Source organism: Microcaecilia unicolor, chromosome 12 (assembly GCF_901765095.1).
Source record: "Microcaecilia unicolor chromosome 12, aMicUni1.1, whole genome shotgun sequence".
Lineage (NCBI taxonomy): Eukaryota > Metazoa > Chordata > Amphibia > Gymnophiona > Siphonopidae > Microcaecilia > Microcaecilia unicolor.
The window spans coordinates 63,287,082-63,408,977 of record NC_044042.1 but is presented as its reverse complement, the minus strand read 5'-3'; the positions used below and the strand labels follow the sequence as shown (position 1 = coordinate 63,408,977).

Below are 121,896 nucleotides of genomic sequence, written 5' to 3'. Positions count from 1 at the left end.
GTGCCCCCTAGTCCTAGTATTTTTGGAAAGAGTAGATCTTTTATTTAGTTGACCTAAATTATATTCAGAGCAGCTTAATTTCATCCTCTACCTATGCTAGCTCCCAGTCTGCACTTAACTCCGCCTCCAACTCTATGCATGCATTTTATGCATAAAATTATTTGTAGAACCAACTTGAATTAAAAAAAAAAAAATTAACACTTACTGTTTTGGTGATAATATGCGGCAAATCCTCAGAGTCCTCGCTTCAATAACTCAGCACAGTTGCGCACTTGTTCTCTACCCGGCCGTGCTCAGCCTGAAGCAGCAAAGTTATACTGATTGTCTCGCCTGCACTCATAGCACAGGCTAGCGATTTGGCTGTAGGGGTGGAGGTCGCCACACGCAATCACGCATGCGCCAGTAAATCAGGTTGATTTGAATCAAGGTTAGGTTGAACGCCTTGGAGTGGGGGATCTTTGACGCTACTAGCCTGCGCATGTGTCAGTGCGAGCCTTGCTGTATCAGTCCGGGAATACAGCAACTGCGGCTGCGCTGAATTATTGACGGTAAGAGGAGGCGGTACTATTACTTGGACATCTTGGAGGACCCTGGGTAGGTAGTTGATCATTGAGAGGCTCGTATACTTGCACGTGCAGGCCATAGTAACTACTTCCATCCCCTCCAAATTTCGTTCGGATCTCTACTTCCCACTTGTCCGTCTTTGAGGTCACCGGCCAAAAGCCCCACAGCGTTCCTCCTGCGTCTCACTCTCCTATCATATGGAGCAACTTTTTCAATTCTCTAGGGTCCTGCCTTCCTTTGACGCAACTTCCTGTTTCCAGCAAGGAGACTAGAGATGCATCTGTGAGAGAGAGGTTGACTTGTGTTAGAAGGGACGGGGTACCAGAGGAGGAGAGCTGCGGGATTGGTTGTGAGCGACCTTAGGTATGACTTTGACTGTAGTGGGGAGGAGAGAGCGAAAGAGAGAGGGATAGATGGCCGGACCATGGGAAGGTAGGCCGGTCCTCCGGTCTCCGAATGCATGTGAAGCGGGGTGCTCGGCGTGTGAGGGGAGGGCAGCTGAATGCATGCGACTTGATACCTCTCATTATCTCTGTTTCTGTGGCAACTCCGTCCTTTCCCCTTGCCGTGCCCCACCCCCACTTGACGCAACTTCCTGTTTGCCGGCAGGACTGTACGTGGCAGAAGGAAAGCTCCGGGGCCACACTTGCAGCTGCTGCCCGGATCTCAGAGACAGTTTGACGGTAGGTCTGTGGGCTTGGTTTGACAGTGACAGCGAGGTACTGGACTGGAGGGAGTGGGAGAGATGGTAAGATGTCGGGGTGCAGGGAAAGGGAGTTTCGGGTTCTTGAATGCGTGTGAAGAGGGTTTCTCGGTGTGTGAGGGTAGCCAAATGCGTGTGTCTTGGTATCTGGAACTAGAGGGTGAATTCCGGACTTGGCGATCGCCTTTACGGTAATATGCAAGCCACATTGAGCCTGCTAGTGGTTGGGAAAATATGGGATACAAATGTACAAGTAATAAATATATAAATAAAATAGGTGGTCAGGAGCCAGCAAGGTGGTTTTATCACTGGTGCGAGGCGGTTTAGCGTGCAAGGAGTACAGCCAGACATGCACAAAAGTGGTCTCTGAGCTGTTTTCCTGCCATGGTAATGAAAACTGTATGCAAAGCTGTTATAACGAGCTAATTAGTATACAAGTGTATGTAAATTGATGCACAGCCGTTTTCTGAACGATGCACAGAAGCAGCTCCTACTTTTACTGTGGAAAGTTTAATGGGTGGTCAGGAGCTGCATGTACTTCCTAGAATGACAGCTGAAGTGGAGGGAAGAATCAGCCCATCAGAGCTGTGGAAATTATTATAGTTTTCCATTTGATGTATTAGACTATTTTTGTGCTTTTTCCCTGGAGGATAGCTGCAAGATATGATTACAAACTAGACAGCCGCCTCCTTATCCAAAGTTTCTAATTTTCACCTGTACTGGTGGTTGCCCGCCACATGTGATCAGGAAACAGGGAATGGATTGAGGGTTAAAGCACAGCAAAAGAAAAAAAATCTTATCTGAACAATCAAACACTGCAGGCTCAGCAGGACTCCATCGGCGGGGAGCGGGTGGCCGGCACCTCCGCCCCATCACCGCCGCGCTGCCTCCCATATCTAAAAAAAAATCCCCTTCGCTTGTGCTTGCAAAAAAAAAAAGGCCTACCCCTGAAGCAGGCGATTTGGTCCACCGAAACACGGTCCCGTATCAAGTCCTTCATATGGAGCTTGCTCAATAAAATTGTGTATTCCATCCATTCGTCTGCTGCAAGTTATTTCATCATCGTTACACAGGCTTCCCTGCAGATCAGAGAGGCAGCCTAGTGGTCAGAGTAGTGGGCTTTAAAAAATGGCAGATACAATTCCCACCATAACTCCTTTATTATTTTTTTATTTTGTGAGCCAAACAGGAAAAGAATAAAACCTACTGTACACCATTACAAATGCCTTCCACTGTGCAGGTGTCTCCTGTATTTAGGTACAGTAGATAATTTGGTGGTTTTGTAGGGCTCACAATTTCTACCAAATTTGTATTTGGTAGAGAGGGATTTGGACCTGGATTCCCTTGTTCACTGTACTGACCACTAGGCTACTACATAAGTATTGCCACACTGGGACAGACCAAAGGACCATCAAGCCCAGCATCCTGTTTCCAGCAGTGGCCAATCAAGGTCACAAATACCTGGCAAGATCCCAAAACAGTTCAATACATTTTATGCTGCTTATCCCAGAAAGAAGCAGTGGATTTTCCTTTAGGAAGCTGTCCAAACCTTTTTTTAAACCCTGCTGAGCTATCTGCCTTTACCACATTCTCTGGCAATGAATTCCAGAGTTTAATTACACGTTGAGTGAAGAAAAAATTTATCCGATTCATTTTAAACTTACTACTTTGTAGTTTCATTGCATGCCCCCTAGTCCTAGTATTTTTGGAACGAGTAAACAAACGGTTCACGTCTACTGGGAGCTGCTTGCTACTCTGTTGGGGTATTGCCATAATACCTGATGCTGTCATTGCACCTGGTATTACCTTTTAGTTTTGCTTCTTAGGGGGTGGGAGGGGGATAGCATCAACTGGGGATTATGAGGGGCCAAGCCCTCCATTGGTCAGCTGGTCAGTGTACCTTTTTGTAACTTAGACTTGATTGAAACAAGTCTAGATAAAAGCATACTCTTTTTGTGCCCTGAATGTTTCTTCCTGTTCCTTTATTGCTGAAAGACTTCCTTATTTCAGGCCCACCCTAGTGCTGCCCAAAACACGTCTCCAACGTACTCCTTTGCTATTTGGACAAATTCAGTGAAAAAGTCCCAATTCTGCCTTTTCAAAATCGCTATTTGGATGTTTTTAATAGATGGAGTTTTTTGACCATTTTTTAATTTTTATTTATAACCATTTAAATTTTTACAAGCAATAAAACAACTTGCTGGAAATACAGAGAAAGTAATATATAAGAATTATTTCAGTCAGGTAATTCTATTCTCTTCCTTAGACCACTAAATAGGGAGAGTGGAACAAGACAAAGAGATCAATTGAACAGTAAACAGAAAAAAAACCATGGTATTAACCTAATTATTACTCGTCTAATTCATTATTCCACATTGATCATCTGGTTGGCTTCTTTAAGGCTAATATGGTGTATAGTCAAATCATTTAATTTAAAACATACTTATTGTCCAATATTAGTTAGAAATAATACATCTGATTACATTCTCTCTCTTTTAAAAACCGGAAGTTATTTAACAATACACATACTTAAGTCTCTAATTCAAATCCCACTGATTAAAGTAATCCCAGTTTTCACAGGCTTCACTCCTTTTAAAGTAATAATTGAGGAAATATTTCTGAGGAAAACTTTAGGAGTCATACCTGGAACTCTGGGAAAAACAATAATCTCAATATTAATCATCTATAATAATATTCATTTTATTATTCAAAGTTTCTGGTCTATTATCATTTTCAAGATCATAACCACTTCTTACTCATGTAGAATCATTTGTTATATCAATTTTTCACTCTCAAAGGGTTCAGTTGAATTGCCCATGTAACTCTCTAATAAAATTATATCTGAAACAAAATTATTTACTACCACCGTTAGGTCCCGAAGCGCCTTCCAGATGGTATTCAATGTAACCTCCACGGGAGCCAAAAACTCCAAGTTGATTTCTCTTAGGTGTTTAGGAGTGGTTCCGCCGATTCGGGTTCTGCTATAAACGTCCTCCATTTCAGCATATACCACTAACTCACTCCTCCACTCCTTTGGACATGGTGGTTGAATAATTAGGGAGCGATGGAGTTGTTTTTTCCAGGTCCAAGAGCGTTGACGCTCCTTCGCCGGTGCTAATCAAAGGACTTGCCAACCCTGTCATCTGTGGGCAGTTTGTCGCGCAGCGGTCCCGCACTTGCTGCTGTGGGGACAAAACGCTGGCCATCGTCCCCTTCCTCTCAGTTAAGGTAACTGCAAATTGCAGAGAGGAAATTTACGTAAAGATGACGAAGCTTCAGAAGGCAGCTGGGCCGTTGGGCATACGAACTTCAGGTCGCCATCTTACCACTCTCCCAGTTTGGGACACTCTTTGGTTTCTCCTCAGAGGCCTGTCTGATATGGGTAACCCTTCAGCATAGCCCTCTGGGTCATTGAAACATTGAAGCCCCTCCACCACTACAAGGTGGTGTCCCTTCGGAGGGGGAGTTTTTTGACCATTTTGAGATGACTATCTGATTCGAAAATGAGCTCCATAATGTTTTTTTGTTACCTTTATCGTTATGTTTCATGTGTGCTTTGTTTTTTTTTTTTTCAGGTGTCTGAGTGTTGAGTCCCCATTTTTCATCTGAAAATGACTAGATTAGGATTTTTGCGCCTTTCCTATGAGAAGCAGGACACACTCCTCAAACTCCTCATCCTTTCTATGGCAGCAATTCTCTGTAAGTACCCATAGTTTATTTCTTTATTTTGATATCCACTACAGGTTGGGCTAATATTATGACAAGTTTTTCTTTTTTTCTGTGTGTGTTCTAATAATAAGCTTATTTTATAAAGGCAACTTAGGTGCCTCTGTTCGTTTATAAAATAGGCCCCGGTAGCACAGAAATGGTCTAGCTAAAATCTACACTTGCTGTGAGGCGGGTGCAAATATATGTGTGCATGATCATATACATTGCAACTCTGCCCATACTTTGCCTCTGGGAGAGTGCCTGTGTGTATGTTGGTTATGTGCTGTGGGTAATTTTTACAAGAATCTAAGAGTATGTGTAAATGCTGGTATTTGTCATTTAAACAAACCACCATATATATAAATGGCAAAAAATCTTATTTGGGATGCACCAAACTTGAAGACATGCAAAATAACAGTATCAGAATAGTCATGAACTTCAGTGCTCGCCTTAGTGGCGTAACCCACTGGTGTCCAAGACTTGCAACAGTGTGACTTTACAACACCAGCCTCGTCATTGGCTTTCCAGAGAGAACAATATTTTTGAAATCACTGTCATAACTTAATAGCTCCTATAATCTTAACGAGTTTAACAAATTGAAGTACTGTAATTTAGGGCCAAGCCGCGCTATAAGCACGTTAACGTTTTTTAGCATGTGCTAAAAATTAGTGCTTGCTAATGCTAGAGACAACCATAGGAATATATGGGTGTCTCTAGCATTATAAGCACAAGCTAAAAACGCTAGCGCATCTTAGTAAACAGGGCCCTTCATTTTTTTAGATTAATTCTCATCTGAATTACAATTCCACTGCCGGGTCGGGGATTACGCCGCTGAGGCAAGCAGTGAATTTCATGAATATTTTGGTATTGTTATTTTGCATGTCTTCAAGGTATTTGTCATTTATGTACATAAGTGACCAAAATATCAGCTAGGGTGAAAGCGTGCACAAAAGTTTCATGGCACTACATTCATTCTGGGCGTGTTTCAAGTTTTATTTAAAACTTTTGTATACCGCCTATGGGAATAACCACCTGAGTGATTTACAATACTAAATTATAAAACATAAATAATACACAGATGTGGAGTATGGGCAGAACATGGGTGAAGTCTGCACTTACACATGTAAATAATTCCTTAATTTACATACATATCTGTAGAAAATACACGATAAATTTACACCAGCTTTGCAGCTGGAAAGGACTGCTAAGGCTGTGTCATTTAGTCTGTCAGTTTATTAGACTGGGGAGATTAATGATGCATTTATTTGCAAAACGCTTTCTCTCTTTTTTTTTTTTTTTTTTTGAGCATTTAGATCTTTTAGTCTTGCCCTATGTTGGGGACACTGCTGTGCTACATCCTGCTTATCTGGATTGGTCTGATAGAATGTTATGGAAGGAAAAGTTATATCTTCCTGATAACTTTCTTTCTTTTAGTCCTATCAGACCAGTCCAGAATCTCTCCCTGGTTGATTAATTTTATTTTGCTTACAAGCAATATTTTTCAGATATCACTGATTCTACTTCGTTTTTTTCTAACCTATTGTATGTCACATGTCTCTTGACTCTGTGAAATATCTTTCCTTACCATCAATACCAAATCAGTCCAGACCAATGGGTTATGTCCATCCACTAGTGGAAGGAAACAGAGAAAATAGTTCCAGGTTCTTCACCCCTTAAGGGTATCGTGCAGCCAGGAATGCTCAGTATTTTCTCTGTCTCCTAGCTGATGGTTGTTGGATGTGCAGCTTCTCTTGGTGATGGCTGACTAGCTCCTGTCTTAGCTCGGCTGGAGATGGTTGAGCAAGGGGTGTGCTGGTACCCGAATTTGAGTTTATTTAAGATAACTGTGTCCTTCATTTGCCAGCTAGGCTCTCTTGGAGCCTTTGAAGCTCTGCAGGCTTGTATATGGCAAGTGCATACTTCTGTTTCCTTCTCCTGCTGGGCAAGTATGTTTGCTTTCTTCTGTTTGCAGAGTCATCTGTGTTGGTGAGATAAGCTATTGTTCTTATTTCTTTTGGGAGCCTCTGGGTTTAAAAAAAAAAAAAAAGGACTGCAGCACTTTTAAGCTCTGCTTTTGGACTCTGGTTTCTATTTTTTGGTGCTGATATGACTGGTTTTTGTCTGTCACGGCAGCGCCCATTTTGGCGGGCTTTTGGGCGCTTCAGTCGCAGGCTTGTTTCTGGCTGTCTGCAGCTACAGTGCACTCTTTCTGTTGTCGCCATTTGTGGTAGTGGATCCTTTTTGTTTGCGGCGCACTTCTTTCAGTCCTTCTTCCCGCACTTTACTGAGTATTCCCCCCCGTGGGCCAGTCCTCTTCCAATGTGCATTACTTTCTAACTGACATGGGTTCGTTCTCTTTGTTGGTGATCCCTGTGCAGTAGGGTTGTTCGGCTGTGCCCGACTACATGGAGTTCTCCCGTCTTCTGAGAATTTTGGGGTCTGCTGTTCCCGCCTTCGGGCAGTGTGGACCATCTCTTGCTTTCTTTCCTTGGTTGATTGCGGCTGGATTTGCAGTCTCTGTGTGTACTGGTGCTGTGCATGAGGTCTTCAGTTTTCAACTCTGGGCGCTGCTTCAGTTCTTTTCTTCTTTGTCACACAGTTTTTCCTTTTTCGGTGTAAACTGTGGGATGGAGTGTCAGACGGTGGCTGCGGGGATGCCTCCTTGGCTGCCGCTGAGGATTTCTCTCCTCTGCAAGCCAGGTGCTGATTGTTCTGGGCTCGGACCCTTGGCTGTTTTCCAGGCTTCCGTCTTTGAGACACTCCAGTTCTTACTACTACTACTACTTATCATTTCTAAAGCGCTACTAGACGTACGCAGCACTGTACACTTGAACATGAAGAGACAGTCCCTGCTCGACAGAGCTTACAATCTAATTAGGACAGACAGACAGGCAGAACAAACAAGAGATAAGGGAATATTAAAGTGAGAATGATACAATAAGGGTTCTGAACAAAGTGAATAAGGGTTAGGAGTTAAAAGCAGCCTCAAAAAGGTGGGCTTTTAGCTTAGATTTGAAGACGGCCAGAGATGGAGCTTGACGTACCGGTTCAGGAAGTCTATTCCAGGCATATGGTGCAGCAAGATAAAAGGAACGGAGTCTGGAGTTAGCAGTGGAGGAGAAGGGTGCAGATAAGAGAGATTTACCCAGTGAACGGAGTTCCCGGGGAGGAATGTAGGGAGAGATGAGAGTGGAGAGGTACTGAGGAGCTGCAGAGTGAATGCACTTATAGGTCAGTAAGAGGAGTTTGAACTGTATGCGGAAACGGATAGGAAGCCAGTGAAGTGACTTGAGGAGAGGGCTAATATGAGCATAATGACACTAGCGGAATATTAGTCGTGCAGCATGCTTCTCTTTGGCAATGCCATTTTCTGCTGTAATCTGTGTGGTACTTGCTCTTGTTCCTGTTTGGATTCTTCTTCGGCTTGAGTTTCTGGGGCTGAGCGTGCCTATGCTTCGTGCTGCCTGCCACCCCTCTTTTCGTGGGAGGGCACAGATGTCTCTCTCACTTGGGAGTTTTCCCCGTTTTCTGACTTTCCACACCAGCTGACCTTGTGTGCTGTAGCGGCATGTTCCAACCTCCCTGGTGAATTTGGCCTGGGATGTGCCGTTCTCTCTTGGGGGTTATGGTGTGCCATCCTCTATAAGGCTGAGAGCTACCTCCTCCTTTGGGAGATTGCAACTCTCTGTCTTTCTCACTCCCTTTAGGGTGCAGGTGGGGTCATCTCGGCTTTTGGTTGTTGCTGAGTCGTGATTCTCTCATGGCTGAGGGAGTTCTATATTTATATGCCTGCTTTCCTGTCTGTGCATTGCTGTGCAACTCCTTCTTGCTCAATTCGGTGGGTTTCTCCTCTTGCTCAGTGTTTGGCCCTATTGTTGCTTGTCCCTGGATGGGTGGTTGGACCCATCTTTGGAGGTGGACCATAGATCCAGCTTGGGTAGTCTTTCGTAGCTCGAACATTGCGCCATCTCCCCACGTCGGGCGGGGCTTCTTTTCTACCTACCGCCCTTTGCTTTGTTTCTGCCTGGTGAGCGTGACTTTCTATCTGCAGCTCAAGCATAGCTTCATTACTGCATTCGGAGCGTCGCAGGTTCTGCATAGCCCCAGCTCTGGTGGTCTGGCCTTACTCCGTCTGTCCGGAGGTCATAAGTATTGCCATACTGGGAAAGACCAAAGGTCCATCGAGCCCAGCATCCTGTTTCCAACAGTGGCCAATCCAGGTCACAAATACCCGGCAAGATCCCAAAAATGTACAAAACATTTTATACTGCTTATCCCAGAAATAGTGGATTTTTCCCCAAGTCCATTTAATAACTGTCTATGGACTTTTCCTTTAGGAAGCCATCCAAACCTTTTTTAAACTCCGCTAAGCTAACCACCTTTACCACATTCTCTGGCAACGAATTCCAGAGTTTAATTACACATTGAGTGAAAAAAACGTTTCTCCGATTCATTTTAAATTTACTACATTGTAGCTTCATCGCATGCCCCCTAGTCCTAGTATTTTTGGAAAGTGTGAACAGACGCTTCACATCTACCCATTCAACTCCACTCATTTTATAGACCTCTATCATATCTCCCCTCAGCCACCTTTTCTCCAAGCTGAAGAGCCCTAATACCTAACATTCTATTTGCTTTCTTAGCCACAGCAGCACACCGAGCAGAAGGTTTCAACGTATCATCAACAATGACACCTAGATCCCTTTCTTGGTCCGTAACTCCTAAAGTGGAACCTTGCATGATGTAGCTATAATTCGGGTTCCTCTTTCCCACATGCATCACTTTGCACTTGCAGGCTCTGCTTGTTTGTCTTAGAGTAATGTTTACTTGCTATTTGAAGGAGATCCTTCAAGTTCCTGATAATTCACTACCACCAGTCAGGTTGGCCCGACCATTAGGCCACCTGAGGTGGGGGCCTCAGGCAGCACTCTTCAGGGAGCGGCATCTCCCCCTTCCTTCCTCCATCCCAATTGCAATGTTTGCCTTGTTGTTTTGTCACGTTCCAAAAGCTGGCAGTGGCAGCAGTGATTCCCATGTGCTGCCCTGCGCCGGCACCTGCCTTTTCCCTTTATTGCGGCCACCTCTCTGATGTAACTTCTTGTTTCATCAGAGGCTCAGGTGACCTCAGTAAAGGGAAGAGGTGGGAGCTGGCAGCAGCGTATGAGAATTGCTGCCATCGCTGGCTTTTGCAACGTGACGAAACAAGGTAAACGCTGCAAACGGGGTGGAGGAAGGACGGGGAGGCAGCATTTCGGCCTTGGGGGGCATCTTGCCTTTGGCCACCCTTGCCATCAATTTCCCGTATTTACTATCTGCCAGTAACAGAAAAGAGAACTTTAAAAACTTTGGCGGACCCAAATTGTGGAGAAGTGGCTTAGTGGTTAGGGTGGTGGACTCTGGTCCTGGGGAACTGAGGAACTGAGTTTGATTCCCACTTCAGGCACAGGCAGCTCCTTGTGACTCTGGCAAGTCACTTAACCCTCCATTGCCCCAGGTACAAATAAGTACCTGTATACAATATGTAAGCCGCATTGAGCCTGCCATGAGTGGGAAAGCGCTGGGTACAAATGTAACAAAAATACATTTGGAAACTGATGTCCTTAATTTTTGATATTTTAAAGTCTTCTGAAACTGGTTATTACTTTGGCATTGCTCTCTGACCATGATTGTTTGTTGCGGTTTGTCTTTTAAGAAAAGAGGTGTGGTTTTTTTGGGGTGTTTTCCTGACCCAACTAAAGAAACTCAAAGAAGAAGAAAGGATTTTTTTTTTTTTATTAAATAGACTGGCTGTTGTACAGCTGGCAGGTGGGAGCTCTCTTTTTTTTTTTTTTTTTTTCTTTTCCCTCTCTTCTAAAGTTCCTGTGTAAATGTGTGGTTAAATGGAAATCAGTCAATTTTATTTATTTATTTTTTGGAACCATCTCAATTGTCTGGAGCGATACAACGGCATTATAACATCCTCACATCTGTTCTCCATACCTTTCCTAATAATACCCAACATTCTATTCGCTTTCCTAGCCGCAGCAGCACACTGAGCAGAAGGATCCATTCCTTCTAAATAGAATTATTTGGGTTTATCCCACACATGTTTGAATTCCATTACTGTTTTCATCTCCACCACCTCCTGCGGGAGGGCATTCCACATATCCACCACCCTCTCTGTGAAAAAAATACTTCTGAGTCTGCCCCCCTTCAACCTCAATTCATGTCCTCTAGTTCTACCGCCTTCCCGTCTCCAGAAAAGGTTCGTTTGTGGATTAACACCTTTCAAATATTTGAACGTCTGTATCATGTCACTTCTGTTTCTCCTTTCCTCCAAGGTATATTTATTTATTGCATTTGTATCCCACATTTTCCCACCTCTTTGCAGGCTCAATGTGGCTTACAATACATCATGAATAGTGAAATTATATAAGAAAATAGACATTTAGTATTACAGAAGGATCTTGGGTAACATAGTGATAAAACACGATAGTAGTATAACAAGCAGATATTATAAGACAATTCTGGATATGTATGTGGAGGAGTTCACGTTTGTTGATCTTTGTGGTATACCTTGTTAAAGAGATGGGTCTTCAATAGTTTGCGGGAGTTAGTTCATAAATCGTTTTTAAGTTGCACGTCAGCGCATTCCAGAATTGTGTGCTCAGGTATGAAAAGGTTGACGCATGCGTTAGTTTGTATTTTAGACCTTTGCAGCTGGGGAAGTGAAGATTAAGGAATGTGAGAGATGATTTTTTTGCATTCCTGGGTGGTAAGTCTATCAGGTCTGACATGTAGTCTGGGACATCTCCGTGAATGATTTTGTGAACTAGGGAGCATATTTTGAACGTGATGTGTTCTTTAAGTGGGAGCCAGTGTAGCTTTTCTCGTAGGGGCTTAGCACTTTCATATTTTGTTTTACCGAATATGAGTCTGGCGGCAGTGTTCTGGGCTGTCTGAAGCTTCTTGATTATTTGTTCTTTGCAGCCAGCGTAGAGTGCGTTGCAGTAGTCTAGATGACTGAGTACCATTGATTGTACCAAGTTACGAAAGACGGTCCTTGGGAAGAAAGGTCTTACTCTTTTTAATTTTCACATTGAGAGGAACATCTTCTTGGTTGTGTTTTTCGCATGGTTCTCAAGTGTTATGTGTCAATCAGTGGTAACTCCAAGAATTTTTAGGGTGTCCGAGACTGGGAGATTCAGTTTTGTTGTGTTAATGGTGGTGAATTTGTTCGTATTATGTTGAGAGGTGAGTATTAGGCATTGAGTTTCAGCTGAAATGCATCCGCCCGTGTATGCATGATATGTAGACTTTGGTTGATGTCATTGCAAATTTCCGTTAGATCTTGTTTAAATGGGATGTAGATCGTTACGTCGTCTGCGTATATGTATGGGTTGAGGTTTTGGTTTGATGGTAGTTTGGCCAAGAGTATCATCATTAAGTTGAATAGAGTTGGTTAAAAGGGGGATCCCTGTGGAACTCCGCAATCAGGTACCCATGTGGCTGATGTCGTCGAATTAGATGTCACTTGGTATGATCGTGTGGTGAGGAACCCCTTAAACCAATTGAGAATGTTACCTCCAATTCCGAAGTACTCGAGAATATGTAGTAGTATTCCATGATGAACCATGTCGAAGGCGCTAGACATGTCAAATTGTAGAAGTAGTATGTTCTTGCCAGTTGCAATCATTTGTTTGAATTTAGTCATGAGAGTAACTAGTACTGTTTCAGTACTGTGGTTAGATCGAAATCCTGACTGGGAGTCGTGTAGTATTGAGAATTTGTTTAAGTAGTTTGTGAGTTGTTTGGTCACCATCCCTTCCGTTAGTTTGGTTATTAAGGGAATGGATGCTACTGGCCTGTAGTTGGTTAGTTCATTAGCACTTTTCTTTGCATCTTTGGGTATGGGTGTGAGTATAATGTTTCCTTTCTCCTTCGGGAAGAGTCCATTTTGTAACATATGGTTCAAGTGATTCGTTAGGTCTGTCATAAATTGTTGGGGGGCAGATGTCATAAGGCTGTTTGGGCATATGTCTAATTTGCAGTGAGATTTGACAAATCTTTTGAGCGTTTGGGAGATGGTGTCCTCCGATAATGTCTCAAAGTTGGTCCAGGTTCTGTCTGCTGGGTGTTCACCAGGGTCTGGGTCTAGACAATCAAGGAGTTCAGCATAGTCGGTGGTTCAGATATTTTAAGTCGCAATTGTACGATTTTCTCTTTGAAGTATCTCGCGAGATTGTCTGCTCCTGGTGTGTCTTTTCTGTCTGTTGTGACTGGTGCAGTATCTAGTAGTTTATTCACGAGTTCAGGTTCAGGTCAGCAAGTCTCTCCTTGTATAGTTGACAATGCAAATTCCATACCATTTTTGTAGCTTTTCTTTGCACCGCTTCCAGTCTTTTTATATCTTTAGCAAGATACGGCCTCCAAAACTGAACACAATACTCCAAGTGAGGCCTCACCAACGACTTGTAGAGGGGCATCAACACCTCTTTTCTTCTGCTAGTTATACCCCTCTCTATGCAGCCTAGCATCCTTCTGGCCACAGCCGTCGCATTGTTTCTTTACCTTTAAATTCTCAGACACCAACACCCCAAGGTCGCTCTTCTGTGTCGAGCTTACTAATCTCTCCCCTCCTATCCGGTATCTCTCCTTTGGGTTTCTGCACCCGAAGTGCATCACTCTACACTTCTTGGCACTACATTTTAACTCTTAATGGAAGACTGGTATAAAGTATATTTTTTGGGGTATTCTTTAATCCCCTAGTCCTGAAAGAGAGAAGTGCCTTTCATTCCAGATTTTAAGATTGTAAACCAAACCTTAAGTGCGATAGTTTCAGTTTTTGTTGGGGAGATTTCATGGAGGCCTATCTAAATATGTCTGTTTGGCTGCTACATCACAAGCTCTTAGGAATGAAGATAAGGTTCGGCATGTTCTGTGCAGAGCAAGACCCTTTGGTCTATCATCCATGCCGAGCACAATTTCTAAAGAGGTGGTTGTAGCCTCCATGGACTAAAGATTAAAGTGCAATCTCATATACAACCGTTTCATTCCAGAAAATACAAACGAGTGGGCAGATGACACCCTAGGATAAATGTTCTTTCTTCACGATACCAAGTTCATCCCTCTCTTGACCTAGAGTATTTGGGAGTGAGATTCATTTATTTGTTTTACAGTTGTGTTTTTCTCCCTCCACAAAGTGTCTTGAAGTTATGTACCAAATCCTGCTGATTTGCAGACACAGTTCCTTGATTAGGAGATTTCATGCATATCTGGACTTCTATGGAGGCTACCATTATTCTGGTCGTTAGGCTCGAGGCCACATGAGGCTGTTTCAGATGTCTTTTCTTGGTCAAGGGTTGGCGCTCTCAGAACTGTCACCTGCCTTGGAGTCTTAAGTGAGAGCTAGCGTGAAGTCTTGCAGTCTGTTCCCAGTAGTGACATCGTAATGCCCCAGCTGCATAGTGGTGGCAACAGTGGCAACCTTCTTAGGCTGGGAACTTTCCATCAGAGTTGAGTAGTGCAGAGATCATGGTCTCATTCTAAGATGTCTTGGCCTACTGCTCGGCTTCACTCGGAATAGTTCATCTGGTGTTCCAAGCCTTCAACCAGCTTCTGCATGACTTCTGGTAAAACTGGTTTCTGTCAGTGCCACAGTAGTAGCTTATGTTTGTTTGTTTATTTTGACATTTATACCCCACATTATCCCGAACATACTCAAGTTCAATGTGCTTACAATAAATAAAACAACAGGCAAGATTTACAATACCTTAAACAAAATATCCAGTAAGAGCAGAGTAGTACAAATAAGAACTAAATTATAAACCATTGATCGCCAGTTACAATCTAACACACTTCATCAATGGGTAGAAACCTCTCAAAGAGGAAAGGTTTTTTTTTTTTTTTTTTTAGTCTTTTGTGAAATACCAAGTAATCAGGCTGACCCTTGATTGCCATTGGCAGTGAGTTCCACCTCTTTATAGGTATATAAAGTTTGTGGAGTGAACCAACTTATAGCACACTCTCTTGCAATCTGGCAGATGAAGTCTAAGGTAGTCCCTAGAACCAGAGGTTATATTGCGTAGGGGAATAGTTATTAAGGGATGCATGTGTAATCCACAAAAACTCATAATTTTAAAAAATAATCCTGGTTTTAATGGGCAGCCAGTGCAGCTTGCATAATAACGGAGTGGCTCTATCAAAACGCGATACCTTGAGGACAAGCCTAGCTGCTGTATTTGGGCTGTTTGCAGCCATTTTGAGATACCCTTCTTACATCCAGCATCGATGAAATTGCAGTAATTGAATTGAGTTAAAACCAAGGATTGAACTAGCAGCCTAAAGATGACAGGCGAGAAATACGATCAGATTCTCCTCGGCTTCCAAAGAGACCTGAAGGATTTTTTCACTACTAAGGAAACTTGAGGCTCGAACGTGAGGTGACTGTCAATTAATACACCCAGTACCCTAAGTGTAGTGTCTAGGGGGTAGCACACGTCAATGGTAAAATTATTATATACGGTACAGTCAAAGGGGGTTGGTTTACCACAAGAAATTTAGTCTTATCTCTATTTAACTTAAATTCAGAAGCCCCGGATTCCAACAAATCAAGACTAAGCCTAATCTTAAGGACAATTTCTGGAAGACCAGCCTTGAAAGGGCTATAGATTGTGACATCGTATAAATAGAAGTGCAGAACTCCACTGCCTCCAGTCTTTCACCTAACGGATCCATCATAACATTGAACAGGATTGGAGATAGTTGCAAGCTCTGTGGCACCCCGCAGTCAGACAATATGATGAGAGAGAACACGACAATTTCACCTGATAACGATCTAGATTTTAGGAAGCCGTGGAGCCTTTGGTGAACCTTCCCACACAGACTGAATTGGTCCATCAGGCCTAAAAGCAATTCATGATCAACGAGGTCAGAGGCACTTGACATATCAAATTGCATAACTAAAAACTTAAGCCTAGACTGATTTGCTTTCCTAAAATCAGATACTAAGGTAGTCAAGACTGTCTTGGTACTATAACAAGGCCTAAAGCCTGACTGGGATTTATGCAAGATGGAGAAAGAAGGACATTAAAATGTAATCGTAGCTAGATCTTTGAAAGTGTTAGGGGTTGTCTCCCTTGGCCTTTGCTCTTATAATAGGAAAATGGGGATTTCCGCTATAGGATCTCATGTTAGCAGTTACCACTGTGTAGGTTCCTCATTCTTCAGGTGTTGGAAAAGAATTGAGGGCTAGGCTGCACTCTTGCAATTTACTTTCTGTGGTCCTTTTATTTGAATTTGCTTTTGATAAGCTGGGTTTGTTAGGGCTTGACTGGGGGGTTAATCTGGGGTGGTCTTGGTCAGGAACCAATATTCATGGAACACTTGGTTATATTCTCTCTCATACAGCTTCTCTAAGAGGTTATGTTTAAAGCATTGAGGATATTCCGCAGAAGTGATTACCACTTTGCTTCAACCAAGGAAACATTCCACCTGCTCAACATATTGGTTATTTTACTATTATGCTGTTAACAAAATTGTAAAGTTTTTTTATGTTAAACTATACCTGCTGTACACCGCCTTGGGTGACTCTCTTCATAAAGGCGGTATACATAAATCCCAATAAAAAAATAAATAAATATGTTAGGAACTGGCAAGTTTATGGAGTTTGATGCACTGACAGGACAGTTTCTCCCTATGAGAGTGCAATAGATTTAATTTGTGAGAAAATGCTTAAATGTTTCTCCTTTGACTTGTTATTCTAGCCTATCATGTTGCCTTGCAGAATCCCCAAATACAAGCCTTATCTTGACTATTCTAAGGCAAACGTTTTTTTTTTTTTTGTTCAGGATGATTCCTTCAAAGAAACTGTCTTCCTTCCATATAAATTAAGTTCTGTTCCCCTCGTTTTCAGGGAGTAGACTGTGCAGATGAGTTTATATCACTACATTGACTAGCTATGTTGCACACGTCTCATAAATCTTCATCTAATTAATGATATTGGAATCTGCAGATTATAGGTTCTCTTTTTCAAAGGGTAAGGAAGGATGAAGTAGCTTCTAAGCTACTATTCCCCATTAACTTACAGAGAACTTTTTCACATTTCATTTTGAAGGGAAAGCAGCCTTCTCAGGTATTGACAACATATTCCACTACAAGTTGGCAACTTCTTGAGCAAAGAGGTGACCAGTAGGTACTGTACAGATTTGTATAGCAATGATCAAGTTGTCTCTTCATACTAGTGAAGCACAATTGCCTCAATGGAGTCCATGAGGTCAGATTATTTTTAGAGTAAAAATGATTTGAGCAGGGGTTTCAGAGTCCCACCCTTCATGAAGATTGCTTTACTACATCCTTTGATAAGAAAGCTACGGAAGGAGAAACTATTCTTACATGTTAAATTTCTTTCCTTTAGTCCTATCAGACTAGTCTAAGGTGTCTCTCTAAGTTTTATTGTTTATGCTTCATATGTCACCTTTTGTGAAATACAAAGCAGTTTAGTTCTGCTGTTTCTGGTGTACCTACAATATAGAGTGTTTTTCTCATGTTTTTCAAAGTTTGAGATTAACAGGTCAAAAATAATTTCACAGTCCACATGGAAGGGAAATGTGTAGTCCCCATTGCGTTGTCATTTATAATACTGAAGACCCAAGGCTACATGGTGCTGTTATAGAACAGAGTCCACAAGCCTTTGGTGTCTGCCTTTATCTGTTGGTCATTGTGCAGAAATTCAAAAACATACTGTACATTTAGAAAAGATGTATAAAATTATCCCTACAATGTGTATGTTGTCACATAGGGCTTGTATTCATATATATATATAGGTGGCGGATTGTATTGATCTGTTGGAGAATTGGATAAAGTCTTGCCGCTTAAAATTGAATAAAGAAAAAAAAAAACTAAGTTTTTTTTATTGTTTGGACAAACTTCAGATGTTTGGAATGACAACATTTTCAGGTTGAGTAATCCTAGTTTTAAATTTGAAACGAGTTTAAAGGAATTAAGAGTTATTATGTCTAGTTCTTTATCTCCAAAGTTACGTATTAATGCTTTGACTAAGAAAACTTTTCTTATTATGAAGAAACTGTGAACGATCAGGAATATGTTGTCATATCTACATTGTGTACCAGTGGAAGCTTGCATTGAATTTAAACTTTGTGTAATGGTTTACAATATTTTATATGGTAATGCTCTACTTTATATGTTGGAACTAATAGGATTTCTAGCAACTGGAAGACTTATGGTATCTAAAAATCTTTTACTGTTACAATACCCAAGTCTGAAGAATGCCCATTTGAAATTGGTATTTTCCACCAACTTCTCGTTTCAGCAGCTCTGATCTTGAATACTTTGCCAGGCCAATTAAGAACGTTACTTTATTTTAAAAACATTTCTGTTAGGAAATTTTTATTATCTTAACTGATATTTGGTATTACTGTAAATTGTAATTCGTCAGGATTTGTCTGAACTTCTTGGCTTTGTAATCCGCATAGAACTTGGTAGTTATAAACTGTAACTGTATGTGGTGTACAAGATTTACATGAAACAAATAATAATGTCACAACTAATATCAAAATATATACTGTTTGTAAATATGACAATAAGCATTATAAAACAAAAGCAATACCGCATTATAAAACAAAAGCAATACCAAAAAATCAAGGAATTTTAATTAAAACAAGTGTAATATTTGTTGCACATTCAGATCAAAGTGTCTGTCCTTGCAAGATGAACCAATAATCCAGTCTATTCCTTATCTCTGTCCTCAATCAATAGGATCTCTGTTTTTGAAACATTTAGACCCAACTGTTTCTTTGCTAACCACTGTGAGGTAGCCACTAATCCTCCATTCACCTTCTCTAAGACCTATCTTATATCACTTTCCCAGGGCATAATCACTTGAACGTCATCTGCAAACAGAAACCTTTGAAAAACACTTGTTTTATGAGTACTGGGGATCAGTGTTGTTCAAAGTACTAGGTCAGAATACTTAAGGAAAAGTAAAATTACTGTATATTTTAATACTTAAGTAAAAGTACAGTGAAAAACATTAAAAACTTAAGTGAAAGTTTAAAAAAAAGTTATTGCCTAATATCATACAATACTTTTTGAGTAAAAAAGTAAAAGTACCGCAACTACATTGTGTGCAACTATTAACATTTTTATCCCAACAACTTTATTGCCCTACAATTCAATCCACTTTGCTTTTAGTAAAACTAAATTTTTGAAAATGACTGTCACTCATGAATGTGCTTGTGAGTCATTAATCCAGCACAGCTTGAAAAGATTTTCAGCAACTGCACTAGCAGAATGTGGATTGTTCAGTCTGATAAAAAGTTCCTTCAAATCGGGTCAAGTTGCAGTATTACTGATGTCTTCTGACTGGGTCTGCTGGTTTTAATTGAGAGCATCTCTGAAACTCTAGAGTTGCATATAACAAAGAATACCATGTCATCATCATTGTCGTCATCTGCATTATAAGTAGCGCTATTTAATTCATCACTTGCATCTTCTCCTTTATTTTATTACCATGCTGTCCAATTACAAAGAAGGCTTTCACCAAGTTGCTCTAATTTTTCATCTGATGGCAAACTGTTTGAATATCTTCAAGAACTGATACAAGAATGTCAAATGTGTGTGAACCCTTCAGTCTAAGGCCAGACAAGCAGACTTCCTCTCTAAAGACTCTATCCATTGGATTGATAGTCACCCCAATGTAAAATTTTCCATGGGATGACCAGTAGTCTGTTATGGTAGAGACATATGTCTGTTCACCAAGGATTGCTAAAAGCTTCCAGTTCATTACTGTTCTGTTTGGCTGGAGATCAATAACCAATTCAGCGATGATTTTATGGCTTTTATAAGGTTTACTTTGTTGTTGTTTTTTTGTTTTTATGCCTGAGATGATAAAAAAAGAGATTTTTAAAAAATGTTTTTTATATTGCTAGTTAAGTTGCTAGATTATTTTTGTAGCTTTTTACAGGAATGCATTTTTCACTTATGCTTACCATTGACCAGGTGTAAGTGGTTGGTGCTGGTATTCTATCATGGATTAAGCGCACAAAGGTGTTATAGAATTTGGTGCTCAGCGTGTGCCATGGGGGTGCCTAACACATGGCACCCAGTTATAGGATTTCCCCAAGGGCATTTTGTAGAGCATTTTACTGTTCGGCCGAATACGAATAATGGGCACTGAGCTTTAACTTGACAAATAATAAAAGACGTAATGTGAAATCAGAGATCAAGCGTTTATTTCAGTAGGATTTAGCACAGTAGAGTCCTAGATTATTCGTATTTGGGGCCGAATCAAATCAAATACAAATATTCAGTACAGCCTTAGTATTTAGCTAATAGTTTTTTTAAACATTCTGAGGACAATTCTATAATAGGGCATCTATATGTAGGCACATAAAGAGCGTCTGTGGTACCTATTCTAGAAAGGAAGGTAATTGCCTACTTTTCTTTATAGAATATTAGTGTGACAGGTAAAATATGCCATGGAGCTATGGAGCTAGAGTAAATACTTGTGCTTAAATTCCTGAAATACACATAAATTATAGTATGCTGTCAGTTATGTGTAATTGTGTGCCCCACCCATACTCTGCCCATATGTATACCTACCTGTAAAATACACTTTATGGAAGAGATGCACATATATGCCGGTATTATAATAATTTATGTTCTTATTCAGTGAGTAAATTTTAGCGCCTTTAGAATTACCCCCTCTGTGCCTTATATGGATCTGGAGAACTGTACTCTTTTTGCTTGTTTGTTACAGCCTTCTCTTATTTTATTTAGTTTTGATATAGTGCCTTGTACAAGATGTCAGGGTGTCATATAAAATAACCAATATATAAGGCAAATAAATCAATATGTCATAAAAATCAATCCATACAGTACCTAAAATGAATCAGTTAATACCTCAACAGTTAGCCTATCCCAATGGTTCTTAAAACATTCGTACCTACCGAAGTTCACCAGCACAGTCCAGTAGAATCCATTGTAACTCAATACCAGTGGACTATGGACCTGTACCAAAAGCCTGACTAAAATGCCAGACTTTTAAACTTTTTCCTCAAAATTGGGATGAAAGCTTCCAAACATCTGTGGATTGAGATTTCATATTGTCTGCCTACTTATTGTGGCTGTTTTCCATTTTGAGATTTATTGGGCTTTATTAACCACCTTTATGAAGAGATTCATCTGAGGTGGTGTACTGCTTGGCTTAAAACATGCAGTTTTGTTAAAAATATTTATACTTATAGTCATTTTACTATCAGTGAACACTATGGTACTTAATTTTGAAACAGATGTCTCAAAATGCCCAAACGGATGTCCATCTTTTGAAAGGCAGAATTTGGACATTTTAAACTGCAGTCATCCAAATAACAAGGGGGCATGTTGGAGGCGTGTTTTGTGCATGACTAGGGCGGGCCCAAAATTAGGACTTTTTCAGAGATAATGGAATGAGAAGAAACATCCAAGGCAAAAAAGGACATGTTTCTAGACCTGTGTAATTCACTTCCACGGTACAAAAAGGTGCCCTGATTGAGCTGCTGACCACTGGAGGAATAAGGGCATGACCCCTCCTTAATATCTCAGAGGTTACTGACCCTCTCCCATCCCCTAAGAAGTGAAAGTGATAGCGTATACCAGGCTCTTTGATGGCTTCAGGTATTGTGGCCTTGCCAAATAAAGCAGCAAACAAGTGTAGAGGGTAGCCTAATGGTCTGTGCAGTGGACTTTGAACAATAGGACCCAGGTGTCACTCCCACTTTAACTCTTTTATTTCTGTACAAATATGTGAGCCCTCCTGGAACACTGTACCTGAATTTATAAGATACCTGTAGGTGTGAAGGCTATTGTAGTGGTGTACCTTTAGGTACAGTAGTTTTTTTTAAATCTGTTCCTGGAGAGCTCACAATAATATATAAAGGTATTAAGGTGGGATTTGTACCTGGGTCCAGTGCACAGATCACTAGACTGCCCTTCTGTTCTGCACAGATATCTGTGTAGCCATTTTTGCACAAAGGATGTCAGTCAGGCGTTTTTGTGCCTGGGGTATTCATATTTTGGAAAATGGCTATTCAATTTGGACATTTTCAGCACAAGAATCTTCTTAGGTTTTTCAAATAGGAAATCCCGACGTTTTCCCTGTTTGAAAATGGCTATGAGATGGATGTTTTTTTGAGTGTTATGAGCAGGACATCCCAATTCTGATTTGGACATTCTTTTGCAAAATGCTCCTCGGTGTTCTGGCTGTTTGTCTGTGAAATTCTAAAGCATGCTTTTTTTATTTTTTAATTGCAGCCTGCTTGTATTGTGTTAGATGCTAATGCACTGTTTGCAAATGTTTTGCAGCTTTCTCTACCAGACTGTTTTCTGTTTTGAGATTTGAAAGTGTCATTCATGAATTTGACCCGTAAGTATAATGCAGGATTTAAGTTGCTAATGCATATTACGCACTCTCCTGCTTTAAAAGGATCTGCATCTTTTCCATCATACGCTTGCAGCCTGAAACTGCTTTTGTGTAGTGTATTGTAAATAATTTGAGACCTCTTAGGGAACTTTGGGGAGATGGACACTGGCCTGTGTGCCTGTTTATCTGGCATTCTTAGATAATGCTATTTTGTTTTCTGAGGCCAGTCTGAGGAGACTTTTGCCAATTTCAGGCAGGTGGTAGGAATTCTTTGCTTCATTTCTTTGGGTTCCCCTTCATCACTATTGTGAGTTTTATTTTTTGCTGTATGATTCTAGCTATTTACATACATTGCCAAAGTCTTCACACTTGCACATTTTTCAGATTTTGCTATTTGAAAATATGATTCAGAATGCATTGAAGTATGAATTTGTTTCACTGATCTACACAACAGATTTTACACTTTCAGTTGAAAGAACAATTACAAAAATATTCAAAAAGTAATTAAGATTAAGAAACCAGATTGCTTTTTTTTTTTTTAACTCTAAACCAACACAAGGAGTATGGTAAAGATACTCTTAAAGATCCAAAGAACCTCAGACCTAGCTGATTTGATTTTCTCCAAATGCTCATTCAAACACTGTATTACTTCCCCTTGATCCTCATCCATGACTATAGCCAATTGCAGGTCATTAACAGAAACAAAATGGTGCTTTATTTCTTCTGAATAAAAGACCAAGAAGAACCAAATAGATATTAAAAAGTAGAAGAGATAGGAGTGCCTCTGTGGGACACAGATCTGGCAGTTAAAATAGTTCTTAATATTTGACGAAAGATTTTGTTTTGTTTTTTTTAAATCAGATCAGTCTGGTCTGTGGAGGGGAATGGTTCCCGGGAGAGGGAGGTAAAGAGAAGAAAGCGGGGCACCATGGAGGAGAGATGTAAGGGGAGGAATGCCGGACACAATGGAGGAGGGGGGAAAGCTCAAGTATAAACCAAGGTGCAATTTTTTTTTTATTTTTGCCAAAAAATCTTGGTTTATTTTCAAGTATATACAGTACTTAATCTTCCACCACTGCCTTAAATAATAAAACCCTTTTATACACCACACCAGAGATGTAGTTTTCAAATGTCAAACCAGCATTCAGATCTAATTTCAAACTCATAACCTGGTCTGCTGCAACAATGTCCACCCTTTCCTACCTTACTACAGGCCACAAAGACACTCTCTGTTGGGCTTCCTCACCTGCAGCATGTCAGTTTTTGCCAATTTAATGTCGACCTACTTATCTTCATCCAATTTTTGACACCCTACAAACAATTCACCAATCTGGCTAACTGGATATCCCACCTTCCCCCCCATTGGCACCAAAAACTGAATATCATCGGCAAATGGCCCCGAGTACTTGAAGAACAGGATGACCCTCTACAAACTTCCAAGGACACTAAGGTCCTCCCAAGGGGTATCCCTAATCACACCCTCTCCAAAAGACATTACACAATGTGATACAAGCGAGCCTTCTCTAGAGTAACCTCCACACTCTGGAATGCACTCCCTGGAAGACTATCTGTAGTTCAGGAAGCAGGTGAAAGCTTGGCTCGTCAACCAGGCCTTTAATGTAACAAGTAACTAACTTTAGAGACACACGCGTACGCTACCTTATTTTCTAACTCCTCTTATTCTCTTACCTAGCTGTATATTTCATCTTTGCTTATACCCTATGCTGTCTATTAAAATGTTCTATTACATTTGTTTTGACATTGTAAGTAGTATACTATTCTGATTCTAATGTTGTATTACCACGTGGTGTTCAAAATATTCTGCTTCCAACAACTGCTGCTGTAAATCACACTTGTTTATTCTTACTTTTATTAAGAGGACCTCAGATCTTCCCAGCTTGGCTGTTCTATTCAGAACTCTTTTGCATAATATTTTCTTACATGCGCTCAAGCTGTTTTCTGGAAGTATTTCTTATCACCGGTCCTATATTTGCTATCAAATTCTTTCAGAGGTCAGGATTCTAAATCACTGAAAAAAACTCCCACTCGGAGAAAAACCAGTGATTCCTGCCCTCTGAAACACAGCTTCCCCTTGTGTCAAGCAGAATATTTTCTGCAACTGATTCTGTCCTACATTTACATTTAAATAGGGTTAAATGCAGTGCTCAATCTCCCAGCTTTTTGTTTGTAGGATCTCTATTCTCCCCAAACATAAACAGTCTGTACTTAGCTTCAGGGTATTCCGTGAACCGCCAGCTACAAGCTGTTCCGTGAACCACCAGCTACAAGCTGCATGTCACTGCTTCTTTCCTCTTTCCCATTGTGATGTATTCTGATTCCTTCTGTCCCTTCAACAAGAACGTCTCGTTTCGCTGCTCTCACTGCTGCGTCAGGAAGGAAACACTATCTCTGATGTCCCATCACAATGGGAAAGAGGAAAGAAGCAGTGACATGCAGCTTGTAGCTGGTGGTTCACGGAACAGCTTGTAGCTGGCGGTTCACGGAATACCCTGAAGCTAAGTACAGACTGTTTATGTTTGGGGAGAATAGAGATCCTACAAACAAAAAGCTGGGAGATTGAGCACTGCATTTAACCCTATTTAAATGTAAATGTAGGACAGAATCAGTTGCAGAAAATATTCTGCTTGACACAAGGGGAAGCTGTGTTTCAGAGGGCAGGAATCACTGGTTTTTCTCCGAGTGGGAGTTTTTTTCAGTGATTTAGAATCCTGACCTCTGAAAGAATTTGATAGCAAATATAGGACCGGTGATAAGAAATACTTCCAGAAAACAGCTTGAGCGCATGTAAGAAAATATTATGCAAAAGAGTTCTGAATAGAACAGCCAAGCTGGGAAGATCTGAGGTCCTCTTAATAAAAGTAAGAATAAACAAGTGTGATTTACAGCAGCAGTTGTTGGAAGCAGAATATTTTGAACACCACGTGGTAATACAACATTAGAATCAGAATATTTCACCAGTGGTCCCTATTTAGGCATTATTGTGGTTTAACACAAAGTAGTATACTATGCCATACTCTGTATTGTTGTTTGAATATTTTTACTGCTGTAATTGTCTATTGTTTGTGTTTGATTTATTCTTACTGTACACTTCTTTGAGTGAATTTTTTCAAAAAGGCGGTAAATAAATCCTAATAAATAATAAAAATATACAATAGGAGATCCCGAAAGATGATATGGAATCATGGGCATCGGCATTCAAGCTAAAATTAAACAGGGAAAAAACTAAATTTGTAGTCTTAACATACCCGTTTCATTCCTCCCTTACTAAAGAATTCACCATAGACAAATGCAGATATCTTTTAGAATATGAAAATCCTGGGTATAATACTCTGTCAACACCTTTCTTTTGAGCCTCAAGCATCAGCAGTGGTAATGAGTCTTTAAAGCTTTATGGCAGTTGAAAAGAATCAGACCTTTTTTTCTCAGAATTATTCAGAAACTTAGTTCAAACTCTAGTAATGTCCCATTTTGACTATCTCAACACAGTTTATGTGGGCTGCAAAGACAAAATAGTGAAGAAGTTACAAACTGCTCAAAACACAGCGGCATGACTTATTTGTTTTGTTTCATAATTTAACAAAGCCTCTCCATTGCTTCATTTATTACATTGGCTTCCAATTAAAGCTAGGATAGCTTATAAATTTTGTGTATTTGCCTTCCAAATCATTTATGGATTGATACTGGATTACATGCTTCCCTTGATTGAACTTCCTGCTTGTAACTGCATCCAGGGATACAGGGACTTCTACTTCTTCATTACCCTAACTGTAAGAAGATTATATATAAATCAGTCCTTTCAGCTGACTTTTTGTATCGATGTACTAAGTAATGGAATTCATTACCAAAAAACTTCAAAGGTATCCAAGATTATAGTAGCTTCCGGAAATCACTAAAATTCTTTCTTTTCAAAAAGTTCTTACAATAAAAAAATGACTTCTAATCCAATCTTATATAGTCCTTGAATATTTCTCTATATCTTTCATAAAACTAAACTGAAATTTAATCATTCTGTAGCATTGTGAAACAATTCACATGTTTTCTGTTTTGACTTATAAGAATACATTATGCTTAATTGCAGTCAACTGCGCTATACAGTATGTATTTCTTTAAATATTTGTATCTGTAAACCACATTGAACCTAAACATTGTTTGGGAAAATGTGGGATACAAATGTCTAAATAAATATTGCCGCTAAGAGCTCCAGATTAATATTAAATAATAAAAGAGGAAGCAAGGAGTTTCAGGTTTTATACAAAGCATTGCCCCCCCTTATCTTTGACCATTGGGTTTTAAAAATGATCTGGCAGAGATAGACTTCATGTACTTGAATTTCCCCCTTCCCCCCCTCCCCTTTCACAGAGTCCTGAAAGATGTTAGATAAGAAGGTGGGGGATTCCCTCCTCTCTGTGCATCTGGTGAATAAGAAGGCTGATCTCTGGAAGGCTCCTGGATTCAAGAAAAAGTAGCTTACGCACCACTCGGTGGTGATCAAGTCCACTGTCAGAGCTAAAATATTCGAGTTTCATTCTTTCTTGCCTCCAGAGAGAGATGCTAGGACATTGGATTTTCTTGGGAGGAAGGTATTCCAGATTGTGCTTTTCCTGCATAGCTTCTTGTCAGCTCTTCATGGGCCTATACATGCAAAATTACTCACTGAATTGAATATTGGAGTACTCCAGGGATCTTTGCAAGGACTAATGCTTTTTAACATATTTTATAAATGACCTAGAAATGGAATAATGAGTGATAAGATCAAATTTGTGGTCTGATGCTCCTGGAGAGCCTCTTAAAGGAGCCAGTTTAATCCCTTATTTGGCAGCTTGATCCTCTTATAGTAGTGTAAGACTACTGAAGTGGAGCTTTGGCCACCATTTTGAAACTGGGAACTGACAGAAAAGGAGCAAACAGGGATTACTCTTGCTCCCCGCCCCCCCGACCGCCGCTACCTACTAGGGAGATCCGTAATGTTAGAGAAGATTGAGGTGGAGGGGGGAGGAGAGTATTGAAAAAAGGGGAATCAGGAGTTGGGGAATATTAAAGAAGGGGTGTGGAAGGGTGTTTTACCGCATGAACCCTTTAAAAGAGAATGATTTGGGGCCCGTTATCTGCATTTCTATGGCCAGGCATCCAAAAGCTTCTGGCTCCAGCAGTGAAAAATTACATTTACTGTGTGAGTGGCAAACCACTTGGACTACCAGGGACCAGTGGGTCACCAGGGACTATTTTAGTGAGGTCAGTGGAAAGGACAAGTTCAGGGCTCCACCTGCACTACCATGAATAATTTTTATGTAGTTGGAGGAGGAGGAAGGGTGGTCTAAGGGGGGTATTGGGGTATATAAAGTTCTGGGGCCCCCAGGGAAACTTTGCAGGGCGGTATAGCGGTTGGGGAAGAGAGGAACTAAGAGTCTATCAGGCCTGTTTTTGTCTCCCTGTTGCTGTTTGAGCTAATCCCTGTTCATCCACTGCCAGGAAAGGGATGCAACAAACAGCTGCATGTTACTGTGGAAGTATGGTAGTACTGTTTTTTCTCATAGCACACGTTTTTTTAATGCTGAGGTGATGCGCATTCGATTAATTTACTGCATTGTGAATATAAGTTTTTTAGCACATGGGTTAGAATGCCATTAGTGATTTTGATTAACTGCTAACAGAATTGAAGCTTGAACAGTTTCTAGAATATTTGAAATAATGTTAATTGAGTGGACTTACGTTATTGACATGTTACACTAGTAAAGGTACTGTGGTAGTAACTCTTAATGCTTTCTGCATCTTCTAGTTAACAAAAGTGAAACGAATAACACAGTACTAGAATTTGAAAAGTCTTGTGGTTTTCACTGTGATGTCATTGTATCTCCTTAGCAGATTGCCTTGGGGTAAGACTCCTCATGCTTTTAGACCAGGGCTTCTCAGCTCAGTCTTTGGGTACATCTAACAAGGAATATGTATGAGATAAATTTGCTTGCACTGCTCCCATACTGGCTAGGTGTGTCCTAAGGATGAAGTTGAGAACCCCCATTTTAAAACTAAAGGAGCTGCCTCAGTTTGGTCAAAGAGGGTCATGAGGCTTGCTCCTTGGAGTTCAGATATGGAGCTAAGTCAGAAGAGAGGTTAACGGGGTAGATGTGAAGCTGCCACAGCAATCAGTATGAATGGCATGCTCCAGAAATGCAAAGGTCATGAATGTCAATTCCTGTTACAGGTACTTTAATTATCGTACAACTCGTTTCCTGGCTGAAGAAGGCTTTTATAAATTTCACAACTGGTTTGATGACCGGGCCTGGTACCCTTTGGGGAGGATCATTGGCGGAACCATTTACCCAGGTAAAAATATGAAGTGAAACTTGCATTGTGGACGAGCTTTGTTTTAAGGTCCACACCTTCTTAGAGGTTTATACTAGAGCTCTGGGAGAGCTGTTCTGCCTTAGTGATGTGTGATGGCATCATCTACGTGAGTGGCAGAGCAGAGCACTTCTGTGCAGAAGACTCATTCATATGTTGTCCACTTGAGTGCCTGATCAATCCTGATGTCTATAGAAACCATCTGTTAAGTTAAGCAACAGTGTTTTCTTTGTAAAATGTGGTGTCATGCTAGCGAGCTTATTCTTGAATGAGGATCAGTTTAGCATTCCTTGGTGCTTGCCTTTAGTCAAAAAAACATTATTGTTTTAATCTGTGCAAGAAGTAACAGTTTTTTCCTTAGCTTCAGCAGCAGATGAATCCAGGAACTGATGGGTTGCATCAGTCTACCAGCAGGTGGAGATAGAGAACACTAAAAACATAGGCAGTGACCCACTGTACTGATCCTTCTCCATCTCCAGCAGTGGTGGACGAAGCTTGGTCAGCTCCTGGATTCCTGTTTTGAGGGGGCTTCTGGGGTGCCAGTTGAGCTGGAGTGTGTGGCTGGTGGTGCCCACTTTAAAGGCATACTTTTGTCGGGTCCCTGCCTTACCCTGATTCCCCTGTTCCCAGTTGTGTGCTTGTGCTGTGGCTCCTATGTCGGTCTGATGTTTGGTTGTCTGTGAGAAAAAAAAAAACGACGGCACTCAGGCAGCACTTCCCAGACCCCAAAGCTCATTTGGACCGGGCGCTGGAGGATTGGGACACCGTTGCAGCTCATCCGGGTACGGGTTTGCCGCCCTAGTTGTTAGAGTGAGTGCTGCTATCTTTTTTTTCTGCCGGTCCCCGCGTTCACCCTTGCTGTTAGAGCTGCCGATCATGGCAGCTGAGATTGCCAAGTGCTGTTTGCACTGAGGAAAAAGGCGCAGTGTAGCGGGTCTCTGCAGCTCCGGCTGCATGGAGGATTCGGGGGGCAGCGGTGATATCTGAGGGTATTTCCTGCGCTCCGCAGCTCGTGGCGGGTGCCATTTTGGATTATCCGGGGGATGCGGCCTGCATGGTCCTGGAGGCAGAGGAGCGCACGGGGCTAGTGAAGAGGCTAGCAGAGGGCAGCCAGTTGCCACAGAGGTCTCGGGGGCCAGTTTCATTGGAGAATGTGGCTGCTCAGGGGGAACCGTTTCCCCCCGAGTTTATTTTACTATTGCAGCAGGCATTTTTATTAAAAAATGGTTCTCCAGGTGCTTCAGCGTTTCCCTTGCAGTTTTCGCTCCCATCAAGCCAAATGGGGTCGGGATTGGGAGTTGGAGGCCGCCATCATTCTGGCTTGGTCAGAGATTCATCTTCTTCTGTTATCTGTGGCCCCCATCGCTGGTCTGGACAACATATGTGCGGATTTTCTCAGTCACGCTCTAGATCCCGCGGAATGGGAGTTGGCTACTGAAGCGTTTCAGCAGATTTGCAACAAGTGGGGCACTCCAGGGATAGATCTCATGGCGCCCAGTTCCATCTCCAAAGTTGTGCGATTCTTCAGCAGTAGACGAGAGATCGGTTTGGAGGGGCTGGATGCCCTCTCTCAACCGTGGCCACATTACACGCTTCTCTATGTGTTTCCCCCTTGGCCATTAAATCGGTCGAGTTCTTCAGCAGATTCGTCTTCACTCGGGCCTGGTGATTCTTGTGGCTCCAGATTGGCCGCGGCGTCCGGTGTATGCAGATTTGAGGCACCTTCTAGTTGAGGAGCTGTTCCGTCTTCCACTTCTTCCGGATCTCCTGCATCAGGGTCCAGTGGCTATGGAAGATCATTGCCGCTTTGGTCTTAAAGGCTTGGCTCTTGAGAGGGCAAAGTTGCGAAAGAAAGGTTATTCGGATGAACTGATAGTGACTTTGCTGAGGGCTCGCAAGCGGTCTACGACTACAGCTTACACTAGGGTTTGGCGTGTTTTTGAAGCGTGGTGTGAAGCACAAGCATAGTCGCCGATGCGAGCGGTTTCCCAGATGTTGGCTTTCTTGCAAGAAGGTTTGAAAAAAGGGCTAGCCTATAATTCTGTGCGGGTACAGGTAGCAGCGCTGGCGTGTTTCAGAGACTGGATGGCGGGTACATCGATTGCGGCCCATCTAGACGTGCAGTTCTTGCGGGGAGTCTCAAAGCTTCGGCGCCGTTGCGTTGTCCATGCCCTACGTGGAGTTTGAAGCTAGTTTTGCATGCGTTGCAGTCAGCGTCTTTTGAGCCTCCTTTGGCAGGCATCAGAAAAAGATCTTATGCTTAAAGTGGTGTTTTTGGTGGCTATGGCGTCAGCTCGGAGGGTGTCGGAGATTCGGGTCCTGTCGTGTCATGATCCTTTCTTACAGTTTTTGTAGTCCGGGGTTACGGTGCGTACGGTACCTTTTTTTCTTCCTAAGGTCATGTCGGTGTTTCATTTGAATCGGGCGCTTTTTCTACCCTCTTTTTGGAAAGAGGATTGTCCGGATTCTTTTCAGCGATTACGTCTTTTGGATGTCCATCCCGTTCTTTGGCAGTACTTGCAGATGTCAAATGAGTTTTGGTGTTCCGATCACTTGTTTGTCCTTTTTGCTGGACCGCAACAGGAGTTTGCTGCTTCTAAGGCCATGGTGGCAAGGTGGCTTAAAGAGGCGATTGTTTCAGCTTACCTTTTGTCGGGGAAGTCTCCTCCAGAAGCGCTGAAAGCCCATTCCAGTCGGGCGCAGGCTTCTTCTTGGGTGGAGACGAGCCTGTTGTCTGTACTCGAAATTTGTCGGGTTGTGACGTGGGCGTCGCATCTTTCTTTTGCTAAACATTATCGTTTGGATGTGGCAGCAGGAGAAGACGCGCGCTTTGGGGCAGCGGTTCTCTCTTGGGTAGCTGCAACTTCCCGCCCAGTTTAGGGAGTGCTTGGGTACATCCCACCAGTTCTTGGATTCATCTGCTGCTGAAGCTAAAGAAGGAAAAATTAAGACATACCTGATAATTTTCTTTCCTTTAGTCGCAGCAGATGAATCCAGGATCCCTCCCTGTTGCAGTCTGTGTTCAAATTCAGCAAATTTGTGTTAGGCTATGCCATTGGTTACTTGTTTTGATCTTTATTCACTCCGGTTGAGTGTGTTTTCTGGTTTTTTTGTGAGTTGCGTGATGTTCCTGTTCTTTTCTCTGCTTTGGGATTTGTGCTATATTAAAGGGAGAAGGATCAGTACACAGAGGGTCCCTGCCTGTGTTTTAGTGTTCTTTATCTCCATCTGCTGGTAGACGGATACAACCCACCAGTTCCTGGATTCATCTGCTGCGACTAAAGGAAAGAAAATTATAAGGTATGTCTTAATTTTTCCTTATTCTTTCCAACAATTATACAAAAGGGGTTAAGAATATCTCTCCATCTTGGGGGGGGGGGGGGAGGGGGTGCAAAATAGCTCACTGAAAAATTAACAGAATTGGCATGAGAGAAAAATCAGTAAGAAGACACATTGAGTTTGAAAACGGAGCAGATTGGACTGGGGATTCCAGAGAAATAAAGCCCTCCCTCCCCCCCCCCCCAAAAAAAAAAAAAAGAAAGGCCTAGTGCATTTTTGTGGGAGGAGAATGAAATGTAGCAGGTAGAGACCAAGGCAAAGCAGTTTGAAAGTTGGAAATCCCTACTTTTATTTTTTTCCAAGCCCCAAAACTACCCCTTGCAATTGTCTCACTGCTCTATAAATTGTCCTGTCCCTCAAAAATACCCCCTGCAACTACCCCATACCCCAAAACTCTCCTCTGCAACAGCTTATCATGTTTACAACTTCACCCTCTAAAACTAACCCTGCAGATTGCTGCACTCCAAAATCTACTTTCAACTGCCCCACCTCAAAAAAGTATCTCCACCCACAACTACTTATCACCCTGAAAATTGTCTCCACCTCCAAAAACCTAACTGGCCCATCATTCCACCATTCTGCAAATAACCCCATTCCTAAAAACTAACCTTTGCAACAGTCCCACCCCCAAAACTAGTCCCCTACAATTGCCTGTCATGACTACCCCTACGTGCTATGGGCAAAGCCAGATTAAGCTGTTGGCAAATTTTATACATTCTATTTGAGCACATATTTAGAAGACACCTGTGAGATGTGCTTAGGACTCTGAAGGTTAGAATTACCAACTTGCCAACTTTTTTCAGAAGTCTTCTGAATTCTACATTAATTTCCAGGAAGTAGAAGGACGAGTAATATCTCTAGCCATTTGTCTGAGTATAAAACCTCTGCTGTTCTGTAGTCTTCCCTTCCCCCCCCCCTTCCCATCTGAGTGTGCCCATAGGAGCCAACTTTTCAAAACTTATTGGAGGTGCTAATCCCAATGGAAATTCTCTCCTTGGACACAGTCGAGGAATGTGTGCAATATTGGGGCTTCTCAAGCATCCACAAATCTGGTTCCTATAAGTGAGCCTGCCCTGCCTACTTCCTTAGTAACTAGCAGCAGAGATTGTAGGTTTGGATGTAGCCAGTGGGAAGGCATCAGGGGTGGAGAACTGGAAAGCACCTCTAATCACTGGAATGGAGGAAGTGATCTGGGGAGAGTTTGTGTAACAGAAGTGAAGTTTCTAAGGATCACACACACACGTTGGAAAGAGTTCCATGAACCATGCTGCGTATGCTTTCCCTGTTTGTTTAAATATTGTATAAGGTCAGTTCTTTGTACTTTATACAGGATGAGTAAACATATCTCAGGAATGGTACATGAACTGCTTCTTATGCTAACATAGGCTTCTTACTAAGGTTGCCTCTGTCAGGATACTCTTTAACCATCTTTTTTTTTTTTTTGAGGGCTATGGCATCACATAAAATTTATATATAAAAAGAAAGAAAGTTGCAGGCAATTTTGTATATGTGAACTGTTTTTTTGTAGGTTAATTATATAGCCAGATCTATTAGTTTTCACTGAAACTTGTTTTTTTGCAGGTTTGATGATTACCTCTGCAGCTATTTACCATGTACTGCACTTCTTCCACATTACCATTGACATACGAAATGTGTGTGTGTTTCTGGCTCCACTTTTCTCTTCCTTCACTACTATAGTTACATATCATCTAACTAAAGAACTCAAGGTAATTTGGGCATTCCATTTCATTGTGCAAAATGATGTGTGGGGGTTGGATTCTCATGTCTTTTTGTTTCTTAGTTCTCATTCTGTTTGTCAGTTTAATAACTTTTGGGGGGCAAGGGTTGGTTAAGTAGAATGGTTTGCATGGCTGGCAGGATGAGTTTTTTTTTACTCATTTCTGAGTACCAGTTGCTGGAAATCAAAATTAATGCTTGGTTGCTTAATGCTTTCATAAATGTAATTTTTGCTGCTCCCTTGGTCAATAGTAAATACCTTAGGCAGCAGAACTGGCTTCCGATCTCACAACAAATTCATTTTAAGATTGCATATATGGTCTTTAAATCATTTGCAGAACAAAATTCAGAGGGAATTACGAGATATTGTTCTTTGTTGACCACAAATAAGGCTGTTCAGAGTGTTCAGTTTTTGGCAGTGGCTTTTCCAAGTTTTAGAGTAATTAAACTGAAAAAATATTTTGAGTCTTTCTTTAACATTTTATGAGCTAGAATCTGGAATGGATTACCAAGTTTTATTAGATATTCTTATTTGATATTAAGGAAGCGTCTGAAATTCTATTTGTTTACTGATAATGACAGAGTAATGCTGAATAGTTTTTGTCTATACTATGTAAATCCACCTGTTTCTTATGTAATCTGTGATGAATCATATTGGAGATATTGCAGAACACCTGCAGTATAGTACAGCTGAATAGAATAAAGATTTGTTTATTTTTTTTATTATCGTTGCTTCTTTTCTGCTATGTGGTCCATGTAAAGTGTCCGTGGCCAGCTTTTTCTGTAGTTTGACTACATATTAAGGGCCATGGTTCACGACACTCGTATTCAAGTTTGTGGAGTTGGTTGCATTTGGGCACATTATATATCTGATGTTGTCGGGCCCAAAAATGAAGAATTACTTACTGGTGTAAGCTTCTGTCTCAGAAGAACCCTTGTCCAGGTATAACACCTGTGTTGCTTGGGTAATTGTTTTGAATTAGGGAAAGCATGGATTCAGCCAAGGGAAATCTTCCCTCACCAATTTGCTTCATTTCTTTGAAGGCTTAAATAAACAGGTCAATAAAGGTGAGCCGATTGATGTAGAGTATCTAGATTTTCAGAAAGCTTTTGACAAAGTTCCTCATGAACCTGATAAAATTAAAGAGTCCTATCCCATGATACAATGTTGTGTTGCAGATTAGGAATTGGTTATTGAACATAAAAACAGAGGGTAGAGTTAAATGGCCATTTTTCTCAATGGAGGAGGGTGAATAATGGAGTGCCACAGAGATCAGTACTGGGACCAGTGCTAGTTAACATATTTATAAATGATCTGGAAATCGGAACAAGTGAGATGATTAAATCTGCAGATGACACAAAACTATTCAAGGTTGTCACAACACATGTGGACTGTGAAAATTTTCAGAAAGACCTTAGGAAATTGGAAGACTGGGTATGCAAATGACGGATGAAATTTAATGTAGACAAATGCAAAGTGATGCACATAGGGAAGAATAATCCAATTCATAGTTACCTGATGCTAGAGTCCACCTTGGAGATCAGCACCCAAGAAAAAGATCTAGGTGGTGGTGTAGACCATACGCTGAAATCTGCTGGCCAATGTGTGGCGGCAGCCAAAAAAGCAAACAGGATGTTAGGAATTATTAGGAAAGGGATGGTAAATAATACCAAGATTACTATAATGCCTCTGTATCATTCTGTGTTTTGATGTTATCTTGAGTATTGCGTTCAGTTCTGGTTGCTGTATCTTAAAAAGATATAGCGGCAATAGAAAAGGCCCAAAGAAGAGCAATCAAAATGATAAAGGAAGATGGAACTTCTCTCTTATGAGGAAAGGCTAAAGAGGTTAGGGCTGTTCGGCTTGGAAAAGAGGAGCGAGATGATTGAGGTCTACAAAAGCCTGAGTGGTGTATGAGTAGAAGTGAATCTTTTTTTTGTTTACTCTTTCAAAATGTACAAAAACCAGGGGACACTCAGTTAAGTTACATGGAAATACTTTTAAAACAAAAAGGAGGAAATATTAAGTTAAGCTCTGGAACACATTGCCAGAGGATGTGGGGTATCTGGGTTTAAAAAAGGTTTGGACAAGTTCCTGGATGAAAAGTCCACAGTCTGCTAGTGAGACAGACATGGGGAAGCCAGTGCTTGCCCTGGGATTAGTAGCATGGAATAGAAACGTAGAAATATGAGGGCAGATAAAGGCAAAATGGCCTACCCAGTCTGCCCATCTTCTGTAACCCTTAACTCTTCCTAAGGGATCCCACATGCTTGATCCATGCTTTCTTAAATTCCGACACAGTCCTTGTTTCCATGACCATCACCGGGAGGCCATTCCAAGCTTCCACCACCCTTTCTGTGAACGAATACTTTTTTAGATTCCTTCTAAGCCTATTTCCTCTTAACTTCATCATATGCCCCCTCATTCCAGATTTTTCTTCATTTGAAAAAGGCTCACTTCCTGTATATTAATTCCCCTGAGATATTTAAAAGTGTCTATCATATCTCCTCTTTCCCTCCTCTCTTCCAGCGTATACATGTTGAGGTTCATACTATTTGAGTTTCTGCCAGGTACTTGTGACCTTGATTGCCCACTATTGAAAACAGGATACTGTGCTAGATGGACCATTGGTCTGACCCAGTATGGCTATTCTTATGTAAAGCAATGTATTCTTAAAGGACGTTAAGAAATGTCCTGGGTGAGCAGCTATGAAATGTGTTGATATTGGAATTTTACACTTTATCCAGTTTTTCTGAAGGCTATATGACCATACTGAAAGGTATCATGTGTACATTGCTGTTCTGAAAATTCACATTTTAAAAGCTTGATCGTTTGTTGTTCACACCCCTTGACTAAATATTGGTAGAAGCCACATTTGCATCAATAATAGCATGAGTCATTTAGGAAACATATTTGCCTATTCTTTGCAGAATAGCTCAAGCTTTTTCGGGTTAGCTGGGGATTGTCTGTGGACTGTGGCGTTCAGGACTTGCCAAAGATTTTTCTATTGGATTTAGGTCTTGCCTTTTGACTGGGCCACTCACATTCACTTTCTTTCTGCAGAGCCAAACTTTTTTGTTTCTTTGGTTTATGCTTAGTATCACTGTCTTGCTGAAAGGTGAATCTTCTCCCCTAGGATCTGCCCGTACTTTACATCATCCATCCTTCACTTGATATTTGTTTCTCCTTCTCCACTACTGGAATGCATCAACACAACATAATGCCTCCATCATCATTTTTTGTTATAGGAATTATTAAGAGGGTGATGTGCTGTGTGTTTAATGCTACACATATCACTTGACTTTGAGGCTTGAAGCTCCACTTTGGTATTTTCAGGCCAGACTACCCTCTCATGTGTACACTGTTTCTTTACAAACACCATGTGGGCATAGCATATGACTTTTTCTTTTGTTTTTTATTTAGCAGTGGCTTCCTTCTTACTTCCTTCCCATATAGGCTATGTATGTGGAATAATCTTGAAATTGTTGAAGTCAACTTTTTCCCCAATCAGCCAGTCATTTATAGTTCTTTAAATCTTAGCCCTCACAGTGACCTTCTTCAGACGTTTCCTTAACCCATGGCTATTGACTTTGGAGGGATGGCCTGATTGAGGCAGTACCTTAATGGTGCCCAACTATTGCCACTTTACAATGAAATGATGGACCTGAGAGTACCCCAAGAGATATTGAAACACCTTGAAATTTTCCTATAGGCTTCAACCAGTCAGTAGCTCTTTGAAATGTTTAGACCTTCATATTCACTTCATATAACAGGAACAGCTTGATTCTTTATCTATGAGTATTTGAATCTGATTAGCTACTGGGATTGGACAATAGTGAGTTCTATTTAGATTACTGCGGGCTTTGCTAATGTAATTATTGGAAATAGCTAAAATTTTGGTTTGCTGGGACAAAAGGTGTGAAGGCTTTTATGCAAGCAATACATGTTTTGTTTCTCATTCTAAACTACATTTTATTTTTTCCAATCCAACAGATGTTCAGAAGAAATTTTTCTCGGCGGACAAGCAGGCCATATTAGTCTTACGTGTAGGTGATGTTATCCATGGATCCTGGTGCGGAAGACACTGCTTAATGTAGTTTTACTTGCGGCAGCACTCCCACTGCACATACGCGTGTGCCTTTCTGCCCAAGTCACGAGCATGGAACCAATAGTCTTTCTTCATCAGCGGTGAAGAGAGGTCTCATTCGATAGCGGTTCTTTTCAGCGCATTAAGTTTTGCTAATAAGGTGCCTTCCCTTGTGGGATTTTTGTTCTTTGCCCTTCATAATTTTCTCCTTTTCACTCGGTTGTCCTTCCTATACCTTTTCTTAGTTTTCCCCACTTTTAAGTTTCTTTATTTTTTTGGTTCTGAAGGCCTTCTTAGACCTGAGCACCAGCTGGGTAGCATCGACATTTTTTCAGATGAGCTTGCCCCCTTTTTCTTCTCCATCGAGTTGTTTGATTTGCTTTGGCCATTTTTCCTTCCATGCCATCTAAGGTGCCCAGTGGCTTTAAGCACTGTACCCAGTGAAATAGGACCATCTCTGGAGCTGACACCCATTCCTGTTGTGTCCAGTGTTTGGGGCCATACCGTAACATTTAAACTGTGTTGTTTGTGTATGCAGAAAAGAACCCAGAAATCCACCATAAATTCCTTCCCAAGGTAATGTCAGTTCCATCTTAATCGTTGTGCCCATCCTGGTGAAAGTGCACTACACACCTTGGACTGCAAGCGAGCCTTGGCTTTTTACCTGGAGCAGACTAGGCTCTATAGATGGTCCACTCAACTTTTGTTTCTTTTGATGGGGATGACAATTGGATGGGGATGGCAATTGGTAAATGTACTCTTTCAAATTGGCTTGCAGACTTCAACTCTTTCACTTATGCCCAGGCTAGGCTGACTCTGGAGGGCCATGTCAAGGCTCATATTGTCAGAGCTATGGCTGCATTGGTATCCCACTTGAGATCAGTCTCCATTGAAGAGATTTGCAAGGTTGCAACGTGGTCATTGGTTCACACATTCACATCCCACTACTGCCTTTAGCAGGATACCCAACGCAACAGTTGGTTTGGTCAGACAGTCCTGCAGAATTTGTTTGGAGTCTAGAATCCAACTCCACCTTTCTAGGCCCAGTTTTATTCTGTTCCAGGCTGTATCCTCACAACTAGTGTGTATATAGTTTCAGGTTAATTGATTTTTTTTGGCCTTGCCGTTGCAAGCCCCTATTGTCCTCATGTTTTCAGTGGGCCTGGGAGCTAGGGATTCCCACATGTAACACAAATATGGTTTGCTTGTCCTCGGAGAAGGCAAAGTTACTTACCTGTAGCAGGCATTCTCTGAGGACAGCTGGCCAATTACTTACATACCCTCCCACCTCTCCTAGGAGTTGGGTTTATTTGCTATGTTATAAGTACTGTTGGTCATGTGCTTGCGACTCGGGGGAATGCACCCTGCTCATGTGTGGTGGGAGCACTGCCTCAAACTGTTAAAGTAAAACTACACTAGGCAGTGTTTTCTGCTGCATGGATAATGTCACCTACAAGTAAGACTAATTGGCCTATTGTCCTCAGAGAACACCTGCTACAGGTAAGTAACTTCGCTATATTAAATAATTCGCCAAAACATGTAATGGAATGGGACCAAATTTGGCTGGATAGAAAAATGGTGAAAAAACATAGTGAAATGAAAATGGGCCAAATAAGTCCAGAAGTTCCAGAGAAAAGAACTCCCCTAACCCCCACCCCCTAAAAAAAAAAATGGCACAATGCATTTCTATAGGAGAAGCACTTCCAGCTTCTGCAGCCGAGCGACCTTCTGTGTTCTGACCTACATCAGATATAGTTGTCAAAGGGGAAATGTTCTCCACATCCTGCCTGGATCTACAAGTTTTCTTGACTGGAAATTACTTCACTAGAAAAATAAGTTGCTTAACTGATCAGCTTCAGGAATCCTACTGTCATCTCCAGTATAATCACTGATGGCAGAGAGAAGATCATTGGCTATTCTGAACAGCTTTCTAGATCAATTCTGATCAAAAGTAATAATCTTAGTGATTGCAGTTTCTTTTCTTGTGCAAGTCCCTTCTTACAAATCTTAAAGCTTGTTCTCCATTCAATCTACTCTTCCATAACTGACTTTCTCCACTCTTCCAAACTTCCTACAGTTTATTTTCATTTCCTTTAAGGAATCTGCATACCAGGGCAAACTTCTTTCTAGGCTGGTGAACCCATTTCAAAGGTGCCAAGACATCTAGTTCTGTACAGATTGATTGATTTCCAGTATATTTAGATTACTGCAACGGAATCTATGCAGGTTGTAAGGAACAATTAATTAAACTCCAGACCGCCCAGAATACAGCTGCGAGACTGATCGTTGGTAAATCAAAGTTTGAATCTGCCAAACTCCTTCGTGAAAAACTGCACTGGCTTCCCATCAAGGAACGCATTGCCTTCAAAGCCTGCACCCTGGTCCATAGGGTTATATACGGAGAAGTTCCTGGATACATGTTGAATCTGATAAATTTACCACCTAGAAACAGTATCAGCTCCTCCCGATCCTATTTAAACTTACATTATCCAGATTGCAATGGACTTAAATACAAGTCAACCTATGCATCCAGTACAAAACTATGGAATTCGTTACCTAAAATCGTCAGATCAATTCATAACCAGCTTAATTTCAGGAAGTCACTGAAAACCACACTGTTTAAGAAGGCTTACCCCTCAGACCCAACTTAATTTACTACTTCTTATGATATAGCAAAACTCATGGACCATTACTGTACTTTTTTATTACATCTGTTGCTTTATATTCAAGTTACTTACAGGATTACTATTATATTGTCTATTTGCATTTTAATTTTTCTACATTGTGTAAGCCACATTGAGCCTGCAACTAAGTGGGAAAATGTGGGGTATAAATGTATTAAATAAATACATATTATAGATTCATGTACATGCAGGTTCATATCATCCAGAAGTAAGGGTCCAAAAAAAGCCAAAACTATATTGACCTTCTCTGATTAGCACATTATACAAGTGGACCAAGAAAACCAGAATTCTTTTAAAGGGGTGGGATCTCACATTCAAATGTGGCTACTGTAAACACAAAAATAGCATCAAGAAAATGACCTGCAGAATGATTAGGTTCCTTATTTGCCAAGTAAAGATTCAGGCTGCACATATTTAAAAAAATGTCTAATATAAGGGCTATCCAACTGGTCTAAATGGAAATTAAAATCACCCAATAATCTCTTGCAACTGAAGGATAAATAAGCTATATTTTGTATATCTTCAGCTTTGCTGAGTTCTGAGGAAGTTCCTGCAGCTGTGTTAAGACACCCATGCATGCAGAATTCAAATGGCATAAGCAAGAAATGCAAGGTCTGTTTACCCACATATAAAGAAGCATCATGACAGTTGATCCTCTTTGAAGTTACTGAACATGCATGATCTTCAAAATAATAAATATTCTTACATCAGACTGTTGCTTTTAAGGACTGCCTATAGTACCTGGCTGTAGCTTTTGAGTAGGCTTCCGAAGTTACAACTTGGAATCTTACATTTGAACAACAATACAGTTGATATTTTATGGTATTATCATATAATTGCAGTTAAAACAAGCAGATGTTTCACTTTCATCAATGCAGAATCTTTCTACTGATTTTAATCACGATTTTAAATCCAATTCATGCTGCGTCATGACTAGTGATTTAACTCTAATCTGCCTGCTGGTTTACTATTGTAACCTGACCTGTTTTACTCCAGGATGCAGGTGCAGGCCTTTTAGCTGCTGCTATGATTGCTGTGGTACCTGGTTACATCTCTCGTTCAGTTGCTGGCTCCTACGATAATGAGGGTAAGGGTTCTACTAAGTCAAAATGTATTATTTGCAGTCACTGAAAATGTAGATATTTTCTGTGTACATTGTTTACCTCTTTGAAATCTTTCAGTATATTCCTAGAAATTCAAAAGAGGTAGTGCCTCGGTGGGGGGAGAAGGGGTTCATTGAAGTGTTGAATTCTAAAGGCAGTCTGGATGGTGTATGAAAATGAGTACAAATTGATAAATGCATACATTCTATATTAATCTGAACTGTGCAATATTTCACAAGTATGTATGGCAATTTAGTATTTGCACAACTAAACTAAAAATGTCCACTATCAAACTAAAAGTATTAAAATGAAATGAGTGTAGTAGTAATCTTGTCTCAAGCCACTTGAAGTTGGTGGATCTGACTCCCACAGGGGCATGGGAGTAATCTAGGTTGGTTTTTGATATAGAGGTAGATGATTTTAGTTATTTTCATTCTTTAGGCCTTTCTGCTTGATTTTTATGCTGACTGTCTTGGCTGATGGTTTATGTTGCTATTGTAGAAACATAAATGAAGACTGATAAAGACCATGTGGCCTATCCAATTTGCCCATCCATTCTGTCTACTATCCCTTCCTTTTCCTTGTTTAAATGTAAATGCAGGGACTTTTAAAATAGTAGATTTGTAAAAATGTTTAATATTTTGTATGAATTAACTTCAGGTGTTTTCTTACTTCGCTTCCTATTCCTTCCACTCTGTAACAAGATGGGGTGAGAGTTGCTTTTGGGGATTCATTGTGTCACCTGGATTGCTCACTTTCTCTTGAAGAGGAGCTTGGATTTTCTCACAGAAATGTCATGCATCTCCCATGGAGTATTGGTCTGGTATTTGGTTTTCCTGCTTTTCTTTGTTTAACCTGTCGTCCTCATGTGTTTGCCTAGGCATTGCTATATTCTGTATGCTTCTTACTTACTACATGTGGATCAAAGCTGTGAAGACTGGTTCCATCTACTGGGCAGCCATGTGTGCCCTGGCTTACTTCTACATGGTAAATACTTATTTTCTTTCGTTCATTGTATGCACCCAGACACTCAGAAACTAACATTCTCTTTTTTTGGGGGTGAGTTAGGGGGAGATGAATGGATGGGAAGGGGTAGAAACGTTATAGTCAGTATGAGATGAAACTTGAGGGAACCCTGTTTTCAAAATTCTCCATCCTTCTCATTATTTGGTGGTAAAACCCTTTCAAACAAAATGCGGCTAAAATTTATGTTTTAGTATGCTATGTGACAATCTGAAGAAGGGGCCTCTCCTACACTGCCTTTGGATTGTTCATATGGTGGTCCAGTCAATTATTACTGCTTGCAGAGAAAGTCATTTTTTCTATAGTATCAAGATTGCTATCCAAATTCTGTGCTGTGGTATCACATCACAAATTCATTTAGTAAAATTGCCCAATTTACCCCCCCCACCCCCGCAAATCTAAATTATGTGGCTCTGGAACCCAGCAGACGTATCTCAACTGTCCAGCAGAGATGGCAGGGCCTGGTGTGTAGTAGGGATAATGTGCTTTGGTTCAGGGATGGAGGGAAAACAGCGATTGCTACTTTGGTAATTCTTGTGTGCTTTGGTGGTAAGCATTTGCTCTTGGAGGAAACTTCTTGGACTTGACAAGGCTGGCAAGGTTTCCTGAAATGTTTAGGCATGGTGTCTCAACTAGGGGTAACATAAATGATGAGAAATAAAAAGTTTGTAACATTAAAAAACCCAAGGTATGCCTTACCTAAATATCATTCCTATGCAGAGTTGAGACACTGAGCTACCATGCTATTAACGTGGCCAAGGGCACAACATATCTCCTGCCACATGGCTTAGAAATCCCAAGGGAAAGGTCTGTAGGAGAATTTTGTACAGTTGTGAGGAAATGGGTGGCTGTGAATAAACTTCAGTTAAATATTCAAAAGGTGGAGATTCTGTTGGGCATAAACTATGGAGTGGGACTGTTTGATTACTTCTTGGAAGGGATTTGAGTTGAGAGTTCAAAACCGTGTGTGTAATCTAGGTCTGGAACTGATTGATATTAATGAAGTTCCAAATCTCATCAGGGTGTCTACAGCCGCCAATACTGGCACTCCGTGAGCATGCTCAGTTCATGCACAAATTAAGCATGCTTGGGGAGTACAAGCGTTGGTGGCTGGAGGCACCCTGCTGACTTCCTCATGCCTGAAGCAGTACGAGGAGGAAGGGGGTGACTCAGGATGTGGATTTCATCAGCTGGCAGGGCTTCAGTTAGTCCACCAGCCATTGAACAGGTGCTGTAGCTTTGAGGGGGGGCTTCACCCATTCTCATGTGCCCCCCTTGTGCCTTCACCTGTTCTTTCTATCTCTCTCCCTGTGCCCCCATTGCCTTCATCCTCTTTCTCTTCCTGTGCCCCCATGCCTTCATCCATTCTCTCCCTGGGCCCCCATGCCCCTTAAGAAAGATTAGCATAGTAACCATACTTCTTTGTAGAATACAGGGGGCAATTTTCAAAGAAAGAAGCGCAGACTTTACATCAGTTTTCAAAGGGAATAGTTTCCTTTTGAAAATTGATTCAGTAATGTATGTACACAGATATGTACATGCTAGTAGTGTAGCTATTTTTCTATGAAAATCTACACATATACTTTTGGAAATTTAAAACTGTGTAAATGCACAGTTCACTCCAGCTCCATGAATGCCTCATAGATATGCACATAAGCTTACACATGTATGTAATATGCCATTTCAAAAAGCCTCATTTCTGCACATAAAACCTTGTTTTATATGTGGAAAGGCTTTTGGAAATTGACCTCATAATATTGAATTGGTCCTTCTGAGTACTAAAAGTAATTTTTGAGAGCTGGGTTTATATATTCTGCTTTTCATGTTTCTGTACTAGGTGCATTTCCACCCTACCATTACCATGAACTGTTATGTATCTATTATGTGTCTTTGTAGAATTATTACCAAAGATTTTAGAAACTTTTTTTTTTTTAATTTTAAAGCCCAATCTGCTCTGTTTAAGGACTCTTCCTTCCTGCTGTCACATAGGTCTCCTCCTGGGGTGGCTATGTATTTCTGATTAACCTAATCCCGCTGCATGTTTTGGTTTTGATGCTGACTGGACGGTTCTCACACAGAATTTATGTGGCTTATTGCACAGTATACTGCCTTGGGACCATCCTGTCCATGCAGATTTCCTTCGTTGGGTTTCAGGTAACTACACAGAGACCAATGTCAACCACATACAAGTTTGTACTTAAAATATAATTGTAAAACTGTTTTTAATCAATGCATATTGCTTGTTCCTATATTTCTTTTAAATTTTAGTTTTATTACTTAGCATATATAATGTTTATTAGTAACATTTTGAGGAAGTAGTTATTCTAAAAAAATACTTTAGGTAATTTCAGCCAGTACTTGTAACAGTCATTAAGATCTGTTGAAATTATACTGTCCTAGAGTGTTGTGTTTATAGCTGGATGTCTACCTCTGTAGGCATAGAGAGAGTAGAAGCAATCCAGAGGGCGGCTACCAAAATGTTGCAACATCTACACCAGGTGCCCTATGAAATGAGAAAGACCTAAATCTGTATACTCTAGAGAAGAAGGGTGAAGGGGAAATATGACACATTCATTAACCTAAAAGGTATAAATCATAAAAAGTATTTTGCAGTGGAAAGATATTTCTAGAATGAGAGAATGATAAAAGGCTTTAAAAAGATAGTGCTACTAAGTTTATCAGAAAACATATCTTCCAGAAAGGCATGGATATATGGAATGGTCTCCCAGTGAGGGTGGTAGAGGCAAAAACAATAGCAATATTGAATAAATCCTGAGATGTGGGCAGAATAGATGTCTTTATAAGCCTTATCTGCTACCGAATTCGGTGTTTTTTTGAAACAAAGTGGTTGAAGTTTTTTTAGCAACTTTTCTCCTATGTCTGTATCACTGAAGATGCATTAACATAAACGACCCCTTTTACAAAGCGGCGGTACACGTACCACCGCTTTGCTGTGCGCCTATTTGGCGCTACTGCAGAAGCCTGGCGGTAGTGCCTGCCCCCAATGTGCACCATTTCCAGCGCTGAAAAAACATTTTTTTTTTAGCGCCTGCGATACTTGGGCAGCCCCATGCACTGCCCAGTTAGCACGGGAGCACTTACCGCCTCCTAAATAGGAGGCAGTAAGGACTCCCCTTGGAAATGGTCGTGGGGCAAGTGTTACACTTCGTGCACCGCCATTTCCATTTTTTAAAAAAAGTCTTTTTACCTTCTGCAGTAAAAGGGGGCTGCGGCACACAGCAAATCCATGCACCGATGCTACTGCAGGGCCCCTTTTACCGCCGCTTTGTAGAAGGGGCCCAAAGTGAGGTTCTGTCACCTTGTTTGTATCTTAAGTGTAAATATATTTTGCAACCATTAAATTGTGAGCTCAGCAAAGGAGTTATTTAAGTAGGGATATGACTAATAAAAGCTACACATTTTTTATTCCAAAATAATGTAACTATGTTAAAAATAAAATACTTTGGGCAAAACAAAAAAAACCCATACAATCAGAAGTAGTATGTTGCATTTTGCTAATATTTCTGTTGTCCCTATAATTCTTGGGAGAACCTTTAAAATAAGCTCCTCCTCCTCTCCCACATACTTTCAGTGATGAGCCACAATCTCTAGCATGGGACCATCTGCTTGTGGGACTTGATGGCTTAAGACCAATTACAAGGTGACAGTAATTGCTTCAATTTTCTCTGCTAAGAAATGAAATGCATCTTTGCATTAGTTTACATTTTTACTTTTTTTCCACTGATAAACAGGACTGAGTTGGGCCCACAAGACAGTTACTTCATTGCATGTTTCCAAAATGTACTAGCTCTCCCAGAAACATAGTGTAAAGTTTTGAGTATGCACAGCCCATCCTGCATCTGCATACAGCATTGTCCTCAGCTCCTCAGTTTTGATTTTTTTTTCTGCTGTGCTGACCAGGACACAAAAGTAAAACTCCCCTAAGGGGTGGGTTTTTTTTGTCATTTTTTCTTTTCTTTTTTCTAAAATTTAAAATTTTTTGCCATGTCATTAAAGTGAGAGGGTTTTGGCCCTGCTCACAATGTGTCAGAAAAAAACCTGAATTTTGGCATTCATTTTAAGTTCTAACCTGCTTGGGCTGTTACACAGAATGCAAGAATTGTACTTGCATGTCTCCATGAACCTGAAAAGACTGTCTCAACTGTCCAGATTCATTGTGAATCTGAGAGAGGACAGGTCTGCCAAGAAACACCTAGCTGCCTGCCTGGGGTTACCCTGCAGCCACTTAGAGGGTCTATCCCCAGTACAGCTGCCTAGTACAGCTCAGGTCAGCCTGCACCTGCCACTTCTGTACACTAGCACCCTTCTCCCACAGACTGTGTCACAACCGCCTCTGGGCAAGTCTCCCGCTCTCAAATTACCCCAGTGATTCCCGGGTTGCTGGGGCCACACCCTCAGTAGTCTCACAGTTCCTAGAAAGCACTCACAGACCCAACACACAAACCACCAGGATTCTTTCAGTCCAGACAGAGAGGCAGTAAGCTAAAATATTGTTTGTCTTTTAAAATTTGAACAGTGGAACAAAATAGTGCAATTAGCAAACAATAACAGGTAACTGAAATATGGATCAATTATAACACTAATTTAAATATCTGTTTACTTCCTAAATAATACTTGGGGAGATCAGGACACATGTAGGTGTTCACCAGTTATCAAATATAACTGGGTTTTTTTGCAGGCCTTCAGCAAAGAGCGTTCGCGCTTGCGCGCTCTCTCTCTCTGCACTTCTAGATTAATAAAGGCAATTTTACAGGCTTAAAACACGCTGTCCTGTCACAGGCTCCCATACAGAAAGAACAAAAGAGAGGCCCCTCTGTGCTGCAGTTAACTAATTCTCCACTCGTTCCCCAATGATCAGAAGCAAACGCAGGTGGTAGAAGCTATTAATGCTGTTCTAGTGCCCGCGTTTGCTCCCCAGCTCTGACCACAAGAAGCATAAGCATGCAAAACAGGGCATTACCTATACCTCCCCAATGCTGAGCAGGCAGCGCACCAAACATTGGTGCTGCTCCCATGGCAAGCCCTACGCCAGCTCAGAGTTGGCATTAGGGTTTGCCGAACATTGGGAAGGAATGGGGAGCCCTGTCCAGCATGCATTTGCATGCTTACAGGCCCTGCACCTCACCTCCCCAGACATGGGCTGGAGGTCCAGTGGACCTGTAGCCCCCCCCCCCCCCCCCACACACTTAATTCCCCCTGTCACAGAAAACAATGTCCCTGGTGGCCTAGTGGGCAACCCTACCCCCACCTGCCTAGTGCCCCCCCCCCCCCCCCAAAATCCCTCCTCCTGTACCTTTAGAAGGGAGGAAGAAGTAGCACTCCTTCCTGGGACGCCACATTTGAAATGGTGGCATCCTGACCAGTGCATCCTGGGATGCACTGGGGGGACTTCAATACTCTTATTTGGTATTGATTCACTGGGCAGGGCAGGATGCTGCCATTTTGATGGTGGTGCCCCAGGAGGGTGGAATGGTACTCTCTCCTCCCCTCTAAAGGTACAAAGGGGTTTTGGGGGCACGAGGCCACTAGGGCAGTTGGGGGTAGGGTTGCCTACTGTTCCACCAGGGACATTTATATTTTTTGGGGGGGTGGGGGGGTAAAGTGGCTAGAGGTTCACCAGACCTCCAACCTGCGCCCTTGTGTGTGGGGGAAAAGACCACTAGGCTACCGGACCGCCAGCCCTTTATGTGCGGGGGATGGGGGAACCTCCTGTTTGACAGGTCCAGGTTTTTTTTTTTGGGGGGGGGGGCATCCCAGACCTTTCAAACAACTTCTGCAGGGAGGATTGTTCTTTGAGCATATGCCCAGGTACAATCCTCCAGAATTCTCCCTGTGATCAAAACTAATAGCATAAATTTGTATGCTATTAATTTTGATCATTGGGACTTTAATCCCTGCGCTGTTACAGCGCTGTTCAGAAAAGCACAGGGAATTTGATCATCGGCCTCTCGGAGCTTTCAACAAAACTGTCGTCCACTTCCCAGAGCAGTAGCTTTAAATGTCCAGCTGCCGACAGGTCCCACTGAAACTGAAGAATATCTCCTTGAAGGTTTTCATGCCAAAAATGCAACTGCTTTCTGAGTGCGCTCTCAGGCCTGTCGGGGAAAGTGTAATTCTCGACCCCTTCCAAAGCACATAATAAGCAGATGCTGTGAGGTTCGTCAATTGGTATTTCCCAACTGAAGACCTGCACAGTTGTCTCCAGCGCAGTCTACTGCGTTAGAGCATCTGTATTAAATCAGGCACAGTCAGTAGCAAACAAATCTTCTTGTCTTAGTACCCCTTCCAGAACAACCACATTCTTTGCTGTATGAGATGCACAAGTTTGTTAGGGGGTATTGCGAGAACTTGCCAAATGTCCAGTATCAGAAGATCAGTGCAACACTACCTCAATCTACTGGCTTAATTTCCTCACAGAGAGACACTTCCTCTCCTCAAGATCCCATAGGCTGTCTACTGTTTGTTTCAGATTCAGATCCTGGTTGAAGTTTATAAATGCTCCAAAGGCTATTGTTACAGTGCCAATTCATGTACTTCTGAAAGACCAATAACTTCATATGTATCAAACTCCAGTTACTGGGAGTGTCTTTCTTCATGTTCAATTGTAAAGCGCTGCGTACGACTGGTAGCGCTATAGAAGAGATTTATAGTAGTAGTAATAGTAGTGTAGAAGTAGCCTAATGGTTAGTCTAGTGGCCTGAGAACCAGGGGAACCGCGTTCGACTCAGGGCAAGTCACTTAACCCTCCATTGCCTGAAATACAAAATAAGTACCCGTACATAATATGTAAACTGCTTTGATTGTAACCACAGAAAGGCAGTATATCAAATCTCATCCCTTTTCCCTTTCTGTCCTGCCTATCTCCAAGATAATGGATGTGAAATATAAGGTCCAGCCAGCACTTGATTTTTGTAAAGTCCAGTTCTAACATCTCCCTCATGGTCAAGGCAGACATGGAGAAAGCAAAAAAGAACAGAGTTTTCCCAATATTACCACTTCTCTTGGATCATTTAGGCAAGAAGGTGTTCCGGAAGCAGTGCTTTCTGACTGTGTTGCAGTTTATCAGCTTTACATACAGTTGAGCATCCCTGAGCTTGAAAATCACCCAGTTCTAGGCCAGCGCTGCTGCTTGATGGAAAAAGCATGTTGCTTAGTTGTAACAAGTGTTTTCCAAAGACAGCAGGATTGATCAGACTCTGAGGAGCTAAGGAATCTGCTATGCGTGGGAAGGGCCATGAATGCTTAGACCATTGCACTAGATTCTAAGCTTTGAGAGAGCTGTTCATCCCAGCAGTGTGTAATGTTGCCCAGCTGTGTTTTTGACAGATGCCTATGACCCATTATTTTGAATGTTTAATAAAGTACTTTTTTCTTTTTTTCCTCTCTTAAATCATTGATTTGAGAATATATGGAAGCAGTCTGCCTGATGATCTTTGTTTTCTCTGTCAGATATATTTCAGTAAGTCTATAATTGGTCTCTCTACAGCCTGTCCTGTCCTCTGAGCACATGGCTGCCCTTGGTGTCTTTGGTTTGTGCCAGATTCATGCTTTTGTGGATTATTTGCGCAGTAAATTGAACCCCCAGCAGTTTGAGGTGCTCTTCAGAAGTGTCATCTCTCTTGTTGGATTTGTCCTGCTCACTGTCGGAGCTGTTCTCATGCTTACAGGTAAAAATTTGCATAGATAATGCTGATATCAAGCAAACGTGATAAAAGGTAATACCTTCTGATTAGCTTTTTGGGACGGAAGACTGCCTTTACCAGCAATGTGTAGGAAATTGGTGTACTGTTTACATATATTATCTAAAAGTTCAAAAGGAAAGCTTCCTCTTAGAATCCTTAATAATCTTCTAAGCTTAATATAAAACTACTTACATAGCCACATGTACCACTTAATTCAAAGTGCTTTCCTCGTATCATATTATTTACTAGATTCTCTCCAGTTCAACTGTAGCCTGTGGCTTTAACCCTAGAACGCATGACGTTAAAAATATACATATTAACGTCATGGGGGCCTTTTAGGCCCCCATGCACATAATGTAGAAAAACACACTTAAATAACTTTCACAAGTTTATTTCAAAATTGCTCAATAAAATATGAATAGTGGACAACATTTTAATTATAATTTTTCACAGAAAACACCAAAAAATCTTTTTTTTCCCAAATTTCACGCAAAGACATGAAAACACACAAAAATGCATAGAAATCTATAGCAAACTAGCTGCAGCTACATTTTTATTCTAACTTTCTTTTCTATTATATTAGTCTTCCAAACAATTCTGACATGTTATTTTTTCAGAAGAGTGTTCTTTGCAAACAGTTTCCTTACAAGTGGAACAATATCGCTCAGTTTTCCTCTCTATGTTTCTTGGACACATGAAACAACGCTTTCGTTTTCTTTCTCCTGGCTCTGGAGTAATCTGAAACTGTACGCCACACCGTTTCATTGCTTCTTTAGTTTTCTTTGGCAAGCATTTCAAGTCGCTTCGCTCTATCATGTGAGGTATTACAAGTTCATGACAAAGGTCCTTCAAGAATAAGCGTCTCCTGTCCTTCCTCTGTGCATGAAATTCAGGATGAGTTTCTGTATAAATAATGAATGAATTTAGGGCTGCTACATCAAGCATATTTGAAAATAGTACTACAGGCCATCGTTTTGTTTGCCTCTTACACGAATATTCTCCCACCATCTCATCCATTTTATCTACACCTCCTTTTGTTGCATTGTAATGCAGGATGATTTCTGGTTTCAATTTTTGGTTATTGCTGTCAACACTGCAATCGTGATGCATGGTACTGAGTAAAATTACAGATTTCTCCTTCTTTGCCTTGTAAGATACCAAAGTCGCTTTGTTATTGAATCCAAAGACACTCTCATAAAGTGCTCGCTGACGATTGTGTTTGAGTGCTGCTGGAATTTCTCATCTGTTTTGCTTTATAGTACCAACAAGTGTAATAGCTTTTGCAAGCAGAAAATTGCCTAGTTCAACATTGGTGAAATAATTGTCCATGGTGATGTTTCTACCTGAATTGAATATTGGAACAGCAAGAGTTTTGACTATTTCAGACCCCAGATCCTTCTGTACTGGTGCACCAACCTCTTTGCCACAGTAGATTACGCCATTTATGCCATAATAATTTGCAGAATCACACATCCAGAAGATTTTTATACCGTACTTGGCTGGCTTGCTGGGCATGTATTGTATGAATTTGCAGCGTCCTCTGAACGGTACAAGTTGCTCATCTACAGTAACATTAGTACTAGGATTGTAAAGTTTTGTGCAATTTTTGATAAATATGTTCCAGATATAACTGATAGGGGCTAATTTGTCTGTTTCAAACCTCGCTGCACGAGTTCGCTTATCATCAAAGCGAATGATCCTTCTAATTTCCTCATATCTGCCCACTGACATTGTCGCCTTATAGTGTGGATCAGAAAGTGGGTCCAGAAATAATTCTCGTATTGGGACATCATACGATTTTTGACTCCCTGCCAGCAGGAAAAGTCCAATATATGCATAAAGTTCCTCTTTTGAGATATTTTTCCAGGACTTATTTTTTGCTGAAGCGATACGTCTTCCTTCTAGGTTTGAACATAATAGGACCTCTTCTGCAATATTGTCAGAAAAATAAGTACAGAATACATCTTTAGGGGTAAAGTAACTGGGACTTCCCACAGCTCCTTGAGCCTGTCTCACAATATTGTGTATTGGAGTACGTCCGACTAATGTAGGATTACTGTCCCAAAAAACATTCGTTTTGGATGTTCTACTTATCACTTCTTGAGGATCCACTAGATTCACTTCTTCATCATCAGAAGAATCACTGGATGAGGATGTTTGATTAGCTGGTGGCAGATATTCTTCATCAGACAAAGATAGTTCACTTTCATCATCGCTTTGAAACATAATCGCTTCAATCTCTTGGTCAGTCAGACACTTGGAGGAAGACTGTGCCATTGCTGACTAGATGTTAGAAAATGAAACAGATTTCCTCTCAACAGCTTATCTTATCACAGGTCCTTCAGCAATTAGCTCACAGTGTATACTGTCCTCAGTGTTCAGAGGACCTGAGGTGATGTCATGGCCTTATCACTCCCTCCAAAAATCACATGACATCCTCACATGTTATTATCCACACCCTGGCCCCTCCACCAGCATTACTGAGTACAAATAAAGTAACTTGAGACACAAACACTTCTGAGAACATGATAAAAACAGCGGGGGCCTAAAAGGCCCCCAATTCGTACAGATGTAGTTTTCACCAAACAAGCATTGTTACACCATAATGCCTATGAAAAAAAATTATATGAACAACTGGATATTATCAACAATGACATACTTGAGGAATACCTTGAGTTTCAAAATTCTAACTAAAGTAATTTTGCAGATAATAGCAAAAATGTAAGCATGGGGGCCTAAAAGGCCCCCAATATGCGTTCTAGGGTTAAACAGCAAACTTACATTAACAGCATACTGCCTTTACATGCAGCTGATGGAACTTTCTTAGTTGCTTCTCCTGGCTTTCTTGTCTTAAAGCACAATAAATATTAAACCTTACTTTCCTTATCCTCTGCAGCAAATGAATCCAGAAACTGATGGGTTGTGTCCATCTACCTGCAGGTGGAGATGGAGATTACCAAACTGAAGGCAGTGGTACCAGACTGCCAGCCCCTCCTTCATTCAGTTTATCTCGATCTCCAGCAGGTGGTAGTCCTAACCTCTTAAGTCTTCACTGATTGTTATTAAAGAGGACTGCATCACATTGACTGTTCTTTCAGAAGACAATATTAAATAGGAGTTCTTCAAGAAGACAAAACACTTACTACAACAAAAAATCCCATTATTATTACAGAAGATATTAGCCTTATAACAAGTCATACTCACAACAAAAATCAGAGACGGTCTAGACAATCAAATCAACTACCAAGGGAAAGAAAGTCACAAAAGAATGTACAACAGCGGCAATCTAACAAACTGTCTCCTAATTTTTGACCATTGTTGCCAAATACAAATGCTAATAATAATAATAATAATAAATAGTTCTTCCAGTAGGGGGCAGATTAAAGAACTGTTTTCAGCAGTGGTCCTTAATAACCTATTCTAGTTCATTACATTCTTTTCACATGTCCTTTGTAATGCCTTTCATAATGTAAGTAGTTATGATCATCACAATTTATAATACTGTTCCTACATTTCCTTGTTTTTACTGTATTCTTTACCATGTAAGATGCTTTCTTTTACTATGTAAGCCGCACTGTACCTGCTGTATGTGGGAAAGAGCGGGGTACAAATGAAATAAATAAACCACAGGCAAATGGGTGCTCAACATTATAAAAAATTGGATATTCTTTAAATTTTGAATTTTCCCCTCCTCTTTATTTACCCCCAGAGCCTCAGACATTTTACACTCATTGTGACAAATTGGAACAAGAAGTCCATCTCCTTCAATCCAATGCAAGAGATCCATCATCCCAGTCTTCAATGGGGCTTCTATTCCAAGTATTTCATAATCCCCTCAAAATTAGGTGGCTCGAGATCTGTTCTAGATGTTTGCGATCTGATCCAGTATATCAAAAAGGAAGACTTTCAAATGAAGTCCTTAGCCACTATTCTCCCTCTCCTAATGAAGAACAGCTGACTTGCTTTGATAGATTTGCAAGATGCATACTTGCACATTCCCATTCATCCATCTATCGAAAATATTTGAGATTCGTCCTCAAAGGAAAAATTTACCAGTAGACAGTTCTACCCTTTGGCCTATCTTCAGCACCCAGACTGTTTACCAAAGTGGTGGTGACAGTAGCTGCATATCTGCAAAGACAAGAAATACTAATCTTCCCCTATTTAGAAACTGGCTGTTAGCAGCTCAATCCCAGCAAGAAGTCTCTATATCCCTCCAAAAGACAATTCATCCTCTTTCCATTCTGGGTTCCTAGTCAACTACCCTAAATCAATTCTTCTTGTGACACGATACAGTTTATAGATGAGATTATTCAGACAACAAACATGACTGCTTACCTTTCACAGGAAAGAGCACAGGTCATTCATACCATGGTATCCACTCTTTTTCAAAGTCTTCAAGCTACAGCACGGCAGCTAATAACTATTTCCTCAGCGACCCGCCAGACCGGTCAAGACGCTTGGGTTGTGCACGCCTACCAGCAGAGGGAGACTGAGAACATTAAACTTGTACACTGAATAAGTATCCTGTGCAGAACTCTATCCAGCCAGTATTTCTCAGTCTCCAGCAGAGGGCAGACGTGCACCCTGTGTAATCTGTCCAGTCTGGTAGGCTCTAATGGGCTTTTCTTACTCCTTCTCTTCTTTGGGCTTTATTTAAAGAAAAAAAAACCTGTACTGGTCTCTTCTTTGGGTGTTGCTGGGGTTCGGGTTCAGTGGGGCCTCGTTGTTACCCCGAGGGGTGTGTTACTCCCTGGTGGCCGGGTCCGTCCCACTGTCCTGCTCTCCTTTGTGGACAGCCTTGTGCCTCGGCTGCTGTCCTAGAGCGGTAGCCTTGAGTGCCTTACAGTCTGCAGTAGCGGGGCCCAAATAGAAAACACAAAAAAAGAGATGCCGGTGTGTACTAGCTGGGCTGTATGGGAGAGCCGGGACTTGTGTTGCAGGATTGTGGGCTGGGAGTGCCCAGTTTCTTTTTGGGGTTTTTTTCAGAAGGGGGTCCCAGCTAGTGTCCCCATTGTGGCTATGTCAGCGGGGTAAACTTTGTTGCCATTCCTGTGCGTGGCTTGGAGGTGCCAGGTTCTCAGTGTAAGTTTTGTGGAGAACCAAAAGCGCTGGTTGCTGCTCCTACACAGTTGACTACGGAGGTTTCCGCATTTGGGGTTGATGGGGGAGACTCAAGCTCTCAGGCAGCAGTATCAGCGGCTGTCTCATTTTCAGCGGGAACCGCTGCCATCTTAGATCCACACCAGTCTCCAGAGGCCTCTCAGTCTGCGAGGAGCACGTGTTTATCCAGTCCTGCCCTGTTGAGTGAAGGCCCCCCGGGGGATGGGTTTTCCCCTGGATTTCATGTGGTCTCTTTATCAGGCCTGGAAAATGGGACCATCTCTGCCGGACCTCCCTTGTGTGGGGAGGGGGAGGTGGCAGTGGTTCTGAAACGACCTTGTTGGATTGGGCAGATGAGGCTGAGGTCCTGTCCTTTATGCGGTCAGAAGAGGACCTCAGTGATGTTGGAGAAGAGGATCCTTTGTTTTCTGGTCAGAAGCAGGACTGTCCCTTGCCAGGGGAGGATCAGTCTGTAGTGAGGATTTTTCATAGAAAATTCTGAATTAATTTCCCAGATATCTGCTACTCTGAAATTTGAGCCGGCCGAAGCCCCGGCGGAAAAAGTGAAGCAGGTTGATCCCTTAGTAAAGGGAATTTGGCGACCTTTCCGTTCATTTCTGATGAACAAGGATCTCGGGGAGATGGTGGCTCAGGAATGGTCGTCGCCAGATACTCCTTGTAAAGTGGCTCGGAGCATGGCTAAGCTTTACCCTCTCAGGAGGACAGGGATTCCCTGAAGCCTCCAACGGTAGATGCTGTGGTGACTGTGGTTACTAAGGCCACGGCCATCTCAGTTGATGGGGGAGCGGCGCTTCACGACCCTCAAGATAGAAAATTAGAATTCTTTCTGAAGCGCAGCTTTGACCTGTCGACTCTGGCTCTGCAGGCTTCGGTCTGTGGGGGACTGGTGGCCCGGGCTTGCTTCCATTGGGCTGAAAAGCTTCTGAATGACCAGGGTTTAACAGAGCCTCCTGGGTTCAGGAGCTGGCCAAGTTGGAAATGAGTTCCTCCTCCTTGTCTGATGCTCTTTACGATTTGCTGTGAGCACCAACCAAGAACATGGCCCTGGCGGTTGGGGCTCGGCGGGCGCTCTGGCTACGGGGTTGGGTCGCGGATGCGGCCTCGAACAAGTTATGTTCTCTTCCATTTGAGGGTTCTTTGCTCTTTGTTGAAGACTTAGATTGGTGCGCGGTCTTGGGGACTCTAAGGTTCCACGTCTTCCAGAACTCCGTTCCAAGGCTAGTAGCCGGGGACGTCGATGTGTGATTATTTTTGGGAAGCTAGACGGTACAGACCTGGTAGGTCCACCGGAGCGTTTAGAGGCCGTTTCTTTCAGAGGATTCAGTCCTTTCATGTCGGACGCCGCAGAGGACATGACTCCTCTTCAGGGGGTGTCATTCCTTCTCGCACCGCTCAAAGAGGGTGCGGGGGCTTCACCTCTGGTGCAGGTAGGTGCTCGGTTGCGTCAGTTTTACAAGATGTGGGCCCAAATTATTTCAGATCCAGTGGGTGTTAGAGGTAGTTCTCGAAGGATATGTGCTTGAGTTCGACACTCCTCTTTCCGACTTCTTTCTAAAGTCTCCATGTCTTTCTCGCCTCAAGGCAGGGGCAGTTCGGGAAACTTTGCTTTGTTTGATCTTGCCGGGGGCTGTAGTGCCCGTCCTTCGTTGGGAATGGGGGACGGGTTGTTTTGCGATTTATTTCGTGGTGCCCAAGAAGGGGTCCTTCCCCCCATTTTAGACCTAAAAAGGGTCAGTGAGGCTCTAAACGTACCCTCCTTTTGGATGGGAACGTTGCACTCTGTTATTGTGGCAGTTCGGAAAGGAGAGTTCCTCACTTCTTTGGACTTGACAGAGGCCTGTGTTCACATTCCCATCACAGCAGCTCATCATTGTTTTCTTTGGTTTGCTGTCTTAGGGGGGAGCATTTTCAATTTTGTGCTGTACCCTTCAGTCTCGTGATGACTCTCCGCACTTTTTCCACAGTCATGAGAGTTGCAGCAGCTCTGCGGAAGCAAGGTATCTTAGTCCACCCTTATCTCGACGATTGGTTGATTCGGGCCAAGTCACGACCGGAGAGCGAGGTAGCGACATCGTGGATGGTGAGTTTTTTGTCTCTAGGCTGGGTGGTGAATCCAGTCAAGAGTCATTTGGTTCCGTCTCAGTCCCTGGAGTATCTGTGGGTGCGTTTCGAAACCTTGCAGGGTTGCGTGTTCCTGACTCCCACTTGGATTGCCAAGTTACAGAGTCAGATCTGTCATTTGTGAGCAGAGAAGACACCAGCAGCTCACTCTTACCTCCAGGTTCTGTTTCTGATGGCAGTGACGGTAGAGGCTGTTCCTTGGGCCAGGGCGCTTATGCGGCAGCTTCAGTTTGCCCTTCTGTACCGCTGGTCTCCTCAGGTTCAGGACTTGGAGTAGAGCTTGCCTCTGTCAGGGGCCTCCCACCATAGCCTCCGTTGGTGGCTCCACACGCCGAATCTTGTGAAGGGCATGCCCTTGGACCCTCGAGAGTGGATAGTGGTCACCACGGATGCCAGTCTGGGGGGGGGGTTGGGGGCTCATTGCCTTAGTCAGGTGGCCCAGGGTTGTTGGTTAATGGAGGAAGCTCGCTGGTCCATCAACCGGTTGGAGACTCGGGCAGTCCAGTTAGCACTTCAGTCCTTTCAGTCTCTCCTAATTGGCAAGGCCGTCAAGAGTCCTTTCTGACAACGCCACGGCCGTAGCCTACGTAAATCACCAGGGGGGCACAAAGAGTTGACTGGTGGCCGAGGAGGCAGCAGAATTGATGCACTGGGCAGAGGTGTATCTTCAGGATCTCTCGGCTGGACACGTAGCCAGGGTGGACAACGTAAGCGCGGACTTTCTCAGCAGGCACACATTGGACCCCGAGGAGTGGTTACTTCATCGTTCGGTCTTAGACCGCATCGTGATGGAATGGGGTCTGCCAAAGATGGACCTTATGGTGACAGCCGCCAATGCTCAGGTGCCTGTTTTTTTCTGTCGTTGGAGGGTTCCTCGTTCCGAGGGGATCGATGCGTTGGTCCTTCCATGACCTCCTCACGAGTTGCTGTATGTGTTTCCTCCGTGGCCTCTAGTGGGTCGAGTAGTGCAGCAAATTGAACTTCACTCAGGCCCGGTGATTCTGGTAGCTTCCAGCTGGCTTTGTCGACCGTGGTATGGAGACCTCGTACGTCTAGCAATAAAGGGGCCGTTTCCATTGGGAGAATCGGTCAGACTGGTTCAGGGTCTGATCGAAATGCCCGATCCTTCTGCATTCTCGCTTATGGCTTGGCTCTTGAGAGGAGCAGGTTAAGGAAGAAAGGATTGTCCCCCCAGAGTAGTCGACACCATGTTACGGTCGAAGAAACGTTCTACGTCCCTGGCCTGTGTGCAGGTTTGGAGACTTTTTGAGATCTGGTGCTAGTTTCGGTCCTTGGCTCGTTTGCAAACCTTGGTTGCAGAGGTGTTGGAGTTCTTGCAGGGTGGTTTTGACAAGGGACTCTCTTTCCTCCTTGAAGGTACAGGTGGTGGCCGTGGCCTGTTTTCGCGGGAAGCTTCAGGGGTTTTCCTTGGCAGCTTCCCCAGACGTAGTTTGTTTTTGAGGGGTGTTAAGCTTCGCCCTCCACTATGTCCACTGGTTCCGCCTTGGGATTTGAACTTGGTTTTAGAGGCTCTGGTGAGTCCTCATTTTGAACCTTTGGAGTCATTCTCGGTGAAAGATCTTACCCTAAAGGCTGTCTTTTTGGTAGCCATTGCCTCAGCTAGGAGGATTTCAGATCTCAGGCTCTGTCCTGTAGAGACCCTTTCTTATCTTTTTCCAAGGAGAAGTTGTTTTGTTCAGACCAGTGCCGTCTTTTTGCCTAAGGTGGTTTCCCCCTTCCATGTGAATCAGGTGATTTCCTTGCCGGTATTGGGAGATAGCTAGGGGATGTCTTGCAACATCGCCTGGCCAAGTTGGATATTTTGTCGGTTTTTGCTCCTTTATTTGCGCAGGACACAGGATTTTCAGGCCTCAGATCATCTGTTTATCTTGCATGGGGGTCCTAAGAAGGGAGCGGCCACTTCTCAGCTGACGATTTCTAGGTTGCTGAAGGAGGCTATTGCTTCAGCCTATGTGTTGAGGGGCCACGTGGTGCCTCCAGTGCTTAAGGCGCACTCCACTCAAGGGGTGGCTTCCTCCTGGGCAGAGTGCAGCTTCATCCCTCCACAGGACATTTGCAAAGCGGCAGTTTGGTCTTCTCGATATTCTTTTGTGAAGCATTATCAAATTGACGCTCAGGCAAGGGAAGACGCCAGGTTTTGGGCTGCTGTCTTCTGGTTTGCAGGGGTCCCACCCTTAGTTTTACTGCTTTGGTACTTCCCAAGCATCTTGACCGGTCTGAAGGGTCATTGAGGAAGGTGAAATTAGGCCGTAACCTGCTAATTTTCTTTCCTCTAGACCCTCCAGACCGGCAAGTACCCTCCCTGTTGTTGTCAGTGCCTAGTCTGCTTGTTCTTGTTTTTTGAGCCCATGTTCTACTGTGGCTTTCAATTTCTTATATGCTGTTCTACTGTTCTTTTAGATGCCGAGATTAATTTCTTTTGGCGTCCTCATGCAGTTCTGAGCTCGTTTGTATTCAGATTGTTTAAGCACCTTCAGTTTGAGTCGAGTTCCATGTACAGGGTTTGGGTTTCTTTTTCTCTTCCTTCCTTCTTTCTTTCTCTGCTTTATCAGTATACTGGCTGGATAGAGTTCTGCACAGTATACTTATTCAGTGTACAAGTTTAGTGTTCTCAGTCTCCCTCTTCTGGTAGGCGTGCATAACCCAAGCATCTTGACCGGTCTGGAGGGTCTAGAGGAAAGAAAATTAGCAGGTAAGGCCTAATTTCACCATTGGGCAACATCGCTGCGGTTGTTCAGGTGGTCCTCATGGCAAGACTTCACTCTATAATGACATCTCAAATCAAATTGGTCTCAGCGAACTCAGTTTCTTTCACTCATTATCCATCTTCAAGAAATAAAGCGGTCTCTTCCTTTGGTGGCATCACACAGACAAGAAGATGGATGTTCCATCCTCCCTGTCGATCGATAACCCTTACTACAAATGCATCAACAACTGGTTGGGGAGCTCATGTCCATCATTACCAAACTTGAGGACTGTGGTCCTTCCAGGAATAGTCTTATCACATCAATTTTTTAGAACGTCGAGCAATCAGATATGCACTCCAAACTTTTCAGAATCAATATCAAGTAGTCCTTATTCAATAAGTGACAATGTTTTACATAAACAGGGAGGCACAGGATCCAAGAGACTGTCAAGAAACTTTACAAATTTGGAAACTAGCACTTCAAATCAGCACCTTTGTCGTTGCCACTTACCTACCTGGTGTTCAGAAAGAGACAGCAGACAAACTAAGTCGACAAAAACAGCTCTATGAATGGTCCTTAAAGACTACGATTATGCTCAACCTTTTCAGCACATGGGGAACTCCACTGATCTTTTTGCTTCACAAGTCAACAAGAAATGCATTCAGTTTTGCTGCAAACTTCCAGCGCAAAACAGACTGACATCAGATGCATGTGTACTAACTTGGAAGCATCGGTTCCTTTATGCATTTCCTCCTCTTCCACTCATCCACAGAACTGTCCAGAAGATCTTGCAGGGGAAACCAAAACTCATCCTTATATCTCCAGACTGGCCACATAACCTATTACAGTAAATGTCAATCCAACCTTCACTCTGTCTTCCTCAACACTCAGATCTCATCACCCAGAAAAAAAGGAGCTCTTCATCATCCAAATTTGAGTTCGCTAGCTCTAACATCCTGGCTGCTGTACCTGAAATAGACCAGCTATTCTCTTTTTCTCCAGCTGTTCTGTATGTTTTGTTAGCAGCCAGAAAGGAATCCACTGGAAAATAACTGGGAGTATTTGAGGAAGATTTAATATTTTAATTTTCAGTTTCCCCTGAAGCCATTCAGTTGGTGAAACTTGGATCCGGGTTGGGATATCAAATATGAACTTACTGAGCAAATAAAAAAAAGCTATAAAGAAGATTCTTGCCAAATCTGTCGGAGCACAGGCTTTCTATTGAGAAATATGTTGCAAAGTGGAAAGAAGTGAAGTTGCTGAGCGCTAGAGACTTAGAACAATAAGATAAGCTATTCCGTGTTACAACTTTGAATTAGAAGCCGATGTGCGATGATGGATAGTAGTGGCTGTATGAGGTGGTATATTCACATTTAAGTTGTTCAAATGAAGTTTCTGAGCACATCACATTATTATTTTTAAAGGGTTTTATAAAATGTGTGAAGCAGATCTGGTTTTATGTTATAGTATTGAGTTTTGTTTCAGATCACAATTAACTATTTAGACTCCCAGCTTCTAGTTGAATACTAGATATTGCATGCCAGGCCTAATCCAAGCACCAGCATTGAAGATCCAGGTCTTAAGCTAGTGCCAGCAGATATAACTGCCCAGATAAAGTTAGCGCAACCTTATTTCTGTCCTAACTTTATCTAGGCAGTAACCCAGTTAGCCAGTCCCCATCTCCACCCTAATTCCATCTTCAGACCACCCCAGCGCTAATGATGCCGCAGCAGTCTTAGCTGATATTCAGCAGCACTAATTGGTTAAGTGGCCAGCAGATTTTAACCAGGTAAGAGCCTTTCAATTCAGTAAAATCCCACTGAATAACTACCTCAGTGTGCTTTTAAAACAACTCTTCTATTACTTCAGGTTCAAAATTCACTTCAAAAGCAAAATATCTTCATTATGAACCAGTATCTAAGGGATCTGAGATACAGTACTATCATAGATCTTGTCATATTTTTCTGTTTCAGGTAAAATCTCTCCCTGGACTGGACGATTCTATTCCCTCCTGGATCCTTCGTATGCCAAGAATAATATTCCCATCATTGCATCTGTCTCTGAGCACCAGCCCACCACCTGGTCTTCTTACTACTTTGATTTACAGCTCCTTGTCTTCATGTTCCCAGGTATGTTTCTTACTACTTACCTTTAAAGACCAAAAATTTTCTTTTAAGGATCTAAAAATTGCAAAAGTTAGGCATAGATGCTCCAGATAACCAGCATTTGGCTCTCTGGTTTCTGCAATTTGGTGGTGTAACCAACATTTTCAGCTTTAAGAATCCAATTAGCAAAATCACCATCAGGTTATATAAGAGGCTAGAATAATGAAGTTGTAAAAACTATATTTACTATTGTTGCTGTTATCATTGTATGATTATTTTTCTCATATATTTAATTGATTGGTTTGTTTGCTGACCTCATGTTTTAACTCAAGACTCCACCCCCTCGTGTTTTGGCTGTTTCTTGTTGTGCTTTTATTAGAAGCAGGAGCATCCACTGTGTGTTCCTAAAGAGCTATGTACATATGATAGTGTCATATAAATGCTTTATGTTGGTCTGTACGTTGAACTTGGTTTTTAAGTGTTTTGTGGAATTGTGTATTTTGAGGGTAATTCTATAACATTGTGCCTATTCGGAGGTTATTTTATAAAGAAAATTATTCTCGCTACGTGCCCCCGTTATAAAACTATGCAGGAAGCTGAGTTTGGTAGCTCGGAAGTGCATTATGCAATATTGGACCTCTCCAGATGAGCCGGCTTACTGGCACTGGCGAAATCAAGTGCACCTTTTAGCCTCTTGGGAGGCTAGAGACTCAAAACGATCACCCAAACGTAGAGCACAATTTCTCCAGATCTGGATGCTGTATCTGCAAGTTCTAAGCCCAAGGGGACATAGCTTGCTTCTTAATGCCTGATAAAGCTGAAGAGAAGCGGTGGGGGAATGGAATATGCCTGGAGCTGGAAAGTGAGACAGGACCGTTCGCTGCTTGCTGCGGGGGGGGGGGGGGAGGTAGGTGGGGGGTAGGAGAGGGAGTAGTTAGGGAGTAGGCTTGGGGGATCGTGTGTTATGGTGGAGATACGGATCTGGTAATAAATTACTGTTGCGGGGAACCATGAACATGATCCGATATTTCTAGGTCAATGAGAAGTTCCTTTTGACGGAGCCTGGATATCGAGTAGATGGGTGAACGGACACATGTCTTAGCACTTCCTGAACATTATCATTAAGCCCCTGCAACTGGGGGGTGGGTTGGAAGCCCGGGGGGGGGGGGGGGGATAAACAATAAAAGTTTGACCCTGTTTAAAAGTTGGGTGATCTACGCATTGTTCTGTAATATCGTCATTATTATTGTGATGTACCATATTGAGGTGTCAATAAAACAGTTGAAACATATAAAGAAAATTATGCACCTGTTTCTCTTTATGGAATACTAGTGTAACAAGTCAAATATGCGCCTATATTTTAGGTACCAGCACTTACATCTGTCATACAGCTGATAGTTCTCACACCTAGGTTGTGAAAGTGCATGCAGAGATTATAGTATTCCTTTTCTTACCAGACCAGTCCAGTCTTGAGTTTGTGCCATCCTACCAGCAGGTGAAGACTGAGAATCTAATCAGTTGTGATATTATAGTTTTAGAATCCTGTGCAGCAGCTTGGCCAGTCAGTATTTCTGAGTCTCCAGCAGGTGGTAGGTGTGGCAATCCTGTGAATTCTGCAGTGCTCTGGTAGAAATAGGTCAAGCCAACAAAGTTTCATCTTCAGATGCTACATTATGTTACTATCACAAAAACATTTACTTGGACAAATATGAATTTAGGCAGATGTCATGCTGATCCATTTTTAGTTCGTTACTGCAGTAAAGCAGTATCCATGGATCTTGCTAGGAAAATTTCTTACATCAGTAGATGTCAACAGGAAATTAAACCTGGCCAGAAAGTTTGTCCCAAGTGTTTAACATCAGCTTCTGCAGCAAGTTCTACTGTAGCAGAATATGAAGAAGAAACTTTATTTGAAGAGGCTGATATTAACATGAGTCTAACTGCTTTTGGGTGCAGTCCGATGAAACCTGGAAAAGTAAGCAGAAGAGATCATGTTGGCTACGACAAAAGAAAATGTCAGCAAACAAAAACGTTGAAGATAAAATTTGGCCATGTACTGGAAGTTGAAACAGAAGATCTACAACCAGAGTCAGTGCGAAACTGCACAAAATGTTCTGATCTGGATGAAATAATTAAAAACAGGAATGATACAGTTGCTAAGTCCTCTAAAAACAGGAAGATTCGGATACTGACAATGGTACCTTCAAGCTGGACAATAGAGAAAACTGCTGAAGAATTTGGAGAAACGTGTAGTTAAGAAAACTCAAAAGTTACGGAAAACTACTGGTTTCATGGCCGAGCCCGAATGCAGTAAAGGTAAAGAACTGTCATCTGAAGTGTTGTCTAAAGTGTCCAAATTTTATGAGGTTGATATTTCCCAAATGTGACCTGGAAAGACTTTGTCTCCATGAAGATCGATGATGAACACGTCTATAAGCAGAAAAGACCGCTTCTAGAGAATCTTTATGAACTATACAAAATATATTTAAGCAGGAGACGAATGGAATGTACAAGATTGGAATTTCTAAATTTTTTGAATTGCGATCACGTTGGTGCTTTATTGTTGGTGCTAAAGGAGCTCATTCAGTGTATGTTTGCCAGGTTCACTAAAATGTCAAACTACTGTTGTCAGCCATCAGTGAAGTGAAGTTAGATTTAATTGGTGCTAGAACTGTCCAGGCAAAGCAGCTCTCCACAGTTAATCTTCTTCAAGTTTCACAGTACTTCGATTTGGAAGAAGGTGATGAAATGCCATTCAAGCAGTGGGGCCACACAGATCGCACAACAATATTCACAAGAGAAGTCTGTTGAGAACTTTATCAACATACTCTTCAGCTAGATCAATTATCTCACTGTGCATCACTACATGACTACAGCTCAAGCTCCCTTTCTCAAGAGTAGTAAAGAAAATTTGAAAGCAGACACAGCCTTAATTCTGCCAGTCTTCTCTGAGAACTACTCAGTTGTTGTCCAGGAATTCCATTCAGGGTTTTTACTGGGAAAACAGGCAAGCAACACTCCATCCTGTTGCTGTTTACCACATGTCAAATGAGGTCCTGGAATGCATCAAGAAAATGCAGATATAACTTTACGCAATTGAAGGGTCCTGCGTGGTCATTTTCCTGGCCAAGCCACAGAGATGGATGTTTGGGTACCTGTTATCTATGTGCTCATGACTGTTGATGCTCTGACTGCAGCTGGTCACAGGGTCCACCTGAACAAGGGAGATAAAGTTTTTTTAACTTTACACAGCTTTTAAAGCTGAGCACTTTCACTAACTGTTACTGGACTGTTGAATTGATGCAGTTGCTTGTGATGTCTGTGAAAACTAAACCTGTCTGCAAAGATATTGCTGATGACAATTGTTCAGAATTTGGAATTTTTGCAATTATTTTTGTTATACATGGCTTGGGAGAAGCAAAATGAAACTGGCAATAAAATGAACGGATTTTTCTTCCACTTTCTAATGATGCAAAGATAATTTTTGTACTACTTGAGCCACATGATGAAAGTTGCCTCTGAAGTGAACTCACAGAGTATGACAATTTTCAGTGAGGCATATCAAGAAAACTATAGCTTCCAGCTGCACAAAATTAACACATATTGGTCATTTTAACCAGTGTAATTAACAGATAAAATATGAAAGTTTTTCTGTAATATTTTTGGCACAGTGGTTTGCTGAAAATGGCATTTTATTTATTTTATTTATTTATTGCACTTGTATCCCACATTTTCCCACCTATTTGCAGGCTCAATGTGGCTTACAAAGACCTGTTATGGCAACGCCATTCCAGGGTAAAAGATACAGTTGATGTTACAAAAAGGTTAAGGATGACAGAAAAGAACTAAGCAAACAGTAATAGAGAGAAGACTTTTAAGGGTTGAGTGTTGAAGTGTTGCCATTTAGCTATGGATTCTCGTGGTAGGCTTTGTTGAAAAGAGGTTTTCAGAGATTTGCGAAAATTAGTTATTTCATTAATTATGTATTGTAAGACACATTGAGCCTGCAAAGAGGTTGGAAAATGTGGGATACAAATGCAATAAATAAATAAATAAATTGTTTTCAAGCTAGTTGGTAGTTCATTCCACTGCTGAGTGCTCATGTAGGAAAAGCTGGTCGCATGTATTAGTATTTTAATCCTTTACAGCTGTTGAAGTGTAGATTAAGAAATGTGCGGGCAGATCTTTTAGCATTTCTGGGAGGCGGGTCCATGAGGTCTACCATGTAGGCCGGGGCATCTCCGTAAATGATTTTATGAACAATCGTTATTTTGTTATGTGAGATCAAATCAGATCCAATTTTTGACCATTCATATCTCAGAAATCATGTGCCCCAGCTCAAGATGGGTTGCAGTTTCTGAATGTACACAAAATTCTGAATAAGTGATGCAGAGTTCACAACTGTAGGATACTTAGTGGCAGAGTTGAGACCTAAAAGGTGCCCAAACTGTCACTCCCCTCCTCCCTGGTTGAATATAAAGCTGATATCGAGAAAACCATTGAAGCTAGAAATCTGAAAGTTTTGCAGTTTTTCATCTTATATATTGGTCTCCATTTTGGTAGATTATTATTGATTTCTGGAATGGTGAGGTGGGGAGGTTTCCAAATTTTGGTTGAATTGACATGGAATGACCCAATAATGAGGAGGTAGTCAGACATTCTAAACAGTTGAAGTAAATGTCTGTCTTTTAGGCTGAGCTACTGTGCTTAATTGTTTTCAATATCCTTTCTTTGCAGTGGGTCTTTATTACTGCTTCAATAACCTGTCAGATGCCAGGATTTTTATCATTATGTATGGAGTGACCAGCATGTACTTCTCTGCTGTTATGGTGAGAGCTGCCACTTGAGGAACAAGTTGAAGTTTACAAATAAAATGCTATTGTCATGAAATGTCTAGCACCCACCTGGGGCTAACCCAGCGGCCAACTAAAGGGTCTGTCCCAGCACTGTTCAGGCCCGCCTGAACCTGTGCACATGTTCTACACTGGCATACTCTCCACCCCACAGCACTAGGTTTCTCTTGCCTCTGGGTGAGTCTCCCACCCACAAGTTAATTCCCCGGTGGTTTCTAAGGACACTGGGGCCACAATCCCAAGGGTCCCACGGTTCCTAGAAAACAAGTACAGACCCAAAACACAAATCACCAGGATTCCTAGTCAGTCCAGGACAACAGAGTTAATAAACTAATAGGTTTATTATTAGAAAAGTGGAACAGTTAAAAAAAAGGTATAAATAGCAAACAATAACAGGTAAATTAACAGATATCAACATTAAAACTAGCTAGACACTTTTACTACCTGAGTAATATCTAGGGAGTTCAGGAAAATAACTGCTCACAAGTTTTTGAACAGGGTCTCAGTGCAGAGATCTTTATTCTCCAAACTCCTTCTCTGAGACTATGAATTTCAAGCACATACTGGCTAGATTTTGAACTTCAGGACCAATCAGAGCCCAGAGCCTTAACACTGAGGGGGTATTTGGCCAATAGCAGTGCAGATTACCTTCCCTCAGGGCTTAAGCTGGAAGGACAACAGTCACCTCTGCAACAGCTTTAAAGCAGAGGACAGACACCACCTGCTGGCCAAACAAGGGTAATACGTGTCATAAGAATAACATTACCAATCACAAGCATGAAAATCCCCTGTTTCGCCACAGCAATAAATGCTAGTGAATGTATACAGTGACTATGGATATCTTTTGATTAATTGTAATAAAACACTGTATGGTAAGTGCCTCAAGTAGTTATTGCACAGACTTTGTTGTTACTGCATGTTCATTTTTACAGTTAATGTGACTAGTAAAAACTCTTTACCACACTTTAGTAAAGTTGACCCTTAGTAAAGGAATAATCTCCTGTTTGAACATTACCTCTTCTAATAAGCAATTGGTGACAGTTCCTTAATGTACAGAGGCAAAGTTACTAATGAAATCCAAACCAGAGCTTTTCAGTAGCAGGAGCACATCTGTGCAGTTCTTACCACAAAATGTTAGGGAAGATACTGTCTTTTTTGACTTTCCTCTCCCAACCTCCCATTAGCTTACTAAGCTATTGTATGGGACCAAAGGATGCCAATTCAACTTGGTGTAAAATCCCATTCATAACAAATAAAGCCTTCCAGAAAAACACTCCCTTAACACTGGCAGATGTCATTCACCTGTGTTGCTGATTATCCAGCTGTCTATAGAGAACATCTATTACAGGTTAGCACCTTATTTATTTATTTAGATTTTGCTCACACCTTTTTCAGTAGTAGGTCAAGGTGAGTTACATTCAGGTACACTGGATATTTACTACCTAGATTCAATGCTTGTGGATTTGCATTCTCTCCCAGGTCCGTCTGATGCTGGTACTGGCTCCTGTAATGTGCATTCTCTCTGGTATTGGTGTTTCCCAAGTACTCTCAACTTACATGAAAAACCTAGACATCAGCCGACCAGATAAGAAAACCAAGAAGCAGCAAGACTCAACCTATCCTATTAAAAATGAGGTGATGGAGTGTTTCTTTATGGACAGTGTGCTTTTATGCTGAAACAAGATGGCAGATAATTGGTAGCATGCTTAGGGCTTTCTGTGCTGTTGTGGCTCTGAATCCTGGATTCTGTTCACTAAAGAAAAAGTCATAACTAGGCTTCCAAGAGTATTGCAAGCTTGAGGTCTGCATTCATGTTGAAAATCAGAATTATATTATGATTTATGAAATCAGATGCTTAAATTATTTCACTGTTTTGCAAAACACCAAGGTCAGATTTTCTGGTTCAGGACCCCTTCAGTTGCAAGTCTGTTGACCTGGTCTGCCATTAGTTATTTCCCAATTCTACGTGTCCTGCAACTTAACTTTTTCTAAATTGTGGCCACATGCTTTTCTGCATGATGGTAAATGTTGCCTTGATAATTAGTATAAATTGGATCCAAATTCAGATGTGATATATATTTTTGTTACATATTGGACATGGTGCACATTTTGCTATCGTGACTTCTTCTGTGAATACAAGGACACCATATATAGGGGTAGTTTTTATAACTGGTACGTTGCTTGCAGGTCCTCAGATAATTTTTATCTCATTCGCCTGCACTGAATTTTCAAAGGGAAATTTCCTAACAGTTATGCCTTGGAAAATTTGAGGGCAGTCACCTCTTTGGGACCTCTATATTATTTTTATTTCATCTAAGTTTCTAAGATGTATATGCTATTATAGTCACCAATAGTGACTTATAGCCACAGACTTCACATTTGCTTGCAGTAGATGCAACGCTAGCATTAGAAAGCACACATGGGGATTTTAAAATGAAGTTCCTGTATGTTTTCTTTTGGTTGTATCACCCCTTTGTGGCATGGGTAATATAGCGCAGGGACTTTTACCTGCAAGATGCAGGAGGACAATATTTAAACAAGGATATTATCTGGGGAACTACATAGTTACCCAGGTAAAATCTTTTGAAAACTGCCCTTCCATGACTAAAGGGGGCATTTTATATCAGTGAGTTTGAATTTCTCCACGTGCCAAATGTATTTTTCAGTTCACTTGCTGCCCACACATGGAAGCCATTTCTTCATAAAGAAAGAGCTGAGTCAGGTTTGCTGTTTTGTTCTCACTATTTTCCTCCCTCTTGTGTAGGTAGCCAGTGGCATGATCCTGGTAATGGCTTTCTTCTTAATCACCTACACCTTCCATTCAACCTGGGTAACCAGTGAAGCCTATTCGTCTCCTTCTATTGTGCTGTCTGCACGTGGTGGAGATGGCAGCCGGATTATCTTTGATGATTTTAGAGAGGCTTACTATTGGCTCCGTCACAATACTCCTGAGGTAGGTGACTCTCGAACATTTTTAACAGAAAAGGATGTTTTCAGTTCATCATTTTGATATGCTGCCTTTTATTGTTATTATTATTATTTATTGCATTTGTACCCCACATTATCCCACTTTTTTGCAGGCTCAATGTGGCTTACAGAGTGTCATTATGATGAAGTCATTACATGATCTTAAATACATAAGCTGAGAGTAAATGAATTAGATGCAGGTCATTACATGATTATAAATACGTAAGCTGAAAGTAGATGAGTTAGATGCAAGGTGCTAGGAAGGTGTTGTGAGAGGCGTTTTTTATGCACCTGAGTGATTTGAGGAGTGACTTATTAAGGATGTCTTTCTTAGGCTTTGTTGAAGAGGTGTGTCTTCAAAGATTTGCGAAAGCTGGTTAGATTGTCCATATTTTTCATAAGCATTTTTTATAAACATGATGAATAAACAGTATATTATTCTTAATGGTTTGTTGAGACTCTCTGTCTATAGGATATATATTGTCAGTCTTTCTGCTCTTCTACAACTCTACATCTTTGGACTGTCTTCTCTCGTTGTCTTTGCTTTAGACGTGTGTACTGAGCAAGAAACCAGCATTTGCTTTGCTTTAATCCAAAAGAGCAGATACTTCCAAGTTTTATTAGCATTTGATATAGTGCCTATCGAATAATGCTGGGCAGTTTACAATTTCAGTTCAAAGAAAGGAAATCAGAAACTATGTACAGTCTTCAGCGTAAAGACAAGAGAAAAGATGGGTAGCGGATCATACATTAACATAGGAGGTAGGGGTGAAGTAAGGGTAGAATGAGGCTAAGAAAAGATACTTGCCAAAAAACAAAATATATATAACTGAAAATAAACATTTGGATTGTGTACGAGACTCAGTTTATATAGTAATATAGTGAATGTCAGCAGATAAAGACTTGCATGGTCCATCCAGTCTGCCCAACAAGGTGGCCAGAGTTGAATCTGGCACTCTAAACAGGTTCCATATGTTCATCATTAAACACTGGTGTACTTAATCTCTATCTCTCCCTGTCAGTTTTGGGACACAGACCATAGAAGTCTGTCTGGCACTGGTCCTACTTCCTAACTACTGGCGTTGTCATTCCATCAAAGTTCACTCCAGCCTTGATCCTGATCTGTTTTTGCCATTTACGGGACCCAGACCATAGAAGTCTGCTGGGCATTGATCTTGGTTCCAAACCTCTGAAGTTGGCATCAAAGCTTACTCTATAGTCATAATCACAGCACTTATAAACCTCCTAATCCCAAAAATCTGGTTCAGTGTGGCTGACCAAGAGTAAGGGATCGTAGAATCCAAAATAGAATCAAATAAAAATATACAGCAACAAAATAAAGAATTCAGAGTACATATATTACAAACGGTAATATCTACCTAATACCTACTTTAAATATTTCTGAAAAAGAAATGTTTATAGATGTTTATGAAGCAAAACATATGCAGACAGTTGTTTGATATATAATGAAATCATATTCCACATATGAGGTCATTTAAATTTTGCTTAGATTCCATCCTTTTTCTATATAGTGATTCTCTGTGTTTATCCAACACATTCTTGAATTCAGTCACCATTTTTGTCTTCACAGTCTCCTGCAGGACAGCATTCCAGGCATCGCCACCCTTTCTATGAAAAAGTATTTCCTGACATTGCTACTAAGCCTCCCACCCTGCAACCTCAACTCATGACCTTTAGTTCTAATGTTTTCCCCATGACTGAAACATATTAGTTTGCATATTAATAGCTTTTAAGTATTTAAACATCTGTATCATATCCCGTCTATCCCTCCTGTCTTCTAGTATACATGGAGGCGTATTTTCAAAGCACTTAGACTTCCAAAGTTGCATAGTAACTTATGGAACTTTGTATGTCTAAGTGCTTTGAAAATGAGCCCCAAAGTCAACATGGATTTAGACAATGTCAGCAAGGATTTAGTGAAGGGAAATCTTGCCTTACCAATCTACTACATTTCTTTGAAGGGGTGAACAAACATGTGAATAAAGGTGAGCTGGTTGATATTGTGTATCTGGATTTTCAGAAGACATTTGACAAAGTACCTCATGAAAGACTCCAGAGGAAATTGGAGAGTCATGGGATAGGAGGTAGTGTTCTATTGTGGATTAAAAACTGGTTAAAAGATAGAAAACAGAGAGTAGGGTTAAATGGTCAGTATTCTCAATGGAGAAGGGTAGTTAGTGGGGTTCCCCCCTGGGACTGCTGCTTTTTAACATGTTTATAAATGACCTAGAGATGGGAGTAACTAGTAAGGAAATTAAATTTGCTGATGATGCAAAGTTATTCAAAGTCGTTAAATCGCGAGAGGATTGTGAAAAATTACAAGAGGACCTTACGAGACTAGGAGACTGGGCGACTAAATGGCAGATGATGTTTAATGTGAGCAAGTGCAAAGAGATGCATGTGGGAAAGAGGAACTCAAATTATAGCTACGTCATGCAAGGTTCCACATTAGGAGTCACGGGCCAAGAAAGGGATCTAGGTGTCGTCATTGATGATACGTTGAAACCTTCTTCTCAGTGTGCTGCTGCGGCTAAGAAAGCAAATAGAATGATAGGTATTATTAGGAAAGGAATGGAAAACAAAAATGAGGATGTTATAATGCCTTTGTGTCACTCCATGGTGCAACCGCACGTCGAATATTGTGTTTGATTCTGGTCGCTGCATTTAAAAAAAGATATAGTGGTATTAGAAAAGGTGCAGAGAAGGGCGACGAAAATAATAAAGGGGATGGGACGACTTCCCTATGAGGAAAGGCTAAAGCGCCTAGGGCTCTTCAGCTTGGAGAAAAGGTGGCTGAGGGGAGATATGATAGAGGTCTATAAAATAATGAGTGGAGTGGAACGGGTAGATGTGAAGCGTCTGTTTATGCTTTCCAAAAATACTAGGACTAGGGGGCATGCAATGAAGCTACAATGTAGTAAATTTAAAACAAATCGGAGAAAAGTTTTCTTCACTCAATGTGTAATTAAACACTGGAATTCGTTGCCAGAGAAGGTGGTAAAGGTGGTTAGCTTAGCAGAGTTTTAAAAAGGTTTGAACGGCTTCCTAAAGGAAAAGGCCATAGACCATTATTAAATGGACTTGAGGAAAACCCACTATTTCTGTGATAAGCACTATAAAATGTTTTTTACTTTTTTGGGGATCATGCCAGGTATTTGTGACCTGGATTGGCCACTGTTGGAAACAGGATGCTGGGCTCAATGGACCTTTGGTCTTTCCCAGTATAGCAATACTTATGCACTTATGTACTTATTGGGGTCTTCAAGTCTCTTCTCATGTGTCTTTTGGCACAAGCCTCATATAATTTTTGTTGCCTTCCTGTGAACCACCTCAAGTCTTATGATGTCCTTAGCAAGATATGGCCTTCAAAATTAAACACAATAGGGGCCTCATTCACGACTTGTACAGAGTCATTAACACCTCCTCTTTTGTACTGGATATGCTTCTCTGTGTAGCCTGGCAGCTTTCTGGCTACAGCCACTGCCTTGTCATATTGTTTTGTTGCCTTAAGATCCTCCAACAGTATCATCTCAAGGCCCCTCACCCAGTCTGTGCTTATTAGCTTTTCACCCTCTAACAAATTTGACTCTCTAGGGTTTCTACATCCTATGTGCATCACATTTTGCATTACATTTTAACTGCTAAATATTAGACCATTCTTATCTTTTTAGATCACTTCTCATTTCCACTCCCACGGGGGATGTCTACTCTTGCAAATTTTCATATCATCCGTCAAAGGCAAACTTTCCCTTCTAACCCTTCAACAATGTCACTCACAAATATACTGACTAGAATCGGCCCCAATACCGAGCCTTGGAACACTTGCTACTCGCCTTTCTTTCCTCCAAGTGAATTCCATTCATTACCAGCCTCTGACGTCTGTCAGTCAACCAGTTTCTAATCTAGTTTACCACATTAGGTCCTAACTTCAGCCCATTCACAAGCCTCCAGTGAGGAACTGTGTCAAAAGCTTTGTTTAAGTCCAAATAGAGCACATCTAGCGCATGCCCTCAATCCAGTTTTCTGGTCATCTAGCCAAAGAAATCAAGTAGATTAATTTGACACTTCAATTTCATCAGACTACCAGACTTTTTCCCACATGTGTGCAAATGTCCCCTAAATGTTTTTTTGCCGGTGCTATATAACATATCATCTAGCTTTTCTTCACAATAGCTTCTTTTCCACAATCCCATATAGACCAAACTTCTACTATAACCCCTTAAACAGGATACAAAATCAATATTTTAAAACCCTGTAATAACCCTGTACTAGCTAGACCCCAAATTATTATAAACGTATTTGTATCGCTCTTAGGAAAAGCATTCAAGCCATCAGTACCTCCCTTTCAAACTGTTAAATAGACTAAACACATTTTATGTAATTATTGGGACCCCCTCCATCCACCATCACCAAAAAGTGCTCAATTGTCCATATAGTGCTCAAAAAGTCCAAATAACTTAAAATATCTCATTTAGATGCTCATTTTCAAAGCATTTAGATTTACAAAGTTCAATAGGTTACTGTGTAAATTTGTAATTCTAAGTGCTTTGAAAATACGCCTCAGAGTTATATAGTAACCTGTATAACATTTTATAAGTCTATGTGCTTTAAAAATGAGCCTCTTAGTATTCTGTTGTATTCATTGCCCACAATTTTAAGAAAATGTGCCTTTAAAATCATCTTATCTTATCTTATCTTATCTATATATATAGAAGGCACCACCAACATTCTATGAAGCCTCCAGCCGGAAGTGTGAAGCGCCAGAGATATCCGGTTTCCCCATGAGTGAAGGAAAACATCACAGCACGAAATCCCTCTCTCTATAACAGTGAAGGACTCAGAGGGGGGAGGGGAGACAGATGCCCTCACTCTCTCTCTAACACAAACACAGAACAGCAGGAAACTTAACACTGAAGGACTGGACTCGGAGGGGGGAGGGAGAGAGAGGGCAGAGGGCAGGGACACACACTCCCACATGCACACTCTGAAGAAAACCTTGCTAGCCCCCGTTTCATTTGCATCAGAAATGGGGCTTTTTTACTAGTCTCTAATAAAGCTCCCAAACAGCTCTTCATAAAGTATTCAGTATGGTCCCCAGAACCTGATTCTGCACTGCGTTTCACAATCTCTGGGGATGGGAGAATTTAATGCAGCCTTTCCTTGAACAATTTTTATAATTTTTAATGAACTGTGGTTTGGAGTAGAATTAACAGCACTCCTGTATTCTTTGGTTTTAGGATGCAAAGGTGATGTCATGGTGGGATTATGGATATCAGATAACAGCCATGGCTAATCGAACTATCCTAGTGGATAACAACACATGGAATAACACGCACATTTCCCGAGTTGGACAGGTGAGCACAGCTATGAATGTAGCTAATAAGTGTGATAGGATGATGTGTGGTCCTGGAGTGGGCTTAGAACATTAAACTTGAAATCCTTAAACACAAACACACCCCCAGTGTCTGTGAGCACTGCCCCTACTCAATTCCAAGTGGAAGGAGCCCTTTGAACTGGATCTGTGGCCCTTATTTTTTTTTTCAGGCTTGCTCACTTACACATTTCTTATCATTTGTATCTGCTAGGAAAAAATGATGCAGCTGGAAATTGATTACCTTTTAAATGTATAGTGTTGTGTAAAACTGTTAGAATTAATAAATGGCCTTTTTCAAATCTGAAGGCTTTACAGCACATAATCTACCGCATTCTTTGTAGCACTGTTTGTCTTCTCAAATATGTTTGTTTATTCGGGTACTTGATGTATACCTAGCAACAAAGCAATTTACAAAGTAAAGTTAAGAAGAACATAAAGATGGAAAGAACTGCATTGTTTAATGACAGAACAGAATAAAGAAAGTAGAAGAGGGATAGAGAACTAAACCAAAGTGGTTATTGTGCCGGAGGAGCCCAGTATCGCCTGGTGTACCAAGCCACCTTGTGTGGTCATACTGTTGTAGGCTAGCTCATGCAAATAAAGTTTTTTTGTTTGTTTTTTTAAAGTTTGCCTTAAATAATTTATAAGATGATTGTATGAAGTGAGAGGCAGTGAATTCCACATGGTGAGGGACCAAGAAGGAGACTCAGTGCCTGGTAGAGTCTAAACTTAAGTGAACCATGGGAAGGATGTCAAGGCGGTTTTCATGTTGTGACTGGAGGGGTTGAAGGATGGGTAAGGGATAAGCAATGTAGACAATGTGGAATACCAGTGTAAAAAGCCTTTTGCTCTAAGAAGGATCTTAAACCTGACCCAGAAAGTGACAGGAAACCAGTGATATTTAATCAGAAGAAGTGTCACAGGGTCATATTTGTGTATTTTATTTATTACATTTGTACCCCGCTCTTTCCCACATACAGCAGGTACAGTGCAGCTTACATAGTAAAAGAAAGCATCTTACATGGTAAAGAATACAGTAAAAACAAGGAAATGTAGGAACATTATTATAAATTGTGATGATCATAACTACTTACATTATGAAAGGCATTACAAAGGACATGTGAAAAGAACGTAATGAACTAGAATAGGGAAGGTAGACAAGGATATGATAGGTGAAAGGGAAGGAGAATGGGAGGGAAATGGTAAAGGATGGAGGGAAGAAGTTGAGGGATTGAGTATAACATTGGGGTCAGAGTAAGCATCAACGTCTTAACAGGAGTATCGTAGGTGATCTGGTGGAATTAAGCTGGTACATTAGGGTAAACTTGCTTGAAAAAATGGGACTAACATTTTCCTGAAAGGTAAATAGTTATTAATAGCTTGGATGGGTCTTGGGAGAGCATTCCAAAGTTGACTACCCAGAAAGGAGAAACTAGATGCATAGTATGTTTTGTATTTGACACCTTTACAGTTTGGGAGGTGTAGATTGAAGTATGTTCGCGATGACATTGTTCTATGTCTAATTTGGAGGTCAATCAGGTTGTTCATATAACTGAGGGATTCTCCTGATATGATCTTATGGATCATTGTATGGACCTTGAAGTATATTCTCTCTTTGTATGACTCAGAAGCTTGACTACTGTGTATTGAATGGTTTGGAGCCATTTAAGCTCAGATGTTCTAAGACAGGGGTGGACAACCATTATACACAGAGACGCGTGAATGCCAGCATTATCCCTAGTGGGCTGCAACATTATATAATGATGGAACTGGAAGTGCACAGAGCTCCATAGGTTACCATATGTTCTCTTTCGGACTTCTAAACATATATCCTCCAGGTTTTTTCGTTTGTAGGAAAATATCCTCTTAGTTGCCAGTGGAACTACGTATCATTCTTAAGTACATAAGTAATGCCATACTGGGAAAAGACCAAGGGTCCATCGAGGCCAGCATCCTGTCCACGACAGCGGCCAATCTAGGCCAAGGGCACCTGGCAAGCTTCCCAAACGTACAAACATTCTATACATGTTATTCCTGGAATTGTGGATTTTTCCCAAGTCCATTTAGTAGCAGTTTATGGACTTTAGGAAACCGTCCAACCCCTTTTTAAACTCTGCTAAGCTAACCGCCTTCACCACTTTCTCCAGCAACGAATTCCAGAGTTAATTATACGTTGGGTGAAGAAAAATTTTCTCCGATTTGTTTTAAATTTACTACACTGTAGTTTCATCGCATGCCCCTAGTCCTAGTATTTTTGGAAAGCGTGAACAGACGCTTCACATCCACCTGTTCCACTCCACTCATTATTTTATATACCTCTATCATGTCTCCCCTCAGCCGTCTCTTCTCCAAGCTGAATAGCCCTAGCCTCCTTAATCTTTCTTCATAGGGAAGTCGTCCCATCCCCGCTATCATTTTAGGCGCCCTTCTCTGCACCTTTTCCAATTCTACTATATCTTTCTTGAGATGCGGCGACCAGAATTGAACACAATACTCAAGGTGCGGTCGCACCATGGCGCGATACAACGGCATTATAACATCCTCACACCTGTTTTCCATACCTTTCCTAATAATACCCAACATTCTATTCGTTTTCCTAGCCGCAGCAGCACACTGAGCAGGTTTCAGTGTATTATCGACGACGACACCCAGATCCCTTTCTTGGTCCGTAACTCCTAACGTGGAACCTTGCATGACGTAGCTATAATTCGGGTTCTTTTTTCCCACATGCATCACCTTGCACTTGCTCACATTAAACGTCATCTGCCATTTAGCCGCCCAGTCTCCAGGTCTCTTAAGGTCCTCTTGTAATTTTTCACAATCCTGTTGCGAGTTAACGACTTTGAATAACTTTGTGTCATCAGCAAATTTAATTACCTCGCTAGTTACTCCCATCTCTAAATCATTTATAAATATATTAAAAAGCAGCGGTCCTAGCACAGACCCCCGAGGAACCTCACTAACTACTCTTCTCCATTGCGAATACTGCCCATTTAACCCCACTTTCTGTTTCCTATCCTTCAACCAGTTTTTAATCCACAATAGGACATTTCCTCCTATCCCATGACCCTCCAATTTCCTCTGTAGCCTTTCATGAGGTACCTTGTCAAATGCCTTTTGGAAATCCAGATACACAATATCAACCGGTTCCCCTTTGTCCACATGTTTGTTTACTCCTTCAAAGTAAGCTATACTCCATAAAGTAGCTATACTCGCTTTTAAGTCTTGGCACCCCTGGTTATCTATCCTGTCTCACAATTCTATACCTCCCTATCTGAATTCTCTGCTCACTCAGTGATCATCACCTGATTCCTGGTCCCAGGCTTACTCAGTTTGAATCAAGTAGATACACTGTCTTCTTTTTTTCTTGCTCCTTGTATCTGGAATGGGTTCCATCTCTCTCTTGGGCAATCTCTCTTTTAAAAAGTTCAAAAGTGAATTAAAAACCTGGCTTTTTTTCTGAAGCCTAAGGCAAGGGTATTTGATTTGATTAGGGTCCCCAGAGACAGTTAGTCTCTTCTTTATACATTGTTGATGTTTCCCTGCCCGTCAGTCTGTCACACTTAATTTTGTTGTATGATTGGTTTTACTGTCCTATCAAAAAAAAGTGTAGTTCCTTTCCTCTCTTTCTTTTATTATGTTTTGAATTAGCTTGAACACGGCTCTGCTCTCAGAGCGGTATAGTAAATTTTATAAAACTATAAACTATGTGTTCATTAACTAAAAGCCATTCTTTACTCCACTATGAAGGTATTGAATCCATGGAACAGGTGGTGGGTTTGCTAGCAGCAATGACTTTTTTCTAACAAGATATCAATGTTAGATTAATGAGGACCGTAGCTAGGATCAGAGCTAGAAGGGAATGCTGCATTGTAATCTACTCTTGACAAGTCCTGAGGCCTGAGCTATCTCATCTATTTTGACTCCTGTGGTTGGGAGACAGGTCTCAAATTAGGGGGAGTGAGCTGATTTATTATAGAGAGTGTCCTGGGACAGTTGGAACTATTTTTTGTTTTATTTATTTTAAAAATACTTATAAACCACCTATAACTAAAAACATTCATATTCAACCACAAATACAAAAACATTACTCAGCATCAAACAGCAGACTCAGATTTATCTCACACCTTTTCAGTAGTAGCAGCTCAAGGTGAGTTACATTCAGATACACTAGGTATTTTCCATGTCCCTGGAGTGGTATAAATTAGGTTAGTGAAGTAGGATCTTCTGGCTAACTTAATGCTGGTTGTATAACAGTGGTGATGTGCTGTATAACGAACCAGGAATTATTCTTGTTCCATTTTCTCTCCGCTTGCTTAGCCTGCTGCTTCAACAGTCTGAGTTCAATTACCAGTCACTTGGGCTGCCTTACTTCAAGTATAGCTCACAAGGAGTACAAATAATCCTTCAAATACTTCATGTTATAGCTTGCCACCATTGTAACTTCCAGTAATATTTACAATTTTTAGGGAGGTATGAAAACTGTTGTAAAGTCATATGGAGATTTTCTTGTTGGAAATACAGGTATTTCTTTTACCCTAAATAGTGAACAAAATGCCCCTCCATTAAGAATATAGTACCGTGTCTCAATAAAATGTGGCTAGTCTGAGAAAGAGCTAACCTGGAACTGTAGACATTAACTATGAAATTCACCCTAAAGTTCTACAGCAGATTCATGGCTTAAAACATATCTCCTTATTCCTGCAAGGCTATGGCATCCTCGGAGGAAAAGGCTTATGAGATCATGAGAGAACTTGATGTGAGCTATGTCTTAGTTATCTTCGGAGGCCTGACAGGGTATTCCTCAGATGGTAATGTAGATTCTGTTCCTATAACTTGATTGTTATAAAACAAATATAATTTTGTCCATGTTAGTAAGCTGAGTGCCTAACTCGTGTGTCCCCTTTATTGTTGACTTTAGATATTAACAAATTCTTATGGATGGTGAGAATTGGTGGCAGCACAGACACTGGCAAGCATATAAAAGAACATGATTACTATACTCCAACGGGCGAATTCCGTGTCGACAGGGAAGGCTCCCCAGTGCTGCTCAATTGTCTCATGTACAAGATGTGCTATTATCGCTTTGGGCAGGTGTACACAGAAGCCAGTAAGTACCAAAGAGCCCTGTCGTTATAACAAGCAAATGTAATCTGCTGTTGCAGTCTCTGAACTAAGGTCCAGGAGAAATCCTGTACTTTGAGTTCTAATTCCTGCCCCTCCCCCCTTTTCAACTAACTCTTCACGAGAAAATTGTTTAAGGTAGTGCCTCAGTTTAACGCCAACATAATGCTTTCTCCTTTTAGTCCCTTTCTGTAGTCTAAACTATGATGGTAGACCATTCACCTTAGAAGTCATGGCATGTATGTTTCTGAAATTATAATCCTGTTTCAATTGAATAAGCTGCAAATATGTTGATTATGTTTTTGAATACAGTGAGCAATGAAAGGGGATTAGCATAGGTGAATGAGTGCATTTATTGGCACTGCAGTAGTAATGCACAGATTAGATGAGTCTTACGGTCCATCCCTTCTGTCATATTTTGTATTTGTTTATTTCTATCTTCTGTTTACATGTGTTTTTCTGCTTGATCCCAATTTTTTCAGCAGCTTACATATTCATTCTTTCATATCTATGTCTTATACTGTTATCTGTTCAGTGACCAGAATCTAACCCTGTTTTGCATACAGTGAGACCAGTGTAACTCTTCATTTTGCATTAAATACATTCAGATGAAAAGCTAGCAGGCATCTGCTGTTGGATTAGCAGTAACAATTGACCTTGGTCATAACTGGTGATACAGATCCTCCTGGCATGATTGTGAGGGTAGAGGGTTAAAGAGGCAGTGGATAAATACCCCTTAGAATTCTACTAAACTTTATGATCATGACCCCCCATTGCTTTAGCTGCAGTACTTTGTGCTAAAATGCAGGAATATGTCTATAGAACCAACTGTTCTGTGACATGACATGGAAGTGGTGTGTGCTGACCTGGGGAGGGAAATTAAGTGGCACACGCTACTGTGGTGATGCCACCCAATGAACAATGCTGAAGGCACGCCTTCAGACCAGGGAGGGATTTCTGGCCCACCTTGGCATTTCATCTAGTGATGGGATTAATGGGGGGGGGGGGGCAACAGAGACCACAGAAGGAGGAAAAAAGTGGACAGAATTTTAAAAAATGTCCTTTATTAGTGCAAAGCATTATTTAATGGAAGCCTCCATAAGTAGATCATTGCATCAAGATGAATCAGTTAATTCCACATCATATGTTTCTAATTATCTCTTTCATTATGTAAATCACAACTTGCAAATGTTTGGTCTCATTTTTTTTTTGTCTTTGTTTTAACAATTTAGAACGCCCCCCAGGTTACGACAGAGTAAGAAATGCAGAGATTGGAAACAAGGACTTTGAGCTAGATGTTCTTGAAGAGGCATACACCACAGAGCATTGGCTGGTCAGAATATACAAAGTAAGTTATCAATACAGTGTTCACTTTTCCCTCAAAGTATTTCTTGGGGTAGAAAGAGATGCTAGCTGTGTCCAAGAGTACATTACTATAAGTTTGCAAGTTTGTAGAAGGCAGGGCATGAGCAACAAGGAATGGTTCGGTTCTGTCGCGTGCAATGACTCTAAATGAGTTATTTTTGCACATGTCAATTCAAAAAGTATGGTTGCCTAAATAAAGATGGCTAAATCAGATTGTAAGGCACTCAAAGCTCAACGGGCACAAAATTAGGTCAGGGTCTCTACAAAGAGTCCCAAGTTATTATCGGCCTTACCAAGCTAAACTCCAGAAAAAGAGCGCAACCAAAAATCCAGTAATTGGAGAAAAACGGTTGCTCCCCCTCAAAAATGGAGAAAATAGCCTAAACTCCCACAATCTTAATTATCATCAAAAGTCCTACCACTAATAGTTCCAAACAAAGCTGGAAATTAAGTTCCACAAGTACATAGCTTTAATTAAAGAGAGTATGTTCCACCTTCTGATGCAGCATGTTTGCGAAACAAGCGGTTCTTGTCAGGATTAAGGAATGGCTGGTGTCGTAATGTTGCAGAAGCAGTGCTTTGTGAGCCATAGTGCTTGAAGATTGTAAAGCCTTGGAGAATCGGATGTGCGCCGGTATGATGGTGTCTCTCTTCAGTTAAAGCTAAGTACTTGTGGAACTTTATTTCTACTATAACTGGCTACTACCAGCTTTGTTTGGAACTATTGGTGGTAGGGTTTGGAATTATTTTTTTACTTTTTTGATGACTGATTCAGATTGGGAATTTTGGCTATTTTTCATTGTTTTTTTAGAGAGCAACCGGTTTTCTCCAATTGGTGGATGTTTTTTGGTCGCTCTCTTTTTTTTGTGGAGTTTAGCTTGATAAGGCCAACAATAATAACTTGGGACTCTTTGTAGAGACAGTGACCTCAGTTGGTCATTTTGTGCCCGTTGAGCTTTGAGGCCTCCTCTTTTTTGGTTGGTTGGTTGGTTGGTTATGAGATTGACTTCTATAGCCCCTTACAATCTGATTTAGCCATCTTTATTTAGTAAACTAAATTGAATTGACATTTTTGAAAGTTGGATATCCCTTGTAATGTTGTTTATTTTTGCGCTTACTATGACAGTAGTGAACCTCAGTCCCAAGCCGGTGTATACTGTTTGGGATCTACCAGGTACTTCTAATGATCTGAACTATCCACAGGATGCTGAACTCAGTGGACCTTTGACCTCTAAACCCTGATATTCAGAGGGGAGATTACCAAGTAGGAGAGGCACCTATCCAGTTGTTTCCTGCTGACTGGGTGATCCTTGGATTTTCAGCAGCACATAAGTAGATAATACTGCTGAAAATCTGAGGAGACTGCTGTTGCACTATCCTGTTAGAGCCAGGACTTACCCAGGCCCCACTGACATTCAGCAGCAGTAACCAGAGAACTATTAGTTAACTTAGGACAACAAAAAGATTGTCCTAAGTTAACCGATAGCTACCAGAGTACCACTGTTGAATATCAGCAGTACATGGGTAACTTGTAGCAGACCACCAACTGCCCTGATATTCAGTACCAGTACCTGGGTGGGTTCCGGCATTGAATATCCAGGCACAGTTCAGCCAGCAGCACTGATCACTGCCAGCTAAAATTACCCCCTAAATATTTGAGTAATTAAGAAAAAGAAGAGAGCTGCAAGCGAATTGACTAAATTTTGGAGATGACACAAAAATATTCAAATTACTTAAAACGGAGTCCGACTGCATAAGGATTTTACCAGACTGGAGAAGTGGTTGTCGAAGTGGCAGATAAAATGTAAAATAAACAAGTGATGCACACAGTGAAGAATAACCTTGACATACAGAATGCTAGTTTCCATATTAGGCGTCATCTCACATAAAAAGGATTCAATGTAGACAATGTGCTGAAATCCGTAGTTCAGTGTATGGTGATGGTCAAAAAAGCAATAAAATATTAGGAATTATGAAGCATGGACTGAATAATAAAATGGAAAGTATCATAATGTTTATGTTATGGCAACAAAATGGTTTACAAAACAAGGTAAAATAATATAGTAATGTCAAAGGTGGAGTGGGAACTCCAATCTTTGGTGTCAAGAAGGGGACAGAAATAAAGAGGACCACAGTCAGCGCAGTCTCATTGCATGTCCTACCTTGAACTTCTGTGAAGATTTGGCATGAAGAAAAAAATAGCAAATAATTCCATAAGGTAGGAGCTAAGAAATAAAAAGCAGAATGTCTAATGGAGTCTAGTCATAAACGTGCCACAGAGGGAAGTTGAGAGCAGTTACATAGTCAGATGGCAGATTTTGGGTGGGCCTGCAGAAAAAATGGGTGGACAATGTCCTCCACACTCCACCCAGCTTAAAAACACATATAAATATCTGAGCTGGTGGGGATCCCGAAGACCTCCCCAGAAGGCGCCAAGAACTCTGCTGCCCAGCTCGGCAGTCAGTGGCATGCACAGCATCTGTCAACTGCGCATGCACAGGTGGCAGCATCGGTGGCTCAGGAAGCTGCTGCCAACTACCGAGCTGGGCAGCAAAGAGTGTGGGCGCCTTCGAGGGAGGTCTTCAGCTGTCGGGGCTTGGAGATCCCCACCTGGATTGAACTTCTGTGCACCCTTGGGTATGCCACTGGTCAGGAGATTATTGTCCAGGGAATGACTGCAGAAAATAGAGCAAATTCTCAGTGTAAAAGACCTTGTGGGCTAGTAGTAGGATCTTAAATCATACCTTAAAAAGAACGGGGAGCCAGTGGTTCTCAGACAACAATGGTGGTGCATGCTCATAGGGGAACCTGGTAAGAGTGGCGAGACTGCAGACTTAGACGGCCATATGGCTACTGCTTTGAGGCAGGAATTCAAATACAGTAAGATTGGAAGTCAAAAGTGTCAACATATGGAACTAGAAGAACATTGATATAATAAAAACTACTAATAACAAAATAGTAGTAAGAAAAGTTTAAGAAGCAAAGGAACTCTGTAAGGAATAGGTTAGAAAAGAGAGGAACAGGAGCCAAAGGAAATACGAAAAGGACCAGTCATGCAAAAATGACATGAACCATTGTAAGTCTCAGCCACTTATGCTGAGATCTGCAAGACAACATGAGTAGAAAGTGTTCAACTAAATCAAAAGGAGAGGATAGGTCTAAGAGGTGGCAAGAACAGCCATCCTTGTGTCCAAGAAGCTATTTTCCATTAATGTCCCTCCAGACCTTCATATACTGATGGGTTATGCACTCCCATCAGCAGATTGAGACTGAGGATCACTGACTTTCAAGCAAGCCTATAATTGAATTGTGCAGTCCCCCTGAGAGCCAGTCTTCCTCAGTCTCCAGCAGATGGTGGACATGGTAAGCCTGAGCAGTCCCGGTGTTAGACCTTAGAGAGACTTGTTCCTTAAGAGGGCAGAACCCCCTTCTCAGTGTGTCAGAAAAAATTAGAGAACCAATTCCAATTTGGCCTTGCTGCTGGACTAGAGGAATGCTACACCCGGGTGGCCGGATTCCTCCTCCCTTCCCCAGTTTTCCCTGTTGAGGGGTTGTGTGCCTCGGCTGTGCTGCTCTGTCTTGCGGTGTCTGCCATTGTGGTGGGAGGGGGGGGAACAGTGCCGGCTAAAAGCTTTGAAGAGCAAAGTATGTATGTGAGTGATTAGCTTGTACCTTGCAGCTCCCTTTCTTTTGACGGGAGCTCTCCCGGCCTGGTTGTCTTCTTGTCGGTGTGTGGTGGTGGTGGTGGTGGGGATCTTTGAGAGTTCAGCCGGCATTGCCGCGGCACCCCAGCATTATGAGTTCGGAGCGTTTAAAGTACTACTTCATGTGTCAGAGTTGCAGCTTGGATCTGGCAGGCAGCTGTAAGTACTGGGCTGCCCATGGGACTGTGGGGTAGCAGTTTTGGAAGTCTGACAGACAGTGGGTCAAGAGTCTTCCTGCAGGGACAAGACTGAGTTGGTTAGTAATGATGATTCCATTGTGGCGCTGGGCCCATCTTTTGTGGGAAATGCCGCCATTTTGCAGTCAGCATCAGTTTCAGAGCAACCTCTGCAGTTAATGTCTGAGACCTTGTTGGGGACTGAGGCCTTGCAGGGATTCACTGTAGTAGATTTTCCTCCTGACTTCATTTTGGCTATGTGTAAGGCCTTTTGTCTCTGCAGGTCCCAAGCACAGACCACACAGGAACAGGGACCACCAACCTTGGCACAACGGTCTGTTGGTCTTATCAACAAGTCTCAGAGCCGAGAAAAACTACTTTCTGCTAGTTTAGAGAGAGAGAGGAAAATTTACCGTTGGTTGATAGTTTGCAAGGATGGAAGGATCAAGATTGGGCTTCTTCAAGATAGGATAGACAATTGCTCTTTCCTAAAGTTCAGGAACCAAGAGAGATCAAGCTGTTATTAATGATTGTTATTGCAAAGGGGAATATATTGAGTGCTGGTTCCTTAAAGCCACTGAGAAGGGATTGGGTTCAAAGCACAAGTAGTAGGTTTTGAGGGAGCAATTAGTTTGTCAAATGAAAGCTGAGATGCTAAGATAGGCAAGGAGCTCTTATAGACACACACAGTACGGTCACACTGTGGTCTATTCATCTTATCTCAAAGAGGATATAGAGAAACTGGAAAAAGTCCAGAGAAGGATAACATAAGAGATAAAGGGGGATGGAATTACTCCTTTATTAAGAGAGCTGATCAGATTAGGGCTATTCAGTTTAAGAACAGATGACAGAGGGGGTGTAATAAAGGTTTGTAAAATAATAAATGAGGTAGAACAAGTTAATAGGAATTGGTTATACAGAAACCTATTTGAAGGAATAAATAATCAGATTTTTAAATGTTCTCTATCCACTTTGTGTTTTGGATGATATGTAAGTCATTTGTTTTCATTATACTGTTACAGATGCACTTGAATTTTCAGAAGAGTAAGCTTATGATTGGGCAGCAGTAAACTACATGCTGTAATGTTTCCTGAGTACTCAGGGATTTAAACATTGTCCTAATCAACATTAGAATTTGTGGAAGTATAACATTATCCCTTTAAAATGAGCCTTCTAGAACAGGGGTGTGCAACCTTTATACACAGAAGGCCACATGAACTTTGGTACTATCCCTAGCGGACTGCATCATTATATAATATCAGAACTGGAAATGCACAGAGTCCATTAACCTTCTGTGGTAAATAAGTAAAAATTGAACTAAAAACAATGGAAACAAACTGCTGGAGTGGCTATTCTGAAAATATTTGCTAAATACAGTTTTTAAAATCGCCAATACACCGGTTAATGTCTTCTATGTATACTTCCTGTGGTTTTGTGGGGTACTCAAAATTCAATAGCGGGGTGCATTCAGCCTGCGGGCCATAGGATGCCCACCCCTGCTTTATACACAGTGAGCTGCTTGAATGTCAGTACTAACCCTAGTCAATCACACACTGAAAATGAACAAATATGCCATATAATTTACTGCCAGCAAAACTCAATGTGATGACTGAATGAACATAAATTATTGCCAGGATAGTCTGTTACCATATACTTCTGTCTTTCTAAACAGTTGCTAACACTGTCAAACAAGTTTTGTCCCAGTGCATTTTTCAGCAGTTCCATTGACGACAAAAGTCAATGACAGTTGTGCAGGCCATTTTCTGTGTGTACTTCTCATGGTCTCTTGGGTCACATACAATTCAGTGGTGGGCTGCAGGTTGCCCACACCCTGCTCTAGTAGAATTCCTTAGGGGGAGGTTCTCCAAAGCCTGATATACAAGGATATGTTTATATCTGCAGCAAACTTTGAGAAAACTCAAATATGTCTTGTTTTTACAGGTAAAGGATCTTGACAATCGTGGCTTATCAAGGACCTAAATTTTCAATTTTAATACAAACAGCACTGAACGAGCCTTCACCTGTGAACCTGAAGATTTTTTTATACAGAAAAGTTGGATTTAATTGCCTATTAAGGCACATTTAATACAGTCCACGTCAGCTGGAATGATCTATGTAAATGAACATTTTGCCAAATAAAAGATTTTTTTGTGTGTTTTGTTGACTTCACATTGATCAGTTAAAAACGGGGGAGAAATTGTTTTGTGTATTTATTTCTGTTGTCTTCTGTATTTGTGATTTGATTTAGCTGGTTCCTTTCCATGGAGAGAAGCAAATGGGGGTGGAATTGCCATTTAAAATGTTTCCTCTGAACTCTTTTGAGCTAAGTTTATACGACAGATGTTGAGAAGGAGTCAGAAGTAATGGGTTAAATGGTGGTCTTATTTTGTTGTTTGAAGCACTATGGATTTTCACTGATCCTAGTTCCATCCAAGGAAGACAATACTAGCACTGCTGTTACTGTGCTTCCCAGGTTGGAGGCAGACCAAAAAAAGGACAAAACAGCATATCGTCTGCTCTCAAAGTCCCATGTGGTATATATATATATAAAGAGCCCACAAATTCTATATAGTTCTATACCTTGAAGAGAAGAAGGTTGGTATTTTTAGTTCTTTTTCCTCTTGAACAAAAGCAGCTGTGTGCTAATGATTAATAGTCTTCTTTCAGTTATAGGCCACTTTTGTGAATATGACCAAACTGGTTTATATATTTTAATAAAGCATGATTGAGCTTGTAAATAAACATCCCTGCCAACCACCAGCGACCTGTATAATTCAAGACAGAAAACTCCGTGCACCCACACAATTTCCAAAAGATTATCTTCAGACCCATAGGTTTGGAATTACAGTTCGGAGCTAGTAATTTTAAACTATCCTTGCATCAGCCTAGATGTGATCTTTCTTTACCAATCCTCACTTCATCACTACTTGATCCTTCCTGCCACTCAATGCCACCATAATTTCTCACAGTCTTTCTGTCTGAAACTAATTATTCAGACCAAGTGCATAGGTGAAAGTAGCTTACAAAAGGAGGCTTTAAAGTTTATTTGAAGATTTGGTGGGGATGGGGGAGAGGAATGGTAGCATCGACAAGTTAGCTAGAGAGTGTTGTACAATTTTTTGTAAAATGTCTGTCTATAGTGATGGTAACTCTATCATCTGGAGAAATAATCAGTATTGGTAGCCATTCCCTCTGCTAATCAGTTAGCTGCATATTTTGAAGAAAAAGTAACATATGGGGGGGGGGGGGGGGGGGGGGGGGCGTGCTGCAATTTAAGGTCACTAATGTTCAGTCTTGCTTCAAGCAGCTTAGTCTGAATGTTGGTATTGCAGTTTCTGTTACCTACTCATGAGACTGTCAAATCCTTTCTCATACAGTATTCTCACATTATCTTCTGGATGCATGTCTGAGTTATTTATTAAAAACTGTGCACCAGCAGAATTCATTGACCTTCAAGCCCATATCTCATTTAAGCTTACCCAAGGGGCTTTTCCTCAGCGGAATGGTTCCATAACGCTTACCCCAGTCCCTAAGCGCACCTCGGCTTCATTGGAAGACATTAAAAATTACAGGCCTGTCGCTTCTATCCCATTGTTGACTAGGGTAATGGTACTTAGCTTATGAATCACCTTTCCTCTTTCTCCCTCTTGCATAAATGCCAGTCAGGCTTTAGGCCTTGTTATAGTACTGAGACAATCTTGACCACCTTAATATCTGATTTTAGGAAACCAGTCAGTTTAGGCTTTTTTAGTGATGCAATTTGATATATCAAGTGCCTTTGACTTTGTTAATCATGAGTTGCTTTTAGGCCTGTTGGATCAGTTTAGATTGTGTGGGAAGGTCCATCAGTGGTTCCACAGCTTCCTAAAATATAGATTGTATCAGGTGATGTTGTTAGGTTCTCTCTCACCTTCCTGGTCTTCTGACTGTGGAATGCCACAGGGTTCGCCACTTTCTCCAATCCTATTCAGTGTTAAGATGGTTACATAAAGTGCTAGAGGCAGCGAGGTTCTGCACTTCTGTTTATGTGGATGATGTTACAGTGTATATCCCTTTCAAGACTGGTCTTCCAAAAATTGGCCCAAAGATTAGGCTAGGTCTGGATTTGTTGGAATCCTGGGCATCTAAATTTAAGTTTGACTGTACTGCATATAATAATTTTACTATTGATGTGTTGTATTTTATATTTATTTAGATTTTGCTCACACCTTTTTCAGTAGTAGCCCAGGAGGGCTCACAATCTAAGTTGTACCTGAGGCAATGGGAGGGTTAAGTGACTTGCCCAAGATCACAAGGAGTAGCAGTGGGATTTGAACCAGCCACCTCTGGATTGCAAGACCGGTGCTCTAACCACTAGGCCACTCCTAGACTCTCTGTTTTGGGGTACTGAGTGTATTAATTGACAGTCACCTCATGTTCGAGCCTCAGGTTTCCTCAGTAGTGAAAAAATCCTTCAGGTCTCTTTGGAAGCTGAGGAGAATCGGATCATATTTCTCACCAGCCAGCTTTAGATTGCTAGTTCAATCCTTGGTTTTAACTCAATTTGATTACTGCAGTTCTATCTATGCTGAATGCAAGGAGGGTGTCCTAAAAAAGGCTACAAACAGCCCAAAATACTGCAGCTAGACTTGACCTCAAGGTATTGTGTTTTGATAGAGCCACTGCATTATTATGCAAGTGGTGGTTGCCCATTAAAGCCAGGATTATTTAAAAATTATATGTTTTTGTCTTTCAGATATTGGCGATTGCCTCAACTGTACTATGTAAGCCACATTGAGCCTGCAAATAGGTGGGAAAATGTGGGATACAAATGTAACAAATAAAAATAAATATGGTATGACACTGGATTATATGTAGCCCTTAATAACTATTCCCCTACGCAATATAACCTCTGGTTCTAGGGGACTACCTTAGACTTCTTCCAGATGGTAAGAGTGCATTATAAATTAGTTCACTCTGCTGACTTTAGATACCAGCGTGCTAAGTGGTGGAATTCACTGTCAATGGGAATCAAGGGTCAGTCTGATTACTTGGTATTTTGTAAAAGACTGAAAACTAAATAAACAATAGGAGTAACCATGGTGCAGGGTAGACAGACCTGTGAAAAGACTTCAGTACAAGAGACAGCATTATAGAAATGAAGCTATAATACCCAGCATGCAGATGGGCTGTGGAGGGGACATTTCTAAGAGTAGGGTGAGTGTAGAAACTTCCAGTCTTTGACAAACAAGGTATACAATTAAGCAGAAAGAGAACAGGTGAATCAGAATGTGAAGAGCTTTTAAGCAAGCTGGAGTGATCATTTTTTGGCAGATTCTGTGCCTCAGCGGTTGTAGGTATGATTCCCCCATCTGTCCATTCTCTGAGAGGAAGGTACATGTGAGATGGTGGTGAATCTGGTGACAAGTAGAGGTCTATTAATCTCCAACAGCTGGCCCATAATATAAGGGCACAGAGTTCGGAACATGATGTGCTTGTGCATGCACTCATTTTCTACACCTGTGGTGGTGGTCAAGGCAGAGTTCTGAGCCGGTACATTCTCTGCTCGTGCCTAGAAGATCTAATAGGCTGCATGACCTTTGAAACCCTGGACCATCTGCACTGCTGTAGCACAGGTTTCTCATGTAAAAAGAAAAATAAGAGGCTAGTGCTAGCACAAAAAGAAAAAGTACCCACAAAAAAAAAATGTTTTCAGAGGGCGAAATTTAGTAATTCATAGCATGTTTTGGCTTTTGCCTGTCAGGGGTAACACCAAAAAATCAAGTTACCAAGAAGAGAAAAAAAAGCACAATGCAACCTCACATGAAGGAAGAGGGGGGAAGGCTGCATATGAAGAGAAGAGAGGGAGAACTGCCACACTTGGATAGGAAGGCAGGGAATGGGGTGAAGGCTGCACATGCATGGAAGGGAGGGGGAAAATGTACATGGATGGAAGGGATAGAGGAAAGAAAGCACTTTGAGGGGAAAATGCACATGAATGGAAGAGAGGGGGGGGAAAAGACCACTTGAATGGAAGGGAGAGGGGGGACAGGCTAGTAAAACATGGAGGGGCATAATTGAATGGGGACGACTCTAAGGGCGCCCATCTCTAAGGATGTCCTGGTGAAGGGGCGGGGAAACCCGTATTATCGAAACAACATGGGCGGCCATCTTTTGTTTTGATAATACGGTCGAGGATGCCCAAATCTCAACATTTAGGTCGACCTTAGAGATGGTCATCCCCGGTTTTTGGTGATAATGGAAACCGAGGACGCCCATCTCAAAAATGACCAAATCCAAGTCATTTGGTCATGGGAGGAGCCAGCATTCGTAGCACACTGGTCCCCCTGACATGCCACTACACCAACCGGGCACCCTAGGGGGCACTTGTAAAAAAATGTTTAAAAATTAGCTTCCAGGTGCATAGCACCCTTCCCTTGGGTGCTGAGCCCCCCCCAAAACCCACTGGCCACAACTCTACAGCATTACCATAGCCCTAAGGGCTGAAGGGGGGCACCTACATGTGGGTACAGTGGGTTTTGGAGAGCTCCCATTTACTACCACAAGTGTAACAGGTAGGGGGGGATGGGCCTGGTCCATCTGCCTGAAGTGCAGTGCACCCACTACAAACTGCTCCAGGGACCTGCATACTGCTGTCAGGGAGCTGGGTATGACATTTGAGGCTGGCAAAAAATGTTTTTACATTTTTTTGTGTGTGGGAGGGGGTTAGTGACCACTGGGGGAGTCAGGGGAGGTGATCCCCGATTCCCTCCGGTGGTCAGTTCGGGCAGTTTTTTGGGACTTGGACCTGAAAAAAAAGGGTCCAAATAAAGCGGACCAAATTCTCATGAAGGCCGGCTTTCTTTTTCCATTATCAGGTGAAGCCAGCCATCTCAACGCACGCCCCTGTTCCGCCTTCGCTACCATGCTGACATGCCCCCTTGAACCTTCGCCGGCCCCGCGACGGAATGCAGTTGAAGCTGGCCAAAATCGGCTTCCGATTTGGCCGGATTAAGGAGATCGCCGGCTATCTCTCAATTTGTGTCAGAAGATGGCCGGCGATCTCTCTCAAATCAGCTGGATAGTAACATAGTAAATCATGACAGATAAAGTCATGTACGGTCCATCCAGTCTGCCCAACAAGATAAAACTCATTTTACATGGTATGTGATACTTTTTATGTATACCTGAGTTTGATTTGTCCTTGCCATATTCAGGGCAGGGTAGAGACCATAGAAGTCTGCCCAGCACTGTTCTTGTACTAAAGGTTCTGAATCTAAAGTCAAAGCCCCTTAAAATTTACATTCAAGCCCATCCATATCTATTCAGTCACAATCAGGGCGTAGACCATAGAAGTCTGCCCAGCACCAGTTTTGCATCCCAATTACCGGCGTTGCCACCCAATCTCCACTAAGATTCCGTGGATCCATTCCTTTTGAACGGGATTCCTTTGTGTTTATCCCATGCAAATGTTTGAATTCCATTACCGTTTTCATCTCCACCACTTCCCACAGGAGGGCATTCCATGTATCCACCACCCTCTCCTGACATTACTCCTGAGTCTGCCCCCCTTCAACCTCAATTCATGTCCTCTAGTTCTACTGCATTCCCGTCTCCGGAAAAGGTTTGTTTGTGGATTAATAACTTTCAAAGATTTGAACGTCTGTATCATGTCACCCTTGTTTCTCCTTTCTTCCAAGGTGTACATGTTCAGGACGGCAAGTGTCTCGTACGGTTTGCAATGCAAATCCCATACCATTTTTGTAGCTTTGCACCGCTTCCAGTCTTTTTACATCTTTAGCAAGATATGGCCTCCAAAACAACACAATACTCCAAGTGGGGACTCACCAATGACTTGTAGAGGGTCATCAACACCTCCTTTCTTCTGCTGGTTATACCCCTCTCTATGCAGCCTAGCATCCTTCTGGCCATGGCCGTCATCTTCTCACATTGTTTCTTCACCTCTAGATCCTCGGACACCAACACCCTGCATGAATGGAATGGGAGATGCTGCACTTGGATAGGAGGGAAGGGAGAGGATGAAAGACTGCATATGAAGGGAGAGGAGAGACAGGCTGCATATGAAAGGAAGGGAAGAGGGAAAGCTAGATATATTTGAGAAGGAGGCAGAAAAATTGAAGAAAGCTGAATGTGAAAGATCAGTGCCAAAAAGGCAGGAAGTGAAGAAGAAAGGAGGCTCTGGAAACAGAGTTAAGAGCACAGAGGAAAGCAGAACCAGAGATTGAGAACAAAATGATTAAAATAGTAAAACCACCAGCCACAAGTAGGAAAATAATTTTATTTTCAGTTTAGAGACTGAATTACTTCGGTGTTGACAGTTTACATCTGTCTGCTTTATTTTGCACTGCACAGGAGGATATATATTTCTATTTCTCTGGTGTTGCATGACATACAGAGTCTATCTCTGCTTTCAGTTTTTGCATGTTTTTGTGGTATTTTGTATCAGGTAAGAGTCATGTTCTGCAACTGAGATGAAGGATTCTGCTGCCACGTGGTGTCTATGTAGGATTATGTAGCAGTCCATCTTGTACCAGTTCCCAGTAGCAGGTTGTTTTAGTATACTTCGGGAATAACACCTCTCACTGCTGGGAGTATACAGCAGGGAACGAATCTCCTTATTAAAATCTGAGAACTACTATGATTCCATTTATTATGTTACTATATAACTGTGTTGTTCAGAGCAAAAAAGATCACTTTATAAGCGTAGTTTTGTTTTGGTTTTAAAATGTTTTATGGAAAGGAGGGCTCATCATAGATCTTAATTTTTTTTTTAAATTGTAAAATAAATTCTCGGAGGACAAGCAGGCTTTCTATATTCTCACAAGTGGGTGATGCCGATCTGTGTTGCCCAGTCCAGAGCTTTGTGAAGCACGAGCTGTGCTCCACTGCGCATGTGTGAGTGCCTTCCAGCTCATCACACGAATGCGATCTCTGTTCTTTTTCCGCATGAGGAGTAAGTGTTTTTCATGTCTTCTCATTCGCTCGGTCTTAAAGAGCTGTTTTTTGTGCCTTCCGGCTATTTTTTTGCCCTTATAATTGGGCTCCTATTTTTGGAACCTTTTTTTTCCCTTCCTTTAATTTTTTTAGTCTTGTTTTGCCCAATTTTTAAGTTTTATTGTTTTTCCGTCATCATTGGACAGCTTTCAGGCCTTGATTTCAGCCAGGTTTTTCCCTTTTTACCGTGCCTTGCCCTTTTTTCAGGAACCATCGCATCATTTAATTTAGCCGACAAAGTTTTTCTGTTTATGTCCACAAAGATTCCAAGTGTCTTCAAGTGCTGTACCTAGTACAATTGGACTAGCTAGGGAAAAGACATCCATTCTTGGTGTCTGCAGTGTCTTGTGCCCAACCATAGCCCTGCTAAATGTGTTCTCTGTTTTCATTTGAAGAAGAGGACCCAGAGGATTCTGATTCCAAGATGGCTGCATGTTAACGCGGCTTGCTGCTGCATCGCTCTGCTTTGAATCTTTAATGCCTAAACGACAAGGAAGGGCGCCTGCCCGAGTCCCCCAGACCCCCTCCCAGATACCTGGACCGATGGATCGGTTCATGGTGCAACAGAGGGTCGATGAGGTTTCCAGGACTGGTTTGAGACCGGGCGCTGGTGGGATTGAGGAGCTTTCGGCGTCCCTCGAACTCGAGACAACATTGAGTCCCGAGGTTAGAGCTCCACCCCCGCAACCAATGGCGGCGAGCTCCCCGCTGTTTGGAACATCGGCGCCTTCCCGAAGCTGTGAGTGCCGATGCTGGGGACCCAGGTTCAACTAGTTCCAGCAGGAGAGAGGAGGGTAATGCCTCCAGAAGAGACTCGCCAGCCTGCAGAGGAAGCGGGAGAACTACAGGCGATTGGAGGGAGAAAGGCGGCTCAAGAGATTGTATTTCCTGTTGAACTCACTACCAAACCTAACGAGGTAACGCTGGACTAATTGTGGGATCTTATGTCCCAATTGGGACAAATGTTTCTTGCTTCTACAACTAAACATTCCCAGCAAATTAGTGAGATGGAGCAAAAGATTGAGAAGCAAAAAATAGTGGTTGAAAAAATGATTCCTAGAATGGATACTTTGGAACAAGCTGTAAAGAAATTGGACAATATACAATTTTCACTTTTGAAAGAAGTATCCAGTTTAAGGGTCAAAACTGAGAATTTAGAAAATTATACTAGAAATCAAAATTTGCGTTTTGTCAATTTTCCTTATAATGCAATGATAAAACCAGGGGACATGTTAAAGAGATATGTCATGGAAAATTTATGTATACCAGAATCAAACTTGCCACCCTTTTCAAGAATTTTTTATCTTCCTCCAAAATTAACGGAACAAAGTGCACAGCAGACTTTGGACATTTCAGCCTTTCTTGAGACATCGGATACCATAGGCACCCCGTATAAGAGGCTTGGGGAGGCTAAGCCTCCCCAGCCCAATCGTCGACTTCCACTTGTGGTGCAGCCCACCCTCCCGCCCCGCGCATTTTTATCTTTTATTTCCGTGGCAGCGACGTCAATGAAGAAAAAGACTACAGGCTCGCCGCCAGCTTCTCCCTTCTCTCTGCTCTCGCGGAAACAGGAAATGCATCACGGGACACTGTGTGCAGAGAGAAGGGAGAAGCTGGCGGCGAGCCTGTAGTCTTTTTCTTCATTGACGTCGCTGCCACGGAGCGTATGGAGGTAAGCTCCGCCCCCTTTAGCCTCCCCAAACAGTTGGGCTACCGACCGTCTATGTCGGATACATTACAGGCCACACCAGCGACTTTGGTTGCTACTGTGGCTCTAATTCCTGATAAACAATGGCTCTTCCAGATGTTTGCGAATTTCCTTGTTTCCTGATTTCTCAAGAGAGACACAAAAGAAGAGGAAACAATTTCTCATGATGAAGCTGGCAGTAATTCAATCTGGGGGGGTACCTTTTTTTTTTTTTAGGTACCCCTTTAAATGTGTTATAAGGTTTGATAATGTTAAATATACTTTCATTGACCTGTCTCAGCTTTCCAAACTAATCGCCTCTAAGACACCAACTGGAGCAACATAATATTTTAACACTGTAACCCTTCGTGTATAGCTATTTTCCTTTTCTATTTCCTTATCTCTCCTCTAATTCCTAAGTCTTGGAATCCATGTTGAGGACTTGAGTGACTTCCGTGATAATTTGGGTTGTTATAACCTCTGTTACTGGATAATTATATGTTTATATCACTATCTTTCAAGATGTAATGCTTGAAACGTTATTGTAAACCATATAAAAATAAAACAAAGAAGAGGACCCAGGTTTCCCAAGAGGCTCAACAAGAGGATTTTTGGAGTCAAGTACGGTCCCTCAATGTTGGCATCAACGTCGAGCATTGCACCGGCATCGGTAAGCGTGGCTTCTACCTAGACCCTTAGACACTGGGAGCAGTGAAGCATTGAATGGGTCTCCACCTGCCTTGAGGCCTCCTGCTGTGCAGGGCCCCCGAGACTGCCATTCTTGTCTCCAGTGCCATTTTGAAATCGTCTTGACTCCATTTTTCACCTACTCTTGCTACTGGAGTTCCTGAACAAGATGATGAAATGGAGCTTTGTAGAACCATCAGTTGGAAAGTTTTGGCTTCCAGTCTTTTGAACTTTAAGATAAGTAACTTGGACTTATTATCATTGAATAACTTTGTGTTATTTTGTATTTGCATTTGGAGTTTTTCCTTTTTTGGGGACATTTTTCTTATTTTGGGATGGTTAATTGATTCCACAATTGCACATATATGGAAATGGTGAACTCAAGGATGTATCTAGGCATGAAATGTTAGAGCATGAAACATATTGCTCAGAGTTCTTGCTGCCTTAGTAAGCTTTAGACGTTGGGTACATCAGAGCTTAGATAACTGCATAAATACATAAGTATTGCCATACAGGGACAGACCAAAGGTCCATCAAGCCCAGCATCCTTTTTGCAACAGTGGCCAATCCAGGTCACAAATACCTGGCAAGATCCCCAAAAAGTACAAAACATTTTATTCTGCTTATCCCAGAAATAAGCAGTGGATTTTCCCCAAGTCCATTGTAATACTGATCTACGGACATTTTCTTTAGGAAGCTGTCCAAACCTTTTTTAAATGCTGCTAAGCTAACTGCCTTTACCCCATTTTCTGGCAACAAATTCTAGAGTTTAATTACACGTTGAGTGAAGAAACATTTTCTCCAATTCATTTTAAATTTACTACTTTGTAGCTTCATTGCATGCCCCCTAGTCCTAGTATTTTTGGAAAGAGTAAACAGATGCTTCACATCTACCCATTCCACTCCACTCATTATTTTGTAGACCCCTATCATATCTCCCCTCAGCCATCTTTCTCCAAGCTGAAGAGCCCTAGCCACTTTAGCCTTTCCTAATAGGGAAGTGGTCCCATTCCCTTTATCATTTTCATCGCCCTTCTCTGCACCTTTTCTAATCCCACTATATCTTTTTTGAGATGCAGTGACCAGACTTGAACACAATATTCGAGGTGCGGTTGCACCATGGGCCGATACAAAGGCATTATAACGTCCTCAGTTTTGTTTTCCATTCCTTTCCTAATAATACCTAACATTCTGTTTGCTTTCTTAGCTGCCACAGCACACTGAGCAGAAGGTTTCAACATGTCATCGATGACACCTACATCCATTTCTTGGTCGGTGACTCCTAATATGGAACCTTGAATTACATAGCTGTAATTCGGGTTCCTGTTTCCCACATGCATCACTTTGCACTTGCTCATCTTAAACGTCATCTGCCATTTAGACGCCCAGTCTTCCAGTCTCATAAGGTCCTCTTGTAATTTTTCACAATCCTCTTGCGATTTAAAAACTTTGAATAACTTTGTGTCATCAGCAAATTTAATTACCTCACTAGCTACTGCCATATCTAGGTCATTTATAAGTATGTTAAAAAGCAGCGGTCCCAGCACAGACCCCTGGGGAACCCCACTAACTACCCTTCTTCATTGAGAATACTGACCATTTAACTCTACTCTCCGTTTTCTATCTTTTAACCAATTTTTAATCCACGATAGGACACTACCTCCTGTCCCATGACTCTCCAATTTCCTCTGGAGTCTTTCATGAGGTATTTTGTCAAACGCCTTTTGAAAATCCAGATACACAATATCAACCGGCTCACCTTTATCCACATGTTTGTTCACCCCTTCAAAGAAATGTAGTAGATTGGTGAGGCAAGATTTCCCTTCACTAAATCCATGTTGACTTTGTCTCATTAATCCATGCTTTTGAATATGCTTTGTAAATTTTGTTGTTTATAATAGTCTGTACCATTTTGCCCGGCACCGACTTCAGGCTCATCGGTTTATAATTTCCTGGATTACCTCTGGAACCTTTTTAATAAATCGGCGTTACATTGGCCACCCTCCAATCTTCTGGTACCACGCTCACATTATATTTACACAATTTATATGTACGGTATTTTCATCCCTAGTTTGTTTTGTGGGATATTTTCTTGTTGTGTTTTATATATTCCCTTATTTTGGTTTTGTTTTTTTTTAAGTCTGATTTAGGATAGTTTATGAAAAAATTTCAAAAATCACCATTTTCTAGATGTTGTTTGTGCTCAGTACATCATTCTTTTGGTACCATTTGGCGGTGGAGGGGGGAGCATCCTAGGAATAAATTAACAAAAACAAGTCATTGGGATGTCTGGGGGCCAGCATTTTTAATAGACTGACCAAACAGACATTCCAGCGGGGCAACAGTAGGGGCACTGCAGTGTACTTCATATAAAAGGTCCTAGGTGCAACTTTCACTGTAATCCCCTTAAATTGTACTGTGAGCCTTCCAGGAACAGAAAAAAACCCAACTGTACCTTACTGTACATCACTACAATAGCCCTCAAGCCTACAGGTGTCTCTTATATGTCGGTACAGCAGATATATTTAGTGGGTTTTGGAGGGCTCTCACTTTCCACCACAAGTTATAATTCTGGAATCTATAGGTTGCTCAAAGTTGTTCATCCAAATTTGGGTGCGAATCCCAAATGTGCATGCAAACTAATCAGTCAGGTACTAGCAATCAACTGTTGAAGTTATTGATGTGACACACACATCTGCCCTATGCCCTGTTCTATCAAATGTGTGCCTAAATTTCATAGCGTGCAATTGAAAAGCGGGTACAGCCATAGGAAGAGACATGGGTGGGTCAGAAGCGTTCCTGGAACTTAGGCACAATGTTATAGAATGCTTGGATGTATGTGCCCAATGGCTACTAGTTGGGTATGACGATTTGCATCAGGTTTCAACAGGTATAAGTCCTCATGCACAGGATTCCCCACTAACCACTATTCTATAAAGATTGCTTAGCACTAAGCATGGATCTGAACAATGCTTGACTTTGAGCTCCATTTACTGATTCTGACCCTATTCCCTGGATTCTATATAGTGAGATCCGCACTGAAATCCAAGTGTATTCTGCAAAAATGCGCATAACTTAATTGGCTTAACAAGCTAATCAGCATTGTAACAGCACTCAATAATGAGCACTAATTGGCAATAATTAGAATTTACGCGCACAATTCGCTAAGCATATTCTGTAACATAGTGTGCTTAACTTCTAAGGGATGTGGTTATGGGCGGGGAAATGGGTGTTTCAAAATTTACATGCGTAGTTATAGAATATGGTCCTCTGCACTAAATCTACATGTCAGGATTTATGAAATATTGTCATTGGTGTAAATGGATGTGCATAGTTTTAGGTGCTGGGATATCAACTAAGCACATTCTATATACCGTGCCTAAATCTAGGTGCCACTTATAGAATACACTTACATGGAAATGTTTTCTGTGTGGATTTTTTAGGTGCATTATGTAGAATTTCCCCCTCGCCTCCGCCCATGTGTTTAGTTGCCTTGATTTTTTTTTAGAAAACACTTATGCAATCAATGTCAGTGATGAACACAGAAGTGCATTTTCACTATTGACCCAAGTATGTAATTCATGTATTTTCTACCTGTCATCTCCAAACAGCAGGAGTTGGGGGAGCTACAAGCATTGATTGTGCTTTCGCAACACGAGAATAGATAAAAAAAAATCTCCATCATATGTCAGCGTCCTCGTTTTAATAATTTAAAAAAAAACATTTTTTTGGCTGCATATTTGGCTTAACAAGAGCTATGTCTTTATGACAGGAGAGCACTGCGATGTGGATCTTGAAATCTCGATTATTTTTTAGACTGAAACACTTTATCCTTCTCTGTAGGCAGCCAAATGTTTCTTTCCAGAAGCCCAAAGTGTCTTAATTTCATGTAATGAAAGATTATATTTCTTTCATTTGTTACTTCTCAACTTCAAAGCCCTGAAGTGTACTAGAGCCAGATCTCCTGCCATGAAGTCTGGAATGAGTTTTTGATTTAAAGTTAATGGTCAATGAGGTTTTCATTATCCTCTGTTACAATAAAATAGAGCTGCAGAATGTTTATGTCTCTAGAGGACACGGCTGTGCTAAAAGTCTCAAATGTTATTTTTTAGCCTCCATGTGGACTTTGCAAATAATTACTCAGTTCCAAACCACAGAAAAGATAAATTACACAGGTCTTGCCTCTTTAAAGGAAAGGGTCACAAACCGTCACTAGATGGGGCCCTTGCATTACTTATTAATGACCTAAGTGCTGGTGAAATTGACTGATACTTTGTTGCAGTTTATTGTCAGACTTAAGTGTTGAGCATAATAAGAAGAGGTCATGTGATGTGCCAATGGTAGGTGTGTTTCTCCTTTGTGTGGCCCTTTTTGACCATCAGGTCCCTCCAGGCATAGAGGAGTGGAGCTCACCACTCTAGAGTAGAAATATACTATACACTGGTTGCAAAGAGCAAATGATCAAGAAACTTCAGAAAGCTCAGAACACGGCAGCCAGACTCATATTCGGTAAAACAAAATATGAAAGTGCTAAACCCCTACATGAAAAGCTACACTGGCTCCCACTTAAAGAACGCATCACGTTCAAAATATGCACCCTAGTTCACAAAATCATTCGCGGAGACGCCCCAGCCTATATGTCAAACCTGATACACTTACCACCCAGGAATGCTAAAAAATCATCCCGCACATTCTTTAATCTTCATTTCCCTAACTGTAAAGGTCTAAAATACAAGCTAATGCATATGTCAACCTTCTCTTACCTGAGCACACAATTCTGAAATGCGCTTCTGCGCGGGGAGGAATACCGGGTGAAACTGAAAGAAGCCAAGAGAGAGATACGTCCGGCGAAGGCGCAAGCGGAAGAACAAATGGCTAGAAATGTAAGGAGGGGAGACAAAAGTTTCTTCAGGTATATTAGTGAAAGGAGAATGACTAAAAAGGGAATTGTGAGACTAAAAGATACAGCGAAACGCTATGTAGATAATGATGAAGAAAAAGCCAATTTGCTAAATAGATACTTTTGTTCTGTTTTCACTGAAGAAAATCCTGGAGAAGGACCGAGAGGGACTGGCAAAAGTACACCTGAGAATGGAGTGGATAGAGCACCGTTCACGGAAGAGAGTGTGTATCAACAACTTGGAAAGCTAAAGATGGACAAAGCCATGGGACCGGACGGGATCCACCCCAGAATATTGAGGGAGCTCAGAGAGGTTCTGGCGGGTCCTCTTAAAGATTTGTTTAATAAATCCTTGGAGATGGGAGAGGTTCCGAGGGATTGGAGAACGGCGGATGTGGTCCCTCTTCACAAAAGTGGTGATAGGGAAGAAGCTGGAAACTACAGGTCGGTAAGCCTCACTTCGGTTAATGGAAAAGTAATGGAAGCCATGCTGAAGGAAAGGATAGTGAATTTCCTGGAAGCCAATAAGTTGCAAGATCCGAGACAACACGGTTTTACCAGAGGGAAATCATGCCAAACGAATCTCATTGAATTCTTTGATTGGGTAACTGGAGAATTAAATCATTGACGTGCTATAGACGTAATCTACTTAGATTTTAGCAAAGCTTTTGACACGGTTCCCCACAGGAGGCTCTTAAATAAACTCGATGGGCTGAAGATAGGTCCCAAAGTGGTGAACTGGTTGACGGACAGACGACAGAGGGTGGTGGTAAATGGAGTTCGCTCGGAGGAGGGAAAGGTGAATAGTGGAGTGCCTCAGGGATCAGTGCTGGGGCCGATTCTGTTCAATATATTTGTGAGTGACATTGCCGTAGGGTTAGAAGGTAAAGTTTGCCTATTTGCAGATGATACTAAGATTTGTAACAGAGTGGATACCCGGGAGGGAGTGGAAAGCATGAAAAAGGATCTGAGGATGCTAGAAGAATGGTCTAAGGTTTGGCAATTAAAATTCAATGCGAAGAAATGCAAAGTGATGCACTTAGGGAGTAGAAACCCAAGAGAGACTTATGTGTTAGGCGGTGAGAGTCTGATAGGTATGGAGGGGGTGAGGGATCTTGGGGTGATAGTATCCGAGGATCTGAAGGCGACGAAACAGTGTGACAAGGCGGTGGCTGTAGCGAGAAGGTTGCTAGGCTGTATAGAGAGAGGTGTGATCAGCAGAAGAAAGGAAGTGTTGATGCCCCTGTACAAGTCGTTGGTCAGGCCCCACCTGGAGTATTGTGTTCAGTTTTGGAGGCCGTACCTTGCGAAGGATGTTAAAAAAATGGAAGCGGTGCAAAGAAAAGCTACGAGAATGGTACGGAATTTGCGTTCCAAGATGTATGAGGAGAGACTTGCTGATCTGAACATGTATACCCTGGAGGAAAGGAGAAACAGGGGTGATATGATACAGACGTTCAAATATTTGAAAGGTATTAAACCGCAAACAAATCTTTTCCGGAGATGGGAAGGCGGTAGAACGAGAGGACATGAAATGAGGTTGAAGGGGGGCAGCCTCAGAAAAGATGTCAGGAAATATTTTTTCACGGAGAGGGTGGTGGATGCTTGGAGAATTCCTTTATTAAATAAAACGGAAAAAACCAATATTCAAGACATTACATCATGCCATTGTAAAACCAGCCCCACTACACTTTTATACAAAAAATACAAACCCGATAAAACCCATCCCCCCCAAATCCCCCCCACACCATACATTCAAATCAACTTCAAGCGGACATGCTTCCACCAAACCCCAAAATTATGTACCCCCCCCCCCCCCTCCACCTTTTCCCAGCGTGCCAATTCCTGGACGGCTCGGACAACGTCCCAGGAAACCTGCTCAGCCGACCTGCACTCCTGGCGCATAGACACCCCGCATCGGGCCACCCACAGGCAGTACCTGATAATAACTGATATGAGGAAGGCGGTACCTGGCTCCAGCCGCCCCGTCCCCTGCTGCCTCCCGTACACCCAGTCTGCATAGGTGTAGGACGTGAAGCTGGGGATGGCCAACAAGGCAGCCACTCTTCCACAAACTGCTCTGGAGAATGGACACTCCATAAGGAAGTGGTCCATCGTCTCCAGCTGACCAGCACACTCCCCCCTCGGGCAGTTTCGGTCCTGCATGCTTCGGTGCATATTTGCCCTAACATATAATTTACCGTGAAGGGACAGCCAGGCAATGTCCCTGTACTTGTTCGGGAGTCGTCTAGATGAAATAAAGCCCAGGCCCTGCCTCAGCACGGGCCCTGGAGCATCCCTAAGAGTCAGGGGAGATGAGAAATGCTGGGAGCGAACCCGCTCCACCCAGCTCTCCCTCTGCCCCGCCCTTATTTCCTCCCATGTAATGTCCCACAACCGGACCAGCTTTACTAAGGATTTGTAGTAGCCTACCCCCTCTGGGAAACCCTTCCGCAACCTCCCCACCTTCCCCCCTCCCCACCAAGGGCCCCAAAATCCCTCCCACCACTGCACAACACTTTGTGCCCACCCTGGGGCCTCCGGCCCTCCCCCCCGCCCAAACTGGATGAACAGGGAGGAGAATAGCAAGACAGGGTTTACCATCCCCACCCCCCCTTCCTCCCGTGACCGGTAAGTAATATTGCGTTTTACCGGGTTCATCCTGTTGCCCCACAAAAGTTGAAAAAACACGCTGTACAATGAAGTGAAACAGCAGTCCGGCAAAAGGCAGATGTAACTCAAGAAGAGAAACATGGGGACTATCTGGGTCTTCCACAACCGGACCCTGTCTGCCATGGACATCCGCCACCCCTTCCAACGATCCACCTTTTCCCTTGCCTCCGATATCTTTTGCTCCCAACTCTCCCGCCCGTAATCCCCCCCCCCAAAATACACTCCCAACACCCGCATTCTTTCAATCCCTGCAGGAAACCCGCCCCCTAGGTTAAATCGCCGTTCCTCTGGACCCACCCACAAGCTAGTACACTTACCCAGGTTTACCCGTGACCCCGATGCCTTGGAATATTCTTCAAGGGTCTCCCGCAGCATCCTCCCCTCCCTCTGGTCTGCCACCCAAACGGTGACATCGTCTGCATAAGCGATGACTCTCAATACGTTCCCTTTGCCAACCTCTACCCCTCTGAGCCCTCCCTCCCCCCCCCCTCCCAGCCTCCGCACCAGGGGATCTATAGCAAAAGTGTACAGCAGGGGGCTCAATGGGCACCCCTGCCGTACCCCTGCCGTGACCCCCACCTCCGCCCCCCTCCATCCATTCACCAGGGGAAAAAATCGCGCCCCAGCATACAACAGTTGCAGTTGTGCGATCCACTCCCCCGGGAAGCCATAGTGATCCAGGACCTTCCACAAGAACTCCCACTGCACTCGGTCGAAAGCCTTGTCCTGGTCCAAGGCCACGACCAACCTACCATCTCCCACCTGGCTATGTTCCAAGCCCTCCCTCACCCAGGCTACTGCCTCCAGCACCCCCCTTCCTGGGACCCCACACCTCTGCGGGACTGCTAGCACTTCACCGGAGACCTTCCTCATGCGAGCATGAAGCATGTGGACGAAGATCTTCCGGTCGCTGTTCAATAGTGCTATTGGTCGCCAGTTTGCCACGTCTTGAGGATCTTTGCCTTTGCTAAGGAGGACCAATGCTGATCCTCCCATAGACTCCGGCAAGGATCCTCCTGTTCGCGCCTCCTCCCAGAGTTCCAGCAAGAGCGGCGCCAGCTGGTCCCTGAACCGTTGGTAAAACTCCGCCGGAAGTCCATCCGGCCCCGGCGCTGTTCTGCGCCGCAAGGCCCCAATGGCCTCCTCCACCTCACCCAGCGTCCACGGCTGCGTTAAGACCTGAAGATGGGGCCCCCAGTTACCCACCCCCGGGGTCCCCTCAATATATCTTCCCATGGCCTCTGTCCCCAACTGTAGGTCCGAGAAAACCCGCCCAAAATGCGTCCCCACCACCCGCAAAATACCTTCCCTGGATTCTTGGAGCACCCCCCCCCCCCCCTCATCCCTAAACCCCACCACCACCCACCTCTCCCTTCGTTCCTTGCAGCAGTCATACGGGTCCGGACCAAGCAGCTTCCCGAAGTCCCGCTCGTAGACGAGGGAAGAGTAGCGGTTGTACTGTACTCTTTCAACCTCCTGCTGCAGTACCTCAATATCCTCCCTCCTCCCCCCCCGGGAAATTAGATTATCCCGCCGCTTTCTCAGGGCGATCCCCAACCGGGTGGCCTCCCTTCCCTCCCGCCTTGCCTGACGGAGAAAAAACCCTCTGGTGCGGTGTTTCAGTACTTCCCACCAGTCCCTGAGGGAAGGGAAGATACCCTGAATGGACACCTGGTCTGCTAGGAATTCCAGGTACTCCTGGTGCAACACCCCCTCCTTCAACCATTTGAGATTCAATCGCCACAACCCTTTCCCTAGCTTGCACGCCCCCCCTCCCCCCAACTCTATCATCACCATCCTGTGGTCAGAGAAATCTACTTCCACCACCCTAGGTGCCTGCCTACATGCCCCTTCCCGAACTATAAACCGGTCAATTCTGCTCCTACAGGTGCCCCGTGAAAAGGTGAAACCCTGATTCCCACCACCAAGTGCAATATGTACATCCACCAGCCCTGCTCCTTTCATAATCCCCGCTAGTCGAACCCCATCATAACGTACTTGTGGTGCCCGCCCCCCACTATCCTCTTTTCGTAAGATAGTGTTGAAGTCTCCTCCCCACACCAACTGCCTTGAAGTGTATAGGTAAGGCTTAATTTTGTTGAACAATGCAGACCTTCCCTGTTTGCTTTGCGGTCCATACACATTAATCACCTGCAAGGCCACCCCCCGCAATATTACGTCCAACACCAAACACCTACCAATACCCAGCTCCACCACCCTCTGAATCTCTACTTTATTGGTTTTAAAGAGGATGCCTATCCCCCCATACCTCTCCCCGGCCAGACCCCAGATAGAGGGTCCCCATCTCCAGGCCCTCTTTGCCCGCCGGATGTCCTCCAGCGTCTGCAACCGGGTCTCCTGGAGGAGGAAACAGTCCGCCTCCACAGCAGAGAGGCCATCAAATGCCAAGCTTCTTGCCCTCTGGGAGGCGACACTAGCCACATTAAGTGTGGCGAACACCAATAGCAGTCCCGCCATCAGTCCTCGCTACCACACCCCCCGCCTTCCTGGCTGCCTTCCCTTCTCTCCACACCATCATCCGTGGTCCTTTCCCCTCCACCCTCTTCTTCCTCCTCCGCCCAATCCCGGACCCCTAGCTTAAACATCCCTTCCCCCACCCTTGCTTTCTTCCTCCCTATCTTCTTTTTGTCTTCACCCACCTCCCTCCCTCCCTGGGGATCATCACCCGACCTGCCCCCCTCCTCTCCTCCCTCTTCCACCCCTACTACCTCCTCTTCTTCCACCCTTCCCATCAATCCCGCCTCCGACCCTTCCTCCCTCCCCTCACGGGCCTGCATTACTACATCCTTTCTTACCTTCCTTTCCTCTCCCGCCCTCCCTGCATCAGCCGTCACCTCCCCCGATCCACCCACCTCCCCCCTACCCTTCCCCCCTCTTTGTCCCTCAAAACCCTCCCCCCCCCCCCCGTTTCTCTTTCCTCTTACCCGCTGTTCCCCTCACTCCTTCTCCCCTACCTCCCAACCCGTCCTGCCGGCTACCCCCATCCTCTACCTCCTCACCAGCCAGTTCCTCAACCCCTCCCTCCTCTTCCAAACCCCTGAATCTATTCCCTACTTCTATCCCCATTCCCACCCCCTTCCCCCCTTTCCTCTCCGCTGTTTCTTGGACACCCGCGTCCAGCCCTCATCCTCCCCTTCCTGCCGCTTCCGACCCTCCCCCAAGCCCCCCCCCTCTACCTGTCCCTGTCCTTCCCTGGACCCTTTCCCCCCCGCCCCGGGAACCTGATCATGGTCTGCTTCCCCTCCCCCCTCCCCCTGACCTGAACCATCCCTATCTATCTCCTCCTCACCCCCATTATGGGAGGCCCAAGGGCAGGCTCGAAATGCATGCCCCAGACCCCCACACAAGTTGCACCGAATAGACATACAGGACTCCGTGGGATGCTCCTTAGACCCGCACTTTCCACACTGCACAACCGGGCATGACATATTAAAATGTCTAAACGACCCGCACTTGTGACACTGCCGTGGCTGCCCCTTATAAAAGCAGAGAATCCGATCCCTGCCGATGAACGCCGAGGAGGGAATGTGCTGGGTGACATGCCCTGCCTGCCTCAGCCTAACCTGCGCACCCCAATCTCCAGCCCACACCCTACTGGGGTCCGGGAGTTTGGACAAGGGGGTACGCAATTCTGCGTACCGTTGTAGCCAGAAAGCCAGGTCCGCCCCTGATAGAGACTCATTTCGAACCAGAAGGGTTACCTGCACCAGGTCGGGTCTGCTGATCGGTACGGCCCGGTAGTTCTTCCAGTCCCCTCTCCCCCGTACCCCTTCGTATCTCTCCCAGAAGACCTCCATGCCTCGCTGGGTTAGAAAGCTGATATCGTATTCTGGTATATTCACCGGATGAATACAGGCATAGAGGTCCTCTGGGAGGAATCCTAGACCAAGGACCAATCTCAGGACCGCATCCCTGCTTGGCATCCCCCCCTCCCCCACCCATCTCAATTGTACCACATTCCTCCTTTTGGGAACCTGGCCTCCCCCCCACCCCCCTCCCCATCCTTCCCCGCTGCCCCCTACCCCCCTAGTTCCCCTGCGCCCACCTCCTCCACCCACCACCGCCGCAAAGGACGGACCCCCCCCCCACCGTCCCCCCCTTCTCCAGCGCGGGGACCCCCCCGCTCCTGATGCACCATATCCTCCTTCTCTTGCCTTCCCCGTTTCTCAGCCTCCCTCCCTTCCCTCCCTATCCCTCCCCCCAACATGCCTTGTACCCCTTCAACCAGCAAACCTTGGTCCCCTGCACCCCTCACCCCCCGAGCACTCGTATCCCCTGCAGTCACAGTGTCCATCAGTTCAATGCCTCCTGCAACAGAAACCCTGCCTGTCTCCCCATCGATTTGGTCCGTAGGAACTTTGAGAGCAGGGTCCCCTATATAACTGGTCCCCTCCCAGTGCCCCTGCCCCCCTCCCCCTCCCGTCGAATCAACCCCTCCCCCCAGAGCCAACCACCCCGCTGCCTGGCCGGAATCAGAATCCCTAGTACCACCAGTTAAGTTTACTTCTGGTGCGCATGGCAAGGCAAGCACCCCTCCCTCCCACCCAAAACCTGCTCTCTGGACCGGGTCCCTTTTTCCTCCAACGTTCTGCTCCGTCGGATCCTCCAGCCCCGCTGTTTCGCCAAGCGGATGAGGCTTCCCACACTCCAGAAGTGCCTGCCCTCTCACACATGGGGAATCTTCTGGCACTGCAGCTATTTCCTCTGTCAGCCTTTGTAGCTGTTCTGCAGTCTTTCCTGCTCCCACAGCCCGATTGGCTGGAGCCTCTGCTGCCAGGCCGGTTTGTTGCAAACACTCCTGATCCTCCTGTGCCTTCTTCATCGAGAACCCCTCCTTTTCACCTGCTGTTTGTCCAGCTGCAGCACTCTCTGTCACCAGGTTTTCCTCTGCTAAAACCTCACCATTCTCAGTCTTTGGCAGTGCTGCAGCCTGCCTGGCCGTGACCTCCAGCCCCTCAGTGCTGTGTGGGTGGGGCCTCCCCAGCTGCAATGGAGTCAGTGTTTGTTTGCTGCTCTCAACTCCTGCTGCAGGCAATGAGCACAAAACCTGTGGCTGCAACTGCCTCTGCTGACCTCTTGCTTCTTGCTCAAGTAAGTTTTTCATTTCTGCTTCCACCATCACTGGTGTAGAAAAGAGTCTCTCTCCTGAACTTCCAGCCCCTGTTTCTACAAGATGAAAAGTCTGGGTTTTAAAACTTTTTTCCTGTTCAGTTTTTCCAACCTCAGGTTCCCTTAACGAGCATGCCTCTCCAGCCCCACCTCCAGTCCTGCTTGCTCCAGAAGCTGCCAGAGACTGACTAGCAAGGTACTGCATATACTGTAATTGTTGCAGGAATTGAGATAGGAATTTGTGATACTTCAGGAGTCAGACAGCACACACCAGAATGAGGGAGAAATCTTCTTTATTTGCCAGCAAACAAAGCAGGACATCAGTTCTAGCTCTCTTCTCTCTCTCTCAGCTCTCTGGATGTTATGGCTTTTGTCTGTCCTCTTCAGCTCTCTTCTCTTCTGTCTGTTCCTTCTGCTCTCTTTCTCTCCTGTTGTCTTCCAGCTTTCTTTCAGCTCTCCTTCCTTTCTTCCTTTCTTCCTTTCTTCTGACGTAAACTGCTTCTGCTCCTACTTAAATACTGTTCTATCCCCCTCCTAGCCTTGCCCCCCCTTACTCTCCAATTGGTTAAGGAATAGATTGGTTACCTGGCCTCAACCAATCAGCTCCATACAAATATCAGTTACATAGGTTCCAGACATCCTAAACTGACCTCTGACCTGGGGCCCCTCATGCCAGACATTTGGTCTCCAGAACTCTTATATTTTCCTTATGATTAATGTCTCATCTATAGCTTAAATTGCTTACTGGACTCTGGCATTCATTAAAGAGGTCAAAAGTCAGTCTTACTTAATAGCATACAGATATACTTTCAAGACTATTCCTACAGTTACCTATAATTAATCAAGGAGAAGAGAGCTGACTAGTCCTGACCTCTTTCACCTATCAGCTTATACATTGAACCAGCCAGAACTGCAGATAAGTCAAAACACATGTTTGACCTCTTCACTGCAGTCCTTGCTTAGACCTCTCAAACAGCAGACAAAGAGTTGAACAAACATTCCACACAGAATTATTAATTTACACAGAATACAGCATATTCTAAAGTAAGCATCCTTATAAGACATATTCTACATACTTATAATGGTCTATATATCTAAGCTATCTTCTTATAACAAAATCTACATATCAAGAACTTCTGAAATAGTATTTCAGCTTTAAACTACAGTATGCCTAACAGTATACAAATGTTGAGCTAGCATTCATCATTCACAAGGGTGAAAGAAATTCCTGTCTCTGACCTTTCTAACCCAGCCCGGCAAACGCTAGACTTCTAGTAATTAATTCCAGCCTGCATTCCTTTATCTTGCTTGCAAGGTAAAAAGCTAGAATTCAAACACCACTTTTAAACCCCAGATTTTAACAGAATTAACCCTTAATATGATTTCTCAGAATTATTCTTTGCCCATGGCTGCCTCATTCCCCCCTTTGAGACTAAAATCAGCTTATGCAGAGATAAGTCTCACAACTCAAACTCTGGAGATTATAGTGATCCTAATTAGGAATAGACTTATGAACCACCATTACCTTACTTGTTAAGGTCCGACGGCATACTGCCGAAGCACATGAGGCCAGGAAACAAAACAACAACCCTGCTAAAACTAAGACTATTAGGGAAATGAACAAAGGACGTATCCAGGAGGTCAATGACCACCACCAGGAGGTAAAGTCTAATCCTCCTCGGTAATCCTCCACATTAAGGCTAGCCAACTGTAGGACTTTATCCATGGCATGCCTAACCACATGCATCCTATTTATGACAATAGTACAGCACTCTGAAGAATTTAACACTGTGCAGAGACCACCCTGAGCTGCAAAGAGATAGTCAAGGCCCATACGATTATACCGAGAAACTATACTTAATTCATTAATTTGATCCTGCAATGCATTGACTACCACGTTCAGCTCATGAACTAGAACATGGAGTAGGGATTGAAGTCTCCGAGTAGCCATACCTAGTTCAGTAATACCCGCTACCGGGCCTCCAATTGGAATCCAGGCTGTGGCAGAAAGGGCTACAAGTCTCTTTTTAGTCAGAGGATAAGTAGAATTGATATACTGGAGGGCTAATTCAATCGCCTCATCCTCTGTGGCAACGGAGGAGGGTAAGGACAAAGCCTCTCACTTAGAGCGGTGCGGGGATAGTGGCTTAAGAGGAATAACTTTAGGAAAATAATTCAAGGTTACCAATACACAAAAATCATATGTGGAGGGAAGAATCATGTGGAGGACATTATCACAGAGCCAGTAATGACCAAGGAGAGGGTGAGGAAAGTTCCCAATAAATGTTGGCTCAGGCTGGACAGGGTACTTAGGGTGCCCATAATGCGAGCCCCTATCCCAGGGGGAACGAAGACGAAATGGAGACTTTGCACACCATAGGCGCCAATCCCCAATTGTGACAGGCTGCTCATTTGTTAGTAACTCTTCATACCCCGGGGACTTATGAAAGTAGAAAATAAGCTTGGACACTATAGTCTTCTCAGTGGTACGCTTAGGAGCCAGATAATCACCTGGGTCATAATCTGCAGGTATGGTAGCAGGGCACATAGGAGTACCTGGAGAAACTACCCACACAGATTCTCCTTTTTCTGGGAGAACATTAGTATAGTTACAGGGAATGGGAAGAACAGTTGAGATGCTTCTTGTTAAACAAAACACTCCAGAGGCTGGATAGGGAGACGTAAAAACTGGCCTTAAAGAAGAGTCAGAGGGGGAAGTAGCATTATAAAAGGACCACCAAGTATAATCCTGGCTCCAAGGACCTGAACTCGAAAAGTAGGGAGGTATAAGAGCTGGGAGCTGCACAGGGACAGGTACAGCTGGGACATCTGTGGTATAAGGAGAAAATCGGGAACACACAATACAAGGGGAAGTAATCTTTGCCTGGCTAATTAGTTCCTGGACTGAGTGTAACCAAAGGTTGGAGCGAGTTGGGGTATTAGGAACAAGGAGGCAAGGAGTAGAAAACAACAAAAGCATCCAAACTACTAACATTTTCTTTCTTCCTAATCTAAAACAAATACAGCAAACTAATTAAGCAATAATATTTCAACAGTCTGTGCTAATCACAGATTACTCTCATATAGTGTTCTCAGTCTTTGAGTTCTTATACCAGTTGGGATAGACCCTCAACTGACAAAGATCAAGCTTTCAAATTCCAAGAAAGCCAGAATCAGGCAAGAAAGAGTCTCAGTGTGAAGCCGAAGTTCAGCAGCTCCTGCAGTATGCAGTTGACCCTTCTTTTCAGCTAGTAGATTCTTTGGTTCGGGTCAAGCGCAACTTCAATGGCTCCGCTGGATCACTTTCTGCTCTCCACTGTCTAGGCTCCGTCTGATCCGTGCTGGGCTCAGTCTGGTCAGCAGACTTAATTCGAGACCAATGGACCCATGGAGTTATCCCTGCGACCTTCACAGCTGTAGGAGTAGAAAGCAAAACAGTAAAAGGTCCTTTCCATCGGGGCCCCAAAGGCTGGAGCCTCCAGTCTTTCACCCAAACTCTATCCCCTGGCAGGAAGGAATGTACCTGAGCCTGGAAGGGGACAGGGTTTATTTCTCTCACATAAGACTGAAGCTCAGAAATTATCTTACCCAAGAGGGCTACCTGCTCCTGCACCTGGGCAGACCCTAAAATCCCTATGTCTCCCTTAATTCCCTGTAAAATGGCTGGGGGCTTCCCATACACAATTTCAAAGGGAGAGAGGGCTGTTCCTTTAGTTGGGGTGCATCGGAGGCGAAAGAGGGCTAGTGGCAATGCCTGTGGCCATTTCAATTGGGTTTCCTGACAAATCTTTGCTAGGCTATTTTTCAAGGTTCTGTTTGCCCGCTCAACCTGCCCTGAACTCTGGGGACGATAGGCACAATGCAATTTCCAGGTAATGCGCAAAGCGCGGGACAGGGCCTGAAGTGTAGCTTCAACAAAGGCGGGACCATTATCTGAACCTATGGCAAGGGGCAATCCATACCTGGGGATGACATCCCTAAGGAGAGCTCGAGCTACTTCTGTGGCTTTCTCAGTGACTGTAGGATATGCTTCCACCCACCCAGAGAAGGTACAAACCATGACTAAGAGGTATCGGAGCCTACCGCTCCTGGGCATTTCTGTGAAGTCTATAACTAGGGACTCAAAGGGTGTTAGTCCTCTAGACTGAACTCCTGGTGGAATACGGGGTCCCTGACGGGCATTATTCTGGGCACAGAGAGTACATCGGGCAGAGGCAGTGGCAACCAGACTATCCAATCCTTCCAGCACCACTACTCGATTGAGTAGACGGGCTAGTGCTGTTTTCCCTAAGTGTGATAGGTCATGAGCTTGAGACACTACAGGCCAAGCTAGGTGGCGTGGCACCAGAACTCTGGTATCAGGGAGATGTAACCAGCCATCAGGTCTCCTTACTGCACCTTCCTCTTGAGCCCATTTCTCTTCCATTTGGGTATACATAGGTGTCCATTCTTGCAATCGGATTTGGAACAGGGGGGTCACAGTACTTGCTGGGGGTCCTCGAGCAGCTTCCTTGGCCACCCGATCAGCATGGCGATTCCCTCGGGCCACTGGAGTATCTATTCTTTGGTGTCCCCTACAGTGAATGACAGCTACCTTCTTGGGGGCCCAAACAGCCTCTAGCAGCTGAAGTATTTCAGGTCCATACTTAACAGGTTGGCCTGCAGCATTTATGAGTCCCTTTTCCTTATACAAAGCTCCATGAGCATGTAGGGTTGTGAAGGCATACTTAGAATCAGTATAAATGTTGGTTACCAGTCCTGCTGCTAGCTCCAGAGCTCGTATGAGGGCCACAAGTTCTGCTTTCTGGGCTGAAGTTCCTTGGGGCAGGGCCCTTGCTTCTATCACCTTGTCTTCTGTCACCACAGCATAGCCTGCCAATCGCTTGGAGTTCTCCACATAACTGCTTCCATCTGTATAATAAATTACATCTGGGTCCCTCCACGGAACATCTTTAAGATCTGGTCGACTAGAGTACACTTCATTCATGGTTTGGATACAGTCATGATCCGGTGGTCCCTCAGATGCTGGCAAAAGAGTGGCAGGATTAAATGTAGCCACTGTTTCCAGGTGTATCCGTGGATTCTCACACAAGCTAGCTTGGTACTTAACCATGCGGTTATTTGTAAACCAGTGGTTGCCCTTATACTCCATGAGGGTGAGAACTGCATGGGGGACTTTAACAACCAGTTCTTGCCCCAAAGTCAACTTATCAGCTTCCTGGACCAGTAAGGCTGTTGCTGCAATGGCCCTCATGCAGGCTGGCCATCCTTTAGCCACTCCATCTAGCTGTTTAGACAGGTATGCAACAGGCCTCTGCCAGGATCCCATCATCTGGGTCAGCACACCCAGAGCAACCCCCTGTCGCTCGTGGACATACAATGAGAAAGGTTTCTCCACATCAGGAAGGCCTAACGCAGGGGCTTGGAGTAGGGCTTTCTTTATGGCAATGAAGGATTGTTGAGCAGTAGGTCCCCATTCAAATGGTTCCTTTTCACCCCCCTTTGTGGCTTGGTAAAGGGGTTTCGCCATCAATGCAAAATTTGGAATCCAAATTCTGCAAAATCCGGCTGCTCCCAGAAATTCCCTAACTTCTCTTCTGGACTTGGGTTGGGGAATTGCAGCAACTGCTTGCTTCCTACTAGCATCCAGTCTCCGACTTCCCTGGGAAATACAGAAGCCCAGATACTTCACTTCTGACTGACAAAGTTGGGCCTTTGAGCGTGAGACCTTATAGCCTGCATCCAAGAGTAGCTCCAGCAATTCTCTAGTAGCCTCAAAACACTCTTCCTGGGTCACTGCTGCAATCAGGAGGTCATCTACATACTGGAGTAAAACTCGCCTGGAAGGCTCAGATTTAAAAGTCTTAAGGTCTTGCCCTAGGGCAGTCCCAAAAATGGTGGGGGAGTTCTTGAACCCCTGTGGCAGGCGGGTCCATGTATACTGAAGCTTCCTTCCTGTTACTGGGTTTTCCCATTGAAAGGCAAAAAGCAATTGACTGGCTGGGGCCACCCGAATACAAAAGAAGGCATCTTTTAGATCTAGTGTTGTGAAATGGGTAGCTCCAGAAGGTATCAATCCTAGCAGGACATATGGATTAGGCACTACAGGGTGTAATGAGATAGTGGATTTGTTGACCACTCGTAAGTCTTGGACTGGCCGGTAGTCCTCAGTCCCTGGCTTCTGAACTGGCAACAATGGCGTATTCCATGGAGACTGGCAAGGACGAATAATTCCATGGGATAACAGACGATTCAAATGTGCTTGAATCCCTTCCAGAGCCTTTCTGGGAATTGGGTATTGGCGAAGATGGATTGGCCGGGCATTTGGAAGTAAGTCTACATGTACAGGAGGAATATTTCGGGCCAACCCTGGGGGATTATCTTCTGCCCATACCCCACTGACCTGAAAGCTGTCTGCCAGGGGTAGGTCAACTTGGCCATGCGACTGATGCAGCCGCCATTCTTCTTCAAGAGGGCAGCAGAAACTCAATATACCCTTAGGGCTAGATGTCAGGGGCCGAAAGGAGACTGAAGTCTGGCCATCAGAATCAAAGGAAATTTGGGCCCTAAGCTTGGACAGCAGGTCTCGGCCTAACAAAGGGATTGGACAGTCTGGCATATACAGGAATTCATGAGTGACTGTGTGTGAGCCTAATTGGCATCTACGGGTTGTCAGAAAGGGCCTCCGGTTCTGCACCCCCGTGGCTCCCACCACTCGGACAGTTTTTCCAGACACAGGCGCTAATCGCTCCGTTACAACAGAATGTTCAGCTCCTGTATCAATCATGAATGGAATTGAGCGGCTCCCTATAGTTAGCTTGACCATAGGTTCCTGGGAGCCCAGTTTGTAGGAACCCGGTCTGTCCTATTCGTCCCATTCTGCCATCTCAGCTATCCCGATGATGTCAGATTCAGGAGGCTCATATCTTCCCTCTCGAACTCGGCCTCGGCTTCCTCGATCTCCTGGTCCCCTTCTCAGTCCCTGGCGCCTCTGGGGGCATTCATCTTTCCAGTGCCCTCTTTCCTTACAATAGGCACACTGATCCCTCTCCAATCTTGGTCTGGGATTCTCCCCCCTTGGCCGGGATTGATTGAAGGAATCTCGGGGCCTGGCTGGTGGTCCGGGGTCCCACTTTGGCTTCCCATTAGCTAGAGGTCGACCTCGATTAAGGGTGGAATTAGTAATGGCTGCCGCTAAAAGGTCGGCCTTCTTCTGCATCTTCCGGTCAGCCTCTCGGCGCACCTCCTGATCTCTATTAATGAAAACCTTGGTTGCGATCTCAATTAGCTGGGTGGTATTCATCCCTGCGAATCCCTCTTGACGCTGCAACTTCTTCCGGATATCTGGCATACTCTGGGCCACCAATGCACTATTCACCATTCTCTGGTTTTCTTGGGCTTCAGGGTCAAATGGGGTGTATGTTCTGTAGGCTTCAATTAGTCGCTCTAGAAAGGCCCCAGGGGATTCAGTTGCCCCTTGGAGAATTTCAGAGACCTTTGCTAGATTAATGGGCCTCTTTATGCCTTTCCTCATACCTTCCAGTAAGTCCCGGCAATAGCCAGACAACAGTTCATAGTGCTGCCCATCATTTGGATCCCAAGCTGGAGCTGCGCGAGGAAACCGAGCTCTAACCCATCCCTCTGGATCCTGTGTCCCCCCGGGGACACGCTCTCGCGTGATGGCCTCAGCATTTTGCAAAATCTTCCGCCTCTCCTCAGTTGTGAAGAGGGTCAGGAGAAGTTGTTGACAATCAGTCCAGGTTGGGTTATGGGTGGCCATAATGCTAGTCACTAGGTCCACCACTGCCTGAGGCTTTTCAGTATAAGAGGGGTAATGCGTCTTCCAATTCAGGAGATCAGTGGTTGTGAAGGGTACATACTGATAGGCCTGTGCCTGTATAACCTGACCCTCATTATTAGGATCCGGTCGAGTGATGGTTACCTGTCGGAGTGGCAGAACTCTCGAGGAGGTGGGAATGGAACCTGAGGTAGAGCTAGGAGCTACCCTCCTATCATGCTCAAAAGTAATTGCAGCGGGTCTAACCCATTCAGTGGAGGTAGGTTGAACCCCTGAGGGTTGGGAAGGGGTACTCATAGACTGAGAGGTGGTCACAGGTGATTCAGTCCATTGAAAGGGATGCCGGGCCCCTAATGAATGGGTAGGGGTATTAGAGGGAGAGGCTGGGCTGTCAGGAGTTGAGGAGTCAGGGAGTGGAACCCAAAGCGGGTCTTCAGAGGTTAACAGGAGAGGATGTGGCAGAGAAGGGTAGAGGCCAGGTGAAAAGTCCAACCTAGGGTGTGGCAGGTGTGGCACAGGAGGGGAAGAACTATCCGGAGAAGCCTGTGCTGGAGAGGCTTGGGCTGGGCGGCGTGGATCTCTGGGGGTGGCACGGAACCCCAACAATGGGCCATAAGGTGGTGGCTCAAGGTCTGAGGGGTCATCAGAGAGTATGGGTTTCTCGGACAGGGTAGGGGCGGAAGCCACCGATTGGGTGGTAGGCTTCCTGGGGCTCTTTCCCTCTTCTAGTTTAGATTTTCTAATCTTTCTTTGAACTTGGCCTAACATGAATTTTACTGGGGATCCCATATAAGTTTTCAACCAGGAGGGAGGGTCAGTCACAAGGCTGTCCCAAGAATCTATATAAGGGAGTTGTTCAGAATATTCTGGTTCTCCTACAACTATGCTGTAGACCTTCCGGATTACTTCAATATCTAAGCTGCCACTAGGGGGCCACCCCACTCCCATAGATGGCCACTCAACTTCACACAAGGTTCTTAAAGTACTTGAGCTTAAAGTCTGTCCATAGTCATTAATTAAAAAGCCTTTTTTGAAATTCTTAAGCATACAATCTAGGGGGGTAGCAATTTGTCTAGATGATGTCCCACCCATAATGCTTACAGTTACAACACACAAAAAGGGAGGGAATTTTTGGATTTGCGGTAAGGGGTCCGCAGATCCGGAAACAAAAGGGTAGAACAAACAACAATCGCTTCCTTCCGTTGCTGGTCAATTGAACTCGCGTTAATTGAAAACGCAGCTATAAGAAGTCCGCACTCAGTTAATCATTCACGCATCACACATTCCATACAGAAAATCCCACCCAACAATTTCAGATTTCTCAGATACAGATAAGCTCAAGCGTTTTCGCTTCTAGTCCCCGCGACTAGAAGGTACTAGGGCCTTCGCTGAGAGTTGATCAGGCTCTCTTTCCTCAATTTTCTTTGAGGGGCTGATTTACAATTTTCTAGCTAGAATTACAATACAAAATACAGAATACATACCCGGCGAATGTTCTCCAGTCAGTTGGGTGCTGGGATTAATGCAGGATACATCCCACCGCTGCCACCAAGAATTGTTGCAGGAATTGAGATAGGAATTTGTGATACTTCAGGAGTCAGACAGCACACACCAGAATGAGGGAGAAATCTTCTTTATTTGCCAGCAAACAAAGCAGGACATCAGTTCTAGCTCTCTTCTCTCTCTCTCAGCTCTCTGGATGTTATGGCTTTTGTCTGTCCTCTTCAGCTCTCTTCTCTTCTGTCTGTTCCTTCTGCTCTCTTTCTCTCCTGTTGTCTTCCAGCTTTCTTTCAGCTCTCCTTCCTTTCTTCCTTTCTTCCTTTCTTCTGACGTAAACTGCTTCTGCTCCTACTTAAATACTGTTCTATCCCCCTCCTAGCCTTGCCCCCCCTTACTCTCCAATTGGTTAAGGAATAGATTGGTTACCTGGCCTCAACCAATCAGCTCCATACAAATATCAGTTACATAGGTTCCAGACATCCTAAACTGACCTCTGACCTGGGGCCCCTCATGCCAGACATTTGGTCTCCAGAACTCTTATATTTTCCTTATGATTAATGTCTCATCTATAGCTTAAATTGCTTACTGGACTCTGGCATTCATTAAAGAGGTCAAAAGTCAGTCTTACTTAATAGCATACAGATATACTTTCAAGACTATTCCTACAGTTACCTATAATTAATCAAGGAGAAGAGAGCTGACTAGTCCTGACCTCTTTCACCTATCAGCTTATACATTGAACCAGCCAGAACTGCAGATAAGTCAAAACACATGTTTGACCTCTTCACTGCAGTCCTTGCTTAGACCTCTCAAACAGCAGACAAAGAGTTGAACAAACATTCCACACAGAATTATTAATTTACACAGAATACAGCATATTCTAAAGTAAGCATCCTTATAAGACATATTCTACATACTTATAATGGTCTATATATCTAAGCTATCTTCTTATAACAAAATCTACATATCAAGAACTTCTGAAATAGTATTTCAGCTTTAAACTACAGTATGCCTAACAGTATACAAATGTTGAGCTAGCATTCATCATTCACAAGGGTGAAAGAAATTCCTGTCTCTGACCTTTCTAACCCAGCCCGGCAAACGCTAGACTTCTAGTAATTAATTCCAGCCTGCATTCCTTTATCTTGCTTGCAAGGTAAAAAGCTAGAATTCAAACACCACTTTTAAACCCCAGATTTTAACAGAATTAACCCTTAATATGATTTCTCAGAATTATTCTTTGCCCATGGCTGCCTCATAATGTCTTTTGGGTACTGGGCCCAGGAAGCTCCTCTGGCCCCTGGGTGTTCTGGGGTCCAAGGTCTGAGCTCCTACTCTCCTTCTCTGTTTGCTGTTGTGACTGTTTGAAGGTTGTCAGGGCCTTTCCCCCCAAGGCCATTCTTTCTCTGTTGATGTAAACTTCTCTCAGAGGGTTCCCAGGGCCCTTTTTCAATGCCCCCAGCAAATGTTCTTTCTTTTGAAGAAGCTTGAGTAAACGGGTTACCTCCTTTGTATAAGTCTTGCGGTGCTCCACTGGGGCTAGTTTGCACAGGGCTTTTGCCATTTTAACCCGTTTCCCCAACTCTACCACCTCTTTTTCTGTGCTTTTTATTTTTCTCACCATTTGAATCAGGCCACTGGTCGGGTCCTCTGGATCCTGACTATAGTCTGTGAAATCTTCCTCCTCTGAGGAGTCACTGTCCTCCTCCTCTGACACCGGTAGGGCCTCCCGGCAGATCTCCATTACCTCTGCTCTCTCCTCTCTCTCCTCCGATCTGCTGTTCTCTGGGGCCTCCCCCAGCTCTCTCCCCACCTCACCTGCTAGATGGCGTGTCACTGTGAGGGGGGTACCGGTCTGGGTTCCTCCCGTGGAAGCCTGCACTCTTCGATCCACAGGGCTCCTTTCCCTCCTCTCTGGAGCCCTGCCAGAGAGGGAACTACTTCTCCTGGCCTTCTGGTCCCTGGCCCCAGGAGACCCCCTGGCCTGGGGCTTTCCTGAGGACCGCTCCCCAGGGACCTTCCTCATTTCTGGGGAAGGAGCTAGGCCTCACTCCCTTCCCCCTGGAAGCCTGCAGAGCCTCTGGCAGCACTTCCTCCTCCTTCCAAGTCTCAACAGCAACTAACTTGGAATGCCCTCCCGCGGGAGGTGGTGGAGATGAAAACGGTAACGGAATTCAAACATGCGTGGGATATGCATAAAGGAATTCTGTGCAGAAGGAATGGATCCTCAGAAGCTTAGCCGAAATTGGGTGGCGGAGCAGGTGGGGGGAAGAGGGGTTGGTGGTTGGGAGGCGAGGATAGTGGAGAGCAGACTTATACGGTCTGTGCCAAAGCCAGTGATGGGAGGTGGGACTGGTGGTTGGGAGGCGGGAAGTACTGCTGCGCAGACTTGTACGGTCTGTGCCCTGAATAAGGCAGGTACAAATCAAGGTAAGGTTTACACATATGTTGTCTTGTTGGGCAGACTGGATGGAC

General features: G+C 43.0%; 1 protein-coding gene across 4 annotated transcripts; it reads left to right on the top strand.

The window, feature by feature from the left end:
- The first annotated feature begins 508 nt into the window (after window positions 1–508).
- On the top strand, window positions 509–88,208 carry STT3A (STT3 oligosaccharyltransferase complex catalytic subunit A). Of its 4 annotated transcripts, XM_030220739.1 has the most exons (19): window positions 905–927; window positions 1,174–1,247; window positions 4,843–4,966; window positions 22,316–22,376; window positions 28,594–28,715; window positions 33,654–33,799; window positions 41,578–41,668; window positions 42,565–42,671; window positions 44,697–44,861; window positions 50,215–50,395; window positions 62,337–62,492; window positions 67,206–67,297; window positions 68,801–68,956; window positions 70,086–70,274; window positions 75,547–75,663; window positions 80,392–80,494; window positions 80,605–80,793; window positions 82,040–82,155; window positions 87,994–88,208. In XM_030220739.1, exons 3-19 carry the CDS (start codon window positions 4,879–4,881, stop codon window positions 88,030–88,032), a joined length of 2,118 nt encoding a protein of 705 aa, XP_030076599.1. In that variant the 5' UTR covers window positions 905–927; window positions 1,174–1,247; window positions 4,843–4,878; the 3' UTR covers window positions 88,033–88,208. The 4 variants fall into 4 exon arrangements, with proteins under 4 accessions (XP_030076602.1, XP_030076601.1, XP_030076600.1 ...); XM_030220742.1 differs by lacking the exons at window positions 905–927; window positions 1,174–1,247 and adding an exon at window positions 509–598; XM_030220741.1 differs by lacking the exons at window positions 905–927; window positions 1,174–1,247 and adding an exon at window positions 514–594.
- Window positions 88,209–121,896: the final 33,688 nt, after the last annotated feature.

Coding starts and splice junctions, on each gene's coding strand:
- STT3A (XM_030220742.1), top strand. CDS start 4,879: ATGACTAGATTAGGATTTTTGCGCCTTTCCTATGAGAAGCAGGACACA. Junction 41,669..42,564: donor TGGCTCCTACGATAATGAGG/GTAAGGGTTCTA, acceptor GTGTTTGCCTAG/GCATTGCTATATTCTGTATG. Junction 67,298..68,800: donor TGTACTTCTCTGCTGTTATG/GTGAGAGCTGCC, acceptor ATTCTCTCCCAG/GTCCGTCTGATGCTGGTACT.